The 144,179-nt window shown below is 42.6% G+C and overlaps 4 protein-coding genes and 1 non-coding gene across 5 annotated transcripts; 3 read left to right on the top strand and 2 right to left on the bottom strand.

The window, feature by feature from the left end:
• Positions 1 to 35,343: 35,343 nt before the first annotated feature.
• Positions 35,344 to 52,519, top strand: sh3pxd2b (SH3 and PX domains 2B). The gene is made up of 15 exons (XM_068745050.1): positions 35,344 to 35,415; positions 37,023 to 37,103; positions 39,978 to 40,053; positions 41,433 to 41,509; positions 45,240 to 45,331; positions 45,903 to 45,928; positions 46,323 to 46,358; positions 47,364 to 47,495; positions 47,804 to 47,905; positions 49,000 to 49,083; positions 49,710 to 49,824; positions 49,943 to 50,151; positions 50,294 to 50,340; positions 50,451 to 50,576; positions 51,066 to 52,519. Exons 1-15 carry the CDS (start codon positions 35,344 to 35,346, stop codon positions 52,506 to 52,508), a joined length of 2,718 nt encoding a protein of 905 aa, XP_068601151.1. The 3' UTR covers positions 52,509 to 52,519.
• A 3,319-nt stretch (positions 52,520 to 55,838) lies between these two features.
• On the bottom strand, positions 55,839 to 82,713 carry stk10 (serine/threonine kinase 10). Its single transcript, XM_068745049.1, has 20 exons — positions 82,555 to 82,713; positions 72,945 to 73,109; positions 69,973 to 70,021; positions 68,683 to 68,832; positions 68,185 to 68,257; positions 67,131 to 67,325; positions 66,832 to 66,913; positions 64,722 to 64,856; positions 63,012 to 63,344; positions 62,540 to 62,917; positions 60,504 to 60,628; positions 59,286 to 59,409; positions 59,012 to 59,191; positions 58,761 to 58,853; positions 58,536 to 58,665; positions 58,311 to 58,435; positions 57,981 to 58,169; positions 57,768 to 57,893; positions 57,566 to 57,679; positions 55,839 to 57,459 (listed from the first exon to the last, which is right to left on the bottom strand). Exons 1-20 carry the CDS (start codon positions 82,711 to 82,713, stop codon positions 57,319 to 57,321), a joined length of 3,066 nt encoding a protein of 1,021 aa, XP_068601150.1. The 3' UTR covers positions 55,839 to 57,318.
• Positions 82,714 to 89,190: 6,477 nt separating this feature from the next.
• stk32a (serine/threonine kinase 32A) lies at positions 89,191 to 113,594 on the top strand. Its single transcript, XM_068744527.1, has 12 exons — positions 89,191 to 89,242; positions 94,103 to 94,158; positions 95,270 to 95,421; positions 99,828 to 100,001; positions 107,754 to 107,791; positions 108,705 to 108,794; positions 109,100 to 109,203; positions 110,448 to 110,564; positions 111,089 to 111,214; positions 111,629 to 111,757; positions 112,854 to 112,918; positions 113,477 to 113,594. Exons 1-12 carry the CDS (start codon positions 89,191 to 89,193, stop codon positions 113,592 to 113,594), a joined length of 1,221 nt encoding a protein of 406 aa, XP_068600628.1.
• Positions 95,536 to 95,607, top strand: trnae-uuc (transfer RNA glutamic acid (anticodon UUC)). Its single transcript has one exon. It is a non-coding gene; the product is annotated as a tRNA-Glu (tRNA).
• Positions 113,595 to 117,926: 4,332 nt separating the features above from the next.
• dpysl3 (dihydropyrimidinase like 3) lies at positions 117,927 to 138,257 on the bottom strand. The gene is made up of 14 exons (XM_068745069.1): positions 138,219 to 138,257; positions 130,475 to 130,563; positions 129,757 to 129,941; positions 129,294 to 129,458; positions 128,705 to 128,766; positions 127,589 to 127,669; positions 126,774 to 126,842; positions 126,123 to 126,243; positions 125,708 to 125,864; positions 124,751 to 124,892; positions 123,398 to 123,568; positions 120,411 to 120,590; positions 119,464 to 119,635; positions 117,927 to 118,021 (listed from the first exon to the last, which is right to left on the bottom strand). Exons 1-14 carry the CDS (start codon positions 138,255 to 138,257, stop codon positions 117,927 to 117,929), a joined length of 1,728 nt encoding a protein of 575 aa, XP_068601170.1.
• Positions 138,258 to 144,179: the final 5,922 nt, after the last annotated feature.

The raw sequence follows: 144,179 nt of genomic DNA, 5'->3' as shown, positions 1-144,179 counted from the left end.
GATGGAAAATTACAAATGCTTCTCCAAATATACTTTCTAAAACCAGCATCAATAAAGCTATCATTAATTGTGTCATAGAAATAAAAAAAAGAAGAAAAACTGAGCGGAATCAGGTCATCATTTCTTTTAACTCGCACGTGTAGAGGAAGAGAGGCACTGCAAAACCCAAAACGGAGGGTTGCGTTTGTCAAGTGGATCCCACAGGGTGCCCCAGCAGTGCAAACGCGTTGTGTAATACGTGTTAATCTGCCTTTGCCGATCAGACAGAAGTGGAGGAAGAGACTGAGCCCAACAGACAGGACTGTTACAGCCAAGAAAACGGCACATTAGTCACATTAGCACTAAATGATCTGGCTTGAGATGTCCAAAGTAGATAGTGCTGTTTGTGGAACATTAAGCGCACACAAAAGGGACAGCAGCTACTTACAGCTCATTCTTTTGCTTTTACTGTGGTTTAATGAGGAACTAGCTTCATTCCCTTGTTCAGATGCAGTAAATACGTCGATCTATACAGTAGCGTGCGAGTTTGTTATTCTCTAGCACCTCTGAATAAAACGCTTCAATTTCTTACAGTTATTGCATTTAATTTTAGTGAATAAACTGGCTTCAATGGGATCATCAACAAATATAGACATCAAACGCTCGTGCATCCTTGTTTGTCACAAATCTTCCAAGGCAGCTGATGCCAAGTAAAATCCGTTTTCTGTGCAAGAGATGAAATTTCAATAAGGTGGGCATTCCGCACATCCGATTAATTTCGTTTTGGAGGGATCCAGGAGAACAAATAGTACAAAGAGGAATGGTTGTGTGGGGGAGAACAGATCTCATTGCTTTCGTAGGCGTTTTAGAATGTGAAGGAATAATGCAAAAGATATGGTACATGCAGACAAATATGATTACTTTCATTCTAGTCTAATTTTGTGGTAATATAAATAGAAAACACATTCAACATTTCATAGCCTGCTTAGAACTAATTGCTATGGAAGCACATTTTTCACTTTATGTTAAAAATAATAATTATTCCCACGACTTCTACAAATGGACAGATGATTCTCTTATTGGGCATATTGTGTTCCGAAATGTAGAAGTCAGTTGCTTTGCACTGCATCATTTATAGTTAATTCTGTACTTGGTTTATGGGAAGTTTACCTTCTTGCACATCCTGTTGTCAAGCAGGTAGTAACCCAAATGCACGACAGACAGCGGAAAATCCAGAAACTGATCTTTATTATCGAAAACCAGGTAGTCAGTCTGAAACAGCAGACAAAACCGTATAAGGGGAGGCAATGAGGCAGTTCCAGAAATCAGGCACAGGTCAGAGCAGACTGGCAGATAGATCCAAAAGGGGGTAGGCAAATAGACTGAAACGAACAGGGTCAAGACACGGGAGGTCAATCTGGAATGCTAGAAAGAAGGACCAGATTCTTAATTTCGATCTCCGAAAGCAAGTTTTTGAGTTTTCCAACAATGTCTACAGCTGTTGCGTGACCCAGAAACTCTGAGCTGATATATATGTTGTGTTCGCTTCGGGTCCGTCCCAGACCCTGACAAGCATGTCTACCTGTTTAGAATGAAAGAAGTGATTCAGGCGTTCGTCAAATAACATATCTTTGCTTCGACACTCGGCGTAAAGTGAGTCCTTTAGAGTAGAGCGCCATTCCAAATGTACACAGAAATGCACATTTGCGTTCGCCACAAGTTGTGCTGCTATTTGGCTATCTGGAAACATAAGCCTGGAAAATCTGGCTTTTGTATTGACGTGACTTGTATGGAAAGTGAGCATTATAGATCCATTTTACAATTTCAAGATGACATTTCAACAAATCATCCAATTTGTGCTTGTATTGTACAGACTATGGATGATGCACATCTATGAGAAAACTGGAGTGAATATTAATGTTACACTCTTTTGTCTCTACAGCTTCATGTTTTTGTGTTCTCTGATTAAACCGTGTGGCAGTGCAGACGAGTCATTCACTGGGTCAGTGAAGCAGCTGCTCTCGGCTTCTCCTAAAGGCCATTTGGTAACTGAATGGCTTCCATTTAGCCGGTCAATGCGGCACCGTGCCGTAGAGGACTCCTGCTGGGTGCCTCCTATTAGCTCATCATTGGCAGCAGGGTCCCATCAGCCATTGCCTTTATCTTGCATGATGCCTGCCTCCAGCAGGCAGCAACCACACTGTATCACATTTCACTTTTTAGTCATTGCTTATTTTTATGGATTTTTGGGCATCAACTAGATTAAGGGCACGCTGCTGTGAATAAGACATTGAAATGTCATCTCTCATGCATATTTACGTGTAATAAATTCAGATTGAGTGACCAAAACCAATCAGCGTTTCTTGTTGAATTAATGGCCGACGTCAACGTAATTTAAATTGCAGAATTCATGATGAATACTTGTCAAAAAGGGAGTTTTGATATAAATCCAAATTGATATTCAATCCCTAATGACGTGGTTGAATCATTACAACAGAGTTGAAACACTTAGAATTTATTATTAATTTTACAAAATAATTCATTATTAGGGGAGGGGAGGGGGGGGGGGGGGCATCCAAAAACCTCATGAGGCAAAAAGGAAAAAAAAATATCTGGACGAGCCTCAGAGAAGATAATTTTCCACTAGGATGGATACATGTGCAGTAGTTGCCATAAGGATAGATCAGTTCAATAAAAACATAAATATAAACGCATAATAATACAAGCAAGTGATGACCCTTCACTTCACCATCATAAAGTGCTTTGAACAGTTCATCACCTCCTCCCTTCCAGAATAACTCATTCATTCATTAGCCATTCCTGGAAGCTTATTCTTATTGCTTGGAATGTCCAGCATCCATCCGTGTGTTATTTCCACTGCCCTCATGTTATTAATGCATAAAGCATTGATTTCAATGTGTTGTTCTTTAAGAAGGCTAAGAAGTGTACAGACAGGGTGAGCAGCCAAACACATAATTACACATCGAGAAAAATCAATTTTAGTATAAATTATATTTAGAATATTTTTACCACCGTCTCCTGACAGTAAGAAGGTACCAGGTGTGATTCCTATCTGTGATGTGTTTTTATGTTCTCCCCAAACCTGCGTGGATTTTCTCTGGGTTCTCCGGTTTCCTCTCACCTTCAAAAACATGCAATTTAGGTGAACTGGGCATACAGAAATTGTCCGTGTGTGTGTGAGTGGTTGTTGTGTGGCCCTGCGATGCGTTGGCGGACCCTTCCGGGATGTACCCATAGAAAAGCTGCAATAGGCTCCGGCAGCATCCGTGACCCGCAAGGCAGATAAAGTGGACAGGAAAATGAATGAATGAGTATTTTCACCAGTGTAACTTAGTATCAGGCTAACTTTTCCACAATTGATTCTTTTCTTGATCTTTGTCACACAACAACACAAAGTAAAAGAATGGAAGAACACTAGATCTACAACTTGCATGTTTGGAGATGTACAATTACTGTTTTTGTTGTTGTTTTTGTTTTTCAAAACAAGTGTGGCTACTTATGAAATAGTATTGTTTGGATGTCCCACTGTCTAACAGGAAGGTATATAGAAAACAGTTAAATAATGTGCAGTCTGTCAAACTCTTTAACTGATATTGATTTCATGATTCACATTTCTACTTTCAAAACATTTGTGAAGACTAGGGGGGTGAAATGGAATCGCTATCAATGGTGAACAGTTTTACATTACAAGACCTTCTACTCGTTTGCTTTCATAATAAAAAAAAAAACGATAATTCATTCAAGTGAAAAACAACGGTAAAAATCACCTCTAATGACACTCCAGTCAGAAAATGTACTCTAGGTCACACAAACAAACAAAAAACAGTCACTAACAGCCACTACGTTAACCAAACAAGTGTAAGTCGACAAACGTCTTGAACCAGGGAAACTTGGGAAAAGCAGATAATGGTTAGGGTTGGGGTTAGTTCTCGATCTGGCCAGCTGGTGCATCTGCTCTAACTCAAATGTCACGAAAGCTCATCCATTTACAGACACATTTATTAGGAAGAAAAACCCAATCCATGCTTGCAAGACAGATGGAATTACCTGTGACCATCAACAAAACTCAACAAAGACAGAAATTTGACAATGAACCATTTTACCCCTAACGTTTCTTCTTTCACAAATGCAGATGTGAGAGGGATGATGTGACAGCTTTAATTACACGGCATGCATGTCTCCACTAATTACAGGTTGTCTGAAATGTGTTCCTGCTTTGGCTCTCGTTCTGTGTGACTTTGATGCTGAAATATTAGTGTTGCAGACAAAACAAATGCCAATCAATGTAAGCACTTCTTGTTCATGTTGCATTTTTAAAAAACTTGTTTATTAAGCTGTTTGTGCTCATCGCAAGAAAGAACTCATTAAAGACTGTGTTTCCTGTGTAGGAGTGCTTGTGTGTGTGCTTGCAATAGCACGCAGTACATTAACAGCGGTTAAATGCCTGCTCTGTATAAATATATTGACACAATCAATCGGGTGACCCGTGTCCTGTGTCAGTGGTTTTCCAGATCCTCCTCCTGCAATCAGCCCCTTCCTGTCACCTGCGCTGCTGTGAACACCTGCAGCCCATCTCCCCATCAGCTCGCCATTTACTAGCGCTCGCTCCGCTGGCCCTCGCCAGATTGTCAACGATTCTCTCCTGCGCTCCAACTTGCTTAAACCTACATTTGCGATCGAGTTAGGTGCAAATGTTATTCCATTTTCAGGCGTTATTCCATTTTCAGGAGATCATGACGTTATAGGCTATACTACACTCTGCTCTGTTTGCTTGTGTTGACTCGGCTTAGCTTTGGTTTTTCAGCTCATGCCTGCTCCCTGCCTTTATTGTCTTTATTAATTAAAATCTGATTCCGACTCACCTTGGCCTCACCTTCGTCTCCTTATTCTGCATCTCGTCCCCATGTCTCTTCCGCACCACTGGGCTCACACTGGATCCGATCCAATCGGCTTTGTAATATTTAGCAGTTTAACATTATTCCTTTAAGATAAAATATCCAGTCCAGTTGCATCATCATTTCTCACACAAGTCTGAAATTGTATTCTTCAGTTAGAAAGTCTCTGATTTTGGTCGAGACTAAATTGAATGGTAGAGTAATTGATATGAATTCCAATCTGTTTTAGCTATAAGTTATACATTTTAATTCAGACTTAATCAGCATCCTTGCTTTATCAAAACAAGTTCCTTCTTTGAGAGCTGGTAATTCAATTGTAAAATACTTAGTGACTGTTTCGATGGCATTTTGGGTGCAAATACAGAGAAGTTGAGGGTCACTCAATGTAAATTCAAGAAAGATGAGATAAAATAACTTTTTCAGGCTGCTGTTGTCGTTCTAAATTTACAGTGCAGTCTGAAATCATTAATGTCCCCATCTAGTGACACAATAGATAGCTGATTCAGAATGTATTGCTATCGGGCATGCAGCATAAAACACGGATATTGTTTTGTTGTGCATCGTATGGGAACGACCGGCTTAGGTAGGTGTCGGATGAATGACAACAACCAGAGAATAAAAACGGACTGGAGCACACTTATTGATTTGCTGCCAGGGTGTAATCTGTTTACTTCCAGGCATTTTCAAGTTTCAATAACTGTAAAAAATTAAACCACTGCATTTCTGATGATGGGTCATTTTTAAAGCCCTTAACAGCTACTGTGTAATGCGATACTTAATATTTGCAGCATGCCTGACTGCTTGCCAATTATTTAGAAGTCTTGTAATAAACAGGTTTCCCTATGATGAGCTGGAGTTGCACCTACAAGCTTTAGATAACGTGAAGTCAGAGAACATATCCCTTCGGTCTCTGATGCTAGTTTTTGTAATGGTAGGCAATTCATAGCATGCAAAAACAAAATGTCCCAGCATGATGTTTTTCTGAATGAGGCATGCATTGCCAGCTGAACTCTGAAATAATAAAGTGACTGTTTGAATCAATGTTCTTCTTATGTGGTGACAACAGTTGGATCGGGGGGAGAGATGAATGAAGCGTAGCCAGTTGTTTATCGCAGCAGATGGTTTCTCAATACTCCGAAAGTGTTTGGCGCAAAGATTCTTCAGGGATGGATGATTGAAGATGATGAGAAGAAGGTGATCGAAGGGCATCAGTGAGGGGGGGATGACTTTATGGAGTTTGAAAAGGTTGGGCAGGGATAGAAAGCAGGAGGGTGCATGATAGAAACATGAATAAATGAGAAGTACATCAAATACATTTTCAGATCAAAAGAAAAGAAAAAATGGCACTGCTTTCAAAGAATAGGATAATATATCTAGGGGTACATTTATCTCAGTTGCTAGACTGTAGTTTTGGAGTAATACCTCCAGGTTTGATTTATTGTTTAAGTTGCTCAGCCAAGAGGTTTTATTCAGACCGTTTTGTGCAAAGGCAACCTTTTAACATGTTGAAGTTTCGTGCAATTTGCTCCGAAGCATGTCTTATCGAGAAAGATGCTCAATGTAATTTTTCATTTTCTAAGATCTTACAAAAGAAATAATCCAGTAGTGCACCTGTACTCCAGATTCAAATCTGTAATTTGAAGTAGTGAATACTGGTATTTTGTATGATTGTAATACTGTGAGCACAATGATCATGACTGAAAGGGTCAAGGAGACTGCCCAAAGAATGAATGGAGCAAATGACACTCGCAGATTAAATGGCTTCGAATGAGAGAATCATGCAAGAAATGGATTTCAGCGAGAAAGGGAAAAGATTGTTGCGTAATAAAATAGGTTGATGTGTCCGGTGGGAAAGGGTTGTCCAATAAGTGTATTATATGAAGGGTACACTTCAAGACTGTATGAGATACATGTCAATGTGAACTCAGATTTAGGGACAGGACTCGAGGAGGAAATGTTTCACTCTTTCTTCTCAGGTGCAGCTTAAAAAAATACTCGTGATAATTTGAAAGCATGTGTTCTGCAACCAATCCTTGCAACCACACAAAGAAAATTGAGATTTGATCAAACCCAAAGGTCAAAAATGTTATTGATAAGATGTATTCTACGGTATTCACCATTCACAACTGAGCGCAGCTCACCATAACAGCTCACATGTGGATGGGGGGGCGGGGGTTAATGACTCCCTTATGAATGTTTACGACTCCTGATGAGTCTAAGGCAATGTACACACGTAGCTGGGGTTTTTTAGAACCAAATAGCTTTCCCTCTCTGCTTAAGATATTTTTTTTTATCCAGTTCGTGTGGACTGAATTCTATAGTTTTGGAATATAAGTTCAACAAGAGAAAAGGGCATTTTGGGATACCCGGCTACGTGTGGACGTCACATGGCCTTATTGTCTCGATGGTTCTGGTCCTTTGTTAGTTGTCCGCTCCAATCTGGACTCTCCAGTCATCTGGAGCTGATGAAACCTCTTGGACGAGAGGTGAAATGCGGTCTTTTCTTTGTGTCTGCTGCCCTCACAGGACTCTTTGTCATCCATCCCATTCATCGCCACTGCTGTGACAATGAAACATATTTGAATGATTCATTAGCTAATTTTTCGAGGACCTTCGAGCTCTGTTGAAAGAAGCCTCTGGGCCGGGTTCCTCCTTCCATCTGTGACTGAGAACATTTAAATCTCCTTCCATTATTATCCTCCTCTTGCCGTGGCCTTTGTTTCCTTGAGGAGATCATCATATTGGCAATTCTCCATTTTATTAACTGTACAAATCCACCTTTTCTCATCACGTCCCTCTTCAGGAGCACTTGCAGTGTGAACACTCACTGACAGATAACGGGGGGGATATTGTTCAAACTTCTAAAGCATGATATTACATTTCCCATTTCAGTGGTTTGCTTCTTCTCCCCCATTTTTGGGGCTGAAAACCTGATACGTGTCAAAGTCAGCGTGACCAGGACAACCATTCTCTGGCTCAAACGTTTTTGTATTGATGTCCACAACATTCATGCTCAAATAGTATGCATATATATTTTTATTTTTTTGACAAGATGTGCTTCAATTTGCAGCATCAGGCACTGGGGGCAGGCAACTTTCGCACATGCAACAGAGTGGAATGAAAAAGGTCAGCAGCAGGTCTGTACAACTAGCCAAGAACGAGCAGCCGGGGCGTTCTCAGCAGGACGAGAGGCAGCTCAGAGCGAGACAAGATAAGCACAAATCACACCCAGTTCCAGTCAGACTCTCTCAGCCTGAGAGCAGCATCTGGTTCTGGACCCATCCATGAGGAGCAAATCCCAGCTGGTTAGGGAAGACAGGAGGATAAGCAAGGAAGGGGAAGGAGCTCAAGTTTTATTAGGAACATACAGCATTTACAGGCGTTTGCGAATGAAACAAGTTTTTACGTTGAGGTATTTATGTTGTTAAGAGATTCAAATGAGCATGTCCTGTATCAGACATTGAAAAACAAAAGTTTGTCTGCTTTATTAAGTTAATAAAAATATGAAGAAATCCTTTGCTCAGGAAAAATACGAGAAAGAATCTGATTGCACTGTTACTATTGAAAACACAGAAGTATCTGCTTATCAAGCTTGACTGATCATGTTGTAAAAATAATGAGAGCAGTGAATTAAGTCAGCAGCAGCAACATGTAGGACTGAGCCACTATTGTGTCTTGATTTTCTATTTGCACGGGAAGATTTGAGTGTGTGCTGGAAGTCCTCGGCTGCTGCTGGACTTCGCAATGGAAACTAAACCAAAGGTAGACAATTTGAAGTTAAGCGATAAAGCGTAGTTCGCCCCAAGTGATTTATACATCAAGATTGTTCTCATGTGATTTGCTTTGTTTTGGAGACATCACCTGTGGACAGCCAAAAAGATTATCTGAATAACTAAATAGCAATATCTTTTTTTTCAGTAATCTTGACCCATTAGGAAAATCAACTTTGTTTATTCTCCTGCTACTGTACCTTAATGCATTAATATAGGATGTTCCTTAATCATTGTTATCATCATTTATCTTGACAGGAATTTTATATATGCCGTATATATATATTTAATGTGTTATCCTTATATTGTCCTGTGTGTATTTTAAAAACAGTATATGATTATTTTTTTTTACAAAGGCATTTTCTTTTTCTTTTCCCCTTGTGTGGATTCTCTTGATTGGTTGTTTTTGTCTTTCATGAAGCCCTGCAATAAACTGGAACTGACGTGCCCGTCAGCTCGGATAGGCTCCAGGATAAGCGATTAAGGAAAATGAATAAAGGAATTCAACACAGTTAACCAAATCCAACCACACCGAAGGGAATGTGTACAGATGTAAGATTTACAGCTGTCACACAAGATTTGTTATTCCTCAATGTAAAAATGTAGTCTAATTTAAGAGAATGACACAGGCTGGTGCCTGACATCATTTTGGTCTTACTTGACCTTTGATGTTAATTGTAAGCCTTATTTATATACCTGTTATTCACAGATCCTTAGAAAATCACTATGGTGAGTTTCATGGCAGCTCCTTCTAAGGCATAATTTTCCATTTGCATACAGCTCCTTAGATCCTCTAATGATATCTCACTGGTTGATCCTAATTCCAGGAGGAGAGCAGAAAAGTACATGCCTTTGAACAGCCTTTTCCTCGGAGCGCTCCTTTTCACGTGCACTTTCCTTACGGCGTGTACTATGTGAGCCTAAATCTGGAGACCAAACATCTCCCCACAGGAGCAAGCACTTGGCAGCAGTGTTGAGGAAATACTGCCTCACATGAAGAAACCTTGGAGCAGATGGTTATCTAACTTGAACTAGGATTGAAAGAGAGATTATGACAGATTATAAATCCACAATTATACATTGTTACCTAGTGATGTTGTGTTTCATCTTGCTAATGAGCATTTGCTCTTTTATGGTCCGGATGTCCCGACTGATCTGAGCTGCAGAGTGAACTGGGAGCACGGCCTCAACACTTTGCTGTGGCTCTCTGACGACAGCTATCAGAAACCGCTCAGTTTATTTAGTACCTCGCGATGCCACGTATATGAATGAGGTCATATACCTTAATGACCAGCAGATGAAATAAAAAAAAAACTTCTTAGTGAGACAACTATTAATAGGTATGACACAACAGATGCGTTTGTAGTGGCATTGATAGGGGCAAACTTCAGAAAGTTTTTATTCACAGCGGGCAAGAAGCATAAATCGAACATGAAATCTCCAGCTCTCCGATTTCCTTTAACTAATTAACTGACTGCAGCCAGAGTTTGTCTCCCTCCATGCCGTGTTTGGCACCGGGCAAGTTTGCCCCTTGAGTTATGAATGCCTGTTCAGGTGCGTAGCAACACGCACTCTCCCATCTGCTCCTCTCTCTCTCTCTCGCTCTCTCATGGTGACTGTAACCGAGTGTGGCAGATCCGTGTTTGCTGCTGCTCCATTCAGGTGATGAATGGAGCAGGTCCATCTTCTCCTCTTTGTATCCTTGCGTAATGAACTTATTGGTGAGACGATTTTCAGTCTTTGCGGTGGGGCTGACTGCTGTTGCCAGGGAGACGGATTGACATCCTGGAAACCTTCTGCATGTCCACTCTGCTAGATCACTGATTGGCTTCCTGACACTCAGCTCACCTCAGCTAATTAACATTGTGCATACTCTTAGGCTGCTGACTCACGTCCACCGGTGTAGAGGTTAGGCTCTGGCCGTACCACGTGGAATGTATTAAGTGACTTTTCTGTCAAATACATCAGTTACTTTAGCTAATGAATTAAATCACATGGTTTGTACTTTGGTTTGGCTCCACCCTTTGCAAACGTGTGGTGTTTGGTCTCTCCTTGATGTTTTTTAAAGCGCCAGAACAGTCCTCATTCCCCTCCCCTGCCTTTATGCTTTAAGTATGTAACCTATTGTGTGACCTATTTTGTCTTTGTGTAATTTTTGTTTAACAAAGATTGGATTTTATAGGTTTATGATACAGGATGGTATCGTGAACCTGTGGCCTGACCAGTTTAATACCGGGTGAAATTCCCCCCGGGTGGAACAAATCTCATTTTATCATTTTAACCCCGTGTGTCTCACCATGCAGACCGGTCGAACTGTGGCTCCAGAATGTTTTTTTTTGGGTTTTTTTTAGTTCGGCTTCTTGTCCTGGGTCATAATCTAAAATCCATTCTCAGAAACAGGTCTGCGTCTGCACGTGTTGGATCGGTTGATGGAGTTCATCCGCTTGTAGAGATCAGCGATCATACAATCTGCCATTCTCCCTGCACCTTCTATTTCAGTATTGAAATCCTGTTCTGTTGTTGTTGTTTTTTCCGAGGTGGTGACTAGAATCTGAGTTCCAATTGCTTTAAATCCTCAGATATCCATTTTGTTGTTTGTGCTTTTTATTTATATATTTTTGTTCTGTTTTTAATTGTGTGAGATGCAGTGGAAAGCGTGTTATTTAATATTAACAACTACATTCTGTGAAATGCTATCTTCACTTTCTGGAGATAAGGTCAGAAGCACAGATCTTATTTCCTACGCCGCCGTTATATAGGTGGAAGCAATTAATCTGTGTCACATAGGAGGCATAAAGCTTCAAGCCACTTGCCGATGACTTCCTGTAATCTGCACCATGGTGAGATTCAAACTAGAATTGACTGCCATGCCCAGGTCTCGTTTTCAGGTGCAGCAAATTTCACTCCATGGCCACGTCACAACCATCACTGTAAGCCTGAGGAAAGTGCCAACGCACCTTTGACACTCTTATAATGGCTGTCGGATACACTGGTGGGGTGATACCATATGAAATAACATCGAAACAACAGAACAAAATGTGTCAAAAACTAAAAATCGCCCCATCAACTCCACTAGAAAGTGTTCCCTGACTTCTTCTTCCTTCTCAAATGAGCCGATTGGTTTTCAGGGATTCTTTCTTCTCAAATGTAACCAGCTTTACTTTTGCAAATGGCCATCAGCCATGTGTGAAAAGTGATATGTATGTATGCTAAACTTAATTTCAGTAACTGAGTTTAAAAAATTTTTAGAGGATAATTGTATTTCTTTCCATTATAGAAAGACATAATATTGTAAATGTTTGACTGTTTCATTTACTTATTTATTTGTCCCTGCGATCAGCCTAGGAAGATAATTACATCTGAATTAATAATGACCAACACTTGTACTGTTTTTAAACCCTGCCTTTCAGATGTCCGGCAGCTCATTTACACTCCTTTCCTCTCAGCACAGAATTTGATAGCTACTGTTTGTTTTTGAGTGTATTCCTAAATGCACGCGATATTTCAGGATTAGCCTGTCTTGGCGGCGTTATTGGTGTTTCCCACCATGTCCGTCTACAGTAATTTCAAGAGGCAGTTTTATAGCCCCTGGATCAGTCGGAGGAAGTAATTCAGTGTTATCAAAGAATACAACTTTTTCTCTCCAATACAGAAAGGGAGGAAATAATGTGATTTTATTCCCGAAAACTGTTTTATTCTTACATGTCCAAAATTACTCTGTTAAGGGCCACAAATGGCGACGGGTATGAGAAATGTTCATCCAAATTTAATGAATCACATCATGACTTTTCTCTTCACACACCCACACACACACACACACCATTATTCTGTTCAGACTTGCTACAGCCAAATGGCATTACAATTGCTAGATTCAGAGGAGTGAAATATTTTATTATATATCTTATGTTCTTTTCTAGTTATAATACTTGCTTCGGCATCGCCATGAAAAATGTTTTATTTCAGACATCTTGGGCTACAGTCACACAAAAGCATCGTCTTTTAATTCATTCCACTCTTTAACTGGCCCATGGGAGCATTTGAGTTTTCTCGCAACGGTAACGTGACCAAAGTCAATGTTTATTTCTGTCATTTACTCCCATCATCAACAAAGAACAAGATCAAACACACTTACTGCTTCGTGTTTGCTGTGGAAGTCACAGAGACCTTGAAAGATTCCTTGTTGGCACGCACGAATTCCCATCAGTGCCCGGAGGCGCACAGACAGATCTGGGTTTCCTGACAGCGTCAATGAGCTCGTCTTCCACTCCAACACGAACGTCCTTCTTGCGTAGAGAATCTCAACAGTTATAGGTTTTCATGTCACAGCATGAAACGTATTCCTCATTTGTCATTGAACATATTCAGTTTGAGGGAATCGTGCTTCATTAGTGTTGTGCCCTTTGCATCAGGCCATTTAAGTTGTTCATTTGATGACAAGTTGGGCAGGAATTTGTCTCCTCATCACTTTTAATTAACCTCACTTTTTTATTTTTTTTATTTTTTTTATTACTGCAAATCAAGCTGCAGGTGTAAATTAGAGAGAAAAAAAAAATGAACAAAGAAGCCAAAACAATGCAGCTTTTGATCACTACCGTGTGTGTGTGTGTGCCTGTGTTTCCCAGTTTCTGCTTCTTTTGTTTCTTTGTTTTTTTCACTGCTCAAGAAAACCCGGTCTTGTTCACATCCCTAGCCTCCGCAGGACACTCCTCATCTCTCGTACCAAATGGTGTATAGTCTGGTGCTTCTGGTTCGGTGAAGTAAGTGAACCTTTTTATGCCAGTGAGTTAACATCAAGAGTAGAAATTTAAGATAATACTAAACATCTGGTTTTATCCAAACAATCGAGACTATGGGAACAGGCTAAGAGTGGCAAAACGAATCTATGACAGTAAGATCTCCTAGTAGTGTCTGTGACACGAGATAGGCATGAGTTTCAAGTATTAATGACTTGCTGTTTTACTTAGCAAAACATCGGTATTTGATGCAATTTGGAAATGTTCTGGAAATACCTGTAGAATCTTAGATGTATCCATGTCAGAATTGATCCATGTCAGCAAATACAGTATGTTGTTAAGCAGAGGCTGACAACTGAACCCACAGTGCAGATGCTTAGGCTGAAAGCAGATTCAAATCTTAACTCGAAAAGCACTCTGAGAGCGCAGACCTCCGCCAAGCAGCTCATTCCCCTCCTAATTGGATTGACACCGTCCACATGGTGATCTGGATCATCACCAAAAAGGTTCTAAATTGTTCTTGGTATCTTTATTCACCAGATTTATTTTTATTTTTTTACAACACTATGGAAAATGTTGCCTTTGATTAAAAAGTTCCTTATACGATGTAATTAGAGCTGAAAGAAAATGGAGCGAGAGACAGCAAACTCCAGAGTTATAGAAAGGAGGAGGAGAGGCAGCTGATTATTATTTCACCCACCACCAAGATGCACTCAGCACTCGTAATCATTCTGCCGAGCTGCTGCTCTGTTGCAGCGATTACCTTAAAAGCCTTGTGAATAGCAAATTCAGGGAACTGTCATTTTACTGCTGCTTTTAGCACAAACAAAGTCACATTTAATGTGAACCGCTTACATATCTGTTTGTCTAGTCTCGTTTTATGAGATTTCATATTAATAATCATGGACCAATAGTATTTGTACACACTGGTGCATTTGATCATGTGCTGCATAGTGCATGCTCCAGACAATTAGTTGCCATTCGACCAGTAGAATGAGTGAGCCAGCAGGGATTCACTGATCAGTACCACCTGCGACGGTGGCGTTGAGGGTGGTCCTATGATCGATAGGTTGGCGGATCGATTCCCGCCTCCGGCACATGTGTACACTGTTGGTGTGTCCTTCACCCACATTGCCTGTGTGAATGTAGTGAGCGAGTGAATGTCGGTTGTGGTCAGGAGGGCCGATGGCACAAATTGGCAGCCTCGCTCCTGTCAGTCTGCCCCAGGGCAGCTGTATCTGCCCCAGGGCAGATGTGGCTACAATAGTAGCTTCACCACCACCAAGTATGGAGTGAATTAATAATGCACAATGTAAAGCATCTTTTAGTGTCCAGAAAAGCGCTATATAAATTCAATGCATTATTATTATTATCATAATTATACTGGTAACATTTAAGTGTCACCCATTATATATATATATATATACACTTTATATATATATACACACCAGTTGTGTTGATAAACTAATTGGCTATGCACCAGTCAAACCGGTTATGATGGCTCATGAACAAATTTGTATTCGATTGAATGAGTGAATGAATGAATTCATCCCCAATGGGGAAATTCTTTTTACACTTTAGTATTCAGTATATTAGTGGCCAGGATGTGAACTGGCACCATAATAATCCATACTCCAAACTGTGGTCCATGTTGGTCTCGAATTGGCCGGCATGTTTACCCCTGTGAGACATTATCCATTATGTCACCTTGCTGTAGCGTTTGGTGTGTGTGTGGGGGGGGCACTGACATAGGGCAGGACCTCCCCTCCTAATTGGGTCTACATGGTGATCTGGATCATCATCATAAGGTTCTAAATTGTTCTTGGTATCTTTATACACCAACCATGAAAAGTAAAAGTGAATCGGAGTTGATGTGTAAAGTACACTGATTTTTACAAGGTCGCTTGCTGAGTTGTCACAATACACATCTTTTGCATGCTTGTTTTGTGAGTCCTCATTTGTGTTTTGGGAGGTTCAGCCAGAGCTTTTATTATAAGTATTATATATTATACGTGATGTTGTCATGTTATCTGTTGCAATGGCTCATTACTGCCTGGCAGTCTGATGTGTGGGCGTAGGTTTGGCAACCTTAACAAAGTTATATTACTACTGTCTACTGACTGTGAAGTGAAAATAAGGAGGCTCGGTGCTCTGGAACTTTTTTTATGGTCCCAAAATCAGTCCCAAATCTGCAACATTAGAGGACAAAAAGTTATTTGAACCCTGAGACCAAATAGCAAGTAAAAAGTAAAGTTTATGGAGAGTTTTAACAGCATGTTTCTAGATCTATCCCATAACGCTGGCCTCTTTTAGCATCTTCAGTCTTTTAGTGCCAGTGCTCAAGCAGCAGAATGAAGAGGCTGTTCCATCAATCCTCCCCACTGAGACAGAGGTCGTGCATCAAGACTGAAACAATGGTGTAACAAGGTACTGTCAAGAAGAGCTGCTGGGGCATGAAGCATGTTTGACCAGGGCAACTAATGCGAGATTTGCCCATGCATTTAGTCACTTTATCTTGTTTCACATCGCTTAGCATTTTACCTAACTGAGTAGGCAAACTCCAAATCCCTTCAATCATCAACATCGGTGCCGTTGCACTTATAAAACTGAAATGAAAGTTTGAAAGGCCGCGTACCCGGTTGTCTTTCCTGCATACGCGCTTGTAGCAATAAATAAATATGACACTAATATTTGGATTTTAGCAAACGAGATTCCTCTCACTGATGCTTTGATTAAAAACAGATAGTGGTTCTGAACGGATGCGTCGTAACTTGGCTGCGTTCACAAAGTAACACGTTGGCGTTAGCCCAAGAACTACAAAAGCATTAAGGTCAACACTCACATGATGTCACAATGTTGTCCGTGGTTGTTCTAAAAATGAGCACCGGAACTAACATATGATATTTGTGTGTGTGTGTGTGTGCATGTGTCATTCTTTTCTACTACATCTACAAGAGATCAGCATCCCCCCCTGGTGGCTGTTTAATAGACTTGTAGTAAATGAAAGGTGCTCTAAATCCGCTTTGTCCCTTATCTCATGAACATTAAAGGAAAGTAGCAGAAAGAATGATTTGTACAAGCGCCATGCATTCTAAATTCACTATTGCGCGAACTTAACATGTAAATGAGTTCATAAATATCATTGTGTATTTTTGAAAGTTCTTGGTTATATATTTAAGTATTTCCTTGCCGGACTTCACCAACTTCTCTGTCTATGTTCAGCATACTGTAATTTAAATAGAGAAAGGAATACTTCATAATCACAGTTTCACATGCACAATGCACATTCTATTGCGATAGCAATTACCATAAAAGAAATGCATTCAGAATGTCATTGGCATACTGTCATCTGCATTCAGACCTATAGGAGGAATGCAACGAAACAGGGGCAGTCATTTAATATTCCACTTGAGACTGTCCATATTGCAATTTCCTGTCAGTCTTATCGAGGGCAGCCTGGAACTGCACTCCAGCAAGGCATCACGTAGCCTCTCCTGCTCACCTGCTGCTATTCCATCTCTGTTTCTATTTATCAGCTGCTCTCTATCGTACACTGGTGCATTCTCACTTTCGCCTTCGCTCGCCACCTGTGCAATGTCATGATTAGTATGCTGAACACCATGAAAGCTGCACGCAGACGTCCGTCACACTGTGTGTCAGTCACCCGTCTCTTTGTCGGTCAGTTGGCAGTTAAAGCCTCACATTGTCACCAAAGGGAAAATTCTGTCTTCATAGGAGAATAAATCTGGCTTTGTCTTTGACATTTATCTAACGTTATAATGTGCTTAGATGCATTTCTTAAACTGTTATAGACAGAGTGAGGAACGGAGAAACGCAGAGTGAGTAGGCTGATCTGCTTTTCGCCCATGATTACATTCTGTTCAGGCCCTGTTGCAGGGAAGGGGAGGAAGATCAAGCTTCGGCCACAGAATATGAATTCTGTATCTGCAATGCAGCCAGGAGGCAGCTTCAAGTGACACCCCGCCTGCCTTGGAGCAGCATATGAACGTGTGTCTTGTCTGTGTGCTTATTGTCAAATATTTGCATGCACTGTACATTACCATAAATGCATTGAAATGAGAATGCCTTTCTTGCATATTTTCTTTTGTTTGTCTGTTTATTTCTGATCCTGTGTTTTTCTTTGTATTGCAGTATGGACGTGGCCACGAGGGCACAACAAAATACACCTGTCATTCATGCCATCGCAATAGTGCCCTGCCACTGAAACCCCTCCCTGCTAATGCTCCAGATGATGCCTTCGTCTCCGGTTGCCATGTCGTCATCCTCTCTTGTTGTTGTGTTCTCCAGAATGTTTGTTGCCTGCTCTCTCATCTTAGTGTCTCTTTTTGTTTAGCAAAGCTTTTTTGGTTAAACTTGTTCCGGTGCCTTCCCGCCAGGTAGTATATTAGCATTTTGTATATTTTAGTTTGACTTTATTTTTTTGTTACTCGTTTGTCTGAACCTCAGCCAGTTCCAACCTTCGTTAGTTTTTTCTGGACAGTGCCTTTTAGCTACCTATTTTTGTCGCCTGTCTGAATTGTTATTCTATTCTTTCCTGAGTATTGTTTGTGCTTCTTCAGGAAGTAAACTCAACTTTTTTTGGAGTCTTTCTCTTTCTGTCATAAAATACTGACAGAAAGAGATTTTATGTGTAGATATACAGTACATTTTAATCATCCTATCTGAGCGTTTGAGTTTGAATGTTCCAAGTGTGTGTCCGAGAATGGTGTACCCCGCATCTCGCCCATAGCAAGCTGGGATAGGCTCCCGCGACTCCAGTGACCCGCAAGGCGGAATAAAATGGATTGATGGATGTCTAGAAACATTGATATAACGTCCCTTCACATGGTCCAACACACAAAGTGACAAATTGTGTTTTGTGTCAGATGCATGTTGCCAAAGCAAAAGGTCTTTAAAATAATTCAACGATATAAATAGAGTGAAAGAACACAGATGCTCCCAGTACTGGAGAAACTGAAAGAAATCTGATGGATGGAGAATTAAGTTTGTTCCTTTGATTAAAAATATTTCATTAGGATTTATGATCCGGACAGTGTCTGGATTTGATCCACAGCCCACAGATTAGTGATCTCCGAGGCGAGGCCGAGGTTCGGGTTTGGGTCTGTGCACCATTCTGTATTAAATGAGTCATGTCTGCAGAAGCTCTAAATGCAGCATCATCCTGCTGAGCCACAGGCACAGTACTGACAGGCTGCGGTATAAATAGCATTCTTTCCATCACCTAGTGAAACGGCAGCTATTTTCCATATATAAATACATGAGATCTCGTCTTATATATACAGTCAGTCCCATGAATAATGTTTTTAATCCTTTACATCTCACTGGCGCTCGAATCAAATTTTGTATTTCAAAACCCTTGCTTCAAGCATTCATCCTATTTTTTTTCTGGTGGTTTGAGCTGATGTCTTTCGACTCTGCACGCCTGTATAATTTATTCTGAGATCTGTTAAAGCCCATTTAATGGCGGTCAACACTTTCCATTATGTTGACTCCCTCTTTGCGGGGGGATTAAAGTGTCGGATTTTGTCAGGGTTTCCTTGATTCTTTTACAGTTGTTCTTTTGTGTTTCCCTCAGATTTGTCCGTTTTGATTTGGATCAGATGAAAATCTGTTGTATTATTTTTATGACGGTTAAGGGAGAACATTTATCTTGATTATACTCGCAGTGGTATTGTGTATATCACAGTGTCTCTGAAATGTAATAATCCACATGAGGAATGAATCAACGAGAAGAAAATGGATGACAAATGTCCGACTGTAGTTGTGAGGTTTTCATTTACCTTGCACCAAGAGGAACTACCAATCCGAATAGCAGCGCAATCTGAGACGAAGTTTGAGGAACAAAATACGTAGGGTACATTTAGTGTGTCATCTTCTGCCCAGGGATTTAAAAAAACATTTCATGGTCTTTAAAAAGATTCTATAGTCTTTAATGGGGAGGACAAATGGCAATTCTATCTTTGCAGCTATTACAAAAGGTAATACAAATTTGTTTTTTCGACATTTAGTATCAGTATTTTGCAAATGACACATTGTTTCTGTTGCACTTATGGCCACAAACAGACTTATTTTCCTTTCCCACGAGCATTTAGTCTGGTTTCTCTCCCATTGTTGTCTCTTTTTGCTGTTGTCGTTGTTGTTGTTGTTCCATTGATTGAGCTTTTCTTATTACATAACAGTTCCACCTTCAGACAACTGGACTCTTTGTATAAACCACACTTTAAATGGTTGATGAAAAGCAATTTCAGCATCATTACTGTATTATATTAGAAAAAATATTTATTCTGAGTATGTTTGACTCTTGTGAAATTGGTATGAACATGCGTGTGTGGATGTGTGTGTGGGAGCATGCATGATTTGCAATTACTTTATTCAATTTTAATGTTACCTTAAGTTAATTGAAAACTAATTCTCATTTCCAAGAACAACCTGGACCTAAGTTGCATGTTTTTGGTGGTGGCAGAAAGCCAGAGAACCCAGAGAGAACCCACGCAGACGCGGGGAGAACATGCAAACTCCTCACAGAAAGGCCCCAAGCTGGATTTGAACCTATGACCCCCTTGCTGTGAGACAACAGCACAACCCACTGTGCCACCATAACACGTGTTCTTTTGTCACTTAATTTGACAAGTGACAAAACAACAGATGAAAATTAGCCTTGGGCTAACTCTGGAACAATGAAGCACATGTTGCTTATGTTAAATACAGCACAAGGTCCCGTACAATTAATGCAATACATTTGACTTGGATTAGCTAGTTTTTTGATACTGCCAGCCTTTTTATTCTGCAGTTTCCTTTTTTCTTCAGTTGTGCTTTTGAGCCTGATTTCTTGTGTGGTTCCAGTCAAACTATCAAGGCTAGGGAGATAAATCTGCATGACGCTGTTCAACAGCCTGTTAGTCTTCAGATTGTGTCCGGGGAAATCAATAAGCAGAGAAAATGTAGGATAACCTTACCTTTGTGTCACATTTATTTTTAAATGCGTGGGCATGTGAAGAAGGGTAACCCATATAGAGCTGTTTCTCTTTCCTACCAACACTTGGGAACAGAAGGCAGTCTTCTACAGGTTTGCAGTTAAGGTTTTCAGGATCATGTGGCTGATGGCTCTCTGCCCAGATAATCTGCCCCACCTCAGTGTCAGGCCCGTTTGTACTGGTGTCATCAGCATGGGCACATGGACAACACGCACGTATAATGTTTGGCGGTGCGTTCAGGTTCTGCCTACGGCACTTGGATCATAGTGTCATAGTGTGGACGAAATGCCAAGCACACTTTATTGATTGTTGCACTGGCATCTTTTGGTGGAGGCATGAATAGAATATGCAGATTATTGAAAAAAGGATGTGTACAAACGGAACAACCAAAGCAAACTTTTGTTTTTTACACGGAATGGGATGATGGGAAGACAAATAAACCAACATTCTGTATACTAAAAGCAACTTGTGTTTGGCAGGTCGGTATTTATCTTGTTGCCTTCTTAGGAGTTTGGCTCCCATTGACTGTGGCCCTGCAAGGCCAATTATAACTACGAGTTCATCTTTTACTGGAGGTTTCACTCAAAAGGTCAGCATCATCAACGTATATCCAAGCAGCTCTTCCGGCCATCCAACAGCTCAACATCACTAAAGCCTTTGAGACTATAGGATATCCTGTGTCAATAAACCAATGTGTGTTTTAAAAGAGCATGAGAACTTCTGCAGTCCTCTTGAATGAACGAGATACGTATCCAAATCAGTTCCATTGCATATATGTTCTCTGCAGTCTAGACAAATTCAAGCGGCGTTATGTTAAAAAAAAAAAAGCTGCTGTTTTGTTTTTCATTGCAATGAGGAGTGGTCCCACAACTCTGCCCTGTTCTACCAACTAATGAGAATACATGAGAAGAGAGGCACGACCTTTCTTCTCTCGTACAAAAGGAAAAACAAAACAATTTAAAATGAATTTAGATTAAAAAAAGATGCGTGTGAGGAGTGATCTGCTGTTTTAATTTGTTCCTTTATTAAATTCTGCGTGCGGAGCTCGGCTCATTGCTTTGTCTGGCTTTGTCCTCCTTTTTCAATGCAGTGCACCTTTAATCAATTTATTTTGAATGAATCGCTTGGCGCGCATATTTCTTAACAAGAGTTTAATGAAAGAGAAGAAACCTGTGAAGCCTTATTTATTATTCTGTATTTAGTTAGCTCAACACAAAATAAATATATTTAATGCAGCGCGTATCATTGCATGCTTTGTCTTTGCTATTCGGAAGCACTCAGGCTTGGTGGGTCGTGAGATTTTATGGATTTTCCATGAGACAATTTTATATGACACAAATCGGCGAGCTGAATCGTCTCGTCTACAGTCCCTTTGCGGGTCACGGGTGTTGCTGGAGCCTATCCCAGCTGACTATGGGCAAGAAGCGGAGTACACCCCGGACATGTCGCCCCGGACACTGCATCCATTAACAATAATAAATATTTATCTTTCTCTTCACTACCGTGCTGCACATCAACTCTTAACAAAATAGTCACTGAACATCAATGGGTTAATTTGCATTCAAAGGGTGCCGAAATAGCATCCTTAGACTCTCTCCTTCCGACACTTTCCATTTAATCCCACAGCTTCCTGTATTTGTGTCCATCCATGCAGCTGACAGGCTCCTCTCTCCTCTTACATTAGTAATACCTGGTTTCCTGTGTGACTGTGACTGTCTGGGGATTACATCGCAGTTTGACTGAGTGCCCATAAGATTAAACTTGCCTTGGCATGCTGCAATTTGTGGGAGCATACGCAAGGATGCTGAAAATCATCTTTATATGTGTGTGGGTGTGGGTGTGTGGATGGGTGTGTAGACTAGCTCCACCCCCACTCAGCAGGTGGGCTCTGGTGTCTGGTGGCAGCTGTCTCTCTGCATTGTCCATGCATGTTTCTAGCGACCAGGTAGCTTCTTACGTCATATCATCATTCAGTCTCAGCACTCACCTGCCTGGGAAGAGATGGAGGAGCTCACCCACAGCAGAAAGTACTCTAAAAAACAAAAAGAATGCTCATTGACACGCAGCGATGTTGAAGCATGCATCTGTTCATGCATGGGAGTGCACGTGCAAATTGTCATGCCCGAGAGGGCATACTCTCCTGTGCCTGGCAGCAGTATTTTGGGATAGACGTCTCCAGGGCTCCGCATTGCACAGTTGGCCAAGCAAAAACAGAGATGCTGCCTTTTCACTCATATTGCTGTCCTTTCATGGATAAAAAAAAATGAGAGCAGAGTTGGGTGTTGGTTCGGTCGTCTACGGTGAAACCATATGTGAGGTCCCTCTGAATGCAAACACCAATGATATTTATGCTACATACCAATTTTTCTCCAAGAACAAATATTTTTAAGATATATTCTTCTTTTCTGAAGAATGAAGAATGTCTATATGCCATATTAAACAAAGTTTGATGAAGCTATTTCAAAGCAAAACTACTGGCTTTGCTCCAAGAAACTGACTGTCTGAGGGAAAAGAACAGCACCAGGCAATTAATCCGTGATCGAGAACACTGTGAACCTCAGCAGCCAACAACATGCTGGTGTTTTTTCATTTTTATTATTATTATTTGTCACTCTTTGCGCTGATGCATGAAGGTGCCAGTTCAGCATCACACAACATATGTTTAGAAGAAGGCGATCAATTTAATTTAATAATCGTGAAGTCTGATATGTATCTGTTGCATTGTGTAGGCCTCAAACGGCTAAAGTGCTTCCAGTATTCCGAGTTTGATATGACTGCAGACATTATCCCTAAGAAATTTAAAGTGACATTGCATGGAATTATATTAATAATCATGAACCATATAGGTGTCACATCTGTGTATGAGATAAGGCATCAGAGGGTGGCAAATGGTCTCCTTCAATAACTAATTAATGAAAGAAAAAGAAAACTAGATAGGCGCTCGGGCCTAATTAGCAGTCAATGAAGTGTGGAGTGTGTGCTGGTGGCTGGAGATGGGCAAGTCTACCTCCAGAGCACTGCCGAGGTGCCCTTGAGCAAGGCTGTTGGGATAGGCTCCAGTAGATCCTGCGACCTAAATTTTGGATTAAGCGGTTAAGAAAATGAATGAAAAAATGTGGTTACCTTGTTTGTTTGGTTTAGTGTGTGCGTGTGTTTGATATTTCAATATTTATTTGAACATACTTTATTTTGATTTGACCTGCTCGGTCTCATTTATTTTTTGGAAACTGCTGCAAGGCAAGTGTCCTTTGAAGTTAGAAAAGTGAGGTGGTGTGATGTGACGTGAAATAGTTTGTTCAAAGACACATTTTAGCACTCAAGCAGGGGTTATTCTAGGGTTAGCTCTTTGGGAGACTCAGCCCCCCAACAGGTAGGACAGAAGTTTTTTGTGTAGTTTTTTTTTGTTGCCATGTTTGTATCAAAACTGAATTAGCAGTTTTTTCTTCCGCACGTAATGTAAGCAAAGCAGTTTGGTATATTATAATCAGAATATATATATAATGGCAGATCTCATTTTGTGTCATCTTAAATTAATTTTAGAAACATATACACAAAACAATGAAACAGTAGTAGGGACAAAGACAACTTGGCAACAGTGGGGGCTTCTTTGGATTCCACGCACATGCATCAAGATAATGTTCTCTCTATCCCTGCCTCCACTGTTTGGCATTCCACTATCATATTTCTGTGGAAAAGGAGGATGTTGTTGGAACAGTATTTTAAACACTCTAAGAAGTCGACCAGAATGTGTCCTGAGCGAAAGCCGCAATGGACCCAGTTGTATTCCTGTCTGAAAGGACTTGTCACACTGTTGACACCCTGAAGTGAAGTGAACAAGCTCCAGTGAGATTTTCTTGTCTATTTCATTTGTTTATTTATTTACTTACATACTTACTGACTATCTTTCTGCTTTGCCATCGCCTCGGTCACCAGAAAGTTTGCCCCCCACTCCCTGGTGAAAGTGGTGACAGCAGCTGTCGCTCTAATTGCACTATCCTTCAGAAGACCTTTACAAACAGCTCCATGGTCCTAAAAATACAAAGGACATCACATAAGAATGGACGTTTTGTGCCTGCAGAGGTGGTGCTCATGCATGCAGCAATGTACGGAGACACTGACGGGGTATGAGAGAGGCTGTGGTCAGCAAAAAAAAAGAGAGGCCGCCGACTCACAGATCACCGACCTGAAAGCATTATACAGCCAGAGCAAGAATGAATTGGCAGTGGCATTATCACATTCAGTGCTTTGCAAACAATGTGAAACTCTCACCACGCCGACATCTTTTATGTGCACTTTGACTTTGACGCCAATTTGCTAAGCTATGTGGAAGAGAATTGCACTGAGCGTGTCTTTAGTGCATTCCTCCCAACGTAACCCCTTTTTATTTGGTGCCAAGGATTTCACGGTCAACTAATTTCCATCCAGCATCTCTGCATAGCAAGGTCACAGGAAAAGCAGCTTCATGAAGTGCTTATTTGCTATTTGGAGCTGAGAGCTCATTTGCATATAGCTAACCTTTGATGTGGAAATTCCCTGGAGAGGCTGTAGTCAGTAAATGGCTATTACAACAAGTTAACCATGAATCACAAGCAAATCTCTACACTCGTTCAATGTCCTCTAATTTTCACCTTTTTCATCGTGTATCTGTTGTTTCCAGAAAAACACTGGAGGGGCTGCCTGTGGTTTCCTGGAGATACTGAGCTGCTTCTAATATGATATAAAAAGTTATAATAGAATTTGTAAAAAAAAAAAAAAGTAAATGTCGTAATTCCTTCATAAAAATGCAAAGCATCAGAGGAACATGTTTCTTAGTTCTTTGTTATACAGTATACAGAACCCACAGCTACATATGTCTGTGTGTATAGTGTCTGCTGTCCAGTGCAGTAAACAACAAAGCGACCTGTACGTTGGCGAGACCAAACAACCGCTCAACACAGGAGACCCACTCCTCAGGACAAGACTCAGCAGTCCACCCGCACCTGAAAGACACAGGACACTCCTTTGAGGACAGTAAGGACAGAGAGATGATTTAAGAGGAGTTAAAGAATGCATTTTTGTCAAACTGGAGGAAACCAGGAGGAGGATTAAGACACCATCTCTCAGCAACATACAATGCCGTACTGACCTCTGTCCCCCAAATCCACACACCCCCCCAACCAGACATGGGGGGCAGCTCAAAAAACGTCTCACCTGAGGGTCAACATGAATGATGAATGTTAACGACTCCTAACGAGTCTTATTGTCCTGGTGGTTTGTATAATATGTATCTGGACTTTCGACCAGTCATTTAGAACTGAAGAAACCTCTTGGATGGAGGTGAAACGTTGTCAATCAGACTTTAACAAGTCCAAAACACGCAGACAGACAATCATTTACACACACACTCACACCTGTGGGTAATTTAGCGTAACCAATTTGCCTAATTTGCATGTCTTTGGTGGTGGGAGGAAGCCGGAGAACCCGGAGAGAACCCACACGGAGAACATGCAAACTCCTCACAGAAAGGTCGCAAGTCAGATTCAAACCTGTTACCTTTTTGCTGTGAGGCAACAGCACTTACCACTGCGCCACTACTCAACCAAGGTAGATATTTTTATATATATATTTTATTGCCATAAGATTTTGGCACAAAAGCTGCATAATTCCTGCCTTTGTATTGACGAGTCAGACTCATTATCAGTGCAAAGGACCAGTAAATGCACGGCAGGAGATGAGTACAACAACCTGAGAGGAGAAGACGGGAGTAGTACAAGCAGGTCCTCCCTTAAGTGGGTAAAAGAGGAGAAAGGAGAAGGTGTCTTGAAGTGGGTCACACAGTGCTGCATTTGTTGTAAGTGGCAGCCCTATTCATCATAAAAGGCACAATGTCAATGCTCAATGGGTTTGCTCTGCAGGTGGGTTGTCCCTGTTGATGCCAGGGCTCAACCCCAGAGTTCCACCCCTGTTCCCCACTTTCCTTCTCCTCTTTCGCTCCAACTTTCCCCTTTGTTTCACCAGTTTCAACTCGCCTTCTCCAGGCCCTTGAGAATTTCGCTGCAGCACCGACTCTCAACAACTGTGACAATCACCAGTCTGTCTTCTTATCAGCTCGTCTTTCTCCCTCCATCCTTTCCAACCCCTCCTTCTGTTCTTCCACCTAATTCATCCTCACCTTTTCTCCAGACAATACCTCTGCTTTTTGAGATACTCAGCAGGACCTGCATCAGCAATCAGCCGCTCTGCTCTCCTCGCGCTGGCACGTTTGGATTCCCAGGGGGGTTCGACCCAACTTGAGCCGCTCAGGCTCTTCATTCCAGCTACTCTTATCTCTACAGTGACTTGTTAGTGCTAGTCTTCAGGGAGAAACCGATGTAAGGGAGATGCCTGTGTTACTTTCTGATACCTCTATAGAGTAACAGTATGTCTGCAGAAACATGCATTTTTTGGTGCCATTTTACTCAACAGGCAGCCAAAAAGACCAGTTTGTTCTCCTATTTTGCAAACGATAATCGATAAGAGAAATTAATAAAGAATAAAAATGAAATTGGAATCGTGTAAATCTTATCACTTCTCATCCCTGTGCAGGCTGCTGTCGAGGGTGGACGAGGCATCGTGTGCCTATTCAGAGAGCTTGATGGGGTTATGGATCTGAAAGTATTCTGGATGGAGGGCAAATAATTTCTAACCGGGGGTCAATTAAAAGGAAGTCGCTGTCAAAAATGTGTAAGTGTGCTTACAATGGTGAGGGAGATCTTTACTGCCAGCAGACGCTCGGGAAAAATAATAGTTCATGCAAAGTGAGGTTAAGCTCCGATCAGTCCCCAGTCATAAACGAAATGGGTGTTTTGCTTGACCTTCTTCCTGGTGCAGCACAAAGTACCTTTGGGATGATAAATAAGTGTTCTGGTTTATATGATGTGATAATTGTCACACTACTCTATTGAGACTTTGTAATTTCCAGCTTTTAAAAAAACTTTTGGAATGGGATCAAAGTGTGTGTGTGTGTGTGTGTGTGTGTGTGTGTGTGTGTGTGTGTGTGTGTGTGTGTGTGTAAGGGTGTGTGTGTCAGTTTGTGTCCTCTTATGTGTCCTGGTACACGAGTGTAAAAAGTACAACACTGCATATGAGTGAAGAATATCTACTTTTATTAATTCAAAATCTTTACACATGTGCATTATCAGACAGTCGTACAAAATGAAAACGTTAAATCCATTTCTTTGGACAACTGAGCATTAAATGTCAAAATATATTATCAATAGCTGTAAATTAAGGGTATTATGCATGCAGACAAGTTAAAGGAGACACGATCAGAACAGGAGATTTCAAAGAACGTAACAATCTTTGCTTCAAGCAAGAGATGGAATTTTGTTACCAGGAAAATGACAGGGGTTATGACTGTGATTAAAATAATAATTCACACACAATGTACTATCAGGAGACTTTGCTTCAAATAAGTGTCGTGAAAGACGTCCCGACATTGTCTTCAAAAAGGCAGTCAATGGCCGTAAAAGGACGCCGTACAGCTTATGTTGCATAATTCAAATCTTCTGGCATTACGGACTCGCTCTGTGAGTGGAAAGTGAAATAAAAATTCCATTTGAATATTCAGGAAACTCAACTTGATTTCAATTGAATTTGCATCTGAAACGCAGAAAGATCAAGGTCTCCCTCTTTCATTCGTAAACCACACTCGGCCACGGTCACCTCACAATAGTCAACAACGACAAAACAACAAAACCTGTAATTAGACACAAAAAGGACAGAAAGCATAAAGCAGGAAGCCACAAGCCTGGCATGTGTGTGTGAGTGTGTGTGTTCAGATTACACATTATTGTCAAATTCCCCTTATGACAGGATATTCCTGCAGCTGCAATGTGCCTCCTGCCACGTTGGTGGATCCTTACTGCCATCATCTGGCCAAACGATGAGCGGAACGGAGAGAAGGTTGGCTTGCAAGTATTTAGGAAATAAAATCCACCAGCCTGATTAAATTGTAATGCAATAATAACATGTAGTAATTTCTTCCACTCCTTTCTTTGGTCATTATATTCCCACTGATGTGACACCTTTAGTGTGTGTGTATGTGTGTGTGTGTGTGTGTGCGTTTGTGTGTGTGTCTATTAGCTGTTTCAGTTAAACAGCAATCATCTCTTTGAAAAGGTTCATTTTCTGTATTTGTGAATGTCACTTTTGTCGATAGGTGCATTAGATCCATTTCTATCCAATTATATCTCTAGTCGGTGCACACAAAGGATAATTATGCACTGAAGCTCCATTGAAGGAGTTTTATCACTTAAGCGTGATGTTAAAAACACTGTAATTATAGATAATGTGGGTGTAATTAGGTGCCTCTTCATGAACAGATGTTAAATGAGATATCGCGTAGTCAAGAGCAGGAGCTAGATAGGGCAAAGATATTCTGATGCATTGCCCTCGTTTAATTATAGAGATGATCCTATCAGTGATAATCTTTCTTTGCTGTTCACTCATTGTAATCTCTCGGTGCAAGCTGATCCATCCAGTGGCCACTGCGTGTTTAACACCTGGATCAGATTTCATGATGAATCTTGGTCTGCCCCCCTGACATCACTAAGTTTCAAACATCATTCTGCACTCTTGAGCTATTTATTCTTCCCAGCTGTTCTGTTGTTCTTTTGCAGCTAGCAGGGATCAGACGCTATAGTGAGGTCAACACAACTGATGTTTGGCATCACTGATTTAGCCTTCCTTCTTTCTCATTAAAAAATGATCACCCTCCTCAATGTAATTAAATACCCTCTCTTTCCTCCCTTCTGATCCGAAAACCATACTTTGATCCATGCATGACTGGCCATGATGTATGACATCCTCCGCTGCTCTTGTAGAAGACATTTAGATTCCGGTGCTGCCTGTCTACATCCACAAGATGCCGTGCGATGTATCCCTTCTGCACTTGTTTTTTTTTTTTTCTGTCAGTCTGGCTAAAAGCTCGCTTCCCAAAGACTATGAATATACTCCTAAATCAACACATCCAAATGGATGTAACTGAGTAAAGGAAGCTGATGTAGGCCCACTGTAATGATCCGATGTGTCAATCCAAGCATGAGAAATGTTCCCTAGAACTTAGCGGCCGAAGGAACAGTCGTCAAGAGCCTGAATATCATTTGTTGCAGGTTTGGACCATCGCTGACAAGGGGGGGGATAGGAAAAAAGAGTCAAGAGAATTAGAATGTATTTCAGGTCTGAGGCAAGTGGTGCAATGCTGCGCCTCGCGGCTCAGGGAAGGAGGGAGTCTGGGGGGCGTGGAGGTGGGAGGAAGAGGCCTTTGCAGTGCATTGTTGCTAGGAAACACTTGTGGCATCTCTACTCCCTCTCAGTGAAATGCCAGAACTAAATGACAGAGAAATGTTAGTCTATTTTCCCAGGAGCTTTGAAGAAAGAGACGCGTTGCTGTAGCCATTTTCCTACTGGAGCAGAGGGTTTTGAATCCAGGTGGGATCAAAATTCCACTGTCTTTTTTTCCATCTTTCCATTTTTGCTCTTGCCATCTAAGCCTTTAATTAAATTAATCTTTGACAGCCTGCGAACGATTGATTATCAGGGGAACGAATGTTGTGACTGGGTAAATGGATAATGAGGTACTTAGACCTCATAAAGTTCTTGTGATACAAAGAACACGCAGCAATGTAGTCTTCCTGTCTGAGCATATACTAAGCTTAATTTCTCAAAGAGATGAGTTTGTAATCCAAAAACATGAGCTATTCTTTAAGCCAAACAGTAATTTTTCATCAAAAATACATGGTTGAGACTTCATGTAAGTAAAACAAAAACTGATAATGGGACATATGAGGATTTGATAGCATACGCTTACTTGTTTCGTGATTCATAGGACATTGTAGAGAATAGAATTTTCAAATGGAAGTTCTTTAGTTGGAAATAGAAGGATGTTTATCTCAGCTTTACTTCAAGTGGCTTTGTCTCAGAGATCAAATTAACCCTGTATAAAAGTGTGATTGAAATATATTCTTTGCCTGTGAGGTTAGCTGAGTTAATGGCTATCAATGAGGCATATGTGGGCAGAATAACTATTTAGTTAGAAGGAATACACACACACAGGAACAACTACGTCTACGTCTACGTCTACGTCTACGTCAGTCTCCCATGTCATCATTTCTTCCGACCACTTTCAAAGGAAGTTAAAGCTTTGAACTGGTCCTTGGGATTAAAGACATACCTAAACACCACACACTTTGTTTTTTGTTTATGGAGATTTTAAATGCCCAATTCTATTTTTCATCCAACAACTTCCTCCAGGAATTTCTGCATTTTGCTGTGGCTGTAAAATGTCTTCCTCATTTCCACGCTGCTCTGTCATCTGCACATAATGAGAGGACTAATCACACTCCCCCTGGGGAGAGCCATTCTCCCCCTCCGGTTATACAAATAGCATACTGCCAACTATTCATCTTATTGCAGCTTCATCCAGACTGATTAACAGGCCTTCCCTCCATACATTTTCATTGCTATTTCCATGTCAGTGAATACTGCCACAACTGCTCCTTTATTTGCAGTATCTGTCCTAACATCAAGAGGACAGAGAGCTAGCATGTTCCATCTCATCTTTCCATATATTTAAAAAGGCCCTCGCTTCTTATTCTGTAATTAATTGGACCTGTTTCTATCATTACTCTCACCTGTTTTTCTATTACCTGACCATATGTCCATGCTCTGTTGACAGTGCCAACTTCTGTTCCCGAATGCCTGAGCGCTACTGTCTAAAATCACAGGTTCCCCCCCCCCCCCATATTTTAACCCATAGGCCTAAAACTTGCCATCTTGACTGTTCATGCTTTGCCAAAGAGATGCGTGGGTATGAATTGTCATTAAACAGCTGTTGTTGTTGTACTGCAGCCAGAACTGCTAAAACTGCAGACAAGTGTTGAAATCAGTGTTGAGATGCTCAAACTTGGCCTCACTGAGTTTCAAATGAAGCATCATCCACACAAGAACCTGCAATACTACAGCAGCCGTCGTGGGTTGGAACTGGCCCTGTTATTAGTTTATTCTTCTCTTTCTTCATCACAGGTTGTATGATGACCATTGTTATCCACCAGAGGTCGCCAGAGCTGCAGGTGGCGCGTTTGTGACGATGTAGCTGTCGATGGGCTTCCCCCCCTATAATGTAGTGTGATTAGTGGGTGGCATTTATTAAGTTGATGGCTGCATCATGGGAGAAGCTGCCAAAGGAAGGCACTCGATGGGTCGGGCTATCGAGGTCAAGGAACTGTTTGTTCTTCCAGTAAGGCTTCTTTAGACGCTCACACTTAGACTTCCACCTAGGGGGAAAGTCAAAACAGATCTGTTTTTGTCTCATGATGTCAACACATTGTCCCTCCAGAGTACGGGACACCTTGCTCCCCCTTTTTAAGCATTTTCGCACTTCATAATGCGTTTCGGGATCTCTGCGAAGAACATAGCCCCCCCCCCCAGGACTGGGTGTTTCCATTAAACGCACAGTTAAAGCAATGAGGCAGTAGTCTGTTCCTCTGCCTTAAGAGACAATCAATGGTGGTGGTTCTCTCTCCCTGAAATGCCATAACAGGGAGGGAGGAGGCTGCAGTTTTATGTTCTTCAACAGGGCCACTCATCAGCCATCCATCGGCCCATCCCAGATGACCATTCCTGGGATTCCATTCTCATCTCCAAGCTGTGGTGGAAATCTTAAATAAAAACAAGAAACATAAATACAAAAAGCGCTAACCAAGAAGTGCTATCAGTCTGTAAAGTATGCCTCGTCCTCCCTCTACCCCCCATTCCCAGTAGTACATGACTGATTTTGTAGCCAAACATCTGGTCTCTCCCAATAGAACTAAAAAAAAAGCAATTTGGAGGTTTATGCAATCTGTGTTTTCATGTTTACACAGTTGAAGTTGTATTATTAATTGCAAGTGTCTGGAGGCGCGTTTTGTTTGTGTGTTTGAGTGTGTGATTTGCCTAAAAAAATAAAAATACTGGGACCGTTTTTGTGTTTATTTCATTTAGGCAGCTGGAAAATAATTTCCTTTTTGTTTGTCAGGGTTTGATACTGCCCTTTGACGTTAATTGACATGTCATGCCATTTTATATTGTCCTGAAGTAACATGATAAACGTAAGCGGGATCCACGTGGAACTTTTGTCACGGGAGCAGCAGCGCCTCAGGTTGCGTCAGGTGGAAGATTCAGCCAACGCCTCAGGCGCAATCTGGATGAAGAGCTTTCCAACGAGATTTAATTTGTAGACTACTGTACTACTGATGTTTGGGATGAAGAGGGGCAGGCGGAGAACACAGACTGTGACAACATTGTTCTGGCAACAACTTTATTGCCTTCACGGTTCCAGAACAGCATCCGGTTCCAAATTGGTATCACTGGTTCTGATTCTGCTGCCAAAAAGATGGCTGCCAGAGGGGCATGGCCAGGGCAATGGAGATATTACGTTACCATGGCGTCTGCATTGCATGGGAGCCACCTCTGTTTAAAGGTGGCTCCCATGACCCCCCCACAAGCCCACAACAAGCCCTCGCAAAGATGCGAGTGTCTGTATATGTGTGCGAGTCTTGATAAGTGTGTCTCGATAGCATCCTGTGTTGAAAAGTCACCGGAGTGATGAGTAAACATCATTAGTCCTGACCCCGCCTCCTTCCCCTCATTATTAAACTCTGTTATCATGAGTGCACATTTACTGTCAGCGTTTTCTTTCATTTCAGGGCGAAGCACAGACGTGATTAGACAACAGAGAGACGCGTTCCCTTGCTCTGAGACCCGCATTAGCTGCTTTATGGGACTTAACGATGGCGTTGTGTGGAGAGCAGCCTACTTTCAGGGTCTTTGATTCTGAGTTAGTATTCTGGTTGCTGTTCCCAAAATGAAATGTCAAGGCAGTTGTTAGCCGAGGTCTCGACTCCGCTGATACAAATGAAGGAACTCTTCTCTGGCAGTCTATCACACCTGGAGCACGGTGGCGTACTGGGTAGCGCTGTCACCTCACAGAAAGAAGGTTCCGAATTCAGAATTTGTATGTTCTCTCCATGTCTGCATGTGTTTTCTCCAGTTTCCTTCCACTTCCATTACAAAAACCAAAGTTCATATTATGACAATAATGTAAGTAACTTTGAATGCATTTCTTTTTTTGTCTTATCATTTTCCCCCGTAAAGGCACGGACTGTAACAAAACTAAATGATAAGGAACCTTGCATATTTTTGTTGTTGTTCTCTTTCCTTATAATAAATCTTTTATGCCCCCAGAAGACTTATATAACCCATTTTGCTCAAACGGATAATAGATCATGTATCAATAGTTACTTTCAAGTCTATATGTGTTTGAAGTAGTTTCTATTTTTCATTAACTCTGAGAGTAAAATACATAATGTGACAAAATGTAAATTTAATGTGGATTTGTCCTTATTTGTCCTAAATACATCATTTCATATCTAAGTATTTGCTCCTAGCCTGGTTGCATTGTATCTGTGGTACTTCCAGAAGGGGAAACTCAAACTGCCACATGGACTGTTTTACTGTAATGATAGCAAGGCTCCAAAAGGTGGGGCTGACTTGCAACAATATGAGTCAACGCTGAACCCTGGCTATTTGTCATGGTCTAAATTTTTATATTACTAAATATGTATTTGAGATTGTTTAACTAAATCAGTGAATATAAATGTTTTTTAATCCAGAAAGGTGTAGCCAGACACAGATTATTACATTTTTTTATGACTGACACCATACACACATTCCAGTAATTCAAACAAAAACATGCCATAATCTCGATTGGCAGGAGGATATATTCAGGTAATACATATCTATGCTCCAAAAGCAATACAATACTTTATTAATCTGTCCCTTGGAGGGCAATTTGGCTTACAGCAGAACTGCTGCTGGTCGCAGCGTGCGCATGCGTAGCATATCCATAAAGAGGTTGAGCCAGTCTAACATATGAGACGTTAGACTGTCAGTCTTATAATAAGACAATTATTCTGAGGTTAATGTGAAATCTGTGTGTGTGTGTGTGTGTGTGTGTAGGTGTGTGTGTGTGTGTGTGTGTGCCTATTGCAAAATTGATTTATGATTAGAAATCTGCAACATGCTTTACAAAATGTATAATTAGACTGAAGGAGGGTAATGTCAGCCATTGTGCTTGCCTGGATATAAGTGTAAATAGTATTAGTAATAGTATGCATCAATGAATTGGAAGCATGATCTTATTAATAATGCATAACCTAATTGACTAAATAAAGTCATGCACCTTGGTGGTTAGTATTTATCAGTTCAAAGTAATGGATGAAATAACTATGACTTTATTACCTAATCTATTAAAGATGATATAAAACTATGTCTAAATTGGGTGAAATATATACTGCCTAAAACTAATTCATCCATTAGTGCAGCTGAGCTCTGTGGAAAACAAAAAGGTGCATCTTTAACATCTTATTGTTCACTAATGCAGCTGATCCTTTGAGGTTTAGTTTCCATAAATGCATTTTCTCTAGGGAGGGAAACACTGAACTCTTGATTCCACCTTTCTAATCTGTGGAGTTTGTGGATTATTACTGGAGGGGGGGGTCCCCCCACCAGGAAGGTGAGTACAGCTTTAAGCCTGGACGCCCGTGGATCGGCGATCATTCCGTCTGTGGTTTACGCAGAGGCTGGCTGGCGTGGGGGGGGGTTGGATCGTGGAACGGAGTGGGCCGGCTCTTCGGCTGGAGTTGGAGACCCCAGCAGGGCGCGGAGAGAAACCAACAACAAGCGGCTTTTGTTTGCTCACTTCGAGCGCTCGGCGTTACAGAGTCGAGTATTTGTTGCATTTGGGGGCGGCCGGGGGGGGGGCGAATGCGGATCTAAGAGGTGCGGATGATAAATTGAAACTTTTTTTTCTTCTTCAATCGCTCCTCAAAGCCGACGAGGAATTCCGACTCTCTGCGTAACGGCGCAGAGGCGGCGTGAAGACGAGGACAAGATGCCGCGGCGCACCGTGCAAGAAGTAACCGTGCAAGACGTCCAGAAGCGGAGAAACCCCAACAAGCACTACGTAAGCCTCGTCCCACGGTCACGGTCACGATCACGAGCACGCCTTAACGCGTGAAGTGTCGGTGACATGTCGGAGTTCTCCTTCCTTCCTCCCTTTCTTCTCTGCTAAAGACAAAACAAAGAGAGTGTCGAATTACATTTTTCCTTTTATACCCAGCGTATAAAAATTAAATGTTGTTGTTTTAACGCTCCGGTTGCAACACTTAGTTTCGGTAAAAGGAAAAACGCGTAACTTTTGGCACTAATAAGGCGTTAAAATACGGCGCGCGTAAAGTTGGTTTCTGATTTTCCTCGGACAACTTTTGTATTACGTGAGATCTGTGTTTGCTTACATCGGCTATTTAATTTTTATTTTTAAGGATCAAGTTTGATTCGAAAGGTTCTGACCAGGATCGATTCAAATTGTAAAGCCTCCAAAATCGATCCGGATCGCGTATCACTGCCAGTCTGCGTTCTCCCAGACTCCCCCTGAACGCATCTCCTGCTGCCACGTGTTGTCCATGAAAGACGGTCCCAGAGCACAGAGCGCGATCTGCACCAGGCTCGGGGATCGAACCCAGTCCCAAAAGTGGCTGTTCTCCATGAACACACTTGCTGCTCCAAACCTTTTATGTTAGATGAGAATGTCGGGAGGACAAAACCCCATTTCTTGCTTTACTTCACTTCATAAACGAGGATCTGCTCATGATCTTCACCTCCAAGTGAGGACGAGAGACAACAGTGAGGCCTGTTGTCGTTAATCAGTCGTATCCATGCCGGTGACCTTGCATGCTTCTGCTGGTTCTGGTCCATGTGTGACAGACCGTCTCTCTGTGGGGGGGGGCGTGATGGAGGTCAAGGACACAGCGTTCCCGAGGTCCTGTGTCTTCCCCATCTGGTTGTTTTGCTTGGCGATGCAGGTTTTTTTTGCCTCCGTCACGCTGCTTTGCATTAGGAAGCGTGGCTAAAGATGACCAAAAGCAGCCCCCCCCGCCTATCACGTAGAGAGGAAGAACAAACCTTTCTGAGACACTGCACAGATTTTATTCCCTCACATCGAGCATTGCAGCTTTTAGAGCTAAAGAGAAAGCTGCTCTTTTCTTCCTCAGAGCCACCGGATGAAAGTCATTAGAAGATGCTGGACTGAGACTCTCCCTGAAGCTTGCTGCATGTAAAGGATCTCTGGATTTAAATGAAACACTTGAATAATATTCGTGTTAGTTTGGAATGAATAGCCGCTGTGTCTCCTGTCGTTGGTCCATCCATGTCCATGTCTGTCCCCAGGAGGCCTGAGCACATCTGGATCTGGGACAACAGATTCAGCCAGACAGTTATTCACCTCCCTGTCTCTGTCTCTTCTTTTTCTTTAATGACCAACATAAAAAAAAGGATATGATAATTAGGTTTGATGCTTTGATTCAATCCTGATTCCGTGTTCATGATGGGATGCTTCCTTTTGCACAGTGTTTCTCAAAGAGCTGCAATTTTTTTAGGACTGCAGATATTGATACCTGACGAGCAGTAGTGGACTAAGAGTCTCCCTGTTCATGTGAGGGGGGGCGTGGCACCGCCTTTGTTTGACTTTGTCCCGTGATCCTGAACAGGAAGTGTTGTGTTTTGCTTTGCCAGGTTTACATCATCAAAGTGTCCTGGAGCGATGGCAGCACAGAAATCATTTACAGACGGTACAGCAAATTCTTCGACCTGCAGGTGAGTAAGTGTTTTGTGTGTGTGTGTGTGTGTGTGTGTGTGTTTGTGTGTCTTTCCAACAGGAAACCGAAGAAGTCTCATCCTCTCTGTGTGCTGTCCAGCCAAGCTCTCTCGCTCTCTTTCTGTTTAAAAGCACCAATAAATATTTTGCAAGGAGAGTCGGAAAAAGTCCCAGTTAATGGAGGGCAGGGATGAATGTGACTCCCATACTGATGACCACAGAAATGTCTGAATCATCCTCGAGTGCCGCGTCAGGCTGTTGCACAAGAAGGGGGACGCCGTCAGCGTCCTGGTTTCTCTTCCTCTTTCACCGCCGCATCGAGATCGGACTCCAGGAACCGGTGTGACAGGCAGCCGTGTTTAATGAGCGCGTCATTGATTTATGCTAGGCGTAATACCAAATCTAAGTGGGTTACCTTCCTTTTATTCAAATTGGATGGTCAAAGCAGAAAAAATATGATAGGGAAATCCATGATAATTTCATTGATTTTTACGTAAACCTACAAAAGCTGCTAACAGCTGGACTTGTAAAACAGCTCATCGATTGAGGGAGGTGTTAAAAAGCCATCCATGTGAAACTGGAATGGCCCTCCCTCAACAGAGGAGGAGGAGGAGGAGGAGGCCTTTTCCATCAGCTGTCCTCCATATCCAATGAAGTTTCGAGTTCCCTGCCCGGAAAGTTCAAATCTCCTTTGGCACGACTGTGAGGAGAAAAGGACTCAACGCTCATACGTCCGACTCCTCCTCCGGCCCCCTGCTATAGCGAAAGCCGTTGGGTGGGCTTTCCTTTGTGAGGGAGATGAAGATAACGCCAAGTTTTGAGAGATTAGAAATCAGCCCCTGATCTCCTGTTAGATTTTCCACTGATTTCAATGCTTTGAGAAAAAAGAGGCAAAATTCGGAATCCGCGAAATCTCATCGGCTCGCCTGCGATAAGGAGCCTAGACGTGTTTTGGGCTCCAGCATTTCTGTATTTTATTTTTCCTAGGAGGCATAACATCATCAGGCATCGTCCTCGATGATGTCATTCAACTCCTCTTTTCATTTCATGTCTGCCAGCTTTGAAAACAAAACTTTGATTTGGTTTCATTCGTACGCCTCAGAGCCAGACAAGAAGTGTTAGTCGCCACTTCCTGTTGAAACCACTGGACCAAGTCAACAGGTTATATGTTTTTGTGTATGTGTGGCTCATCCTGTCTTCCACTTACAGAAGGAATACTTGGTCCAGACTTAGTGGCGTAGCATTGTTAAAAAGGGATGACCGTGTGACTATAAATGTATTTCAACCTTTTTTTTTGCCTTATAAGGAAAATGTCAGCAGCCTGCCTCATTTTGCGTAGGACACGTATTTTCAGTAGGAACATAGATTATGCTGGGATTATGCTGCCCCCGAGGGCAGAATAAGGGGGTAACTCATGTAACGTGAGATTAAAATTTAGAAGGCTAACTGTAAGTGACCGTTGTATAAATACTACAACCAAATGATCTGCAGTTTATTGTGAAATAAACATGGATTTTTTAAACTGGCCTGAGATTGAGATATTGTTTTAGACTCTCCCAATCCAGCAGCGGATTAAGCCGAACCGAACTACAGCTAATAATTATTTCACGGAACGTTTCATTGCAAATTTACTACAGTCAATTAAAAGCGTTGCCGTCATGCGTGGTAAACTGTTCAAGCTTTTTTCCATTCCTGATATTTTATTCTGGACTAACTGCACAGCCGCCATCAAATATTGTACGTTTCATCGTCCGCAAAGGGTTAAACTGATTCCCAGGCTGTGTGAAAGAATCAGAGAATTACTGAGAGGAACATGTTACAAAGAGAGCGGCCATTGTTCGATGTCTTTCAAAGAGTCTGTCCTCTCTGAGCTTTTATGGGCCTCGGTTTGACGGGCGATGATGCTGGTAAAGCGGACACGGACCAGAGGAGTTCGAGTCTCCTGTCAGACTCGATGGTCACTGAATCACCAAGAATGTGGCAAAACATTGTGTTGTTTGCTCCAGCTGTGAAGCCTGAGCGCGGCCCCTCCTGAACTTGCACACCGCCTGTGGAACACGAACTGTTTTTCTGTGAGGCGGGTGCAACTTGTGTTTTGAAGGGACATCTTCATTCTCCCGCCAGACGCCTGTTTGTGTTCAAGCGGCTCTGATTACAGAGTAGATACAAGAGGCAGGAAAACTGGGTGTGCCTGCACTCCCATCCAGACACACTGGAACAATTACAGTGCATGGGGGGGGGGGGGGGGATCGGCTCCCTCTGTCTGTGTCTGCCTGTCTCTTTGTGTCTGCCTGTCGCCCTTGAGCATGGCACCATATCAGCGAAGGAGCGTCTGACTCTGAAGACAAGCAGGTCATTGCTAATTCTCTTGGCTGGGGGGGGTTTATGGGGGCTTTGCCTAAACCAAAGGATCCACAGTGGAAGAGCGAGGTGCAGCTCCACCTTCAGAAAAGTGCCCGAGTAAGGAAGTGCTGCTGCACTTCATTGGAAGCAGAGGGGACAAATGACCGTAGTTATTTTATTTTATTATAAGAACTGATCAAAAGAAAAGGGGAAAGTCGGTTCTCTGTTAGGAAGTTGTGGAAACGTTCCCCCTGCCTATGCTAACAGCTCCTCTCTGGCAGCAGCATATGAAGTAGGGAACAATCATGCCATCTGCTCAGTGCATTCCCTTCCCAGTCACTGGCTGGCCTTATTCTATTATAATAATTATCCTTATTCTATTGGCCAGACTCCTGGAAGGAATTGCTGATTTGTGAAGATGTGACTTTCCTCTTTTGTGTCATCTGTAATGTATTTTATGTGTGTGAGTGGATTTGCTTTGTTTCTTGATTCATATTTTTTATTTTTTTTTATTCATTACCATATTTCAGATGGAATTATTGGATAAATTCCCGGTGGAAGGGGGCCAGAAAGACCCAAAGCGCAGGATCATTCCGTTCCTACCAGGTGAGAGTTCCAAGACCCGTTTGCACACATCGAACTGCCACACACACAATAACTGTGGCTTGTTTGGATTGAACAAAAGAATATTTTAGATTTTTTTACATTATCAATAACCTTTTGTTAGGGGGGGGGCCTAAATGCAACGCCACTCCTCCACTGACTTCACTTTTTTTTTTGTCTGTGTACCAAAACCGTTTCCTAGAAGTAAGTGACTAATAGGTGACTCCTGAGAATAGGTGACTCCTGAGAACAGCGTTGTTTGACCATCCTGTTCGCATCAGATCCGTGGCTTCTCTCAACCCCCCCCCCCCCCTTTCACTTTACCCACTTTAACACAAAGGCCGTTTGAAATCCTTAGTCAGTTCTGGCTTTCAGATTTGCCATAAAGTCTACGCGGCCTCAGCCAAGGCTCCGAGGTGACAGTCTTTCTTTCTTCTGCTCTGCTTCCCCTAACAAGGTCCGGTCTTGCGTGGCACACATGAGCTGCCGTGCATACAGAGTGGCCAGTGTTGATGCATCGCGTCACTCATGACCCGAGAGCGAGAGCTTTGGAAAGCTGTCAAGAAAGCTTTCTGTTTGAGTAGTGGGGAGGGAGAGGACGATAGAGAGGGAGGAGGAGGAGAAGTACCGTCGGACCAGTATACCCGTCTCTCGCCCGTACACACAACACATATGGGTTTTTGCTCGCATCAGTCACAGAAGGACCGGAAAATGTAACACACACAAACATTCAGATTTCATCAACCAATCAAGACGCATCGTATTCCTGCTCAGGGTCTCGTTTCGGCCTCTTGCATAGTTACTCTCTTTCCGAAGTAACTTCGGCTGCTGTAATGAGTCGAACACAAATGGACTCGGATTTCTTCAGGTCCTAAAGCCAGCGGTTTTCCAGTCCTCTCGTCGCCGTGGAGACCAAGCATGTCTGTGGGCGTGGCTGTGCGTTCCTGGAGATGAGAGCAGTGCAGCGGCAACATTTAGCAATCACAGCATCATTTACTTCCCCAAAAATCATTTATCCACGACTTGGGATAGGGGCCACTATAAACCCGACTCCTTGCAACGTCAGTTTTTATTGAGGACGCGACTACATTGTGTCTGCATGTTGATTCACAAACAACAACAGACTGTGCGCCCTGATTGTCCTCCATTGGATCCCTACCTTTTAAAGTAGAGAGCATCAATCAAAGGGAAAAAGCAATGCACTCTCATCTGGGTTTATCTTAACGTTGAGAAATACACGCCATAAAATATAGAACTGTACATGCAAAAGCCGGTGCCAAAACAGTCGGCCCTCCCTTCCTTGCATAAAAATGCTAATCAAGAATGCAGGAATGTTCATAAATGTGATAAATGAATGCAGATTGTCTTTTTTTTTTAAACAGGGAAGATCCTGTTTAGAAGGAGCCATATCAGAGATGTGGCAATGAAAAGACTCCGGCCCATTAATGAGTACTGCAGGGTGAGTATAGAGAGCTGCTTCATCTTTGTAATTCATGAATGTCATACTGACTTGGAGAGAGCGCAGACCTCCGCCAAGCAGCTCGCCCCCCTCCTAATCGGATTTACACCGTCCACCTGGTGATCTGGATTATCATCAAAGGGTTAAAGGGCTAAATTGTTTTTTACACACCAACCATGAAAAGTAAAAGTGAATTGGAGTTTGAGTATTTTTAACTGATTTTTGAATCCATAAATGGAATTTTCCATGTTAAAATAAAATATTTTTTCCTGACCTCATTCTGGATCAGATCCAGTAGACATTTTGCATGATGGTGCATATCGGACCCCTTTATGACCGTGATTGTTGGTGAGTGAATTGTGGAAAAAGTACAGTATAAGTACATTTGTAAATCTGGATTTGTATTTTATATTTTTGTATCCAGATTGCTCTCAAAATCTAAAGTTAGACCAAAACACATCTTCAGATTTTGTTTTTTCTTTTCCTTAAGATCCATTTAACTGGTTTTCCGTAATCCTGCTAATAAACAGACAAACAAATGGCGTCAAAAGCATGACCTGCTTGGTGAAGGTAATTCAATTTGATAACTGATGTCAACATCCCACATTTCCGATCCTGGAGGATGTGTCAGCGGTTCCGCGGGAGGAATTATTACGCATTACGATCGATGAGCCTTCCTCCTGTTAATTAGACATGTTGTGTCCTTGAGGCAAATTCAAAGCAGCGGCTTTCTATTTGTCTCGTTCTAATGTGCAGATGTTTGTCTGCAGCTGAAAGCGGGTAGTTACCTCGTACCGGGCGGGGGCGACGTGTTTCTGCATCTCATGCCATGATGCTCAGCTGTCAGCAAAGAGAGCTGGTTGCTGAGGTCAGCACATTCGCCGCCCACAGGGTGTGCTTTTCTCTCAGAGAGAGGAAGTTTCTACATGTTTCTACATGTTTTTACAAGTTTTTCTTTTTTAAACTTGGCTCTTTCTCATGGCGACTTGCATTCCCAACTATTATTGCCTCCTCTAAGGAGGTTAGGTTTTTTGCCGGCGTTTGTCTGTCTGTCCGTTAGCAACATAACTCAAAAAGTTACAGGTGGAGCTTGAGGAGATTTTCAGGAAATGTTGTCAGGAACTGATGCTTAAATTCTGGTGGTGATCCAGAAGAGATTCCTGTATTCTGGATCACTTTGACATTTTTATTGTTAACATTGCAGTCCATGAAGCTTCAGAACTTGTTCCTCAATATCTCGGTTGATTATTGACATATTTTCTAAAAATGGGGGTGCGCTTGCATTTCGGCCTGCTGTGCATTTAATATTAGAGATAGAGATTTGTAACAAGCGTCGTCTTCTAGATGAGTCAATTCCACATCGGAGCAGGTCAACGGATTTGTTCTATCTTTGATACCTGAGGAAACAGATCCAGTTCAAATCGGGGTACATTTTCACAACGAAATGACTTTGTTTTTGGACACTTTCACAAATATCTCTATAACCACCACAGTTCTTTTTATTTACCGGTAACTAGGTAAGTCAATTGAGAATTAATTCTCTTTTTCAATAACGACCTGGACCTAAGTTGCATGTCCTTGGGAAGAAGCCGGAGAACCCAGAGGGAACCCACGCAGACACGGGGAGAACATGCAAACTCCACACAGAAAAGCCCCAAGTTGGATTTGAACCTGTGACCTACTTGCTGTGAGGCACACTGTGCCACCGTGCCGACAAAGAAGATTCTGTTTCTGCTGCCTTTACAAAGACACTGTGGAATCAGTCGTGGACAAACTGACTTGTTGTATCTTCCAAAGCTATGGATTGAGATCCAGAAGAATCCACCGTTACTGAAAGTCTGCTTTTAATGAATAATAATGACATCAATGTGAATGTGAATTGCTAAAGGTTTGTTTTCATGGTTAAGGAATCTAAAAATATAGATAAAATAAATGTAAGGCTGTTATTTCTGGTGTAAATCACAATATAGTTGAGAGTGAGCTGCTTCAGAAGTTGCTGCAGCACAGCTTTCCTTAGTTGCCTTTTGTCCTCTCTGAAGAAAAGCAATGGTTTGAGAGAGCAGTGTGTGTATAATAAACGCCGTTGGGCGCTTCTCCACGGTGCCGGCTGGAGTTAAAGGAATGTACAGCTGCTCTCGGCAACATCTTTAAGCACTTATGTAAAAGCTATGAGTTGGGGGGGGGGGGGGGGCATGTAATCTTTGGTTCCTGTCCGTGGGCGTACATGTTTCTGGGAATAACTGAGCCACACCAGTCAGAGCTGCTATTGTGGAAATGTCTGACAACATTTAAAGGTTTGTTCTCACCTTATAGCATCGCGTAGCGGTGAAGTTGCCGGGGCTTTGCTTTAGGGTCGAGGGATGCTGAATATGAATCGCCTTTCACGATGAAAGTGACCTCTGATTCCCTGATTCATTTTTTGAGATGTTGTGACATGCAGGAACCTTTTTTTTTTTAAAGAAGTGTTCAAAGTACAAATTGCCTTCGCAAAATATTGAGACTAAATCTTACTTTAGCAGCGCCTTCTTGGTTTTACATCGGATGCTGAAACAAATCTGAATCTGTCTGTAAGCGAAACGGAGCAGCATTTTCAGCCACCCCCGCAGACAGTCGGGTTTGACACGGAGAAATGTGGTGGGGTTTTTTTTTGCTGATTGAAACACTGTGTCAGCAGCTCTTCTATTGCACGGCTGAGGCTTTAACCTGACTCCTTGTGGAATATCCCTGCTTGTAAAGTAAATAGATAATAGTAGACTGCTGAGCTCAGGTGAGCAGGAAGGCCACACATCATCCTGCCTGAAACTCTGTGTGTGTGTGTGTGTCCTTTCCTTTTTATGACCTCCGCTGAGGAGGTTATGTTTTGCCTGGTTTGGTTTATTTGTCTGTTACCAAAAGGTTCTGGACGGATCTTGATGAAATTTCCAGGACATGTTGATAATCTCACCGGGAACTGTTGATTAAATTCTGGAGATGATCCTGGATTCTGGATGACTGAAATCTTTGGTAACATTGCAGTCAATGGAGCTTCAAAATTTGTTATTGAATATCTCGGTTGATTATTGACCAATGCTTATGGAATTTGACACATAAAAATTGTTTGCATGAGCTTGCGTTAAGGCGTGACGAGACACGCACGGAAACACGGACACCATGATGTGACATCACTGCGTCCAGAGTGTGAGAGTTTGACAAAAGTCTCCCTGAAAAAGCTGAACGGAGACACTTAGCAATATTACAATTGGAGGAAGAGGCCGGCAGAGCAGGCTTGATGGATCGCGCTCAGCTTTGCCTGCCAGAAACAAGGCGAGGGGCTGCCTCGGCTCCGTTAGCGCAGGAGAGACGAGTCGGCACAGGGTCATTGGTGGCTGACGGTTATTTGGGTTTCCAGATTAAGCGAGTTGAGGTTATTGTCTTTCTTCATTGGTTTTACAGACTAAGAAAAGCAGATCAAACAGGCTGATGAATAAACGACGGGCCGTTGCTGAGACGGCATCAAAGACTTCCACGCTGTCTGTATTGTCAGAATTCATCTCGATGATGAGTCGGATCTGATCCTGCACAGAGCCGGGGGGGGGGTTCTGGTTAATAGAAGTTAATAGAATCAGCACGTTACGCTATAATGGGAGCGGCTGGTGTTGGGGAGGATGAAGCGGAGAAGGTTGTGTTGCCGTGGCGACCTCTCCCAGGACAAGCTGATGACTCGAGTGTGATGTCATCCTTCTGCCTGCAGGCCCTCATCCAGCTGCCGGTCTACATCTCCCAGTGTGAGGAGGTCCGGGTGTTTTTCGAGACCAGACCTGAAGACATCAACCCCCCCAATGAGTAAGTAGCACAAATTCACACGCATTCCATCCGTTTAACATCTTCGCACTTTAATTTGCAAAGATGCATTCTATTTATTCAGTTCTCTGGTGTCTCTACTGGTCTCACCCAAGAGGCTGAAAATGAACTCGGCACGCATTAAAGTGAGAGGCTGCAGCCGTTTATTAACAGAGATCAGGGAAACGCCCTGTTTATTTACTCCCATATCATCCAACGGCGTTCCGGCCTGCGTTTTCAAATAGCCAGCCAACATTCCGCAGTGAAAACCAACGTCACAGCCTCGTTTGCATTCTGGCGTTCGCACACGGTGCCTGATCCAACGCTCCGCTTCCCCGATGGGAGGAGCTCCCAGATCCTCACAGTGTAAAAATGAAACATGAGATTCAGAACAATGAGCAAACAGTTTGGAACGCAATAATAATCCCATCTGGTCATTTCTGTCAAGAGGGGATTAAAATATTTGATTGTCTTGTGATTGATTATGTGAATTAGAATGAATATTGAGGTCAGGGATGTTTTCATTGCTTCTGTGTTTGCTTCACTCGGTGTGATCGTTTCCTCTCTTTGACAGGGAGCCCGTTGGGAAGAAGAAGTCGGGTAAGAGATTTGCGTTCGACCTTTCGATAGTTAGCAGGATATGTGTGATTTGTTTTTCTCTCTAGTCTAGATGAAAATAAATGGTTTATTAAAACACTTGGTACTTTTCATTACAAATGCAATCTTGAGCATATAATGTGGCATCATCGCCATCTGGTGGCCACTGTATACAAAATGTTCAACAACGTTCACGTTTCATCAATCGAAATCTGTTCCGACTGATTTAGATTTTGACTCTAATATCATTACCCCCCCCCCAAAAAAAGGCATCAATGTTTCACTGTTTCTTCTTATCTTCCTCTATTCTCTCCATCCTCTCATTTGATCTGATATTCTTTAGCTGCATTTATGTCATTGTTTTCACTTTTCTTCACCACAAACTTTCCTTCATCAGGGATTGTGGAGAGAGCGGCTACTTTCCTAAAGCGAGGTAGTAACCCCTGCTGGGTGTGGGACCCAGTGGGCCACCACTGGGCTACCAGTGGCCTTCTCTGGTCGGGGCGGGGCCGGTGGGGTGTGAAGGCGTGGGGCTTGCATTGGCTGTCTAACAATGGTTTACATTATAGATGATCTTCAACCTGGTGTGGCTCATTTTGCTGAATGTATTTCTGTCTTTTTATCTTACTTGGGCAAAGCGTCACAGTCCAGCTCATCTCTAAAGGGAAAACGTATCTTTGTTTTTACGACATCTTAAAAAAAAAAGGTTTAAATGTATTCGATTTAGTAGAGAGAGAAATGAGAATCGGTTGCAGATATTTCATTCAACCAATTTGTTTCCGCTCACTGGTTTGGGATCTTTCTCAGGCCGGCTCGGTGCTAAACTTTGGTGATGGGTCTTAAGGCGTGGTCACACTCACACACACACACATGCACACTGGCGCTGATTTGTTTCTGTGTGGAATTCCAGCCATGTTGATGGTTAACTAAACCCTCGACACATTTTAAATCCCCGCCTTTTACCCCCTTTCTCTAAATCTTCAATAATCGATCCGCCGCCTCGTTGTTCCCTCGCTCCGTTTCTTTAATCGCGTCCTCTGCCCCCTAATTTTTTGTTTTTTTAAATTTCCGGATGAATCTTTGTACCCCACATAAACCTCCTCTTTCTTATTTGAAAGCTTTTTGCGCAAATTCATGCTTTGTAATTCCAAATGGAATTTCAATGAATAATAATATGCTTCACGTTAAGCCACTTTTGATTTATGTCTCTGCAGGCGAGTTTTTGCTTCTGCAAAGACACAGATTAAATTAAGCGCTTTTCAATCTGATGTTTTGAAAGGTCATATTGATCAGTCAGTGAGATGCAAAGCATTTCAAAGGTCAATGGGGGAGGCTTATTTACAATATTGAGATTTCATCCCTCACCTGCCTAGCACCCCCCCCCAAAAAAAACAATAGAGCGAAATGGGTCTCTGTTCTGATCTGTTTCCCTCGACAGGTGACGCCACCTCCGCGGACCCCCTCCTCCTTGACCAGTACGTGGCGGTCACAGACTACGCGAGTCAGGAGAGCTCTGAGATCAGCCTTCATGTGGGTCAGGTGGTGGAAGTCATTGAGAAAAACGAGTCGGGTAAGGTTTCTCACAGCAGCCGGTGCGACACTTCCTGTCTTTGCCCTTTCCTAGAACTCCCTTTGACGTCATTCGACAGAGATCCATCGTGTAAACCTCATGCTCTTCTACCGTTGGGCCGCAACTGGAGCTAAAGTTGCCTTTTTGCCCTTCCCTTCTTCTGGAATGGTTTAAGCGACCTCAGACCTGCCGCCACCGCCTTTTTTTTTCCACTTGGCGTTAGTGAAACATGTATTAATTCGCCCTTTCCGAGCAGCGTGACTTCCTTTCATGTTTCATTGGCTCATCATTAGATTGTGTTCATACAGGGTGGTGGTTTGTTAGCTCAGAAGATGCCCAGGGCTGGGTTCCTGCCACCTGCCTCGAGGCTCAAGACGACCCGGATGACTTCACTTTTCCAGGGGAAGAAGGTACGTGCAACGTTACCCATCTGGGCGCCGTTGTTCCGATTCAAGGGAAAACTGGAGAATGTCAAAGGGGTCATTTAGCGCTCACTCTCAAACCAGCTGTAGATTCACAGCAGTTTCTTATCCAGGGAAAAGGGGCCAAGCAGATGTCCAACAATATATGTGTTGGGGGACACACACCCAAGCCACGCCCTTAGTGACGCATCACCTAACACTTTATACGACTAAGACAAAGTCGCAAACATTTGCCGTCAATCATGAAGATTTGATGTATTTGCACAAAGTCAAAGTGGGCGTGTTGGTTTCGTTTCGTTTCCCTTCACAGTAGTTAGTTACCCAAGTGTGTCGGCATGCTTGAGTTGCAGAAGATACGATATGTGAGACATGTTTGGTGAATCCTGAACACGCACGCAAACAAACAAAGGTTTTCTGAGTCATAAAGGGGAGGAGAGTTGTAGGCGGAATTCTGACAGATACTGTAAAATAGTGCCAGGATACTATATATGGGTGCAATCCCGTTAAGCGCAGAGGAGCAACTGGCCATTATGCAAATGACAAATCATCTTGATGGTCTTGGCAGGCCTTTAGGATTGTGTGGACGTCCTTGAGCAGCACAGAAGACACACACAAATTCTCCGACTCTGTTGCAGAGGTAAAGAACTACAATAAAAAAAAAAACAGATCACATCAAGTGCATGATTAAGTAATGTGAAGTTGTCCCTTTGCTATTAATCATCGTGTCCTTGTGGAACGACAGGGATGTCATGAAATCGCCTCGGGGCAAACATCGCCCCCCACAGGCCTTAAATAACCGTGCGCTGCATGACGATACAAAAATCTAGATGGATCGTATTTTATTATTGTGTTAGGGGAACACTTGGAGCAGTTGGGTTTAAACGGAATTACACATATGGGCTGTCACGGCGGTGTTGTCGGAACGCGGGTTAAATGGCAACCTGCCCATTAGGAGGAGAACTTTGACTTCTACTGAAGCTACCTATAGCGACATTTATTTTGCACAGGATGAAAATATCGTCCTCGTGCGTGTTATAATGCTCACTTCCTATTTTGCCCCATTTATTGTGCCGGGATGTCAGTGCCTCGCAGATTCTGGTCACTGCCGAGGCAAATGGGCCGTCGCAGAACTTTAGGGGATCTATTCAGCGCAGGCTTTGGGCAAGGTGGAGCGCACGCCTTTCTGAACCCCCCCCCCCCCTTTTATCCTAAATGTTGTGTGTATTTGCACAGTTGCATGCAAAGCTTGTTTGCATGTTTGTCTTCGTGTGTATGCATGAAATCTTTATTGCATCAGAGTTCCAGGCATGCGAATAAAACCCTTGGATATAAAAGTGGATTATATAAATAAACACTATATTTAGTATTAGATCAAGGAGTTGTAATTACTACACAGTTAAAGTAGAACTAGCTACTACAGTTCTCGTAGAGTTTGTGCTGTTTGCATCAGTGTCTGTGTTTTCTGTGCATCTTTTACACCTTCTCACTCCACACCATGCTGCTCAAGCCTTGCTTCAAGTATTCAGCGCTGCACCAGTTTAAAGTGTCTCACAGCAGCAGTGACAGCGTTATAAGAATCATTTAGAACAGCACACAAACAAACAGGAAGCATAAACAGTGCCACAAATGCATCACAGCAAATTGAGTTACAGATTCCATTGTGATTTACTCGTGTTTCCATGTGCTTTACCTCCCAAGCCCCCCCCCCCAATCAGCATCTGGTCGTGCTCTCTTATTTGTGAACCTGTGCACATTAATCTACAATATCACATTGTTTTTCTGGCTCCAAAAGAGAAATACTCAGTCGTGTACCCGTACTTGGCCAGGGATGAGGATGAAATTGACCTTGAGCGGGGAATGGTCGTGGAGGTGATCCAGAAGAACTTGGAGGGCTGGTGGAAGATCAGGTAATGAAATCACTGAGGATTCTGGGAAGCCAAATGCACACACAAAAAACAATCTGTGCTCGTATTTAATACAGTAGTTGGTACCATACGTGTGCAGCTAATGGCTATATGGCTTCAGGTACCACGGACGTGAGGGCTGGGCCCCAGCGTCCTACCTGAAGAAAGCCGACATCCAGAGCCAGAAGCTGTTGGCGGGGGCAACTGTTCATTCTAGCGCCAACGACCTCGATGCGGTTTCCAAACAGAACCAGCAAAACAACGCGGCCAGAGAGAACCGAGACGACGTCCACAAAGAGAACCGACTCTCCTTTCTCTCTGACAACAAAAGTAAGGAGTGAATGTCAAATCTAGAAAACGTGCCCCTTCGTAATGCATTTCATGATGTATTATTACTGTCAGCTGGTTTATGTGCTTCTGGATTGGGAGCGTTCAGCTCATCGAAACTAGTAAATGCTTTGTCCCTCCACAGAAGTGGGATCGAGACACAGACCTCCTCCCCGCAGAGATCTCACCATCGTAAGTAATCCCGACAAATCGTAATTTGACAGTAATAATGTACTGAAAGATCTCGATTCTCAGAAAAAAATCATAATAATAAAATAAAATGCTTTTCTTAAATCCCACAGCCTCGTGGTACAAACCTCCCCAAGCCGCCTGTTCCTCCCCAAGTAGAGGAAGAGTTCTACACCATTGCAGACTTTCAGACCACCATTCCTGATGGCATTAGCTTCCAAGCTGGAGTCAAAGTTGAGGTGTGTGTTGGTCACTTCCTAAATGGTTATAAAAAAAACACACAATTGATTTCATTGTTTGAGTAAAGATATGTTATTTCACCACCATCCAGCTTCCGCTGTCCTTCTGTGTGTAACAGATTTGATGGGGGTGTGGTCTCTACAAATTTGAAAAGGTGTGCTTTAAAGGGCCCTTAAAAGTCTGCATCTTACGTCTTTTTTTATGTGTGTTGCTGAAATAACTTGAGTCTAAATCCAGGAAGCAGCAGCGTTTGAACCTGCCGTAAAGCAGACGTGGAGTTCAGCCAATCATATTCAGGGTTCAGGGTTCAGATGTCTTTGAAAGAGACTCCAGACTGATGACGGCGCTGATTTAGTCTATTTACTGTTATGATTCCAGGTCATATCGAGTTGTTCCAGTAGAGGGCGCGTCCTCGGCCTTCCATACTTAATGAATTACTCTAAATTCATTTGAGTTACATTGAGTACGGTATTCTTTTTGCCCACCAGGTGATTGAGAAGAATGCAAGTGGATGGTGGTACATCCAGATCGATGACAAAGAGGGCTGGGCCCCTGCCAACTTTATTGACAAGTACAAAAAGACCAGTAATGCCCTGCGTCCTAATTTCCTCGCGCCTCTGCCCAATGAGATGGAGAAGCTGAGACTGGATGATGGCGGTTCTTCAAATGCTGCAGGCACAGACGACAGTTGGTCCAAGCCCTTACCAGACGAGCCGGCCACAGTCCCCGAGGCGTGCGCCTGGCCTAAGCTGAGAGATTGGAAGTCCAGTGCCAGCAAAGTGGGATCTGGACCTTTACCTCCAGCTGCCCCTGCAGCCGAGGAGAAACCAGCTCTGCCGCCTCGCCGGGAGTCCATTAATAAGAGCTTTGAATTGGAGGCAGCAGACAAACAGAGACCTGATCATTCCAAACCTTTGCCCCCAAAACCTCCAGCGCCTGGGCTCCTTGTGGCACTGGCAGCACCCAAAGCCGAGCCCTTCAGACAGGACAAACCGCCAGAGACCAAGAAAGAGGACAAAAGCAAACCTCTTCACCTCCGGAACGAAATGGGTCTCGAATGCGGCCACAAGGTGTCTGCCAAAGAGGTGAAGAAATTTAACCTGAAACCTGTACCGAAACAGCCTCCGAAACCAAAATCTGAAGCCCTGGAGGAGAGGCCGGACACCTCCCCCCCGGCCATGCTGAAGCCGAAGCCAATGATCCGACCTAAACCCATTCCGCTTGCCAAGCCGGATCCTGCAGCAGAGAACAAACTGGATATCACCCACCTGAGAAGCAAGCTGAGGCCATCGAAACCCACCGATCCCAATGTTGCACCTGAATCTCCAACAGCAGTAAATGGTTTGCATCCCGGTTCAAGTGGCAAGTCCTGTAATGAGCCAAAGGCTACTCCCAAACACATTAACGGCCTTAGCCAAGAGAGCTCAGCCATCCCTGCAAAGCCAGCAGTGCTTCCCCACAAGGAACCCCCTCAAAGACCCCCTGCCATGGCTCCACGGAGACCCCCTCCTCCAAAAAAGGAGGACCCTCCCAGTCCAACCGAGCTCAGGCCCACTTTAAAAGAAGTCCAGGATACGGCTAAGGCTGTGCCCCCCCAACTCGGCAGACCCCCTCCCCCGAAACCCAAAGGTTTTTCTGTGATGCCTTCAAACAAAGAGAAAGAGCCCAAGGTTCCTCCGAAGCCTCCGTTGAAGAGCGAGAAGCCCGGCCCCCCCAAGGACAAGCTTCCCCCTTTGCTCAAGGAGCCCAGTAAGGATGCGCTGTATTTAGCTGTGGCCGACTTCGACGGGGACGATAACACGTCCAGCTTCAAGGTGGGGACAGTGTTCGAGGTCCTGGAAAAAAATGGCAGTGGGTGGTGGTTCTGCAAAAATGTGCAAGAGGAGGTGGAGGGCTGGATCCCCTCCAATTACCTCAGCAAGAAGCCTTAGAATTAAAGGTCTCTTACAATATTTGCCAAAGAAACAAAAAAAAATACAAATATCATAATTGTGTAGCTTATTAGTCTCTTATTTATAGTTATTTTTATTTTTAACCAAAACTAAACCAGCAGTAACACCTGACCTCGTTGAGTCTTGTGACGTTTACTTCATTTTGTTTTCATCTAAATATTACATGAGCTCTTTAAGTAAAAATGTATTTCTGTCCATTCCTTCAGTGCCTCAAAAGAAGAAGTGATTTAGTGCTTAATGTAAAAACAAAACAAAAACAACAATCAAAAGTCTCTCAGACAAAGACTGCACCTGAACTCACTGGGGGAGTTCAGAGAATACATCCAGCTTTCAAGCAATATTAGCAATTATAATATATGAACAAGTAGAAGTGCTGTTTTGTTATACTAGAAACACGCCTAATAGTTTTGATGCTGCCGTCAGGCTTTCTTCATCGACTGCAGTTTAGCAGATGCACTTTTATCAGTTCGGTGCTCAAATATAACAGCAGAATACGACCATTGTATAAATGTTTCACATTAATGCTCGACTGGTCTCAAGCATTTCATTTTTATTATTATTTTTATTGTAGGGAAATAACGTGCCATATATTGGCTGTCACTTTGCCTTGATGGCTCCATCAATTGTTTTTACTCTGCGCTGATTTAAAAAGAAAAGAAATACAAGTGGTCCAGAAATAATTATGTACTTGCGTAGTTAAGAGTTTACTACATAAATACAAATACACGCTCTTGGTCACAGTGAGACAAGGCCAGCTGAAACGCCACGGTGTTCAAGCTTCCCACCATGTTTTACACCGATCAGTGTCCACCCAGGAAACCAGCGCTACCGTTACAATGTCTCCGTAGAACTGTTGACAAAGGCAGGAAGGTACAACGCAAGGCGAATATGTCGATGACGTCATCATTCAAGTATTGTAAGCTTTTACTTCTTTTACTTTCTGCTATGTATTTTTCATCACATCAATAAATGTCCGGTTCCCCCCACCCCTTTCAGCTGGTTTACTGTGTCTGATTTGATTGACGCATGTTGTTTATTGAAAAGGTTTGTGTAAAAAAGAGAAAGTTGAAGCCCGACTGTCCCTCGATCCATCGTTTTGTTTTGCGGATGGGAACTGGAATGTGGTGCGTCTCGCACGGCGCCAGGAAGGATGAAGACTATCAGGACTTTCCAGTGGTCCCCAACCTTTCCTTCATTCTGCCCAATTTTTCCGTGGACCGGGATGGGAGGTCATTAAAACAAATTAAGGAAGGAAGGAATATGTATATAGCCTATTCCTATATACATATTCCTTCCTTCCTTAATTTCACAAGACTGTTTTTTAGGTAATCCGGGAGGGTGTGAAAACAAGGTGATAATGGTTTGGACCAGGAGGAGCAAACGTCAATGATCATTTTACCATTTGACTGTAACAAAGTTTGATCTTGAGAAGCCGACGCTCCCATTAACAGCAGCGTGAGTCAAAAACATCGAAAACAACGACTCATCTCGCAGAGTCGGCCGTTCCATTCGCATCTCCAGCCAGCAACAGCACATCACGGAGCGGCATCAGGTCTTTTATCTCCGAGACATGACTCCAACAGGAGGCCGCATCTCCGAAAAACTGTTATTTTGCATCAATTGAGTAATTTAATATTGGTTTTATTTTTATTTGTATTGTTAAATGTCGATGATTTATGTACTAAGGACTTTCAACGGAAACAAGACCGCAAGGGCTTTTTTGAAATGCTCCTCTTAGACAAGATGTTTTTACTGTATTTGTACTGTAATACATGCTACTGTGTGACTGTACTTGTACCCCAACATTCTATCTAATAAATATATTCATCATCATCATCAGCTCTGCACAGAGAGGCACACGGTGGATTTTAAATCAATGGAAAACAAAACACATAGTTGCTTATTAAGCAGGAATAATAAGCAACTGTGCTTGGCACAAAATGAAAGAAAGTATTTTAAATATTGTACTTGAGCCCAAAAACGCAAGCTCTTGAATGGAGCGTTTATAGGAATCGCCCCACTTTTAGTATTGCATTACCTCAGTAATACAGTAGACAGAGTATCGCTGTCCTGTATTTATAGGCTCTGGCCGTATTGGACTCCTCGGTCATGGTTGGACCATTCAAGAGCCAGGAGAAGGTTTAAAGGTCACCCAAGGAGAACAAAACACTGTAAAACATGATCTTTGGAGTGTGCTGTAAGTATATCATGAATCACAATGTCGCTGTGTGGCACAGCTCGGTTAAATCTGAGCTGAAGTCACATTTATTCTTTCACCAGATGCACCCTGGGAAAATATGCAAATTCAGTTTTCTACGTCACACAGACGCGAGATGCTGAGTGAGTCACAAGGACAAAGGCTGAATCAACGCCCCCTCCCTCCCTCTGGCAGCGTCCTGAATGCACCAAACCCCCCCAATCCACGGAGCAAGAACATGTCAAGCTGTTAAAAGCTGTACATTCAGAGAATGCCTGACTTCCTGTCTCACATTTCAGGCTCTCAGTCGGGGCGGCCCGGTGGCGCGGCGGTTATCGCCGTTGCCTCGCAACACGGGGGTCGCGGGTTCGAAACCGACTTGTGGCCTTTCTGTGAGGAGTTTCCTTCTCATCTGCGTTGCATTAAATCTTCTTTCAGAATCTGTGGAGCGAAAATAAATCCAAGAATCTCCTTTTTGGCTGGGGAGGTGATCCATGCTTGTCCTACTGGGGGGGAGGCCTCGGGGAAGACCCAGGACACACCGGAGAGACTATGTCTGCAGTTATCAGTTGATAAACTGGTCATTGATGCAGTCTATGTTTTAAAACATCATCCCTGTCATACTTCCCATGATGTCATTATTGAAACATTCATTGTCAGATGGAGTTTGACTCTTTTTTTCTTTTCCATATTCACAGGATCAGTCAGTTGAAATGAGGAGCTGTTGCCATCCGTATAGCTTGATTGTGTCAAAGACCTCTAACGATCTCTTATAGAGTGATTCTATGATTTTGCATGTATTTACACCTGCCAGCGACCAATATTTCAATGTGTGACAAAATCATTGAATGCAGAAACATTCTAGCAGCCCCAAGTATTATGAAAGGTCGTATTTGCTTAAAATTGTTCAGGTTGAATCTCACTGTATTAGATATTAGGAATATAATTGGAACCACTAAACCTTATTACGTACTTGGTAATTATTAAATAAATAATAATATTGTTCCCCAATATCACGGTTGATTGTTGACCGATGTTTATGGAATTTGACAGTCATGTAGGGTGGGGGTCTTTACAGCTACAGAGGCTCACCACAGCACAGTCCCGTCTGTAGAAAATCTGCTTTTATTTAGAGTCATTTACAGTGGCTCCTTCTGATACACGTTCATTCACACGCACAATCCCTCCACACAAACATGTAAACTGAAGCAGAGGAGGTTAGAAATGGTGCCGCGAAAGAATTACAGGAAAGAAAATTTCAACAATTTAAATCGTTTTGAGAGCGTGAGAGATTCTGCAGTACCCGATTCAATATAAACGTATAGGTCAAACTCCCACTCATTAAGACAACGTCCTCGGCTGTAAACTTAAGGCATCTTACTGAATTTATACTTAAGTAAAGGTTTAGCCATGTTAAAATTAAAATAAAAATCATTCAAAAACTTGAACCACAACTTATTGCCTCTCAAATATTAAAATTATGAAAAAGGAAATACTTTTATCAAAATAATATAAGAAAAAAAAGTGGACATCCATTTTAACTCTATATAGTATTTATCCTCAGTGTAAAAGAAGCTTTAAGAAAAATAAATCTCTGCAAATTTAAAGACAAACATGGTGTATTGCACTTTGGTTAACAGACAGCGTGTCACTGCTCACGATACAATAGCTTTGTACATTTCTTTATTCTAACTTCCTTCAAACGGCAACAGTATTTTTGGTTTGGCATCATCTCTTCTCATCCAGTGTGACTGATTTAACAGAAAAAATATATATGTTAACACTTAAAAAGAAAGTCTTCCCTCTTTTGTTAAAATCCCTTTTCTAAATAATTACATAAAAAAAACTTACATTCTGATCTCGATTCAGCCTCAACCACGTTTTCAAACATATTACAAATAAGCATATCCTTCATACCCATAGGCGTATTAAAAGAGACTAAAATATTCAAATAAGTCTTTCTAGCAATCTTGAAAAGGTTCTTCTCAGCAGAGACCTTCAAGATCGAGAACACTTAAAGCTCTATGGAAAATAAATAAAGGCAAGGCTTTAAGCCGACATGAGGGCTGAATGCGATTGACAAAACAGATCAATAATCCGTGGTGTACAGAAATGGAAAAACAATTGGCAAATGTGTTTTTGGTCGTATTTGGAAGACGTATAAATGGATAATTTGGGGTGAACAAATGGTGCTAAGCTATCGGCTCACCGATTCATAGAAATACAAAATAGACATTCCCTCGTTGGGTGTTTTCAGAGACCTCAGACCGATCATTTGGAATCTCCACCTCACCCAAACCGACAGTCACACTTTCACACATCACTGGTGAGCAAAAGGAAGACGAAAGCAAAAAAGGAACACTGTATGGGAGCGGATCTTAAGCGCCCGATTTGAGTTCTAAATGTCAAATGCAGCAATGGCATTTCAAAGAAAAGGCTTTGAAGGTGATTTAAAATAATCAGATACACTAAAGCAGTAACTGAACCTAAAAGGAGGGATGTGTTTGCTGCATTTACAGGCAGAGCCAGATAAAGTGAGGCAGCAGGCTACGTATGGACACGCCGTGGAACTGGAACGCCACAGCGCCGTTCTTATGTGTTGGAAGAGTCTTGGTAAGGCACAAACTTAGAGCGCCTGTTGGGAGAACTTGGGTTTGGGCAATCAGTGCTTTCAGTCATCCTGAAGAAGGCCTCCTGATCCTGGGTCTTCAAGTGGAGATCCTCTTCAAGGGACTGGAAAACAAGAACAAAACTATGTATTAGAGTACATGATCACGTTTATTCATGTCATACATTGCATATTTCATGCATGATTGGCATTGGAGCAGGAAACATTTACCTTCTTCCTGGGTTTCAGTTGATCCCTCCAGTCTTTCATCAGCTGGACGTGTTGTTCATCCAAGCGCTTCAGCTTCAGGGTCTCATTCTCAATCAGCAGGTGGCATTTTTCATTCTGACGCACAAGACAAGTTTTCAGCAACTGCGCTAACCGATGGGCCTGCACCGACATGGCGGCTGGAGCAGTGAATCCCCTCGTATACCTGGAGCTGCAGCAGCTCTCTCATGTTGCTTTCACTCTGGCCGACCATCTCCCTCATCTGGTTCTCATGTTTCTGCTGCTGGTGCATCCTCTCTGCCTTCTGCCGCCTCTCTTCCTGGTAGGAAAACTAAAAAAGAAAAAGAAATAAAGGCGCCCAAGGAGTGAGATACAAAATCGTTCACGGAACAGAACAGAGGTGGAAAAATGCCGTTACACGTTTGATCTTCTCCCTGTCCTCGGAGGAGCTGCCCGTGGTGTTGATTCGAAGGCTCGTCTTGTACATGGCCATGCGAGCCTTGGCCTCGCTGCGCTGGATCTTAGGCTGCCGGCTCCTCTCTTGCTGCTGCCGAGCTTTCAGATTCTCTATCATTCGCTGGTTGTAACACTGCATCTGTTCTTGCTCCTGCAGGGAAGACATGTGGAATCAAAATTTAGTTATCTACTGATTTCAATTCCATCATGTGACTTAAACCGCAGTGAAGAGGGTGCAGGAGAGAGGGAGCAAACATTGTGGGTCGAAAGGAGGTGCAATGCACTCAATGACCTTATCGTGCTTCTTGACAAGCTGGTGCCTCTGGAGGAAAGATCGCTCTTTAAGCTGCTGCTTCATAAGCTGGTGTCTCTCATACAGGTTCTTCTCCTCCATGTCCCATATTGTAGCTTCGCGCTCTAATCGGATGGAAGATGAAGTGAATCACGTTCAGGAACACGTGACAGATAAAGCGTCCAGGGCGGCAAAGAGTACTAAGACTGAGTTGAGATACTGCACCCCTGATAAGCTGGTGTTTCTTGTATAGGCACTCCCTTTCCATCGCTACAGTCTCTCTCTTGTTGTTGCAGATGATTTTCTGCAGCGTGTCATCCAGTTGAGTCTTCTGAGCTGCCAAGAATTCGTTCTCCTAATACACACATAAAAAAAGGCACTCATTTAAAAAAGGACCAAATTAAGCGCACACACACATATACAATGAGCCCAAATGAACACGTATCTCACCGTTGCCATCTTCATTTCTTGGAATTTGTTCATCATGTGCTTCAGGGATTCTTTACGCTGACTTCTGGGCAGCTTATCAACAGAATGTTTTGCCTAAGTGCATTAAAAGGAGGCAGATTTCAGCTACATTCAACGACCGGCACACGACAAACCAATCTCTATTCCTTTCCCGGCACCTTGCGTTGATTTTCATTAAAAAAACCAAAAAGCGGGGTGATTGTTCTCCACACGCACATTTATATTTAGCATACCTCCTTTTTTTTGTGCTTCAACTGATCCTGGAACTTGTGGAGGTCTCGTTCTTGTTCGCCTTTGACGCGTTTGCTCTCGTCCTTGAGTTTAGCGGTGTGGTCCGTCTCCATCTTCTCAATAGTCTGCTTCTGGTGCTTCTCCATATTCTCCAGCTCCATGTCAAAGTGCTTCTTCTTGCTCTAGCGACACAGAAACACACAGAAAAACAGAATACTTATTCGGTATACGACTCAAAATAACTGCTGTACACGTTGTAAAAACGAAGTCACTCACATTCAGATCCTGGTCAAAACGTCTTTGCATTTGTTCACGCTGCGTTTCCAGTTTGGCGTTCAGGACCGCTTGAGCCCGATGCGCTTCCTTCTGCATCAAACGTAGCTCACGCAGCTCCTGACGCCTAAACAAACACACCAATCATTGCCAACGTCTCTTTAGCCTTCCGACCCCTCGAACACAAGTCAATTGTCAATCAGAACATTGTTTATGAGAAATACTCGAAGGAATGAATATCACAAATGTCTTTGTACTTTCTGCCTCCAATAAGCTACACTGACAGTTAGCCATCAGAGGTCAAATTTGCAATGAATGCAAAGCTTGATAGATCCATCAACAGGTTTCCAGTCTCAAGCTCTGGTCTGGAAAAAACTGTTTTTCCATAAATTAGTGTGATTGTATTTAAAGTTAATCTTTCTAAACAAACGACTGGATGTTTCAACTTGTAAATCATGCATGCAATTACACATTTTCACCACTAGGCGATATCCGTAGTACACTACTGACTACTGCATTCAGCAGCAGTGCAGCGTTTATAACATTCATTCATTATCCAACCGCTCATTCCGTCATCGGGTCGCGGGCCAAGCTGGAGCCAATCCCAGCAGTCAATGGGTGAGAGGCGGGGTACACCCTGGACAAGCCGCCAGTTCATCGCGGGGCAACACAGAGACAGACAATCAGCCACACACACACACACTCACACCTAAGGGGAATTTAGCGTCACCAATCAGACTGTTGGTAAATGGGCAATGTGGAACGCCGTTACCAAAATACTGTACTAATGTCATTGATTACTATTAAAAGTCATAGTACTAATGATTATTACTAATACTAATATTATACACCAATTCTTATTTGAAAATCGAGACTCCCTAAATGCCACAGCTGCCCGAATCCTCACCCTCATTTAAAGTTCAGAGACATTTCCCCCCGAAGCTACATAAATGGTGACATTATGGCATCTAAATGAGTCCGTTTTCATAGATTTTTTTTGTATTTTTAAATTCAAAACTCAAGGGAAGGAAACCTAAAAGAACATTAGTTGCAATGATTTGACTCTGGGCGAAGAAATGAGCAGCCAACGACCCTCGCATGCAGACTGAACCCCTTTTCTCTCCACGAAATCCAAGGCGAACAGCGCGCGTCTAACTGCGCCCACCCAAAAGGAAAGTAGATCTGCATTTCGTCTAGTTTTTATTGTCGTCGTCCACACACCTCAGGAATCTCATCTCCTCGTCTTTCTTCTCATCGTCACCGATGATCTTGGAGGTGGTCACGCTCACCTCCACGCCGTCGACAACAAACTTCCTGGTTCGCTTCAGTGTCATATTGGAGAAGTGCTGACAGGCAGACAAGGAAGAACAAACGTCACAGAAACATCGAGTGCCTTAACTTGAGTATTCTAAAAGACGAGGGATGAGACGACGGAACGGAACACGTGATTTAGCTCATTGAGACGCGCGTTGCTGAAATCGACCCGTCACTCTGGTTCTACTGAAGCAAGATGGTATTTGGTGATGGCTGGCATGCTGGGGGGGGGGTCACTCTGTAACCGCATTTGGGTACCCGTCCATCAAATTGTGATTCATTACGACGCGTTACAGACGAGTTAAACATTTGTCTTCGGAGCTCGGACACCTTTTGGGGATTTATGAGTCCAATCAGGCACACAAAAACTATTCCTGATCTCGGGCCTAAGAAGAACAGGCCCATGGGCTTTTGTTTTTTTACTTGTGGATCTGATTCAAATGAACTCTGGTTAATTTTGGAGAACTCAGCACAGGCCTATCTAGGATCATCTTCTGTGCATTACATCACGGATGTGAGTCAAAGTGTACCTAAACCTTTTAAATGAACAAAAAATAAACATTTTATGGGTACAAAGCACATATTTGGTTCCAGTTCCAGCGTCTCCCATCTAAATCAGCCGCCGTGGCCAATATTTATAAGACCGATAGCGCAGTGTTTACTCAGCAAACACTCGCTACCCATGCCGTCATTTCCTGGTTTAAAAATAGCTTGTGTTTTAAGGAGTGGATATAATGTGGCTTACATGGCGTTGTCACTTGGACAAAGGCTCCCAGCGGACCCTCAGCAGCTGACTAAATACAAAGACTGACCACATTCAAGTGTGTTTGACGCTCCTGCAACAGATGAAAGCTGCTTTCCGCTCCATCTCTTTCTAAACGGCGGAGACATTTGCGACTGCGATAACTCTTTGTGTTTGTGCGTTTCAGCGAGTTCTGTCAGTCGCACTACAATCAAAAGACACCGTCATCATGCGGCTCGGCTGCCTAATAGACTGTGTGCCGACATCCCGCCATTCGTCATTCAAAAAAAAACAACCCCACGCTTATAAAGTGCTCTCCCTTTAACTCAAATACAACTGTGTGGAAACGCAGACACACGCAAGGTGCGTCCTCCCGTCCATAAACAATCGAAGCTCATTCAGCGTCACCAAGACAACACTCCCGCAGTCAACAGGGTCTCAATAAGTGTCAGTCCAGAAGCAGCAGAGGGACAATGAGCAGCACAGAAACTCCCATTTACACTGGTCAATGCTAAACTGTGTCCACACAAAGAGCACTGTTGGTCCTGATGAATGGAAAATGCTGCATATTTTGCTCCATGAAAAGGATTGGCCTTTTATGACGAAATGGCCTCTCTCTCTCTCTCTCTCTCTTCCCTCCTTTCAGCGTCCTCCTCCCTCACCAAGTCGTCGATGGGATACGAAAGTTATTTTTAAGTCATTAGCTTTTAAAAAGCTCATTTAGTTTTTCCACCTTCAGAGGGATGTTAATATAAGCGTTTCTCATTATCCCACCTGGAGTCATCAAATGAATCCATTAGCTACGTGTCCTTGGCTCATTTGAATGGACACCTTGAAGAGTATTAACTTGCACCAATCTCAGTACCTTCCCCAAAAAGTGATGTGGAAGACAAGGACGTCTTCTGTTTCAGCTGGCCAACGCCCACACGGCGAAACACAACACAATGCAGTTTCAGTTCCTCTGCGTGTGCCGAGAAATAGTTTTTCCCCAAAGAGAGATTTTCCTGCAGAGGCAGGGCGCACGGCATAAACGAATGCTTTATTCATGCTTTTAGTCATTCAGCAGACACGAATCCTATAATCCTGGTTCTTCGCTAATATCTGCAGTTAAAATAAAACAACATTTGAGTGCTCTACATGTCAGGACAGAGTGAATCCGATCCAGTTGCTTGGCAGGTACTCGCGCTCCGCGTTGACTCACCCTTGAAGGCAATGAGATGCTCTCCGTGTTGAGTGGCATGTCCATGCTCTCCGACACCATGCTGCCTGTGTAAGAGCCCCGTTTTGCCATAATCCCTCCATTGATATGAGGTAAAATGGCTTCCGCATGCCTTCCTGTCGATCTTTGCTCCGGGGTGCCATTTAGGCGAGAGCCGGTTGTCGGTACTGGAGTAAAGAAAGACGCGGGAGCAGGACTGGCTGCAGGACTTGGTGAGCCTTCATTAGCCACAGGCTGGTTCTCCTTCTCCCCTCCAGTCGCCTCCGGTTCTGCTGAGTCTACAACGCCAGCATGTTCCGCAGATGCCTCTGGCTGGAGGACAGATGGTGGCCGTTCTGTCTCAGGTGTCTCCACAACAACCTTAAAATGACATTTATTATAATTATTGAAAATCTATGCATGAAGAAGAGTTGATGCTTCCTGCAGATGCTTCATTTTAACTTTCAAACAACACCTTTTCCTCCTCTGATGTTGGAGTACTTTTCCCATCATCGATACCCGAGTCGGAGTTAGAAGTCTTTGTTGAGGCCTTGCTTTTGGAATTCTCAGAGTCCAGAGCAGGTTCATCGGCCAGATGGTTGTCTAACAGCTCTTTATCTTTTGGAGGGAGATTCTGCCGTGGTCGGGGAACGGGGGGGTCCACAACAACAGAGCCTCGCCGTTCTCCTGTTGATGTATTTGGCAAGTTCACTTTCCGGGGTACAGATATTGGAGGGGTCGGGGAGTCCGGAGACTGGTCTACTTCCAAACTCGTCTGACTGGTCTGGCATGGCTCCTTGTCTGGAGACTTATTTAAAGAAAAAGCAGGAAGAAAAATAAGTTACGCTTTAAAATGCTTTTTGGTTTGTGATTTGGTTAGTCAAATTTACAGATATAAAAATCCTGAGGACTTCCTCGCACTCGCAACGTAATGATTTAAACTATGTATTAAACAAGTATTTATTTAACATTAAGTGTGCTCCGTTTCTTGTGAGGTGTTAAATATAATAAAATACAATATTTATTTGCTCCTTAATATGCTCCGCGTGCCAACATAAATGCCCCCGTGTGCAGGCTGCCGACCCCCGCAGGAGATGATCTGCACCGCTGATGTTTGTGCTAACCGCTGCAGCAATGGCCGCACGTTTCAAAATAGTCTCATTGCACAGTTAAAAGAACAGTCCCTACAACACGACAGCCAAATTCTGCACCAAAGTGAATAACCACACAAACAAACACACGGACACATTAGGCGATGAGAGGGCAAATATTGATCTTTGCAAAGAGGAAAAATGTGTTGTTCACCACATCCTGTTTGAGTAATCCTAAGGTCATCTATGATGGCGTGCAGCGAAAAGCGTGCCTTTGGCTCAGAGTCTAGAACACAGAACAATGTTTGGCCTTACATTTTTTTTGCCTCCATCAGGGAGTTTGAGGTAACGCTTCCTAGACATGAGCAAAGCTGAAGGCAGCACCTATATTTAACTACGAGTGGGTGTGGGCGAATGCCAGGATTCTGGGTTCCGTTCCATTGTTTGTGCCGGGGGTAGACGGTGAACAGCGCGATTACAGTCACTGGACTTATGAATGGCTGCAGAGGAGACCTTCAGGAAGCCTGTGTTTGCTTAAAAAAAAAACTCTTCAAAGAGCTCTACTCTGCAACAAATGGAAAAAGAAGGGGGTGTGGTCAAACAGAGCGTAATGCATGTGCTTCTCAGGGAGGGTGCACGGTATAAGTGATTTCCCTTTTTGCGAGGATCTGCACGAGTATTAATTTTATCACATTATCTAAAATGCTTCTGAAACAAGAGGTACTTTTTTTTGAGGGGGGGGGGGAATCATAATTGAACTCATATCTATTTTGTCCCGTTATTGACCTTCTAAATCAGAGTTTCAAGTACTCTTCAGGCAGAGAAAGCGGTCCTTGTGAGAGACCCAGCTGTGCATGTCCTCAACAAAATCAGTGGAAAGAGCAAATGTCAGTCCTCGAGAGAACAGTCAGAGGGTTTCTATTACCACAGGAGTAAACATTCTATCTGTGAGAGAATGTGTACTGCTGTATGGAGAACACAGAAGGAAGTAAGGAACAATTCAAAATGCATGAATGCATAACAGATATTCTACGGAAATTGAAAATCAATTCCTTGTCCGCACTCCCAGAAAAAAAAAAGGCAAAGTTTAGTACCCCATTCAGCTCCATTACATCGTCCTCCTCGCCTTCCTCTCGATTGTCCTCTATTTCCTCCATGACCTCAGCCTTGGCCTCGGCCACCAGCTCCCGCAGTGGACGGCTAGACGTCACTGACCTCACAAAACTGTGCTGCGAACACAGGGTGCGGAGGAGAAACGGTTAATTACACGTCACTGTGGGGCATAAATAGATGTTTTTTTTCTTGTTTTTCTCCAACTTCTATTTGTACATATTTGAACATTTCCATAACATTTCCCGCGTGAAGAGAGAAAGAGACCAAATGGCTTTTTTGTGACTACAAAATTAACACCCTTGCAACCATAACACATTGGCTGAAAGTAAACAGAAAAACAGAAAGCTACCAATGAATCTGGGAATCTTCAAAGAATACTTTCGCTTGGGGGGGGGGGGGGGCGAAATAAGTAAGGGACTAATGACGTAATAGGAATAACATCTGATATACGTTTGTACCTGTTTGAATTCTTGGATTCTTGTAAATTATTTACTAATTTGCAGTCCTGCGTTACGGTACATAATACATCCTAAATAAAACGACTGTACATAAAACTTAAGGACAAAACCGTGACATTATGGTGAGGTACAGAATTAAATAAAGTTTGTTGCAGTGATTACCACAGACTACAGTGTATCGACCACCTGCTGGTTCCTGAGCAAGAACAATAGTAGCTCTATAACACTTAACAGCACAACCATGTAGCAGTAAAGCTATGAAAAAGGCACATTATAGAAAAATTGTAAGAAACATTAGTTGAATATTGAATAATATACATATACACACACTATATATTACACTGTTGTGTTATTTAATGGGAACAGCCAATGAAGGGGAAAGGCTACGACGTGTGTATGTGTGTATATAAAATGGGTGCTTGTATGTGCGCAGGGGCTTGTTGTAACTTCTCCAGTGACTAACAACAGCCAGCTTTTGTCAAATGAGTCAGGTAGTATGAAAGCCAAGCGCTGCTTAACCCTTAACGCCACTACAGCGCATCACACGCAGGATGAAAAACATTGGATATTTTCTTTTATATCTGTTGCAGTATTCAGACAAACCTGACGGCACTTTAAGAGACAATGTTTCTTGGTGTTATCAAATGTATAGTGTACACATTAAAACTAATGCTACCATTGTTGTTCACCTCCCCCACTAAAACAATGGAAAATTGTCTTGACTTATGAGCAGAGTGTTTGGTTGAACTCCCCCCCCAAATATTCTGGCATAAATCCAGATGAAAAGCTCGCTCTGTGATTATATTCACTTCTATTAAGACCTGGCAGGAACCATTTCAATGGTGCACATGCCTAGTTTGAATTTGGTTTAGGATTGAATTGAACGAATACGGTGAAATTCAGGGCTAATATACCGTTTTCATCGTGCTAAGGGTCAAAGCTGAGGACTGCATAATGCCAACAAGGGTTCTCCCAACTATGAATGTAAAAATGTGTGCATGTCCTACGACATGTATATAATGCATAGAAATGGCAACTACTAATCCTGACAATGAGAACCTGCATGGCAGGAGAAGCCAGTGTGGCTGGTCGTCATGCCGTTTGGTCTAAATTCTTTACGGGACTGAGACTAAGTAAGAGGCTCGAACAATCTTAGAAAAACTTAATGACCAAGACTTCATAAGATTTTGTACTTTGCCTTCCTCTCTCTATTTGAAACACTCTGTAAAAGTGTAGCAACCATATTCAAGATGCGTATCTACTCATTATCCCTGAACATATAACTGCTGCTATAGCAGACATCAGGAGTAAGTGTTATCGGACATCCGTTAGGAGCAGCAGGAATGATAAAGATCTAAAACCTCCAGTATGGCATGAAAAAATGCAGCCGCACCCATCTAACCTCTAATTCCCCCCCTTTCCGGGCTTTTTTTTTCCTCCCCAAAAGTTCATCCTGCTTACTTCTTACCCACTTTTGTTCTACCACTGCCTTTTGCAGTGCATCACTCATTTTCCACCCGGAGTAGATCACAGCATTAAGGTCATTGTGTGCAAGACAAGGACAGAATAAGAGCAGAGCCCCATCAAATGCCAAAGAGCAATGAAAAATGGTGTGCCTTTATTTAGAGCTTACTGCAAGGAGTTGCGCAGCAGTTGGACGAGTCTCTGGGTTTTTATCTAAAGCTTTCTTCAGGAAATCGTTAAACTCCCGTGACCTGGTGTGAAAACAGAAAAAGAGGAATGAGAAAGTGGAGGGGGGGGGGGGGGGTTGCAAGACAAAAGGAGAAATGAGAAGACTTGGTAAAGTCCTTAGATAAAGATGCAGTCTCTCCACGTCGTGCTGACGTGCAATGCAGCAACACGTTCTTATAATACATTTTCTGACAAATGTACAGCAGCTGTACTCGAGACTCATTCTGAAAGCATCCTCACCATTTGTGAGGCAGATCCAGGGTGGGAGGTTCTGACTTGGCAATCTTCAACAGCACCCTCATGGGGTTGAGCTCATGGTGCGGGGGCTCAATCTGGGCGAGCTCGATCAGAGTGATTCCTAGAGACCAGATATCTGCCTTGTAGTCATATGGAGCATCCTTCATGGTCTCACACATTACCACCTCTGGGGCCATCCTGAGAAAGCAATAGCTGAATATTTAACCATTGCATCACATCCCGTCTGCGTTACGTTCCCGTCGCCAATTAGGATTTTAATGGCGAGATCATGAAATTTGTTTTTTTTTTGTAAGCATTTACAGTAGTTACTTCTGAGTTGTGGCCGGATGTGACCGTCTCATGAGTAAGCAAGAGAAGAAAGTCTCTCTTCTTTTGCTTACTCATAATTTTGCCTGTCAACATGAAACACACTTCTCCAATCAGAGTCTATTTGGTGACAATCGCCAAAATCTGGATGTCACGAATATTCGCTCCCAGTTAATAGTTCATTATGTATGCACCCAAGAGTCAAAGATATGCATCGGAACTGTTAATCAGAATACTTTATCAGTGTTACCATGCTCCTCTGTAGTTAATCGGTCATTTGCAAATTGAGGGCAAGGTGTTGAACCGAAAGGGCATTCCTAAAGTATGATAACATGTTCTAGTAAATTGTTAACCGAGTACAACCACATTTGCACGGGGGATAATGTATGGAACAAGGTTCGTCGTGGCCGAGCCTCGTAAGGGAATCATTATCGTTTGTTCAGGACAGAAACCAAGTGCGTCGTTTTTTTGTGCAGCGCCGATTCGCAGCAGAACTTTGCTCGAACCTCGTTCCAACAGAGCGAGTCGTCATGCTCTTTATTGTAGAGTGAACCAACGGTCAAAGCTGCAATGTAAAGGGTGAAAACCTCAAGCAGATCCAACAATGTGCCGTTACGTGTTTTAATCATTCAGGTTGTTAAGTAGACAGAATTAACAATTCATTTGAGCAGAACTTGAAAGACTTTCCATAAAAGCACTGAAACAAAACGCTGAACTATGTTTTACTCACCAGTATGGCGTTCCGATGAAAGAATCTCGTCTTTGTAAGGTTTTTGTGTTTTTTGCAGATACTCCAAAATCAGCTACAAAACAACAACGACAATAAAAAATAAAGACATTAGATAATTGAAACAATATCCTCCCATGCTTTTGTCTAAAGCCAGACTCCAGCATCCCGTTTTCCTTCTTGTAGCAGCTCGTGAAGCAGTCATGACATTATTGGCAGCACAGTTTCTCCCCCCCCCCCCCAAAAAAAACAAGACCTAATTTCCCAGATACAACCCTTAGATTCCATGGATGCTATTGATGTTAGAGCCTAAACATTTATTCATAATACCAACATGTTGCTTCACCTGTATAAATAGAAAAATAAATATTTTATATTCTCCTAAATGGGAGAATTTATTAACTTGTCTGTCAAAACAACATTGATTGCAGCGCAATTAATAAAGATCAATGCATAAAAGTGAAACTCAAGTGATACTCGGATAAACATCTGGATCCTCACCTAGTTTGATGTTCCCATCTAGCATTAGGAGGATGTTGCCAGCTTTCAGGTCTCTGTGAATGATCTTCATGCCGTGGAGGTAAACCAGAGCTTCCAGCACCTGGCGACACACCACCTTAATCTGCGGCTCCGTCAGCCCACGATCCAGCTCTGGTAAGAGGTATAGAAAGAGGCAGAATGTGGATCAAGTCAGTTGAGAAAAATCTGACAAGGTTCAAGCGAGGGATGTCCCGAACCAATCACATGATCGGAAATCGGGGCCGATCGCGTGCTCAAAAACTCGATCGGAATCAAACGTCACTTGCTTGAATGCTGTCAACTGGGGCAAAACAGGGAAGCAGCTTGAAGCTTGTCGCATGAGTATGTCTGCGGTGTGGAAGTATTTTGAAGTGGATGGGAAAAACCTTAAACCTGGCGATTGAGGTGCTGTTCGCTTGATTTTGAATATTCGTGTTTGATATTTCCTGTTGCACTGGTTCGAGTCAAGTGAAAAAAAGCATTTTATTTTTTACTTGAATGTTGAAGCTACGCCACAGAAGTGCTCTATTTAAGATTTAAATGTTGAAATAAGATGAATAAAATAGAAAATAAGGGACATCCTGGATCCATTTCTTCACGCTTCTATAAATGTTTTTATTATTTTTTATGTATTGTAGAAGTATCGGATCGGTATCGGTTCAAAATCGGGGGGGGGGGGGGGACCTGATCGGGACATCCCGAGTTCAAACTAATCATGCACACCACACATATTTGGTGTACCGGTACATAAAATCAAATCTAAAAAGAGAAAGAACAGAAAAAGCTAAACCTGTGGCGATAGAGGAAGTTTCTCTCATACAAAATAGGTCATGCTAGATCAGAGAGGCTCTAACACATCAAAACTAGTCCTGCCTTGCAGAGCTGATTCCATTGTGTGCGTGTTTGGTTAGCTGTAGGTGAGCTGCAGGCCATTAGAAGGATGTGGATTACCAAGTAAAATCACACCGGGGGGGGTTCCCACACCAGTAAACACACCCACTATGTCTGGAGCATTCAAGTGTATGTTCATGCTGAAGCAAATCAGCAGGACGATGGTACATGTTGGTCTTTTCCCATACAAAACAATCATTTCATCGTGAGTGACTCTACAACGCCCAGAAATCTGCAGGAACACGAGGGATAGCCAGCGTAGTCACAAAACTGCTGCAGGTGTGAAACTTGATCCATGATAGAAGGATGAGGCGTGAGAGAGGAAAAGAAAGAGAAAAGACTGAAAGAAAGAGAAATAAAGACAGAAAGAAGGAGACCTACCTAGCATTGTGGCATCCACAGCACCACCCGGGCAGAACTCGATCATGATCTGAAGCACAAAGAGAGGGGAGAAGTGGATGAACTGGACACAGCATCATAGCAAAAAACAGCGTTTGTGTAGCAGCGGGTAAAACAGACACACATTTCTGCATCATCGTATCGACATCTGGCCACTTTTTTACCCATGCATTCATTTTATAAATAACATACCATTGTACTTACAAAACCTTAACACACACACAGACCAAATGTATAAAGACAACTTTATGCATTTTTTTCAGATGGGGAAATGATTTCACTCTTTTAAAAACACTAAATATAGATCTATCCATCTATTCCTAATTCTTTTGTGATTCCTGTTGGACAAAGGACAACCCGGAGTGGCGTGCAGCAGACCTGCTGTGTGATGTCATTCTTATTTAAATATTGAGTCATGCTTGCTATGACAGCGTTGTCAAAGCATGAGTCCGGTTCTGGATGGGGCGTGGGGTTTCAGTTCAGACAAAACCATTCTGAGAGTTACACGTTCCAGTGGTGCAACCATGGATGAATGACGACGCATAGGTCCAGTGATAGTCACTCTCTCTCCCTCTCTCTCTCTCTCACACACACCCTCATGGTCAAACAAAGTAATTTAATTTAGCAATGAAATGCCGCTGTTTTATATGAGCCATCGCATGCAGAAACCTAAACGGCACTAAACTCCTGCGTCAAGCAACTGAAACCAGGATACTGGATGATGTGCTGCAGAGAGAATGCGTACCAACTGGTTGAACTACATACAGAACAGAAGAGGACATAGGTGCGGTGGGTTGAACATGTAAATACACAACCTTTCTCTATCTGACTCACACACACATGTGTCTTTTTAATTCATTGTTATTTTGCATCAATGGAGTAATTTATTTTTAGTTTTATTGGCATTGTTAAATGTCGATGACCGCAAGGGTGTTTGACTGTACTTGTACTGCTCTAACATTCTATCTCATAAATATATTCATCATCATCATCATCATCACACACACTCACTACCATTCATGACATATTTCCTCAACAGCCCTTTATTATGGTGTTTATGAAATCGTGCATCAGACTTTAAAACGGCCATCACGTTTTAAAGGGGTGACTGCTGACACTTCTGAATGACGTGCACAAGTTCAGTTATTTGTCTTCTCCCTGTTCATTCTTTGCTGTACCGACGCCTACATTCCCAGCGTCATGTTAAAAGCCTCCTATCTGGGGCAGGCTGCCCTGCTACAGCCTCAAGATCCACTTATTCCTGGAAGGAATAAACACTCTCCCTTCACTGTCACCGTCTTGTAGGGTAGGAAGCAGAAAGGTGGTCGGTCTAGGATTGCATCGAAGCACCCCTGCCCATCGGACTGAAGGTTACTGAGGCCTGCCAGCTGAACACTGCTCTGACTGTTCAGAACCGGAATCGAGCACACAAACTCGTAGCAATGACTTATAATGCTTGTTCGCTGTTGCGTTGGAACATTCCACTGCTGGCTGGATTCTCACACACTCACTTTGGCTGGCAGTTCCTGTACTTGCCCAGAAAATTATACATTCTATTAAAATACAGGACAAATAATAACAGAGTAAGAAGGGAATGAGAGATGTGTGACACAATAGAATGTCTTTATCGCCATTATACGATGCGCCGCACTGTTTGGTGTTTTGTCTCGGAGTCGATTTGTTCATGTTCTATGTGACCCGTGTTTGCTCTTTGTGCCGTCAGAGTTCTATTAAGTTTCTGTAGATACCAACTGAACATAAAATCAGAAAAGAGCTAGAATTAAGAAAAAAGCCGTAGTTATTCACCAACAGTTTGCTGCAGTGTTAAACTGGCAACGCCGTTACCGCTTTAACAATAAGAGTTCAAATCCAACACGGCTGAAATTTATAAAACTTTTGTTTTGTTTTTCTTGCAATTAAAATGTACATTAATTTTCTTGTAGAGAGGTACAATAAATATAACAACCTTTAGTCTTCATGGCCGTAATTCCACGGCTGTTCATGGCCGAACCGGCTCAGATTTCAGAGGGTAGCTGAATGGGTTTAACTCGTATTGTGAGCACAGAACCAACGATGAAGGATGGTGTTGGTTGTTTTTTTTAATCCATCATGCCGCCTTGGGGGGTCTTGCATTGTCATAATTTGAGACATCCACTTTTCTAATCTTTATTTTCCAACAGAACTTTTACAGGAGAAACATTTTGCAGATTAGATACCCTTCCATCACAATAACATCCAGACAGCCTGTCAGCAGACATGTTCCGCTTTTTCCACTTCCCTGCTGATGGATCAGATTTTTGTATGGAAACATGATGACGGACAGACACAGAGTCCCATAAACAATAGGAAACAAATGTCATCGTGTTGGAAAGCTAACAGCATCCCCTTCCACACAGTCAAGGCTGACAGATTGTTACACGGATGAGGGTGAGCTATTTCAATGACTGGATAAGTGCGAAACACACGATTGGAGGATTTAAAAAGCAGCTAGTAGCAATTAGAACATCCAATATTATAAAATAAGACAATAAACTGGGAATGTAAGTTGGGAGACATGTGCCCCTCTCCCCAGAAGCTTCATGTAGGGGGGGGGGTAATGATGGTTGCACGATGGCCTTGCTCTGGTGCATGTCATGCCTCTTTTGCGTGCACAGCGTCAGCATGGCGTGTAGAACAATGACAATCTGGAGCCACATCGCGCTGCGGTTGATCAGCGTAAATAACAAAACACGATGAGCCATGCGGTCTAACGGCAGCTGTTGCCATGGCCACCATGTTCCCGTGCAACAGCATAAAATAAGATGGATTCGCTCTGACAGAAATACTACAGAATACTTTAGAAGTATTTATTGGTTACGGTACATTAAAACTAAAGCAGATCCACTCCCGAACTCACTCTATACATCTGTCTTTAGCTCGGTTGCTGGTGTGAACCAGATGTTTGCGTTACCTACCCACAGTGTCTGGTCATGGTAAAAGGCGTCCAGCAGCCTGACGATGTAGTGATGGTCACATTTAGCCAGGATGTCAATCTCCACTATGTAGTCCTCCAGCTCTTCCTCACATTTAGTCTCTATTTGTTTGGCTGCAGCCAGCGCTCCAGTCTCTTTGTTCCTGGCCTGAAAGACGGAGGAAGAGGGCGAATTAATTCAACATGGACAAGTAACAGGCAGGACTCGGATATCTTTCTTTGGCCAAAACCGATTCTTAGAATAAAGGAAACTTCTTTATGAAAGAAAATCCTATGAATTCAAGAGCTTCTCTCCAGAAGTCTACCAAATGTACAAAAATAATATTGAGAAGGGGACATACGATGTTGTGGGATACCAATAGGAATTTTAGAAAAGAAAGCATTTCTGCCAAAAATCAAAAGACAGTGAAATTGGAAACCAAATATAGCCGTTGTCGTTTAATCCATTTTGTTGCGTTTCCTCTGCCTGACTCTTCTAACCAAGATGTAGCAGAAGCGAATCTGTAACTTTGTGAATCACAGGGCAGCAATTACACAGATTGTCAACCTAACATTTAGAGGGGGGGGGGGGGGGGGGGGGCGGGGGTCAGGAAAGGACAATCCACACCCACACCCACCCAGAAATGAGGAAACCACAAAGCCCAAAACCAAATTGAAAAGCACTCAGAGCGCAGCCCTCCGCCAAGCACCTCAGTCTCCCTACATTAGGATTCACACCAAATATTATTGTGCTACATTTATTTTATCTATATGTTTTAGATTCCTTAACCATGAAAACAAACATCTAGCAATTGGATTCACATTTATATCATTACTAGTTTAGAGGTTATTCACTAAAAGCACACTTTCAGTAACGGCGGGTTCTTCTGGATCTAGGTCCAGAGCTTTTAAGGATACAACAAATCTGTTTGTCCACTACTAATTCCACAGTGTCTCGGTAAAGGTCAGCAAAAACAGAATCTCCTTTATGGAGGTAAAAAAGAGAGATATTATTGAAAGTGTCCAAAAACAAAATAATTAACCCCGATTTCAACTGGATCCGTTCCTCAGGTATTAAAGATGGAACAAATCCGTTGACCTGCTCCGTTGAGGAATTGACTCCACTAGAAGAGAACGCTCGTTACAAATCTCTATCTTTAATAACGAATGCACAGCAGGCCAAAACACAAGTGTAACCCCATCTTTCGGTCCTACGTGACTGTATCAAATTCCATAAACGTCGGTCAATAATCAACAGAGATATTGAGGAACAAATTTTGAAGCTCCATTTACTGCAATGTTAACAAAAAATGTTAAAGTGATCCAATATCAAAGATCTCTTCTGGATCATCACCAAAATGTTCCTAGTAACATTCCCAACATTTCCTGTTCCTGGTAACATTTCATCAGGATCTGTCTAACGTTTCACGTCACGTAGCTAACAGAGACAGGCAGACAACAGCCAGCAAAAGCATAAACTCCTCGCCGGAGGTAAAAATGTGCCACTCCAACAATCTACAGTCACATGCACATAGACCTCATTGTTTCTGAGTATTAGAAGGGACATGATTGTCCGCTGTCTGTCTGCAGTGCAGCAATAAAGCGTAAAGTGATTTAGCGTGAGGGCCAAAGCAGCACTCGCACAATGTCATCAGAGACTGAAGGTTGAGAATGCTGACTGACGGGATTCTGAGGGCAAACATGACACAATTGTGTGCTAATAGACCGAAATGCCCACTGAATCAACGACCGCAGGAGCCAAGACCTCAAAGTGAGCTGAAAGGAAGTACCGGTAATGATGAACGATCCGCGTTTGCATCCTTGTTCGGAGGCGCCACAACTGCCGAGATGACATGAAATGCATTGTGGCGATTCCCATTTTTCAGAGAATTACATAAATGCACCTCTTTAGGGGAGACCAATGTCCACTCAATGACCTGTGGACTCAATAGGTCAGCCGGGGGCAGATCCTTTCATGCGATCCAGGACATCTGAATAAATATAACCAGCCAACTCATACTGCGTCAGTCCACACGGAGCTGCCGGGGAGCCAGGCGGCCTCTGCCAGAGAAACCCCACGGAGTGAGTCAACAGGAAGGCTCATCTCGCCGTCAAACCATCAATCAGTTACTCAACGACCCTGACAGTAAACACAGAGGCACCACACTCTGTCACTTCTCAGCTCGATGTTATTCACCCCCCTCCACCACAAGCACCGTCAGCCCCAACAAACGCCCCATCAAGGGTCTGACTTTCAGAAGAAGTCCTTCTGGTATGCATGTTGTATGTGAGTCTCTTTCAAAGTAGGTCAATACGCGACCGTCTCTCTCTCTCTCTGTCTCTTTTTGCCTACCAGTGGAAACATTTACTACACATCAGTTGTTGCTTGGGAGGCAGGAACTGCGAGCAACTTCAGGCATTCAGTCCATGTCCAACAACCTGCAGCGTAAATATCCCTCCCCTTTTTGTGTCTTTATAATATTTGTATGGCCAACTTATATGTGAACAAGTTGAAGTATTGTAATCTATCTGCACATTTACACCTTCATATTTTCTAGCTGAATAAATTTTGTCGTGCTCAAATCAACTGCAGGCCACACTGTGATTCTTCTCTCACACACCCCTCTTTTCATCTGTGAAAGGAGGCTCAGGAATGTGCCTCCGGCCCTCAGATGTTTGGGGGGGGGGGGAGTGGATAAAGGAATAAAATAAATGCCCAGACCATGGCTTTGTACATTTAGGTGGAGCTTCATCCATGTGGATACACTCTCAGCAAGCTTCAGGAGATGAGCCGAGGTCACGGGCTTCAATTTCAATTGTTAGATCTAACAAAACAGTCCGATACATGGCTTTAAATTTAATGTACCGTATTTTTCGGAGCAAAAGGCGCACTTAAAATGCTTACATTTTCTCAAAAATCGCCCGTGTGCCTTATAACCATGGGTGCGCCTAATGTATTCTGGTTTTGCTTACTGACCGCAAACTGATTTTATGTGGTACACGGCGCTCAGAAATGGCTACATTTTTTTAGTAGAAGGCGAACACACATTCACCAAGACAGGGAGGCAACGCCGGGCGAGTTTGTGCTCGTGAATAAGTTGAATAAAGTTTGACTTATCCCACCGTTTTGTTTCGCTTAATGCTCCTTAAATATGAAAATAGACCCGTTCATTGATGCTGCGCCTTATAATCAGATGTGCTTTATGCGCCGAAAAATACGGTATACCTGATGAATGCCTTCCTCGCGTAGCATGACCACCATTCACCAGTTACTTGTTACTGTTCCTGCCTGATTTATAGATAAGAAATCTTTCAGTGATTATAGGAGTAAGTAAAAGGTGGAAAGTAAAGATCTGCGACATACACTGCCATACCTTTGAAATGTTAACACCTTGTGCAAACCTGACCGTCGAGTGAGTCGACTCGACTCCAGATTGATGATGATGACAGCAGAGGTATGCACGCAGACGCCGCACAAAAGTCAGGCGTCGGACTCTTTTGAATAAATCAAGGAAGTTGAAGTGCAGCATCAACTCGGCCAAGTTAGTAATGACAAGTCAAAGCACCCGCACAAGACGTTCCATTCACTGTCAAACAGTCAATTTAGCTAAGTGTAAGAAATTGTTTCAAAAGGATAGAATGTTAGCAAAGCAGACGTCAAGGAGTTCGACAAGTCTTTGACAAGAAAAGAGGGACGCTGACCGGCAGCATCTGTTTGCTATTTTGACCAAAGACTGTAACAGATGTGTCATACAAGTGTTTGAGAACTGCATTAACTTGTGGAAAAAGAGTATAATATGTGACCTTTAACCAAGACAGACAGCAGGTCAAACAAGCTGTGCAACATCCACCAGTATTATATTACAACAGTACATTTCCTCCTAGACAAGCACAGTGCTTGGAAGGGTGCGCTTGATTTCATGTTCAGGTACCAATATTTCATGACCACTTGATGTCACTTGAAGCGAGCAGGGCTGAGTGATAAATGATTCCACCAAAGATTCCCACTCAAGTGGCATGGCCTGGCAAAAAAAGGAACATTCAGAAAAGCATTTTGCTTTGAGAGAAAACAAAAGCTTTGGAGTTCCGTTCCACTTTAATGTTCACATTTTAAGAGACATTTTTTGCCTCTTTACATATTCGTTTTTCCTTCTACTTTAATAATGCATGTTTGAGCCTCTCTTTCTGCCACGTACATTTATCCATCCATTTCCTCAGGTCCGGTTTAAATCCGAGCTGACCAGCTACTGCTTCAGAGGCTTTGGAAAAGAAAGCAGTGAAAGCAGACTGACCCTCGTGCTGGCGTCCAAACACACGACAGGTGCTGCTTACACACTGAGTAAACACACAACACAAAAGCACACATTGTCTATTGTTTAGTGTTGAGTACATAATTTCTAAATGATTCAAGCTGGTCATAATAGAGTTTAATACTCTAAGAGCGTCGGCATAACATGAACGCTTCCTGCTGGATCAGTCAATGCGGGAAAGAAACGCTTGACGTGTATTAATATATTAGTATCAGTTATTGCATTTACAATAAACACAGGCCATACGACAAAATTAATGAAAGTATGATTTGAATGCATCCATTTGGAAAATGAATGAAATGGTACAGCTGATGAACTGATGTGAACGTGGGTGTCGCTGCAGGAGACGAACGCATTTTGTGATCGACATTTAGATAAAAACTCTGAAAGACACAACTCTGGGGATAGTTTCAATTCCTTTGCCATAGAAAGTGGTTTAGGGACGAGATGAAAAACATTTCAGAGAATTAGATAAGCTTTCTAAAATAAATGTTTCCATATAATCCTATGGGAGAGTACTGCACATAAATACAGACTACCTGTAACTACCGAGTGATCCAAGGTTTAAGTCCCTCCTGTTCTACGAATCTTCTTTAAATGTTTCTTATTATGGATGCAAGTCATGTGTTTGATCTGACAAAGAGATGATGGGTGCACTAACTAGACACATACACACCATCAAGGGACCTTGCCCCCCCATCATAAACCTGTAAGCGGAACCCTCCTCTGAAGGCTCATGGAACATTATGACAGCAGCAGATCAAATCTCACTTCTGAGAGTCGACAGCTGTGGAAGTTATCTTTCAATCACATCAATAAGTATCGAGTAAGTCATGAATAATTCAGCCCCGTGTATATTTAATTATTAGTCCACCTGGCAAAACCCACACGAGGAGGATTTGTCTTAAGATGTTGACATGTTAATCAGAGTCTTCAGTTATAACTCACTCAGAGCAACCTTTCATTGTATTTTTGGCCTCTCCTGCTTTGGTGGACGCTGTTGGACGCTGTATGCAGTTTTGTCAGGCCTCTGGATGTTATATAAAAACATTAAAAGTTTTTTTTTTTTTCTCGGTATCAGTGGAGCAACTGATAACATTTTGTTATTCATTAATTAGAACGCTGCAAATTGTATGACTCTCCTTTTGTGTACCAACAATATGAGGAAAAGGATTTAGAGCATAAACAAAGTTGATGTGACATTAATCTGAAACGGAATGTACGCCTATTAAGGGTTAAATAACGCCTCGTAATCGATAGCCATTTTTGTGTGGCTTCTGGCTGTTAAACGCTTTAAATAAATACAAATACAAATGTCACAGTGTAAAATTAAGAAGTACAGTACTACACAGAAGTGGTACATCATGCATTCAAGCGTGTGCTGGGACAGAGAAAGGAGTGATGTAAATGAGTTTAGTTGATTTAATAGAGAGTTATTTTAGTTCATTTAAAAATGAGAACATCTGTAAATCTGGCACTGCCCAAAAGGTGAAGGCAAAGTAATGCTTGTATCGCAATCTGTGGCGTTCCCCCAGACGCCATGCTACGACAATGCTAACTGCTGCAGAAAGGTGTTCCTGTTTTGAAAGTGGAATGCCAGTGTTATCATATTTTCTTATGATCTGTGGTGAGACTGATCCTCTTGCACAACCCAGTGACTGTAGGAAAGCAATGATTTATGAATTCAAGCAATGTAATCGAGCAAGAAGTCTTCAGGATATGAAACGTATTCATTCATTCAAAAACCATGACGTGAATAAATTCAGAAATACTTGAGGCAGGAAATCAGTTTGCCTCAGTCCTGAAAGAAAAAATACAAATACAGCACTCTTCACTTGAAGTCATGAAATTCCCTTGAATAATATTTCAAAAGCATGAATCTCATTACAGATGAGTCACACTCCCTGACTCCCGCTTACAATAAACATGAAATTCAAAGCAGATTACGTGCTCTACGTAGTCCGAGTTCCAACGCGCTGCTACAACCAGGCTCAGAGAGTCACTGCAAGTCACCAGTTTGTTTAGTGGGCCGCTGGCTCGTTTCACAAGAATGGTCACAAAGTGCTTTCATGTTAAATATAAAACAGGAAAGTCTAGAACGGGAAGCGACACAAACACGTCAAGACAAGCTGATACCAACTGAAATTTCTCCATTTAAGGGGAATAGGCAACGCAACGGAAGGATCGTTCTTGTAGCCCTGCTGTCCTTCCACGTCTGGCTTGGCATCTGTAGTATCACCTGTACCGGGTTCATTACATAAAGCTGATGTGCATTAACTAGTTTTAAAGAATGGTCCAACAGACTACATGTCCAGAATGGCTGCGGTACAGACATGTACCAGCCTTGGTTGAGGGTCAATCGGGCCCATTAGGCCCAACAGTCTTCAATGACCAGACAGAATGCAGCTCAAACAGACTGTGTTCCAAGCAAGAGTTTAACACATTTGTCATCCCAACTAGAACTCTTTAAAGTAGATTTTCAATTGTAAACTTCTTTTTTTTTTTTTTGCTATATTAAAATCCCAGTTCTACTTCACGTGGTTTGAGTCAAATAACCTTTAAACCAGAGAAACTCTTCCAAATTGGTTCTAAAAACATAAATCTTTAAATAATTAAAGATATTTTCTTTTTGATTCTGTGTATCAATTTCTGAAGAAATTTCACTCAAGCTCAAGTTGGGTTTCGGTCTCTGCTGTGGCGTGGCGGCTGCCGTAGTTTTTTAGATCAGAGCTGCACCATGAATGCCAGCAAACAGTCCTCAAAATTGTGGCTTCACTTTCCCCTGACAACTGGCTGGCAGGTTTAGTTTGCGCAACAGAGGCGCGACTTGCCTGACCCAACACCTTCCCCGCCTCCACACGGAATACAAGTCAGCAAGTGTACCGCGTCTGAATGTCGGCTACCTGCTAAAACTACAGTAGCGGCCAGTTTTCGGCTGCCAGCGGCGGCGACTCCATGACATTAAAGTCCATTCACCTCAGCAGCGAAGGGGAAAACGCCAGCAGAGGAAGCTGAAGTCCAACTTATGTAGCGAAACGGTGGCATCAGATGTCAAAGCACCAACGGAATAGAGCAATGCAAAGACAACTCACCACCCTGACCGAAAGTAACGGCACAATACCACGAGTAACAGCATTTAAAGCGAGTTTAAAGGAGTCCAGGTCACAGACAGGCCGAAACACCGGGAGGGATTAAGAACACTACGTAGTGTTTGTTGTCTTCGCAGGGACATGAACACGAATAATTAATGTATGTCACATTATTTATACAGAAAGGTGTTTACAGGTTTTAAATATTTCTCTATGACAAATTTGTGTCAATCTCATTACATTTATTGGGTATAGAATTTTTTTTTTTTATTGCTTTACATATCTGATTTTGATACAACATGACATTTATAATAGTAAAAAAAATCAATATAAAATATTTTGCCTCATTATTATTATTATAGAAATTTACCTTTTGTGTACCAACGCCCCCCCCCCTCCCCCACCACGTATAACCAGAATCCTAATCGTCCTGATGACACCAACCAACCCAAGTTTGACATTTTTAAACTGCGGTTTTCATCCCAACAGGAGAAGCTAACAGAGTAGAACGGCGCAGTGGCAGCAGGTCAATGTGCTCAGCGCCACATGGTCCATTAATTAGTGAGAGGAACAACACAACTCCTACGTTTCATGCTTCGGCTGCAGCCACACACACACACACACATACAGAAAACTGATCTGGGATCTGCAGTCCAGTATAATAGAAACGTACACTGATGGAACGCTGGGATGAGTTAAAATTCACTTCCAAAGTGATAAAATCATAAAAAAAGATTTAAATGAAACATGGAATTGCAATAATTTGGCCAATTTTCTCCTCATAGAAATAAAACTCAGTGTCGGTCCCCGTTTCATCTTCGGTTTCTGGTATGCAGTAGTTGGACAGTAACCATTATGTTTGACATCTGTCCTTGAACTTCTTCAGACCGTTCCAGAGTCAGATACACACACACACACACACACACACACACACACACACATGCTATTTTACTGTGACGTGACAGAAAGTCTCCGGCTCGCTCCGGCCTGCGTTCCAGGCCGATTCACGAGTCACATTTTAGAACTGCATGCGCAAGGTTCGAGTGAAGACTTCAAAAAATGTCCCACTGCATCTATACATTCAGCAGAGTAAATAAAAACTACATCCCCCAAACTGAAAAGCTGCTCTGTTCATTATAAGACCTCTGGTCAGGCGTTCCTTCTTTCACTGGGGCCTCTGCTCCCTCAGAGTCTTTTCACTGCGCTCCACTGGGCCGGGCGGACACAGAACGCTTGTGCCACACTCCATCAGAGGGAGCCGAGCAGCTACCAGATCCACATTAAATAACTCCTCCCAGCCAAACAGCGCCGGCCACGGAGGTCTGCAAGGGGAGGATAGGATCCGGGAGCGCTTCCACCGTTACAGAAGCGGCTTCACACCGGATTCACGTTGAGGAGGGAGTCGGCCGTACCGCAAGGGTGTAGCCATGTAATGTAACAGAGTACATTTAGATTGTAAAATTATAATTTGTAATACGTTTATGTATAGTTCTAATGAGTAGCTCATTATAACGTTTTCATTTATTTATACTCAAGCATCATTTCAAAAAGAAATTCACGGATCCAATTTCTAGATTTGTAGTTTCTCACTTTTTTTCTTTTTCTTTTCATCTCTCCATCCATTTTCTGCCACTTTGACATGGGCGAGCGGTATAGGCTACACCCCAGACGCGTCGCCAGGGCATCGTGGGGCCACAGGGAGACACAACCACTCCTCATGCACAACGGACAATTTGGAGTCATCAACTTACCTAAATGCATGTTTTTGGGAGGTGGGAGGAACCCGGAGAGAACCCACAATTGACTTAAAGCTTATACTGGCAGGGTAGAAGTGGGCTGCAGCCTGCCCCAGCTGACATGGGGGGGGCAGGAGTCGGTGCACTCTGCCCCCCAGTCATCACAGAGCCAACAGACAACTCACTTCCGGCATTTAAAGACACAAAATGACCCACACGGCAGCTTTTAGACAGAGAGAGGACAACTTCTAGCCTACTTGAGACGCTGAGGCTAACCACTGCGCCACCTGCCACTGGATATATATGAGATCGCATATGGATCACAGTTGAATGAGTCCCATTGGATTGATTCTAATAGACTAATTTGGTAGAATCACAGTGATCTCACTGGCAGCAGGTGATTGGACTTCGGCTGCCCGTCTTAGAGACGCTCCATAAAGTGCTGCGAACTGAACTGGGAACAGCCGGAACGCACTCACCTTGTAGACCTTTCCGAACGCGCCGTCGCCCAGCACGCCAATAATGTCCCATATGTCGTTCGGGTTAATGTCCCGATGGACGTGCTCGTACTGCTTGAGCTTCTTCTTCAGCTCAATCGTGGGCAGACGGAGTATTCTGCTAAATCGAGCAAGTGCCATTGTGTAAAATTACACTACAAAAAATAATTAAAAATAAATAAAATAAATCACAAACGTCTACATAAAGTCTTAGACGCGCTGACTCAACCAGTCGTCACTTTCGCCTCAGTAAGAAAAAAAAAACGTTTGTTCAATAATGTGGTCTACATCGTCCGTGAGAGCCGCGGAGGCTCCGCCGTCATCGCACCGGCCACGGGCTGCGTCTGACCACCTGCCGCTAGGAACACGGTGAAGTGGCCGCGTCTTCGCAACTTGTTGCTGCCCAATGGTGAAAGACGCCCCACCTCGTTACTCAACAAGCCTCCCACGGCCGTCAGGGAATTGTAGTTTATTTCAAAGAAACGAACCGTCGTCCCCGAGGCGAAGAAGGCAGCGAGGAGGACTTCATGTCCGGGTTAGGGAGCTGGGCGGGGTCTGTGACGGCTCCGCAGCTGGGCCGCCAGCAAAGTGAACTTTATTATTAATGATTTTGTTGGTGTTCTTTTGTGTTGAATAACACAATCAGTTCGTTGACGTCAGTATTTTATATATATATATAATTCTTTCTAATACTTTTTTCTTCTCTTCCAATCAGTAACTTGCTTGCTCTTTGCCGGAACGTTAAGAGTCGCGGCGCCCTCTCGTGGATGATTTTGATATTTCACCCTAAACCTCTAACACGGAAAGCAACATTTCAACGACAAAATTAGAAACGCACAGACCTCCACCAAGCACCTCAGTCCCCATGTGATTTCCACACAAAAACATTATTGTCCTACATTTATTTTATCTATATCCTCCTGAGACCCAGCCCGTTGACATGTCCTCTGTAGACTACAGAGGACATGTCAACGGGCTGGGTCTCAGGAGGATATGTTTAGATTCCTTAGCCAGGCTCTGGATCATTCTGGAGCCATAGTTTTGAAGATACAACAAATCCGATTACCCACCACTAATTCCACAGTGTGTTGGTAAAGGACAGCAAAAACAGAGATTCAGATTCCCTTTAATTGTCTTTTAGAAATTACATCAGAACGAGATTGCAATGCATTTGGCCACAACAAGAAAACAGCTAAATAAGCACTATATAGGATATAAACAATGGAAAGAATATACATTTGAAAAAACAGGTCAGAGAAAAAGGAGACTGTATAAATATATTATAAATGCATCCATGTATAAGATGCATGTGCAAAGATTGTGTGTGCATAGCAGTCATTGAACTTTGCACAGCAGTCGTGAGTCATCAGGGTGTAACATACACACCCCTGAGGAGAGCCTGTGCTCAGCGAGATGGTGTCCGACCTGTTATTCCCCGCCCCCAATACGAATTGAGGCCTGTTTGTCAAAAAGTTCAGTATCCAGTTTTGGGCCCCTGCAGTTCTGCAGCCCGTGACCACTTGGACTGAACCTCCTTTGTGGAGAGATATTATTGAAAGTGTCCAAAAACAAAATTGTTTGGTTGCGAAAATTTACAACAAATTCATCTGGATCAAGCAGTTCGGACAGGATTCACTGGCAGCGCTTCATAATTAAACCGCACATTGACTGTAGTAAATGTGTGTTTGAATCATGTTTGTTGATCCAGTGTTTATACTTCACGTAATATTTGCTGTTCAACCGCAGGCTCAAGCAGCAAGTCTGTGAGGCAAAAGGACATTGTGGAAAGGGACATTATGAAATAAAAAAATGACTTTGTAAAAACGTTTTTTTATCTTTTAAATCTTGAAAAATGAATAAAAAGTCACTATTTCAAAAAAGTATGACATTTTTATAATAATCATTATGAAATATTGAATTATAATAAAATAATAATTAGATATTAAGGAAAATAAAAATATATTTCATAATAATATTACCTTATTTTACAATTTAATGGCCATATTATATATTTGTCTGTCATTTATCAAAATGCCATTTATTTCATTTTTAATCTTTTGGGCTTCCATATATGACCACCAAATAAATGAGGTATCAACATCCACCGCAGGGAGACAGAGGAACATTTTTCAATAGATCATCTCATACACGTACTCCTGTCATAATATGACAGTGTCATACAAACAGCTTTTGTACATTTAGTCAAACCTACGGATTGCATCTTAAAGAGTTGCACATTATATATTATGCATTAGAACAACCGTAAATCAACAACTAATGTCTGCCTGAGCAGAATGAAGTCTCCCTCTGTGTTGGGATCAGAGTCTCTGTTTCCACAGGTTCAAGTAAAAGTCTGCAGATATAATGGATGATGAAGTGGAACAATCTGATTGTATATTATTCATTTATTTATTTTCTTAACCGCTTAATCCGAAATCCGGGTAGCGGGATCTGCTGGAGCCTATCCCAGCAGATGGGCGAGAGGCGGGGCACACCCTGGACAAGCTTCCAGGTCATCGCAGGGCCACACACACACACACATTCACACCTACAGAAAATTTAGTGGAACCAATTCGCCTAATTTGCATGTTTTCGGTGGTGGGAAGAAGCCGGAGAACCCGGAAAGAACCCCGGCAGACACGGGGCGAACACGCAAACTCCTCACAGAAAGGCCCCAAGTTAGATAGGTCTCTATGGTTAAAGCATGTTCAGTTTAATTAAATCTGTATTTACCCACCTTGATGCACACGTATATGACGTCTACTCACGGTGGAGCCATAAAAAAATACTCCACATGTGTGAAAGATTAGCGATAAAACCCATCTCAGAATATCACATGGCGTCTGGATCACACTCCATTCACTGTGTCATTTACAGTAGAACTGAAATGACCATTATGAAAGTAAAGTAACTCCGCCCCCTGGTTGATGAGTCAGTGTCTGGTCTGTGCCAGTCGACAGATCCAGATACACGATATCTGTCTGTGCAGTCCAAGTGAGCGCATCAAATATTCCACAGAGCACTTGTCTAATCTGCATCCCTGTTTAATCCTAGGAAATGTCCCACTGAGTGACCCATTAACCAGTCTGGATGCATCTCATTAGTGTTAGTCTGCTTATCCTTGACTCTGGCTCAGTGAATATATGAGTCATTATATAAACATTATATAAACAGCCAGAGTCGGTCGGAAGTGACTTTGAAATAGGAGGGCACAGTTTAATTTAGCTATCAATCCATCTCTATGATGAATTATTAAATAAATGGCGTCATCAAAACCAGTGTTGGATTCCTGCTGCGTTTCTCATATGAATGAGATAAAAAAAGATGTTTTACACAAAACACTTACTCTCGTATTAAGCTCCATTTAATTGGCTGTGATAGAATCAGAAAGATGGTGCTGATTGAGATTTTACATTATGATCTAAGACGGGACCCTCGATGCGCTGGCGACATGTCCAGAGTGTACCCCGGACAGACAGACGACTGCGTATCAGACCCAAAGACATTCATCTTAATGAGGGAATCAGAGCAGGATTAAAAGGACAACTTTCTTAATACTGAGAAAACTGTTTTTTGTTTTCTCAGTAAAGCAGGAAATATCCACCGTGGCATTTCCTAAATAGATTTGGAACAGCAAGCATATTTTACCTGTTTATTAAAAGTATGAAAGCAGTTCACAATATGTAAAATATTAATGGGCTGCACTAAATCGAGACACCCCCATCATCAGATAAGCGCTCTCTTGATTCTTGATTCTCTCTCTCTCTTAACAACTCTTCTCCTCCATCCTCCCCTCCCTTCATCTCTCTATTACCTTCATCTCTTTGATCCACTTGCCACACAAAATGAAATCCCCTGCAGGGCATTCCAGTGATCTTGTAAACAGGCGAATGTAACAACAAGCCGGTTACAATGACGTTTGACTCATATATTTTACTCTAATCGGCCGCCATGACGTATGAGACGAGATTACCGCGGGCAGCTGCAGGAATATTGAATTCAAACACACGCCACATACTCCTGCGGGGCTAACTGCTGCGGTATAGAGGCATCATAAATGTTCATTAGTGCATTTGCATTGTGTGTACACATTTCCGCGTATATTATAAATACAATGTTTGACGTAAGAAACACAAATCTGTGTATTAATATTCAAATAGCTCCGGCAGCCGATAACCTGAGAACGTGCCATAATAAAGCGTGTTTATATGGGAATGATGGCCGCTGATTCAATGCTGTCTGCCTCATTTCACCCTCTATAGGTGGGGATAACCTCACAGATTTATCATCCTTGCATTTTCCTGAACCTGCATCTACAAGAGGTCTATTGATCGCTGTGCAGTTTTGCTTTCTTATGTCCTCATCTACAGCTACAGGAGCACAACGCTGATGTCTCAGGTGATAGGGCACACCCTGGACAGGTGGAGCATGTCACAAGGTCAACACACAATTGCGTGTTCTTGCCTGTGGCATGAAGCTGCAGCACCTGGAAGGAACCGTTACAGGAACAAGAAGAGCATGCAAACCGTCGATCTTCCTGCTGCGAGGCGACGGCGCCAATGATCCACACGTCAGTGTGTCTCAGCTGCCGCAGCGTTGGACTGCAGGGGGACATAAAGAAGACATGTTCGCAAGAGGGACACGTTCACGTCCAATTCCCGTATAACCAAACAGGCCATGATGAGTGTGCATCTCAGCTGCTTTATAAACCCAACAACCTTCACAAGGAGCCAGAAGCATGCTCGGTGTTCTGTCTGGCGGAACATGCGAGACAGGCCTCTAGGGGGCGCTGTTCCAAAACAGACCCGACTCGGGTGGTGACAAGACAAAATAATATACACAGCAGAAAAAAAAGTATTAGCAATGTAAGATTACGGCGCATTCTTTTTATTAAAGTAGACATGAAAACACCACAAGGCGCGCGCACAGGTGGGAATAATAATAAATAAAGGCTCTGCGTGGCGCGCAATGACTCAACAGCTGTTTCTAGGAGAGATGTCCACGACATCCCAGCAAAGACTTCCATGCCGTGGACAATTATGTGGGGAAAAGCTCCAAACTTTTATTCCATTCATTGTGAAGTGATGAGTGATGATGATGAGGGGGGGGGGGGGGGGGGGCTCAGCAGATGCGCCTGACCTGCCCCAGAAGCGCGCCTCTCCAGCTGAGCTCCGCCGCAGGTCAGTCGCACCTCCACGCGACACGCCGAGCAGGAGCAGCGATCGTTCCCACGCCACGTCCCCCCATCCGTCGCCTTTGTCTTCTGTCCTCTCGTCCTCTGGAGAGACTGGACATCGCGCTGCACCCGGTCGGCGCCTCCAGCAAGTCACGTCTATTTTTTATTTATTTTTTTTATTATCCGGGTTGCGGGTGCCCCCCACTGTCCCTGCGCGTCGTAGTGCGCACACCGGACAAATGGTGCTTTGGTAAACGGGCTGCAGATGAAGTACCCTCCGGCGCCCAGAGGTAAATGCCCAAAGCTGTTGCGGGAGACGGGAGACGGGGGGGGGCGGGGGCGTGCGTTCCACTCTGCGCGTTTCTCCCGCGGTGGATCAGATAAGGGCTCCACGTCCTCTGCGGGGGGGGGGGGGGGGGGGGGGGGGGGGGCTCGGCACTGCAGCTGGTTGCTGAGTATTCCATTGAACCCAAAGGAACGGAGGGTAAACTTATTTCTGAAGCCCAACTTGTTCTGTAATAACCATTTTATTTTATTAACATGCCTGCATATAGCACTTATTTGTTTGTTTGGTTCTTTGTTATTTCTAATGCCTAAATGTGATCCTGTTTCCTGTGTCTGCTCCCATTCTGAAGAAAGCCCCACTGAGGAATTCTATTAACAGGACACAACTCCAACAAACTATAAATCAGAAGCCTGCACGTTTGTTCTGTTAACAGCTGAAAGCACAACATCAATCACACGTGGACTTGTTTACGACGCCGCGCATAGATGTTCCATTTGCAATACAGAAAATGAGTAACTGCCAGATGACAGGCGGCGGAACGGATGAAGGGAGAAAAGGACGCACGAATAAACGTCACCTGTCACTGCTGGCCTGATGCTAGACGGAAGCTTTCATGCTTTTATTATCTTTGGGTTTTCACAAGTTGTTTCGGACATGTTGGTTTCTCGTTGGTTTCTCGTTGGTTTCACCTCTTCACTTTGTCTTCTGTCCCTCCCTCAACCTGCAGGTGGTGTCATATTTGCCTGCATCCACCTCTAGGTGAGACTCTCCATTACAAACACACACACATGCACACACACTCACATCAACCATCCTCTTCCTGGCTGGAAAGAGCTGTCCATCTGTCTACAGCTACATCCTACACTGCATTGCTGCTGCCTGTGTGTGTGTGTGTGTGTGTGAGAGAGAGATTAAGTGTGATTGTGTCAAGGTAGGGAACGAGGAGGACGACTGGACTAGTTCAAGTGAGAAAAACTGAGCCAGCTGCTTTGTGCGCGTGCGCATGTGTGTGTGTGGGTGTGTGCGTGCGTGGGTGTGTGCGTGTGAGGGGGATCACATTGACCAGACTATGAATGCTTCTCTGAAGGAGCAGCCATTCGATGCTGAGTTAAGCTAAGAGGAGAGACGAAGAGGAGAAACTATAAGAGGAGCAGCCATGGGGCTCGGACAGTCGGCCAAGGCGTCGATCGCTGCTGACACAGACGAAGGTGAGTGATGATGAACCCCCCAAAATTCTGGCTCGAGTTTCCCCGTATCTATTGAAAGCGAAGACACATGGGACAGACGGGGGGGAACAAAGTTTCAGTCCTCAAAGTCGATGCATTGCGGTCGATGTTTTGACTCCTTCTTGATATTTCTAAACCTCACATGTTGGCCTTTGTAGAAAATCTTGCCAGGCTGCTTTTTTAAAAAATTATTATTATTATTATTATTTTCGATTGATCAGCATCAAGGTCAGCGAGAGAAGCAGTTATGACTTTGACAGGCAGAAAGCTCTTGCGCTGAATTTATTTCCATTTCCTTTGTGATGTGAGTAGATTGTTTAATTTTCAACGCGTTGATCCGATAAGCCTCAGAAATTAATTCCATAATGGCTGCATCCCAAAACTTTAAATTCAACAGGGCTTCACGAGTCAGTGGCTGAATCTCTGGTGCGAGAGGCAAATGATCTGATGCATTTGTTTTTGAGCGCAGCTGATTCATTATTCAGATTGATGTATCTGGTCAGAGATAGATATTTCATTGTCATGTGTCAAAACGGAATGATTACGTTTGTGATCGCCGCAGCAATGGCTTTCTCTCTCTCACTCGAGGTGACCTCTGTGGAGAAGAGGTTCATTATTCATGCTTTACCTTGTTGCTTAGTCATTCTAGTGTGCTGTTCTGGAAACGTCACTCATAACCGAGCCTCTGTGTCCCCCCCCCCCCCCCCGTTGATGCAGAGGTAATTTCACCCACGACAGGGAATTAATACATGCAGCAAAAAAAACATTTTTAGACCAGACACCACTGGACACAGAAAAGGAAACCCCTTCCTTCATGACGCTATTTATGTTTTAGCATTTGCTTTTAAGAGGGTAGACGACCGGTACATCTTCTGAGCAGCAACACGGATGCATATTATTGTCATGTACTGAAAATGTACACACACAAAAAAAAACCCAGCAATATGACACTTTTAAATTTAGTCTGTAAGAGAAGATATTTATACTAAAGAAACACTTTGAGCCTTTTGAGTTATTTCCAGTTTACGCTGCAGAACATCATCTGTCCGATGATGCACGGATTTGTCTCTCGTCAGTGTTTCACACGCACAGCATCTAGCAGCTGGTGGTTCGAATATTTTGACTGATCAGAAAGCATAATTAGCATATTTTAGCATTAGCATCACTAGTTTTATTATATAATTATTAGTATGGAGGTGGTCTTACTTTTGAGTCATGTGAATTTTATCTCCAGCTCATACACACACACGTTTACTACTTGAGTTAATTTGGTGTTGACGTGGTGATGAAGTCAAATATCTGTGATCCCTAATTTTGAAGTATGCAACCATTATTAGTGTTATTATTTTTTAAGAAATCACATTGTTAGCAAAGCAAACATGTTGATACCACCAACTAATATTTGTGTTGGTTGGTCTCTAAATGCTTTAACTGCCCTGCCTTCCATTGTATTGAGTAACACATCGTTCCTCCCCATATGTAAATGCTATATGTAATGTCAAACAGAGCCCTTTTATAAAAACCCTGACCCTCAATCAAGCGAATTGCATATAAGAATTTGCTTTCAAAGCATAATAAATATAATTAAATCATGAGTCAGTCAGTATAAAACAGCAGTTTATAGTTTATCGTCTGTGACTGCAGACAGGAGGGCATTAAACGGGTTGAATTATCCAGAGGCTGTCGGTCACACCAGGTGGAAAATCTGTGTGACACTGAAGGAGCATGTGAAACACACATCCCTCTCAGAGGAGGCAAACATGTCCCGACAGAGTTCACCTTCATGCGCACACCTTTCTGTAAATCAGCTATTACTGGTGGTGCATGAACCACAATATACGTATCTGTGTCTGCACTCTGATCAGCATGGAGCTCAATCTGCTTATTTAAACATTGGGATTATTTACGTGGAGAACGTTGTTTACAGTTGTATTTGCTGAATATACATTTCATTTTAGGGGCAACCTGCATTTCTGCCACTTTTGATATGAAGCATTTTCATCACAAAGTTAAAGTTATTTTCATATAAATTTACATTCATGGAATCAAAAAGTGAACACTGATGTACGTAAAAAAGAGAAAAGTCTCACATTAATTTGTGTCTCACTGATGTTCAGCTAAATCTGCTCATAAAAAGCTACGGCACGCCGACAGTTTAGACAGCGAGAAGATTCCAGGCAGCAATCTTGCTCATATGGGCGGCAAGGCAGCACGGCGACGCAGTAGGTGGCGCTGTTGCTTCACAGCAAGAAGGTCGCAAGTTCAGATCCATCTTGGGGCCATTCTGTGTGGAGTTTGCATGTTCTCCCCGTGTCTGCGTGGGTTCTCTCCGGGTTCTCCGGGTTCTCCGGCTTCCTCCCATCACCAGACACGCAGCTTAGGTGAATTGTCAAGTCTAAAACTCTCCATTAACCATTGGTGTGTGTCTCCGTCCTTACTATGAGTTAAAAGCATGGTGGTCAGTTGCAGTTGTTGGATGTTGGGCCGAATAAAATAGACTACATTAGTTGAGTCTGGACGAAATAACGGATTGCCTTTTTTTTTTTAAGTCAGCAAGAGAAGGGGGTGACCTGGTTTGGTCATTTGTGTTAAGTTGGGCAAAACAGGGCTGCATTACTTCAGTCACACGAGCATGAAAAGACAGATCTGAATCAAAGACGAGTCGGTTGTGGGCTTCTTGTGAGTTCAGAGAGACCGGGTTTGTGGTACATGTAAGAGTTCGGTGCAGATGAAGAGTTGTTGCTGAGCTTTGAAAAAGTAAGGCGTGCAAAGATGTGGCACTGCTGAGAAGCTCTGTGAGAATGAAGTGACAGGATCATTACCATCCAAACTGATCAGCAGGTGTCCGTCAAATTCCAGCTGGCAAGCAAATGATTTCCTCAGTTAGTTACGGCCACGGAGGAGCTGTCAATTCTACTTGTGTGCATTACATGCTCTCTTACTCAGGTGTCCATCATTTAGAGCAGCACTTTGGATGAGGCAGAGCGTCATCGTCGAAACACGACATTCTCCAGCTCACTCCCATCGCTGTGGAAACTGACTACTAATTCAGAGTACAGGGGCGTCTCTCATTAGTTTGGTGTCGGCATTACAACTGTGCCCAATTGTGTGCATGAGTTTTTTGTTGTGCAGTCATGCGGGCTCTTTTAGCCAAAGTTGTGCGCTTTCCCAGCAGTGACAAAATAAAGGACACGGCGAGACATTGTGAAAAGAGATGGGGGGGGGGGGGGGGGGGCTGCAACAGAGTGTAGGTCGGGGGTGCTCTATACATCTGTCCAATGATGCAAGGATTTGTCTCTCGTCAGTGTTTCACACGCACGAACAGCATTTAAACTGTCATTTAAAGTGTTTTACATTACATATTACATTTACATATGTTACCTGCAGTGTTACCTGCAGTGTTACCTGCAGTGTTACCTGCAGCGTTACCTGCAGCGTTACCGACAGTGTTACCTGCAGTGCTACCTGCAGTGTTACCTGCAGTGCTACCTGCAGTGTTACCGACAGTGTTACCTGCAGTGTTACCTGCAGTGCTACCTGCAGTGTTACCGACAGTGTTACCGACAGTGTTACCTGCAGTGTTACCTGCAGTGCTACCTGCAGTGTTACCTGCAGTGTTACCTGCAGTGTTACCTGCAGTGCTACCTGCAGTGTTACCTGCAGTGTTACCTGCAGTGTTACCTGCAGTGTTACCGACAGTGTTACCTGCAGTGTTACCTGCAGTGTTACCTACAGTGTTAACGACAGTGTTACCTACAGTGTTACCTGCAGTGTTACCTGCAGTGCTACCTGCAGTGTTACCTGCAGTGTTACCTGCAGTGTTACCTACAGTGTTACCTGCAGTGTTACCTGCAGTGTTACCTCGTGTGTGTGTCTGCTTATGCTCATTACTGCCATTTGTAAGTCTATGCGTGTGTGTGCGTGTGTGTGTGTATGAAGGCTTCTTATGGGTCCTGTCAGCACAGGATGTGTAAACACTCCATCACATATAGTGTGAGAGAAGGAAGTGCCAATGATACGTGACTAACAGAGCGTAACATGAACTGTCACATCCAATATATCGTGTGTGTGTGTGTGTGTGTGTGTGTGTGTGCGTGTGTGTGCGTTTGCAGCAATAAACAACCAGCCCAATACGTTTCAAATAATAAACTGTGAAACGTGGACGCTTTGGTTCATGATGATGTCTCGTATATATTGTGGTGCACGCTTTACTTTTTTACATATCTGTTTCTTGATTTTCTTTCTTTTGGGGAGGGCCTTTGTTATTTTTAACCTTATGTTGCCCTGGAGATCTCCATCTGCTTCAGCTTGACTGCCTGCATTTTTTTAAATTACCTCAAATTGAACCTGACAATAAATCCATTGTAGCTGCACTGACTCCTGACATTTATCTATTTCCATTTAGAATGATTATATAATCTATTTATTCTTAAGTTAGTGATAAACTGTAATATATTTCTAAATAGTGGGCGTATTTACTTTCTTCTCTTTGTTTACCTTATTTTTTGGCTGATAAATCCACAACTTTTCAAATTATGGAAAGCAATATTGCTTTAATGATAAAACATGTGTGAACAAATAAAATATAGTTTTTATTTATGTGGTTATTTTATATCTGTATTTTTATTAATTTTATTTCATATGTGTATATATTTGGGGTGCCTTGGAATCTCTGTCCAGGGACAACAGATGTAAAATAGCCTTTTGGCTAAGTCTGGCACATTTACAGAAATGTTTATTAATGTGCGTTGTCCCTGTTAAATAAACGAATAAAAAAAATAAACAAATTTTGTTTTTAACTTAAATTAACAGGGATTTTTCTGCTCTTTTCTTCCTCGCCAGTAAATTTCGATCACTTCCAGATCCTGAGGGCCATCGGAAAAGGAAGCTTCGGAAAAGTGAGTCCATGTTTGCATACTTGTTTTCTTTTCAAGGTGGAGAGTATGAAAGAGAGTTTGGTAAGGGAGCAGTCAAATTCCCCAAATTAAAAACTAGCAAACAAGTAAACAATACCAGCTCTAAAGCAGAGCCTCACATTCTGCCAAAGACTGTGCTGCACAGAAGCCTGTGTGTTATCATAGATTAATTGAATTATATTCTTTGGTAATAAGTCAAATTTAGAATGTAAGGATGTGTATTAGCATTATTATAATAGAACTGGTGTTGGGAAAAATGAGGAATTGCACTTCATTGTAATGATCAATATTCTTCTTCCTACCAGGAGATCTGTTCACTCATGCCTGACAATAATTAATTTTTTTGCACATACATCCAGCTCCATAACAAACTGGCAGCCGGCGTTACAACCGAGAGGCCTGATGGTGGTACAAGCGACCCTTTAAACACTAAATTTACCATAATCTTCCAGACTGTCCATGATTTTTTTCCAACCTTAAAAATTGTGTAAAACTACTTTACGGTAAACTGCACTATACACATGTACCACAAACTGTTAAAGCAAATGTTTCTGTGAAAAATTAATTAGGTACATTTAAGAATTTAGTCTGGAAAAAAAATAATTTTTGATAATATTTTAAAATACATTTTCATTTACAAACAACTCAGATGGAGTAGGTAATCCATATTTTCTCTGTGCACCTCAACAAAGTAACGGACAATACTTTCATTCAATAACTTTAAGATGAACTATTGAACTTTCTCTCAAGCATTTTGCCTTATTGCTATTGACGAGTATCTATTATTGCTATTGACGAGGATCTATTGCCAGCACAGATTGCAATTGTTGTTTCATTGAGGCCTCGGAGCAACAAGCAACTCATTACAAACAATTCATCACCTATGTTAACAGTAAACGTATACTACTACTACTATTACTACTACCACTACCAGTCCTTTCGGCTTGTCCTGTTAGGAGCAAGCCAACATTCTCCACTTCACCCTGTCCTTTGCATCCCCAACTATGAGACAGAGATGCCCAAGCAGAAGACGAACCAAGCCTTCACTTTGATTGCAGCAGTGATGCTGTTCACCCTTTTATGATCCTGCCAGGTCTGCATTGTGCAGAAGAAGGACACTAAGAAAATGTATGCCATGAAGTACATGAACAAGTTAAAGTGCGTGGAGCGGAACGAAGTGAGGAACGTGTTGAAAGAACTGCAGATCATGCAGAACCTCGAGCATCCTTTCCTGGTCAACTTCTGGTAAGGCGCCAATGCATCAGCCAAACTCTCCCATTTTGCTGGCGTGAGATTCCTTTGGGATTTAGTCAAATAGAGAGTTCACCTCCCTTTGAATCTCAAGTTACCGCAACCACATCCCATATGGTCCAGCGGTTAGAATTCCTGGTTTTCACCCAGGCGGCCTGGGTTCGACTCCCGGTATGGGAACAGCTGGTTGTTGATGGATTGCTTATGAAGGACTTTCATTGTCTCTCTGATTCTCTCAACTACAGAAGCCAGTTTAATGATTACTGTGAACCGCTATGTGCTAATCATATAGCAACAATTGTTTACATCTCAGGGAAACAAAACTAAGGTAAGAAATGAAAAGAGAGCAAAGCGCAGTCAAAAGAGGATAGAATAGGAAAAACACCAACAAGGTCATCCAAATGGGGAATAGCCCGAGAGCTGAGAGAGGAAGTATAGAGAAGGAAAAACAACTGAGGTGAGCAGTGGAATAGAGAAAGGGGCAGTGGGTTGGGGTGAGTTCCTCCGGAAATGTGCTTGAGTCAGCATCCACTCTCTTTCTTGTTTCTCTCTCTCTCTCTCTCTTGCAACTATGTTGATTTGGCAAAAGTTGTAATTGCCCTGAGGCATCAGTCAAGGTCATACACGGAAAGACACCAGCAGGCATGTGCCGACCTCCCATCTCTCCGTTCTTTTCTCTCTATGTCCCATTTTCCTCTTCAAACACCTGCTTCACTTCCTTTTCTCTCCTCTTGATGTCTAATTTGTATTTGAGCAGGCGAGTAACATGAACTTAAAAGACAGGACAAATTAAATTATATATATATATATCTTGTTCTCAGAGTGCTAATTTTTTAATGCATGTTTAACATTTTAGTCTGGGGGGCTTCCATTAAATCTCCCACATCTCAACTCCAAAGTACAGTATTGCATAATGTAAAGTACAATTGGAGAAGAAGAAAAAATGTCATTGAGTATCCATCAAAGGAAAAAAAAAGACAAAATATAAAGCTCTGAACCAATGTGGTGTAAAAGCTTTACTTGCTTCAGGCAGGGCCTCTATTTCTCTCTCTCTCCTTATGTAATCACATGAATAGAAAGACATCTTCCTTCGTTTTTCGGAACGTCAAGCATAAATAACTGACTCAAAGGTAATGGCTGTCTCAGCAAAAAAGCCCAGCAAAACCCCTCCAGGCATCTCCAAAATAAAAGTGTAGTCGTGCAAGTATTTGGAATCATACAGGAACTGCTGGGCTGCTCATTGTCCGTGTTGGACGAAGACTCTGCTAATAGTATTAAGCCGTGCTAGAGCTGATACCCAACCTGCACCCGCTGTCATTCTACAAAGTGTGCACTTCACAGTGTTATCGTCTTCTCTATACTGCAAGGATGGTTGAACACTAGATAGCAGCCTGTCAGCATGCCAAGGATTTGGCCTAGCGTCAAGGTGACCTGCTGAAATGAAAAATCAACAGAACTGGGCCAGGCAGCTATAAGAGCACGTTCTGATCAAGTGCTGCTAACATTTATGGTACTTTGACAGAGGTAAAAATAAATGGGATGACCTCTGAGTTATTTCATATTGCTCATATTTATCAACTTCAGTTTGATGCATTTTCCAGACTATAAGCCACCGCTCTGTTCTTTGAACCCTGCGGCTTTTACAGCGATGCAGATAATTGCTGGATTTTTATGGGCAAAATTCTTTTTGCCAAAACATTTAGCCTGTTGACATCAGACCAAATGAAATTAGGAAGGAGGAATTCCCGTCACATATTTTCCATGCATTGTGGATGTGGTTACTTTTAATTTTAAGTTGTTGGACCAAAAAGAAAAGACAAATATGATATGAACAGGGTGGCACAGTGGTTCCCGGTTTCTTCCCACTTCCAAAAACATGCAATCTTGGAATTGGTGACTCCAAATTGTCCGTAGTGAACGAGTGTGTGCATGAATTGTCTTTCTCTGTGTGGCCCCGCGATGGGCTGGCGACGCGTCCGAGGTGTACCCCGCCTCTCGCCCATAGCATGCTGGGATAGGCGCCAGCAAATCCTTGTCTCAACTACAAGACAATGGATGGATGGATGGATGGATGAATGATTCTGGTCTTGCATTATAAAAGGCTTTCTACATGATACGGTTATTTTTGTTGTTGTGTTTGTTTTGTAAGCCTTGCTAAAGTGTGAGATGGACTCTGTGTCTGCAGCATGCCTGCAAGTCTGCTCAGATCCATCCAGCTGTTCTGTTCCCCCATTTCTCTAAACCTGATATCCACAGGTAGAGAATCGTTTGTGCTTTCTTGGTCTTATTAGACATTTATTGTTTTAGGGTGGAAGAGCTCAATCAAAGTCAAGGTGTTTTTGCTTTGGGTGTCAGGTGTTTTCTAATTCACACACACGCACACACACACACACACACACAGGAGGACTGTTCAGTGTCCCTCCTCAGGGTGCACATTAACAGTATTTCTACACTTGGAGGCCATCAGCAAACGTCTGTTACGTGGACTCAGCATTATCCGAGACTTTGCAGACTGTTTTGAGTCAGATCGATCAATCTTCATCCATCCAGCCAAAGATCCTCACGTCAGGCTGCTGGCGAAGGGCGTTGAGGAAGGGAGGCCGTTAGATTGAGGCGTCAGTAATGAGACACCAACTATAAAATGTCTTGCAGAAGAAATGTATGGCCTCGATGAAGAAGTTGAGTGGCAGTGTAGCAAATATTATGGCCGGTCTGAACCGTGGTGTAGAACATCCTGTTGCACACAGAGCACGGCTTAAGTCCGGAGTCTCTCCAAATGTTTTTCCACATGCAGGAAAAATATACAATCAAATTTTGCCTGATAATTCAATATTCTTAATTTAAGAAGAAAAATTGCTACATCACAATTTTCTATTCATTGATTTTAATTTAATTTGTTAGAAAATAAGCGGCCTCTGATTGGTTCTTAGACATCCTCCTTCACATGCTGTATAAAGAGGGAGCGTAAGAGGACAAAGGGATGCATTTAAGTTGTGCAACTATTGGTATTATTAACACATCAACCAATATTTGTTAGAAAATCAATGCCGATAAATGAATTAGTAATATATTTTTGGCTCGTATATAACGGGAACAGCGATGCACTTGGTAATGCTCGTGTGCGACAGGGCTCGGTGGATTAATTAATAGATTACCACGTCTACCATTACCCAGAGAATATTTGACAAACGAACAGAGGACTGAGGCATGCAAAAAAAAAATAATAATACGAGTTTGATTTGTAATCTTCAGCTACTTTTACTCACTTACAAATAAGTGCTGTAACTTCAACGTGGAGACAATCTGGAAAGCTACAGAACAGAAATGGATGGAGGGAGTATTGATGTTTATTTAGTCATGCTCTCTGGTCATCTTTATAAGATTGGTAAAGAACATAAGGTATATTAGGCTGTTACTTACTGAATAAGTAAATAGGTCACAGAAGAGTCGAGAAGCATGGCGTTAACCTGTGTAACCAGTTTCTGAGCTACCATAGGCAGTTGTTTACAAGTGAGAAGGACTTTCTTCATGTAATATTGATTGATTGATTCCCTGTGGTAGCTGTCAATCTCTACAGATCATCAAGCACCATCTATACTCAAAGACACGGGATGGATTCAGAAGTTATTTTTAGACGTGATGAAGTGGAAATTCTGATGGGTGAATTTTATGACTTTATGTCATTCCCTTGAAAAAGATTTTCAGATGAGATTGAATTACGGCCCGCGGACGCTCATTTTGTGGCCCCCCTGACATGCCTGGTTAGGCATGCAGTAAAAAAAAATGTTTTAATAAATATATACCCAATAAATACATACTTATTATATTGTATTCATTTCTCCTTCACATTTTCTTCAAAATCATGTGAAAACTCAGTTTGTGTAAAGTCTTTTCCCCCATTCAAACGGTGCACTCTCGCCCACTCGCTCTCCGTAACGAGGTCCTATTCAAATAGTTCTCTCTCGCCCTCGCTCTCTTAGGAAGGTCTTAACGAAGCTGTCTGGGCTCTGTACCAACTCGCTCTCCTTAACGAGCTCCTATTCAAATGGTGCTGTCTCGCCCTTAATATTTGTGAAACGCAGACTCAGAGCTCTCACTAGGAATAAGTAGCAATTGCAAATTTTATGAATGTCGTCAATGCAAAGCTCTTCACTCCAGTGTTAATAAAACGTCAGCTTGACCAGCGCATCCTTCGAAACGCAGTCGCAAAACTACATTTGTTGCTCAAATTGAGAATATTTGTTCCATTTTCCATTATTGTTTCCCTCAATTCAATCGTCGCTCTCTGCGGACTGTCTTTCCTTATTCGTCCTTCTTTCTGCCACCACTGTTATTTTCATGTATTCACAACACTCTTCCCGCCCCCGCCCCCATCTACTCCTGACCTTTTTATCCCACAGGTATTCCTTCCAGGATGAGGAGGACATGTTTATGGTGGTGGATTTGCTTTTGGGAGGAGACCTACGCTATCACCTCCAGCAGAATGTTCACTTCACTGAAAGCACCGTCAAGCTCTACGTCTGTGAACTGGCTTTGGCCCTTGGATATCTCTGCAGCAAGCGCATCATACACAGGTGAGACATTTGTGTCTGAGTCTCCTTCTCCAGGGCCCTCTTTTTTTTTTTTTTTACTTTTGTGACAGTTACATTTTAGTTTGTTTAGAAATGTTAGTAATGCAAGGAATGGCTTGCAGCTCCTCTCCAGCTACACAAATAAAGTCAACAAAATAGTCTTTGACAAACTGATATTACTACATTATTACATTATACAAGCTGTCTTGGCAAGAGGGTCACATCTGACACATCAGGTTATCCCGAGCTGCAGACCATGGTCATCATTAATTGGAATATTCCTGTCCACTCCGCTGTTGGTGCCTCATTTGATTTGTAAAATGCAGTTTAACTGCTTTATCAGCAGAAATAGATTCAGCTATAGCAGTGCCACATGCTCAGTTGGCCGGAAAGGACATGGCTGTAGCCCAATTATTTCAAGTTGTTGAAGTGGCCGAAGCATCTCCTGTCACATCTAATGATTCTACCAAGATGTTATCAATGCATTGAGTGAAAGAAGTAAAAAAAAAAAAAAAGACTTTTGTCTGAAACACAAATGTATTGATATTTGGTGCAAATCTTTATTGTGGCCCCACCTATCATTTCTGCGCAATATTCCATCCAATGCTAAGTATTTCTCCTTCACTGATGACTGAGGAATCAGAAAGAGGGGCTTTGAACCTGAAGCAGACCGTCTATACTCTGCTCAAAACTCCAAAGGAACAAACCTGATAAATATAAATGGGATGGATGATTTGTTTTCTGATTCATTCAATGCATTGAGGAATATTAATATTTGTATTTTCTGTTTCATTACTGGGAAGGACACTTGACGCGCGGCGGTTTGGGCGTTTGTTTAGATTCGGCAGCATCTTTTCCATCTAAATTCATTAGCTTCAAATAGGAAGCGGAGCAGAAAGCAATTCTCGGCTCATCTGTATGGAAATCAAATTCATAATTTCCTCCCTCAGAGGGTGAGGTGAAGATTTTGCAAGAGCGGGAGTCTGAATTTGAAACTTTTTCAGATTGCATTATATATGCTTGTATGTGTATGTAATGCAGGAGGATGCACAAGCTCTCGTTCTGTAGGTCTTTGATGACCATAAGTCATAAAGACTGTGACTTTATTTACCTGCAGCATAATTAGACTAATTAATAATAATGAACAGTGATTTAATAAGTACCATCAAGTAGAGTCTGATAAGTACTATGAATATCCAGCGCATTGCGGGGCCACACAGAGACAGGAAATCATTCACGCACACACTCATACGATACGGACAATTTGGAGTAATCAATTCACCGAAATGCATGTTTTTGGAGGTAGGAAGAAACCTACTTGCTATGAGGCGACAGCGCTAACCCCTGCACCACTGTGCCGCCCTACTATGAATATGCATGCCAGTAATTTGACTCAGGATGATGTGTCTGGATGAGTCATCACCACTTCACTATTCAGGTCCCAGACGTCTTTGTGTATCTGGATGGGACACTATGGACAGAGCAAAAAATGTTGCATTTGCAAACGCTCTTTCAGGATCTATGTGTAAAAAACAAACAAATCAGGAACGCAATGTAAAGGGGGCCAAATCTGTCCCACAAACCTGCCATCACACACGTGTAATGTGAAGGAAACCTGTTCTTGCCCTGAAGCTAGATATAGGCTGCATGAAAATCGAGTACTTGACTGGTTCCTGTAGCATCCGTCCACCGAGTCTGCTCCTGCGGTACATTGTGTATCCCTAGAGTACACATACTAGAGTTTATAAAAATGATACCGATCCATTTTCTCTTTATTGCCCCCAGCCCCCTTTTAAAATCTCTGCAAAAAACCTTTTTTCTTAAACCTCATTTAATGACTTTCACAAAGACCCGTTCTTCTTTCTCATTATTTATTTTTTATTCGTCTTACACCCTAGAGTAGACAATTGTATTTGTGCCACCGCACTGACAAACAAACAAACAAACAAACAACAAACTGAACAGGTGAAAGCTTAGGGCGTTGCCAGTTCAACTTATCAGGGCAAACAGCGCTGTTACAAAAAATCCTGATCATTCAGAATAATAATTTCTTAGATTACAATGTGAAGCGTCGCATTATCATTTTAATATCTAAAGATAATTAGAGAGATGATGAGCACAACGATTTTAGTTAGTTCATCAGTAACGCTACTCATAGCCATAGCAACACAACAACAGCAGTGCATAATAACAACAGACAACACAGTTTCAATAATGAGCTCTTTGGCACTACATGGCAAACATGAATGTATGATCTCGGGGGAGGGGTGACGACAGCAGTTTAACAATTTACGCTTCTGCTCATCCCTGAATGGAAAATAAGTGAGAGGGCAGCATGATGCAAGGTGGTGGCGCATATAAATCTACCCGGATACAGTATAACAGAAATAACGTTGTTGAGTACGATAGCATTAATATCCTTATTGGGTATGATTAATCTGTGATGCAAAATGATCTTTATATATGACATATAAAACAATAATTTGACGAATGTCATAAAATGTGTTCATTATACCAGGTAATTTATCATGACATAATTATTACCTCCACCAAGGTGGGGGTTATGTAATCCCCGGCGTTGGTTTGTCTGTCTGTCTGGCTGGCTGTTAGCAACATAACTCAAAAAGTTAGACGGATCTTTTCAGGACATTTTCAGGAAATGTTGGGAATGTTACCAGGAACAGATGATTACATTTTGGTGATGTTCCAGAAGAGATCGTGGATTATGGATCAGTTTGAAATTTTCAGTAACATTGCTATCATTGGAGCTTCGAAATCTGTTCCTCAATATCAGTTGATTATTGACTGATGTTTATGTAACACAGTCGTGTGGGGTGAGGACCTCTACCTCACCGCCGGATTTCATCTGGATCGGATCAGGATTGTTGGATTTTCCCATTTACTTATAATGGAGGCTTTTTTTTTAAATCCTGTAAAATATGCATACAATTCACTCACCGAACATAACATAAAGGGGTCCGATACGCACTATCATGTGAAATGTCTTCTAGATCTGATCCAGAATGAGGTCAGGAATAAATATTACATTTTAACATTGAAAACCAAATTTATGGATTGGAAAAAATCTGTAAAAAAATATGCATCAAATCCGATTCACTTTTACTTTTCATGGTACCAAGAACAATTTAGAACCTTTTGATGACGATCCAGATCGCCATTTGAATCTAATTATGAGGGGAATGAACTGCTCTGCCGAGGTCTGCGCTCTCCAAGTGCCTGTTTTTTTCTATTTTTGTGTGTGTCTCCCACACATTCTTCACTTAATGTATATATTTATTTGTTGTGTAGTGAAAATTCTAAAGAATTAGGTCCCAAATCTTTTTTTCAGGATCATTCATATGATAAAAGACATCTCATTGGATTTCACTCATAATACGACTTCCACCATATTTCAGCCATTTTCTTGTCTTTTCTAAATTTGTTCAAACATTTATTTTTGTGAATGGCTTCTGTATTTTTGGTATGCCCCGCTCACTCAACCTCATGGGGCGCCTGATATCCTGTCCAACTTTGTTTTCAACTCTAAGGCCTCTGAGGAATTTCAATTATTAATAATAGAATGATTCTCAATCTTCAGAGAGCTGGTTATAATTGCATGACTGCATGGGCAGGCTGTTGTACATGAATTCACCTCTTTGTAAGCAACAACAATAATCTCTGACTGAATCCTCAGGAGCAGGTTTGCCTTCTGGAATCCCCATAATGGAAAGACTTGCATGATGTCAGCAGCGGACGCTGTTAGACAGTCAAAACCCATCAGTGTTTCAGTTTACACTTAAATAGACAATGCACAAGTCACACACTGATTGTGCAATTTGTCTGAAGCATCAATGTTTGGCATATTGACACTTCTTAAACACGGTTGATGCATTCTTTGTTGCTGCTTTGTGTAAATCGCTGCAGCGTTAGTAGCTTTTATCTGAATGACAGTGTTAAATATTTACAGTGATATAAAGTTTGTAATAAATGACAGACCACATTTAATTTTTGTGGTTCTTTTTTTTTTTTTTAAGAAATCTCATAGCACATCAAATCAGTTCATTTCAAGTCTATTCATTCAGATTCTCATTTATTAGCAACTGGGAGCAGCTGCTGCGGCAGTGAAGTTCAAATGATGCCCTCATCTCATGATCCCACTGGATCTTGCGCCACCTTTTCCCTCTTTGCTCTTTTCTCTGCTCTTTTCTTTCTCCCTCAGCAGCAGATTCGTCAATGGGAGAAGGTTTTAGCCCCGAGCGTGACAGAATGTCTCCTCGCTTGTCTGTTACGAGAAGATACCGAATTACCTGTGTGTGGATCAAACAGAGGGAAGTAGCTTTAAGAGTAGACGGCTAATTGTGACACTCCAGGAATGATTCGTCACTTATAATTGGGATGTGAGTTTTGGTTTTTGTAGTGCTGACTGGTTGCTCCTGGACATTTGACTGGACATGTCAAATCTTACTTTAGTCAACATCCTCGTTACTACTGTCATAAACACTCACACGAAAAACAACAAGATGCAGGAAGGAGACCGTAGGAGGTTTGACACCCACCAACCACTCAAGTGCCACCCTGACAGACAAAACAAACTCACCCCCACAGACAGTTTACTGGTTTCTAAAGTAGGATCCTAAAATAGAATACAGACAATATAAAAGCATTAAATAGGACTGAGCGTGGGCATCTGTGAGTTATTTTTGGAGAGAATGCCAAACAAATGATTGTTTTCAAACATAAATAGTGTGTGTGTGTGTGTGTGTGCCTGCATTCTGAGGTGTGTCGACCCACTCCAGTATCAATGCAGTGTCGTATGACCGGCTACAGGGTTCCGTTACCACTCTGCCTCTCATAGCGGGCTGTAATGAGGCCATTAGATCCTAGTAATTGCTTGTAGGGTCAGTGAACCAAGAGAAAAGCCACTGGAATCATCTTCCACAGAGCCGTCTCACAGATTCCATCACCCATTCACCCTTTCATCTGTCATACTTCATTCCTTTACCCTGTAGCATCCTGTTTATTTTGCTCCTCTCTTCATTTACTCAAAACTCTTCATACCATCGATCTTCTTGTATCTATAGCTGCTTTTTCACTTTGCGGGTCACGGGTCACCTGGAGCCTATCCCAACCTGCTAGGAGCGAGAGGCGGGGTACACCCCGGATGCATCGCCAGCACATCGCGGGGCACACTCAAACACTACGGACAATTTGAAATAACCAATTCACCTAAATCTTTACGTTTTTAGAGGTGGGAGAAACCCGGAGAAAACCCACGCAGATACAGGGAGAACATACAAACTACGCACAGATAGGATTCGAACCCGGGACCCTTCTTGCTGTGAGGCGACAGCGCTAACCACTATAAACCACACTGTTTATATCATATTTGTCTTTTTCTCTCTTTTTGGTCCAACAACTTAAAATTAAATGTGACCACATCCGCAACGCACGGAAAATATTTGGCGTGAATTCCTCCGTGCAGGATGACTTAATGAACAAATGTGTTGACCAGGTTTGTAATGCGTTCACGGGTATAATTACTGATAAACTCAAAGACCTCCTTTCGTTGTAATCAACTTTATTGTCTCAAGCTGAATGAGGGAAAGTTAAATGTGCTGTGAATACTCGTGCAGATCGTTCCCCAGACGTCAGCATTCGCGAGCCGTCTGACCTACTTTTCATACTTTTCATTATGACTTAATTTTGCTGCTGCTGATCATTATTCGATTACTTCATGTCAGCTTCTGCCAATGGGAAATCACATTTAATCAATGGATTGCTGAAGGACTAAGCGTCGTAGGGCTCCGGTTTGGAGTTTGGGTTAGATGCTCATTTGTTCTGTGTTAACTGAAGCAAAACATTTTGTCCTGTGTTTATTTGTGCACAGATACCGCTGCAATGTTGTGGCTTTCCCATATGGAGATATGCTGATTCATTCAACTCAGTGTTCAGTGAACGTAAACCTCGCAAACAAATGGTCAGATTAATGTCAGATTAATGAGTGATTATACCAACAGGAACGTTGCCCTTCATGTAGATTGCTATGCATTTATCATTAAATGCTAGTTGAGATAGCATATTTCTCTGTTTGTACTTAATCAGCAAATAAATGCATATAAAAATTATATTTATTCAGGTTGTTAATTCCTTTGTAATTCTGCAAGCAGGCGACAATTGCAAAGCTAAACAAACACTAAGCGATACAGGTCACTGAGGTCATCGATACAACACCTATGGACCACCTGCTCATGAGCCTTGCTTCTTTGCTTTAAAAAAATAAAGCCCCTCCTTGCCCCATCAGCTTGCAATGGCAACATGGCCCTTTGCTATAAAAGATGCCCTCTTGCTCTCGCTTACCGCTAAATGCCCCTCCTTCCTCTCAGAGTGCCAGCCTTTGAGGAAAATGTCAGCTAATTAAGGGCAACAGGACTGACCTTTCCTACCCCGACCTATGTGGCGAGCATTTGATTCGCCCAAGCACTCCTTGCTAGAGATTGTGACTGTGTTTCCCAAACACACACACATGCAGACACACACAAACACAACACCTTGTGTTTGCTGAACACTGCTCAGATGTGACAGAGTGAAGGACTCAGAGGAGATGCCACTGGCTTTCCAATAAGTGGACGGCCCTGTTACCACCTAAGCCACCTGGGAGAGCACACATTAAATCTGCCAAGCCTCGAAATTGATTGCCGTTTCTTTTTTAAATATTGATTTTTAAATCATTTTATTAGAAGACAAAGCAAAACATTGCCTGGCACCTGGTTCCATCTCATGAATTCCCGTTGTTAATCAATCAGAAAAGTTTCCCTGAGATCCTCCGGTTCTTAATAACCAAAAAAAGAGAAAATATCTGCCTGAAAGTGGATTAAATAAATATAAAGCAGAAAGGATTAGAAAGAATGAACAGAAGCTGAGGTGCCCAGAGACCCATAGCCTCAGTCTGCACCTGTTTGTCATCTCAGGTGTCACAGCTGCTCCCACAGCTTCACCTGCTGCCCCCCCCCCCCCCCCCCCATCTCCCTCAAAAGCAATAGATATTCACTTGTTTCCTTCAACTGATGAGTCTCATTTTAAAAGTCTCAATCTCATTTTTCCATGTCCATTATTCAATGAAGATACTGATTTAACGATATAATGGTTCTGCCTCGACTGAATTCACATCCTGGTCGTTTTTACATTTTAATCTGTGTATTCAGGTTGTGTGTTTCAAATTATGTTGGGGGGGGGAAGCTGGGTAAGGGGGAAGCTGGGTGACGAATATGAGTCATATAAACCTTCCTGCAGAACAAAGGGGAGTGCGCCATCTACAGAACAGAAATTGTAATATCATCAGCAGGACCAGTCCGGTAACTAGTTTGGTGGTGAGGACATTCATTTTAGTGGCGTTCCTGTCTGACACCGGCTTGTGGTTGATAATGTTCGGTGCTGCAGTGTGTTAAATAAGAGAAATTATGACATGATACTATGACAGTGGATCAGTGCATCCAAGTGTTCCAAAAAAAATGCCCATTCTCCCCCGTGGTTGATGAACCTCCCCAAAGGTGAAGTCAGCCTTTCTTACCTCTCGCTTTGACTGCAGGCCTTAAAAGCCAATTTCATTATGTAAGCTGCTTTAATTTTTTGCATGTAAATTAAAAACTAGGGTGGGAATTAGAAATGTAAATATTTACGAAGTAACCGCACACAAATAAAATCTAATCCTGCTGTGACTACACAAAAATGCCGAGTAACTTGTGTTTTTGCCTCCAGAGACATCAAACCTGACAATATACTGCTGGATGAACATGGTAAGAGATCACTTGTCTAATTAGTAACTACCGTAACTAACTAACTAGTAGCGAGTACTTCATTGTAGAACCTTCTGGCCATAATTCCGCAGGTCAACAAGGACCTGTGTAACAAGCAATGTGTTTTTATGTCACTTTGTCTATTTTGGTTAAGAATAATAATTTGCATTACATTTTGGTCGTAAGATTTTGAGGTGTTGTACTGGCGGCCTCTTACTTAGTCAGGATTCAGCACCACACCACAGAAGACAGCGTTTCCCCTCCACAAGCAACAGGCAACCGCCCCCAAAATGCCCCCAGTACTCCTTAAATAAGAGGTCGTAAATGATACAGTCCAAATTGAAGGGGCGGATTAATTCACATTTAACAGAGATTTACATTTTCAATAAGGTTCATTTACCCAATGCATTTTAACAATAACAATCAACCTTAAAAAGGAGACAATATATGGAGTTACCCGCCTAAACTGTAACTTTTAAACCACTACCCCATACACTCCACAGTTTAACCTCCCCTCCCCATGAGGACACTTGGAACAGTCCAAATAGGGTGATGATATACACCTGGCCTGCACTCCATGTCAGTGGCCCCGCCCATCACCTCAAAGAAAGGAAAAACTGATGAGAAGCAAAGACCAAATCAGAAAAAAAAGTTTTAATTTGGAAAAGTGATGCAAAAGCAAGTTACACAAAAAAGCATATTTTCAGTGGATTGTATTAAAATAGTTTTGCTCCCCATTTCTGCATATTCAATACGGCTATTCGTAGGAGGTCATAAAAAATGAAGGGGAAGCCCGGCCGATCCTGTAAACAGAGCTTTATGGTTCTGCAGCTCGAAGCCATCTTGCTGTTTATGCAGCTGCCACAAGTGAATTTGTATTAAACACATCGTCTGCATCACTTTTCCTGAACAGGGCACGTCCATCTCACAGATTTCAACATCGCAGCAATTGTAAAAGATGACCTAAAAGCAACTTCCATTGCTGGAACTAAGCCATATATGGGTAAGAGAATTTACTTTTGACCAATGCATGATTAAACCATTGTTTTAATTTTGTTTGTTTGTGGACCCCTATTTGTTCTTAAAGATAGCAAAGCAAGCTGTCATGGCTGACATGAGGATGGTGGGTTTTATTGCGGTGGTACTTTATTCTCCCTGCCTCAAAAATGTGTTATAAACAATATACCAATGAATGGGTCCCTGAATAAAATTCTGCTAACACAGGATAACAGAATCATAATAAACAAAGACACACTACAAATTTGTGTGATGATTAATTTCCTTGTCCATTTTTCTGCTGTCCAACAGCTCCCGAGCTTTTCGACACCTTTGAGGGGTCCCACCCCGGCTACTCCTTCTCTGTCGATTGGTGGTCACTGGGCATCACAGCATACGAACTGCTAAGAGGACAGGTAACGCAAGCACACGTCTCTACGTCTCCGTCCTCTTCAGCGTTGGCTTGCAAATAAGCATCGTCTACACTAACAATAAAGTGATAATTGAATTCCTCTGAATTGTCATTGAGAATCATGAAGCGGTGTCGGCGGTGAGACACGATGTGTTTCTGCAGCATCCCGACAGGACTTTTATAACTTTACCATGCAGAGACAGCTCTTTAATCAGGAATCCATCACTGATGAAAGGGACCACATTTCACAAAGTGATCTTTTGACACCGGCTGCATCCGAGGCAGGACTTGTTCAAATAAGCCATCTGCAGATGTTCCTCTTTTCTACCTGGAACTTCACCTGCTGCACCTCCTCAACAAGCTAAACGACCACCCCTGTTCATCTGGTCGGCGGCCGTGAAGGCACTGTGCCCGACGATCTCCCCTGCCTCCACTTTGATGCCATTGCCTTTCTGACAGTCAGGTGAGGCCACCAGAAGCCATGACGGCATCTGTGGCTCGCCAAACCAGCCAAAGCTTTGCCAGCAAAGCAACACAATACAAAATAAAATGGGAGAAGCCCTTGGAGAGTGAAAACCTCCAACATGGCACACACACAGAATTTATATGTATTTTTGTTTGTACCGATTTTTGAATCCATAAACGGAGTTTTCAATATTAAAATGTAATATTGTTTTCCTGACCTCATTCTGGATCAGATCCAGAATACATTTTGCTTGATGTTTCATATCGGACCCCTTTAGGACTGTGATTTTTGATGAGTGAATTGAATGCAATATTTTACAAGATGTGAATTTTTGAAAAAGCCTCCATTATAAGTAAATAAATCCAGTTTTTTTTGTATCCAGACAGGTATCTGGATTGCTCTGAAAAGTTGATGGGATCTAAGTTAGACCAAGACCCATCTTCAGATTTTATTTCATCAAGATCCATCCAGCAGTTTTTCTGTAATGCTGCTAAAAAAAAACAAAAAAACAAACAGAGACAAACTCCATCAAAATCATAACCTGCTTGGTGGAGGTAACTAAAATTAATGGGAAACAACACAAAGCAATAATCACAAATAGAACAAACAATATATCAAACTATAGCAACATAAAAAGGAACGTAAAGAACGAAAAACATGCCACTACACTCTCACTCCTCTCACAAGAGGAAGAAGAAGAATACTCAATGCTCATCAAAATACCCCTGCAGGTATCTACGACCAGAATCAAAGTGACATATTTTTTCCCCTCCTCTCTTTAGAGACCGTATGTGATGAGATCCAGCACCACAGCTAATGAGATCCTTCAGACATTCCACAAGGTTCATCCCAGCTACCCAGCAGCCTGGTGTTTGGAGATGAAGTCTCTTCTCAGAAAGGTCACTGATTTGCACGTGCATCATGCGCAGTACGTTGCAGGATGGATCTGACAATAACACTCTCTCGGGAAAACGTAATGCATAAGGAGTCATATAAATACCTTGAAACAGAAAGAGCAGCTCGAAGAAGAGCCAGCCAGTCAGACAATGAGTGTTCAGAAATGTAGACATATAAATGTCGATGTTGGGGCGAAAAGGGAACGAGAGAGAGAGACACACAGAGAGAGAGAGCGAGAGAGAGAGAGATGCAGAGAAGGGAGAATATAAGGACATTTCCAAACCTGATATATCTGTCCATCGTTCCATCGTTCACACTTCAAAAAGTCTGTGTTTCTAATTTTTGCTTCCTCTGTCACTCATTAGTTCCCCCCCCCCCACTAACATCAGCCCTCATCCCTTTTCTCCTTGTATCCTTAGTCTCACACATACCCATTCAGCAGCTGTCTCTAGGCAAATGCAAATGCTACAAATGCCTCCCTTTGGACAAGTGTTTTATCTTTTTTTTAAACTTGTTCTCTCATCAGCTGATCTGCATAGATGTCCAGAAGCGCATTTCCTGCTTGGCAGAACTGCAGGATCTGGACTTTATGTCAGATGTCAACTGGGATGCTGTGCTGAGCAAACAGGTTCCTCCAGGCTTTGTTCCAAATGTGAGTAACAGAGATCACCTGATCTAAAAATATGGATACAGACAAAAATGTTAATGCCTGAATCAAAATAATTTTACGTCTTTGTCAGAATTTACAAGTTTTTGATTTTTACAGCAGATGTGTCAACTCGGTCACACGGGGGGGGTTGAAATTCAAGATACAGACTATTGCATTCATTGAATTGTCAAGTACCTGCAGTATTTTGACCCGAAAAGTTCAATTTCAAAAGATCACAACTACGTTCTCCTCAATGAAATAAATTGCTGGTTCAGCTAGTCTGTGAGTTTGAAAAGGCAGTCAAAAACATAACCTCCTTGGCGGAGGTAAAAATGGATTAAACCTCCACAATCCATTCCAGATGATATGAGCACTGTGTGTGTGTGTGTGTGTGTGTGTGTGTGTGTGTGTCTGCAGAAGCGCAGACTGAACTGTGACCCAACGTTTGAACTGGAGGAAATGATCCTCGAGTCCAAACCACTTCACAAGAAGAAGAAAAGGCTCGCTAGAAAAACCAAGGGCCAGAGATCTGATGGCTCGCCACAGGTAAGCTTCACCAACTGCAAACATTCACCACCAGAGTTTCTCACAATAGCATTTTGAAATGTAGGTTGGTGAATCCTGTCCTGAAAATGTTAGGTCTCTTTCACGCTGCATTCAATGGCCAGTGGCATCATTTGGTCCAGTTTACACGCCATAATCTCTTTTTTTTGTTGTTGTCTGGAGAACTGCTAAAAATGTGAAGGACACATTTTCGAGGTCTGTCCTCCTTCATTTTCCTAAAAATAGGCCGGCTGCCTGCTGCAAGGAGACGAAGGAGGCAGCTAAGGTTTTCATATTCCATTCCGTTGTCCACATAAATCAGCTGATGTCCTCTGGGTGCTTGTGGAAAATGGAGAACAGGCCAGTTAGAGGTTAATTCCATCCCCAGAGGAGTGATGGCCCACACATACAATATATATATACCGGTACACACACACACACACACACACACACACACACGTATTCACACACACTCTATTAATGAAAGCTGCTAGGCAGAATACATTATTTTTGGTCTTGTGATAAATGCAGTCAATTTCCTAGTAAAACAAAAAAGCTGAGAGGACGGTTAGCTTAACGTGATATTTTGAGTTTTGATCATATTTAATAATAATAATAGCATTACCTTTACTGTCATAAGGAATAATGCAGGCATAGAGTGTTGTGTCACGCTCAAACATGAATCTTGTATCACAGATCAATACACATAAAAACTATGCAACCTAAGCTTTTGAGCATACACACACACACACACACACACACACACACACACACTGCACAAGGAAGAATAACATGAAGTTTAAATGGTTTATGCTCTGGTGGCTAGTCATAACTACGGCATTCATATTTATTTATTTGCGTGTGCTTATTTTAACAGAGCGGTGTCTCTTTTGCACACACACACACACACACACAAACTCTAACTCACACAAACACACAACAGAGCAACCTGGCATGGCTGAGCCAGATCCTTTGCTATAGGCCACATTGTACGAGGACAGAGAAGAAAGTAAGACAAGGAAAGCAGTGTGAACTGTTGCAACGTGGAAAACAGGAGAACTACCAGTGGTGAGTTTCTGCCACTATTTTTCTCCTGCAGGACGGTCAGTTACAGCAGAGACTGGACAATGTCCAGAGAGACTTTATCGTCTTCAACCGGGAAAAGTAAGAACCTTCTTTTTTTTTTTAAACCCTTCATTGTTTACAATCAGGCCTTACATCGTATTGCGTAATGTTATATTTATTAAAAAATAAAAATAAAAAGTCAGAAGTTTTAAAATGTAAATGTTGTTCAAGGTATTATTTGGGCTGGAAAAAAGGATTGGAAACAAAAGTCAAACAGCCAAACCACGAAGATGAAAAGTTTTAAATAATAAGCTAAATAATACAAAGCAATAATAATAATATGAACTCTAGTTTATTTGTATATAGCACAAATTCACAAACAGCAAATTTGCCTCTGAAGGCTTTGCAATCTGTTCTATAGACCTTGCTTTGTCCGAGGTGAGGAAAAGCTCCATAAAGGAACAAAAATGCAGGGAATAAAAAGAAACCTCTGGAGGAACCAGATGTTGAGGTCAACCTTTAGCATGTTAGCATGCTGATTCTCATCCAACAGGCTTCTTCAGCTCTGAATTGAAGAACAACACAGATCAACGTGTGTCCTGATGCGCCCTGTCGTTAATGTTCGGCAGTTATAAACAGGTGCTCTTTGCTCTGCAGGTCAAGGAAAGCGATGGTGGAGTCAGAGTCTTCTGAGCTGTCCGTGACTGAGAGGAACAAGGCAATCGAAGATGGACAGAATAACAATGTTCAAACAGCGGCCTACTTAACAGGATAGGCGTCACGACCCGAGCGGCCTCCTTCATTTTGTGTCCTTTGCATCGTCCCACACAGCTTGTAGATCAGCTGCGGTTTACACCTACTGTTCTAACAGCACAGAAACCCAGAGCTTGTCTGAAGCGTTCCTGTCCTGTCATCTATGACAAAAAAAAAAAAAGAAAAATACACACAGACACACATTTGTGCCCCTGTCGCTGACAAATAACAGGAAGGATTAGCGTTAGGAACTCCAAAACTGCAGGACTGGCTGGATTTTGGAGCAGCAGACACACCACAGCCAGACTTTTGGATTTTTCCAAACACCAGGGATGAATCTTTGTCACTCACATCATGCTCCCTTGCATCACTCTGGTGCTCTGAAGTCTGCTCGTCTTCTCTTAGCCTCAAGTTTATGCGAAGCGAAGATCCGCCTGCCAAAATGACAGAGGCAGGGCTTGGATACGACACTCAGATTTGTTTTTATCTAAGCAAAGTGCTGGTTGATTTAAAATGAAAGTAAAATGAATGGATTGCCAGCGCTACAAGAAAATATAATTAGAAATGACATTAAGGACTTGGTTTAACAGCATATAAATAATATGGGTGATTGGTGAAAAAAATGACATTTTGAACTGAACTCTAGTTTACTCTGCAAAAACAAACTGTGTCTTGAGATAACAGCAATGAAAATATAGAAGCTGTAGCTGCCAGATGCTTCTCCATCAACTGTAGCATTCATGCACCGAGGCAAAAAAAAAAAAATGCATCTAAAACTGTCAAGAGTTATTCCCTCCACAACTTTTTTTATGGACAACAATTAAGATGTGCACAAGAATTTGAATTTACATTTTTAGAAACTGTCTACACTGTAGTTTATTTGTTTTTTTGTCAATCATGTTTAATGTCTTTGCTATTTTGTGTTGCGTAGAACCAATTACATACATTATGTGCCACCTGATAAATCTGTGTATTTGCATTTGCAATTAGTTGCACCCAGAGACAAAGTTTAAAACCTTATTTTGCAGGCGCTATTCAAATGTAACTGCAGCAGTTGGATAAAACAGTGGGAAACCATGGTGCACATTATATAAAAAAATAAAATAATAATAATCAATGTGGAAACCAATTTTAGTATCAGATATTTTAATGCCCCTCATTTTAGACTTGGACGCATCCATTTCTGAAGTAGACTGATATTCAGCAGAGTATACTATTCTGCCAAGGACCAATTGTACCCTTGAATTCAATCAAGCTGAGATCAAGCTCAGTCATGTGACCATAACGTCAGGTAAATGGATTTGCAACAGTCAACCATTAAGGCAGGTGTTGCTGCACTTACATTTAGATCTAAAAAAAAAAAAAAAAAGATGTATACTCATGGATACTAAACGAAATTTCTTTTTTTTTCATCAAATCTTGTGCATTATTCCTTGAGAAATCAAAGAAATATTAGAAAGACAAAAACAACATCAATCTAGGGGCGGGCACGGAGGTGCAGTGGGTAGCGCTGTTGCCTCACAGCAAGACGGTCACAGATTCAAATTCAACTCGTGGCCTTTCTGTGAGGAGTTTGTATGTTCTCCTCCTGTCTGCGTGGGTTCTCTCCGGGTTCTCCGGCTTCCTGCAACCTCCATAATCATTGCCCATAAACTGCTGGGATACGCAACACCTGCGGCCCAGATTGTAGATAAAGCGGTCAGGAACACGAGTTTGGACCCGTCCTTCCAGAGGTGTAGTTAGTATCTTCATAATATTATTGGTTTGCAATTCAACAAGCCGAGGTGATGCAGGTGAGACTATTACCTCCTCAGCAGAGCCAATAGTTACTCTGGTCCGTGAAATCCTGTCAATGATGTGTATACAGCGGACAGTAAAAAAAAAAAGCAGTCTTTTTTTCACAACCACGGATTAAGTCTGAGTTCTCGAAAATATTTGATCAGGAATTGTATCTTATTTATCTGTAATATGACTTAATCTTTGCAAGATTACACCTGTATTATATTTGAAATTAATTTCTCTATTAAATTCATGACTGTTGGCACTTTTCATTTGAAGAAGATACATTGCTTTGATTTTTATTTTGTTTTATCTTTGTGTTGTTTTGTCGTCACTGATGTCATTTTGCATATCTAAAGGTGGTTTGCTGTATAAGCTGTGAGATGTAGTGGAATAGTTTAGGAGTAGGACTCGTCCCAGCATTCCCAGAGTAAATATTATTTATGAATGAATACTCTATTCATTTACAATATGGGTACTAGAGGTTTCACTCCATCACAATAGCGATTGGTAATAATTTGAGACAGATTGGCCCTTGAACATGAAAATGATCGCTGAGAAGATTTTTAAATTCCCTATCAAGATGTTGCTGTTCTTCAATTGTCCGTTTCTGTTTATTGTATTCAAACAGAATGCAGAATTTTAAGGTGTGCCTTCAAGAATGACTCTCTTTCTGAAACAATCTGACTGTGCTTTTTTATTATTATTTAATTGGTCACACTTTATTGAATGAAGATTATTGATAATGTTGATAAAATAATAGTAATAAATTAAAAAAAGAGGTAACACAATAGTGCCCTCTAGTGTTCGCACTGTATATATGGTCATTGATCATTAACAGTGTGATGGGGATACTTGGTGTGAGACCTGTGTTAACGTACAAACACATCCACACAAGGAAACCCATTGAAAACATTTTAAATTCAAAATGACAAAGAAGCAGAGATAAAACACACATCATCTTCTCAAACTTTCCCTGACTGATGTTAAACTTCACACGATTCTGGTCTACAACCCCATTACAAAAAAATTAAATAAATTGGGACGCTTCATCATCGGTACCTTTAACTGATTCATAGTTAGTTGAGCCGAGGCAGCACGTCCTGCATTGATGGGGGATTTCCAGTCCGGCAGTCTGCTTGGAATCAACACGACACACGACAGGATGCCTAAACACAGCACCAGCGACCCTCGCTCTGTGTTTCACTGTTTACTCTCTTCTTCTAGAAAGAGCAGGACTGAACCACACAGCCAACGTACATTATCAGGAACAGAATTATGTTCTCATTGAAGTCAGATGAACTTTGTCATTGCGTAAACTATAACCCTATTTATCAGTCATCCTTACATGATTGCTGTGATGGCATGAGACATTTTCTCACAATGTACATGGGACCTTGCAGAATCTTTAGTACTACAGTATTATGCATTATTATTATTATATATATATATATATTTAAATAACCTTCTTTATCTCTAACAGCCAGACACCATTTTAATTTGTAATTTAGGTCCTCCTTGAAATGATGATGAATGATGATGAATGATGATACATAAGAGATCCAAGACAATCAGTTGCAACTCATGTTTATTCAGGATAGAAATCACACCTCCACAACACACCTTATTTTTTTGACCTGTCCTCTCTGGTATACAACAGTTAAAAAAAGAAATGTAAAAAAATTTAAAGAAAGAATAAAGAAGGTTGTTAAACCAACATAAATACAACAAACCATCGCTAATGTTTGCCTCAGTCTGCCACGCCCTGCACGTTTACAGGCAATAAGCCGGAAGCAAATGCAAAGGACAGTTTCTTATTCTGGTGTTTTTTTCAAAGAGCCACAATGCTGAAACGTTTCGAGGATGAACATTTATCGGTAATGCACCAGAAGGATTGCATTAACCGAGCAGGGGTGCAAAAAATGATGACGCTGAACTGAATTCCTGCTCTAATATTTGAGCAACACCTTTTACTTGGTTGAGTAAACCAGCTGGAACATCATTCACAAAGCTACATTACGTTTACCAAAAACAATTACAACTTACAATGCCACCTGGAGCTAACCGATGGTACCGAATGATGGTGTAAGGCTAATGTGGGATTGAGCAATGAAGAAAGCAGGCTGCAGAAAAAAGATGAAAGAACTCTAACATGTTTCTCAGGATTGTAGCATCCATTTCCCTTCATTTGTGTTTGTCTTTTGATTGCATGTGGTGATTTGTAGTTTTACTGTTGTATTTTCTCTTTGCCAAAGTACCAAGAAGTATATTTCTTTGATCTATTCATGAGTACTGAGCTTTGGCGGCAAATATATTCTTTATTAGCACCCCGAAATATTCCAATACTCCCAATTTTCAAGGAAAAGGGACACTTTTCTCATTTGCGTAAGGTAGCATTGTGACAGGTAAGGCATGAGGAGTCAGTGTTTTTGCTCTATCAACTTTTAAGTAATCTTGGTCCTAAGCATCCCTCCCTCCCTCCCTCCCGTCTCTCCCCTTTCCCTCCCTCCCACCCATAATCCTGCACTCTCCCTGCGTTCCATTTCTTGATGCGTCCCATTGATCCTCCTGCTGTTTAACTGAGTGATGTGATGTTAGAGCGACCACCAGGGGGCACTACAACACGCCGGCCAGCAGGCCTGATGGGGATGTCATCTGGGATGGAGGGGCCTGGACGGAAAAAAAGAAGCGAAAGATGAAGATGAGGAAGATAAAAAAACACACACACAGAAGAACACTGAATATTATTGAAATGTAAAGCACGTGGATTGAATTAATCAGTCCTTACATACTTAGTCTTACGCCTTTATGCCATGATAGGACATACATTATTTTCTAGGTATTTTAAAATGTGAAATATAACGTTTGATATATAGTAAGTGTCAGCAATCCCATAACAACCATTATAAACACAGGAGAACCAGGAGGAACTTCCGTCTCCTAAACTTGTGGAGTCAGATGTGAAAATTCATTCCAGCGGTGGCTCATTCCCCCCCCCCCCCCCCCCCCCCACTGATGACGTGTCATCCATCAGCCCCATTTGATCAACAACATTCTGCGGACTTTATTTATCCACTGTTTATCCACAAAAACAGGCAACAGCTGTTTCTCTTCAGGTTAAAAGGGGTAGCTAATCCATTTCTTTATTTCAGCACATGCACAACGTTTCACTGTTAGGTAGCCTGACAAAAACTATTTGGCACACGGGTTTGATATATCTCGGACAAGCAGACGCGTTCTCTACGTATGGGCCCAGTCGGATGGCCAGTCGGATGGCCAGTCAGCCGCTCTGCATAATGGAACAGATGCACTCTTACATTAGATACTACTCTAACAACGGCCGTGTGCAATGCTGTAAAAACAAAAACACGAGAAGGTCTCTGCAGTTACAGGCCACCACAGACAAAGACTTATGTGTCCTTGAAAAGTCTCAGAATCTCAAAGAGGGATCCCGCAGACTTGGAGCTACAAGTCATATAATAACGGAGAACAACTGATCTGAAGGAGAAGATTAAAGTAAGATGTTGAATAGAACAATACATGCTTGAAATTAAATTAAACTAGAAAAGCACTCAGAGAGCGCAGACCTCCGCCGAGCAGCTCATTCCCCTCCTGATTAGATTAACGCCATCCACATGGGTATCTGGATCATCACCAAAAGGTTCTAAATTTTTCTTGGTATCTTCATACACCAACCATGAACAGTAAACGTGAATCTGAGTTGATGTGTATTTTGGCCCATCTTCAGATATATTTTTTTTTCATCAAGATCCATGCAACAGTTTTTCCGTTATCCCGCTAATAAACAGACAAGCGGCGTCAAAAACATAAGCTCCTTGGCGAAGGCAAATATCTGAATGCAGCAAATAAAAGCATGAAGGCAGTGTGCGAAGCTCTTACCTCGAATGCTACTTAAAAAAGTAATGTTGTTTTGAGATTTGCCTTAGTGTGAAAAGCCGCACTAAAGCTAAAAAGAGAAGACCGGGCAACACAAACTGATCAAGAGATCATGAACTCTAATTTAATGCCGTCTGTGATTTGACACATGCATTCGGTACGAAACAGGTGGGTGGGGGGGGGGGGGGGGGGTTGTACTGAGAGGTTTGGCTCACCGGCCATTGCAGGGTTCCCCGCTAGACTAAATCCAGAATGGTGCAGGTTCCGGGCTGGCTGCTTGGTCGGGGAGGTACGTGCCGAGGCAGATGGGGTACCACCACGAGACATACAGAATTCAGACACTGGGCCGTCGTACATTCCCCTCGGCACTGCCCTCAGGATAGCCAGCTACGGGATGGAGAGGGAAATGAAGAAGAGAAGATGGAAAAGAACCATTATTGTCATTCATTCATTGATGTCCTTGATGTCAGCGGACCTTCTGACAAATACGACTTGACCACGGAAGAAATAGATCTAAATTCGGCCTATATAATCCTGCTCTTTAATTTGCCTTGACAGCTCACCAGTAGCCAAGAATCAGACTCAGGCGTTTGAGTCTGTTTGTATTTAGTAGCCCATTTAAAACCCAGCAACAACTCTTGCAGTATTTCCTTCAGATGGATAATGAGGCATAGCGTGCGTGCATATTAATTATTAATACATATTAATACATACAGGCTATTAGTGCTGCTTGTTACTTAATACCGTTTTAATCGGGCAGTGAATACTATGGTGGGTATTTGTATTTATTACTTCGGTCAGACTCGTTCATTCATTCATTCATTCATCTTCTTGACCGCTTTGACCGGGTCGCTGGTCGTAATCCCAGTAGTCAACGGGGGAGAGGCGGGGCACACCCTGGACAAGCCGCCAGTTCATCACAGGGCCCACACACAGAGAGACAGTCGTTCACACACACACACACACACACACACACCTACGGACAATTTAGTGTAACCAAGTCACCTGACTTGCATGTCTTTGGTGGTGGGAGTGCAATATAAAAGTATGGCTTTTCTAAAAGTAGCTTTTATTTATTTAAAAGTCTTTTACGAGGGAGTGATGGATGTAACATAACGTACAATGTGAAAATCAGGATGGACAGAGGCTAAATTTGTATCACCTGCTTCCTGGCTTTAACACGCTTGTAGGCAAAGTCCGGGAAGGCCGAGCAGGGAATGAAGCGACCCACGCCAGAAGTGACGTGCAGGTTTCCATCCTCCAGAGTAATCTTCCCTTGGCAAATCACCACCAGCGGGGCGCCGCGCAGCTCCATGCCCTCAAAGACGTTATACTCAGCAGCCTGAAACGCAAACGTAGATGTGTTAAGGACTTAAGATCAGATTGCTTCCCAGCAAAAGGTAACTGGGGGGGTCAATAAATATACGAATCAAATCGGTGAAGCTGGCGCAATAGACCTAAAAGGATCACAGTGACACACGTTGCATAAGCGTGGAGCATATTCCATATCATGGAAGCTTTTAACAAAGTCATGCCAGCTGGGCTATGAAATGTCTGACTCGCATCTTCATCCCTTTCTCCTTCAACACTTTGTTTCTCACACTTGTCTGTTTGGCATTTACAAACAGCTGCCATCATCCAGCTGCCGCCGGACGCCTCCGTGGTACTCCCTGCCTTCCTTCTGCGAGTCTCTACTTCATTCTCATTCCTCTCTCAGCTCGTCTCTATTCCTCATTTATTTATCGCTCTTTTGGTGTCATTCTCTTTTCTTCAACCCTTTTTGGGTGGATTTACAAAACCCTTTTAGTCCAACCTCGCGTACCATTCATCCGCTTCCGAACTTTTTTTCTTTTTGCCCTCTCTGCATGCCTGTGATCTGTGATTGTCCCCTCCCCCTCCTGATTATTTCCTCTGCACACGGCCCCGATTTCTGCTGCTGTCCAAATTCAGGCCAGGACAGGACATAACTAAGAGTCACTGCATGCCAAATGTGATGTCACGGCTAAGCCTTGTGCGTCCCAGAGTGCATGTTGCTGCTTCTTGTCTAATGTGTTAAGATGTCCTTATGTTCATCGATGTCATTTTGTGCCCACATCAACAAGTAATCCAAACCAGATGTGGGTTTTCCAAAAAAACTAACTAAGACCCATCATAGTCGGCATTCCCCATGAAAATGTCCTGTAAACAGGGCAGCTCCTGTTTGGCTTGGTGTCAGACACCCCATTAAGGCTGATGTCTTCTGAGTGGGAGCTGAACTCCTGGACTCCTGCTCTCCCCCCTCTTGCATTTTGTTTGGAAGAATGACGGAAAGGAAATGAAAGGGTGACATCATGATGCAAGAACCTACAAACCCTCAACACTTGGAGAAAACAGATTATTCATCCAGTGCTTTCTTTCCATCCCTCCATTTCAACTAAGTGCCGTATTGTTCCAAAGAAACCTGCATATATCGATGATCAAAGCATCCTTCTCTCACCTCAGTACGGTTGTTTCTGAATCTCCCTGATCTGTGCTCGATAAAATGCTCTGCTGCCTATTTTGAAATCCTCTAATGTGTGTGTAATTAGAGAATCAAACCTCATTCCTCATGTCTCAGGCTCGCTGCACAGACAGCTTATGTCCGTATGAATGTGTGTGTGTGTGACTTGGGTGGTCCAAGAGGGAGGACGCAATGCTGTGATTGGATAAAAGTTTTCAATATTTAACCCTTTAACACATGAAAATGCTCAGTTCCCGAATGTCACAAGCCCAGTTGCAAGTCCAGGGTAATCTAGTCTCAACTTCAAATGGAGAGGAAATCAGTGCAAATCGTTGAATCGTTACGCAACACAAATAGACAAATCCCAGAAATAACGAATGCTGCATGAGGATGAAAAGCTTTAACACAAAGCTTTGGAGCAAAGAGCTGGTCTGATAATTATTTTGGAATGACTGTATTTTAGATGCAATGAATGTAATCAAATGGGAAAAAAGTGCATGCCTAAAAAAAACAACAAAAGAGTGACTTTTGAAAAAGCACAGACCGGAATGGAATTTTATTCTAAGTCTCAGAGGATGTAGAAGTTATTCTTGGAAGCTGGCCTGTTGTTCTGATCAAAGCCGTCAGACATTATCTGTACATCAGAGCACACACACACACACACACACACACACACACACGCACACACAACCTCAGCCTCGTTTGATTGTGTGCATTTGGTGTTTTAAAGTTGTAGATTGGATACGTGCCCAAAATCTCAGGGCTGGAAATCCCCTTTAAACTTCAGCCAGGTCAAGACATTTTTCTCCATCTAATAATATAAGAAAACTGATTCAGACAGTGATTCACAGCGAGTGAGATGTTTCCTGTTTGAGTTGTTCTTTGTACATGATGTTATTTATCGAAACATCGGTAGGCACCGTGACATAATCTGGTACAATGCATGACATTCTGTGTAGCCTACCGTGTTTGCCCACTGATGAAACTGTCAAACGAAAGTTGTATAAAACATATAAATATCGCTTGACAATACAGCACAAGTCTGCTGATTACGTTGGGAAATAAAGAAATAAAACTATTAGTGTATCTGAACAATCCATTTTGTGACCCATTCAACCCTCCCATCAGTCGCTGCTGACTGTTCCTGGAGCGCCATTGAGTGTGTGTTATATTAGTAACCTCCACTGAGACTGCAGAATTTCCGTTCAGAGGAACTGAGTGCTCTCTGAATGCTACTCAAAAATGTGACCTTTCCACCTCTAACATCCTCTCTCTCTCTCCTACTTTCTATTTATCTCTCTTTATCTGTTGTTCTGTTTTTACTCTCCCCTCAAAATTCACGCCACTTTTCATAGCTTTGTCATCCATGTCTCTCTCTCTCTCTCTCTCTCTCTCTCTCTCTCTCTCTCTCTCTCTCTCTCCCACTTACATTTTGCATATCTCATTTCTTCTCGACAGATCTCGTGGTTTGTTGCCAGCAGGCAATGACACTAACATTATTCAAAAAGGTTCCCTCGCTCTTAGTGCATTCCCCACGGCATGCGTCCACTGTCTGGAGTGAAACGAAACATTGTCCAAAAAACTTAAGAAATAAAGAGCGCATTCTTGTGTTATTAACTAATTCTACATGTTCAAACACAATTAACTTGACTAATGTGCACATTAAGTACCGAGTTGTGTGTCTTGGCAGTGATGGTGCAAATGGAGTCTGTGTCCCAGATGACCAGGTCGGCGTCAGAGCCCACGGCAATCCGACCCTTACGAGGGTACAGGTTCAGGATCTTAGCTGCGTTGGTGCTGGTGACGGCCACAAACATGTTCTCGTCCATCTTTCCTGTAGTCTGAGAGGCAAACAAAAACAGGGAATAAGAATCTCGCAAAAAAAGACGGTGGTCTTTCTTATCTTTAACATGGAGTGCCAAGGAACTGCATGTAGATATACAGTAGCAGGAATATCTACATGTGTTTTTGTACTATAGTATACTATATTATGTTATCTTAGATTGCATTGTCTTTTAACTCAGCACCGACTGATGCATTTTTTCTATAATGTATGATTTACATGTGTTTTATATTTGCATTCCCATTGATGAAATCACCAATTACAAATGATACGACTTCAGATATGATGCACATATGTACATTAAAGGAATATTTTATTTATCCTTGCTTTTGTGCTATAAATTAAATGAGATCAAAGATTTGTGTACGTGTGCGTTATGTGCAAAGCTGACAGGAGGCGATTTATTTAGCTTAGCATTATGACTGGAAACAGAAACGACTGGCTCTGTCCAAAAAATAAATAAATAAATAAAAAAGAGAGAACTATATGCTTACCAGCATTTCAAAAGGCTGCAGCCAGTACAAATTTGGTGTTAGCTAAGTTTTTAAGTAACGTCTCAAAGAAATCTTTTCAGATTCATGTTACTGCCAATCCACATTTAATAAGGTGTACGGCATTCCACAGCTGTGCGAACCTCCACTCTGGTAGCAGTTTTATAATGCAGTGTGAGTGAGAGAGGAAAGGTTCAAAAAGGGAAATTGTAAGGACAGGCACATCATTTCAAATAACAGAAGAGAGAGGTATATGTACAGAGATATATACAGTAATACCTCAACATACGTTCCGAGACACAAGCCAGCCTGCGAGCAAAATTTTGCTTTGAGATGCGAGTCTAAATTTGAGATACGAACACACGTCCAGATGCTGACGCTAGATGGCCGAGCGCTCCGAAGCGCGTTTCACTCGTTCAGGGATTTTTGCTGTATCTGTGAATATATTCTTTATAATAAGTGATGGATCCAAAGAGAGCGAGTGGTGAGGATGGCAGTGAGGAGAAAAGACGATGGAGATGAAGAATAAGATCATCGATGAATGCACGAATGAATTATACTCGTATGTCAAGGTATTACTGTTTATGATATGAAAAGTTTAGAGTGAATCAGAAGAAAATTTATGATTTTTTTATTTTTATTTATCTTGGAGAAAAAAGCAAAACAAAAAAACAAAAAAAACAACTCACCACAGCTTTATCCCAAACGAGGGACATCCTCTCCTCCACCCCGTTGACACCTTCTGGGATCTGAGTGAAGTCATCCTTCCCGATGGCCTTCTGGGAGACACTGAAGGTGCAGTGAGCACTGCCAGTGACACTCAGGTCTCCACTAGAGTACAAAGAACCATGAAAACGCACAGTTAGGCTGAAATCGGATTGTATTTACTTTAACAAAAACGACTGAGTGATATAAATATACTTTGAGTTTAATTTTCTAGTCCAAAACCCTCACAAATATTGATCTGCCTACAAGATAATATGTGGCAAAATGCATTCCCTTAAACAGTCTCAGATTCTGTATAATTAAATTAAAAAAAACACAAATAAAATGTTGTATACAGACAAGGCATACAAACAAGGACATAAACATTGCTATAAAAAGTGTAATGCCTGAGAGATGGCATTTTTGAATTTCCTATTTACCTCCTAGATTCCAAATTCACAATGATTTCAGGGGACCGACTTCGAACAAGAGAATGGTTGTAAAGTAAAAGCTAAATATTGAGCAATCAGTCACGCTTCAAGGGCGGCAAGGTGGCGTAATGGGGAGCACTCTCACCTCCCAGCAAGAAGGTACCGGGTTCCAATCCTATCTGTGCGGAATTCGTATGTTCCTCCCGTGTCCACGTGGATTTTCTACGGTTTCCACCCACTTGCAAAAACATGCAACTTAGAGGTGATGGAATCACTATAAATAAATAATGTCTAAATAAAAGTGTTTGCATTTGTCTCTGTGTAGCCCTGCGATGCACTGGCGACGCATTCGGGGTGTACCCCCGCCTCTCGCCCATAGCAAGCTGGGATAGGATCCAGCAACTCTGCTTAAATGTATTATCTAGCTGTATTTTGTCTGCTTTGTGTCGTGAGTCCAACTCTCTGATGAGTCCATGGTGGCAGACACGAGGGCGTTGCTGCGACATGTACCTGGCCAGGAGCGTGTTCAGGTAGTCTGGAGTGGTGGGATCGGGGCTGAGAGGAGGTGACGTTACAAAAGAAGCTGCTTTTGCCCAATTCTTGCTCCAGTAATGAGTCCCATCAGTCCCCAGACTGGCAGCGATTGGCTCCCCAAATACAACGTTTCCTGGTAAAGAAATGACAGGAACAGTCCGTTGAAGTGTAAAATGCACAGTCTATCAAAATTTATTTATTGCTTCCCGGCATTGGCATCAGAGGGCCTGAACATCAGAGCTGGCAATTCCTCTATTAACGACGTCCTCTTTGCTTTATGTCAATGTAAAGATGCTGTCATCATTTCATATAGGAATTAATGTGCCTAATGTGTCTGACATTTAACAGAATCATGGCAAATGTTGAGTAGAGTCAGGGTTAAGGTCTCGACCTTTTTTCCGGGCCTGTGAGATGATGTCTGCAGCGCTTTTGCTCATGACTCGTGTCACATAGAGAGGGCAGTTGGTTTGGCTGGCGATGGTGGTGGCACGAAACACCGCCTCGGCTTCCAGCTGCAGACCGGGGGGGCGGGACACACGGAAATGTCTTTCTCATCAGGATAACAAGATAATTATTCTGTAAGACTCATGAACACTTAATTATTCTGTCCCGGACTCATGAACATTTTACTAACGGTAACTTGCACTGTTCTATTTGCACTGCGTGATTATACTAGTTTTAGTTCTGCTAATACACATCTGTGTATCCACTACTGATGCTCCTGTTTTTGTGATGTGTTCTGTACTTATATGTTTTTTGTAACTTAGTCATTACTGTTACATGTTGCACGACTTCACCGTCTGTGAACCCTCATTGACAATAAACAACTTCTGATTCTGATTCTGATTATTTGTTGAAGAAATAATTGGAGCATCTGTCTGGGAAGTTTCAACCAATGCCTCTAGTCTCGTGTGTCTGAAACCACCATGCATGCAACAAGAGCAGCGTCAGTGTGTCTGTGGCTTTTTCAGTGTTCAAAAGGTTTATGGCTAAATAATATTATTTAATGTATTGACACATGTATGGAGTGCATGTGCGGTACCTCCTCCGGCCTGCTCAGCACATGCCCCTCTGGTCCAGTGATGCCCATTTGCAGCATGCGGGCCTGCTCCTGTTCAGCAAACACACCAAAAGTAGGCCGTTAGCTGGTAACGCCGTGCTACGTTTTGGGTCACACTCCAGAACAATATTCTCTTTCTGTTTCTTTGAGGCTAGCGTGAAGAAATGAGCCGCCGTCTTGTCATCTGGGTCGGGCCGCACACAGCGGATGAATCAGTAGGGCTGTTTTTAGATAACGTTTTTATGCTGTTATTATATAAAAATACATTGCAGAAATTGTAAATATATATATATATATCCCCCCCCCCGTGATGCCGTGGTGTGCCCCCGCCTCTCGCCCATAGCAAGCTGGGATAGGCGCCAGAAATTCCTGTGACCCACAAAGCGGAAAAGCGACTGTAGACGGGACGATCGTCTCATCTACAAGAAATTGGACGGATGGTCTTCATGCTGATGAAAGTGGGACGAGCTCAAAGGCCTTGTTTAAGCACAGGATGGAAATCCGATCCAATACACACACACACACACAAAGAAACAGAATCCAGGCATGATCTGGCGCTCTGATTACAGCACAGTGCAGCCCTATATAAACTAATGTCACACATCAGTGTCCTCTTGGAAGGACATTCCTTCAGCCTGGACCGTGTGTTCCGTCTCCAGCTGGTTGACCTGCGCCGTGATAAGGCTTCACTGTAAGATCACTAAACTAAAAGGTGCACGCCGGATGCACGGGATAGAAACGCCGCAGAAACATGGCGATGATGACATTACCATGCTGTTATAATAACATATTCTCACCTCAGCAATGATCTCACCATTCTCCGCATGGACCTGAGCGACGCCTCCCCTCTCTGCCAAGAAGGTAAAAACCTCGTAGAGCTAGCAGTAATGAAGACAAAAGAAATGGCAAATTAGAGAGAGGGGGGGGGGGGGGGTGTTGCTTTTCAGATGGAAAACCCGGCTCAGCTGCATCAACAAGACTGGAACGCCCTCACGCCACAGTTGAACAGAAGCCTGCTCAACACGCTGCAATTACCGCGTGAGCTCATGAAATGGTTAAACCGGTTTGGGGTTGAGATGCTGTTGCTGTTTGGTTGCCATGGCAAACAGCTCTATGAGATCAGCGCTACAAGCTGGACTATTTCAGCAACCTCGTGAGCTTCGAGCAAACGGAATTAGCCACGGCGGTCACGAGAAGCGCGAAGACTTCTGCCTCACATGAACTTTTGTTTCTCTGCATTCATGAACCGGGCTGACAGCGAAAACTGAGAACTTCACAGGCTACGTGTTTCTGACATTTAAGACCCAGACTTTGCTGTTTCACACTCTTCTAGCTAGAATAGGAATTATTTCATTTGATTGCTTACATAACCTCAAACAAACATTATACAGCCATTATTTTAGCTCTTTAGCGCCAAACTGCATGTAAATATATCTACCATTTGTTACCCTCGCCGAAGGGGAGGCGAGGGTATTGCAATTGGGTCTGTTTGTCTGTTTGTCTGTCCACGCGCATAACTCAAAAACTAGTAACCCAATCAACTCGAAATTTATACACAAGCAAGGTTCTGTCCGTGGCTCGGTCCTCCCTGAGAATGGCGTTGATCCGGATCTGAATCCAGATTCTAGAATTTTTTAAAGCATTCTTTAACATTGCGAGATAGGACACTTGGAGGCGAGGGTCTGCAATCTCTGATTGTTCAGCTTGTTTTTAATGCCTTGAGGTGACAGAGGGAAGTCGCCAACTTGTGCATTTATTTCCAAAAGGGGAACTATGGGCCCAAACCTTTCCCACTGCCAGCACAGCGAGAAAGAAATGAGAAAGTGTTCAAATGTATGTGGCATGCAAGCTTTTTTTATTTTATTTAGGCGACAGACCGAGCCAAAGGGTGCAAGAAGTAAAAGTGATTGTACCTCACTGTTGCTCATCTGATAGTAGTCCTTGTAAGCCATGTAGACCTGGAACGAGTTCACGCCTAGAAGAGAGGAGTGAACCGTAAAGAGGCATGGATTTACACCGTCCACGCGGTGATCTGGATCACCATCGAAAAAGTTGTTCTTGGTATCTTGATACGCCAACCATGAAATGTAAAAGTGAATCGGAGTTAACGTGTAATTTTTTACCAATTTTTGAATCCATAAATGGGGTTTCAATGTTAAAATGTAATATATTTTCCTGATCTCATTCTGGATCAGATCCAGAAATTGTTTTTCATGATAGTGCGTATCAGACCCCTTTATGACTATGATTTGTGGTGAGTGAATTGAATGTATATTTTACAAAACTGTACACAATACTGTATATATTTTGTTTAAAGCCTCCATTAAAATGAAATGGGAAAACACAGATTTGATTGTATCCGGATTGCTCTCAATACTTAATGGGATCCAAGTGACACCAAGAACCATCCTCAGATTTATTATCATCAAGATCCATCCGGTGGCTTTTCCATAATCCTGCTAAAAAAAACCGTTGTCAAAAACACAACCTCCTCCAGCCTACCTTTTTCCTTGATGAGGTTATCCACCTCCTGCTTTACGCTATCGTTCCAGTGGGTGACGTCCACATGGAGGGCGTAGTCACAGCAGGCCTTCTCATCGGCCCACTGCCTCCACTGGTCATAAGCCTCCATCAGGCTGCAACCGGGCTCCGGGATCACATGGTCCACTGGAGGACATGAACAATAACAATAAATAAAGATAATAAAGCAACTTCTAAACACCACGTTAGCACAACCGCTAGTGAATGTTATCTTTTCAAATTCAGAGCTGCACTGGCATACAAGCCATGAAGTGACAGCCAGACGAACAGAAGATAAACGGTGTTAATGGCCATGGAACCCAAGAGGTGACAGCATCTGTTAGTTACACGACGAGGCACACATGGACCTGTGCCTCCGCCCTCCATCTCGTCATCCCTTACAGCTTTTGCTCGTCTTTGCTTCAACCTATCGATCGGCCCTTACCGATCATGGTGGTCCCCCCAGCAAGAGCAGCCTTTGTTCCCTGGGCAAAGTCATCCATGGTTGTGGTTCCACGGTAGGGCATCTGAAAGTGGGTGTGGATGTCGATGCCACCAGGAATCACCATCTTCCCATTGGTCTCAATCGTCTTCACTCCACCAGGTACAATCAGGTTGTCACCGATCTGCCTGTGGAGGGCAGATGAGGACGTCATCATTGTGTAATACTATGATGGTATATACTGTACAGAATATTATTGTGTGTCGTGCCCATGGCCTTATTTACAATGAAAGTGAATGATATTATGTCACCACATTCATCCTGACACAAAATGATTTACATAACCAGAGATTCCCATAATTCCTGGTGGATTAAAGTTGTTATAATAACATAAAAAGAAATTTAAAGGATTTGAAAACTGTGAATTCTTAATTTTTATTTTCCAAAAATGTATGCAGTTCTTTTAAACCAAATTTACAGTCACTCTCAGCGATGTTTTTTTTCAAGATATCTTTGTAAAGCGTATAAAGTAAAAGCAAACTAAAGAAATATATAAAAAACAGGTTCGCTGTAAATAAAAAAAAAGTTAGTAATACTTGAAGTTTCAATATTATTCATTCTGGATTGAGACAGAATTAAATGAAACGGATGACTACCGAGCATTGGAGAGCTAATGGGAAGGTCAGAAGCGGGGGCAGAAAGTAGGGCAGTTGAGACTTACTTAATGACGCCATCCTCCATGTAGATGTCAGCATGGAAGGACTGGTCATCGTTCACAATCCGCCCGCCTTTGATCAGAAGCCTGTCGCTCTGCGAGAAGAGATGGGAAGAAGGGAGGAACACGAAAGTAGGGGAGACAGAAAATATTCATCAGTGAAATTTACTTTGAACAAGATCCCACATTGGCTAAAAGCTTTAATGAATTGCTTCCTGCCTACATCCAGAGGTGGATAATGTTTCTCTGTAGACGATGTCTTTACCCAGAGGAGATGAACAATGAGTCATGCATTCATTTACTCTGAGGTAGGGACAAAGACTGCTCATCAGTCTTTGCTCATGTAAATACACAGTGGACAGTTTGGACAAAGTATTTGGATTCTCTTTATGAGTCATCCGCACCTTTTAATATCGTTGTCGAATAACTAACGCGGACTGCGTGGCGTTATCTGCACAGACCATTCATTCATTTTCTTAAAGCGGCTTGAAGACGAGATGATTTAGGTCACTCATCTTCAGCCGCTCATCTGAATCCGGGTCACGCTGGACCGATTAGCTGACTTACAGGCGGGAGGCAGAGTACTTTCTGGACAAGTCGCCAGTTCATCGCAATCTGAAGGGAGCAATTTAGTTAATTATTGTGACATCTTCAACATAATTCATAATTAACCTATTTTGAAATAGAAATGGTAACAGCCACAAGTAACTGACTGCTTTTCCCTGCTGTTTTTTTTGTATTGTTGCAGATATGCATAACATAATGCTCCATTCATGTCCCTGTCATCGTGCTCCCAATGATATCACTCATTGGCTAAATATAGGAGTAGCATTCCATAGCATGTTTCTTCATTTATTTTGTCAGTATTACCCCCCTCCCCCCAAAAGAAGATGAATAAAGTCTAATGCTTGTTTGGTATGTGACTCAGATTTCAGACTGAGAGCTCTCATATTCATGCATGTGTGCGTTATGTGACGGTGCTGAAGCGCTGTGAAAACTGTGAGCCTTCCCAAATAGCCACACCCTGCAGTAGCACATTGCTGCACACAGTAATACGTGTCTGGAGGAGCGCAGCAGCAGTGTACATCATGCTGCAAAGCGCACTGACCTGAAAATGTCACTCAATAACAGAGAATGTTTCAGCCTCGTCTATTCCAGACAGAAATCGTACAGCAATGTTAGGTCTTACTTGGACAATCCGCAAACTACTGGCACTGAAAACACAAGCAGCATTCACATCTAGTGTAAAATCATACACCAGCAACCATCATTTGCATAATCAATTCATCCGGTATTATTTTCCTAATCGATTAAAAGAAGCCAGGGATTTAATCATCAACTGGATAAGAGGAGATATGCATTTTGACCTGATTGATTTCTACTAATATAATATTTACAGTATGTATATGTGATTTATAATGCTTTAAAATGATTTTTACTAATCAATAATGAATTGCAGTGATTATAATGTACAGTTTATGTGTGGTTCTACTGATTTCAATCAAGAGAAATTTAAATAATAGTGAGGCATTAAATAGAAAGAAGAAACATGATTTATTGTGAAACAGAATCAAGTCTTCGGTGCTCAGACCCTGGAAGAAACGGAAACTGTCTGATGAAACAGGGCAATGGCGTACATGACTATGAAATGAAACAGAACCTAACGCTATTAAGGAGGAGGCAGCAGAGGCCGCAGGAAGGCAGCCAATTGGCATTTCCGTGACATGCCCCCTTCCTCGTGCAGACAGAGCGGACTCAGACAAACATTGATCAACATGGAGGAAAACTCCATTCAAAATAGCAGACGGATCACATTTTTTTAAGGATACTGATATTTTGCTGAGGAACAAACAGAAGGGATTCAAATATTTCAGGACCAAAAAAGTAAGCAAAAGTGCCGAACTCAGTCAACTTGATGTCAAAAGGAAAATTACATGGACACTGTTCTCGTCTTGTAGTAACTTTAGTCCTTCCCAAATGGATCATCTTGTAGGCGGTGATGAGAAATTGACTCCATTGTTCCCTTAAGAACAAAACAAATTATAATAAAACCAAAGAAAGGCTCGCTCCATGGTTTAAACCTGAAACGAGATCGCTAAAGCAAACAGCCAGGAGGCTGAAGAGAATATGGAACTCGACTAAATTGGATAAGTCTTGTTTAATCTGGCAAGACCGCATCAAAACATCTCATAAGTCCCTCTGAGCAACATCTTAATCATCGCTAATAGAGGAGAACGACAGCGATCCGAGGTCTCGCTTTGACGCTGTAGCTCCAGCTCGACTGATCATTCTATTCCCACGGGTCTCAGTAGGGATGATTTCATGAACTTCTTCATCAGCTTCTACCAATCAGGTAACACAAACCTATCCCCGAGCAAAGGAACGGGAGATGCAACTGTTATTCCATCCATGCAGCCCTCGTCTTGTAGACGAGACAACCTCAATCAATCTGCAGCAACCAAGTTCAATTATTACCTCATCCGAACCATGCACTTGTCTCTTAGAGCCGGTCCCAACTAAACATTTATTATTATTTATACTTATTAGTGATGCCTTCATGTCACACTGCAATTCTGACGCACACAAACATTTACACACGTACTTGCATACACTGTCCCTACTGGCCCAGAACATTGTGCTGGAAACCACAATCATTTGGAAATCATTAGCTTTCCATTTCCAGCACATCCCAGACAGCACCAGTATGCTAGACTCTCTATCCTCACGTTGCTCATCCACCAGTACAGAACACAATGGATGTCAACGGATGGCATGATCTGAACTCAGTGGAGACGATTATAATTTTAATGTCAACAACTAAAATCACCAATGAAACGATCAAGGCAAAGAATCTCAACAACACATGACTTAAATCTTATTGGTGGCCAAACTGTCGAGATCTGTCAGTGCCACATAATCAGATTACGCAGCAAAACGGGGGGGGGGGGGGATTTATGAGCGTCCATTAATCTCACTCCATAAATCTAAATGCAGGCCTGCTATTTATTATTATGGCTTCTCCTGGAAACTATGACACATTTGCTGGTGCTCATTTCATTGGACCGCAAACAGCATATATTACAAAGCTAACACTGCTTGCAAATATAGCATGTGACAAAATGTTGCCTCCCATGAGGTCACAGTTATGCAGTGGTGGCTGTGATGAGCAAAAAGCTGTTTGTTTATTCATGAATTGAATTGAAGTTCAAAAATCCTTGCTATTGTTTGTTTAAGGTATTATGGGCTATCCATTTGTTACAACATTAAGAAGACGACCACCTACCACACAATAAATAGACGCCTCAGTCATGCTGTTTGACCAGAAATTTAGTTTGATGGTATTAACTACCATTTCAAAATTGTGGTTCAGATCATCTGAAACTTTTGTCTGACATCTTTAGAAGCAGAATTTATACAGAAGACTTGCAGCTGGTTTATTTGCTCTTGGCCACAATACTAACTAGAAAAGCACTCGGAGAGCACAAACCTCCACCGAGCAGCTCGTCCCCCCTCCTAATGAGATTCCCACCGTCCACATGGTGATCTGGATCATCACCGAAAGGTTCTAAATTGTTCTTGGTATCTTTCTTTATACACCAAGCATGAAAAGTAAAAGCGAATCAGAGTTGGTGTGTATTTGTCACTGATTTTTGAATCCGTAAATGGAGTTTTCAATGTTAAAACTTTATATTTTTTACTGACTCCATTCTGGACTTTCGGAGTTAGGGTCTGACCTTTGGAGGGAGGGGCTTAGTCCCCAGAGATAGGTCTGATGTTTGTGTGTGCTCAATTGACAAAGATGTGTTTGATGAACATGGGAATAAATGTAATGCATATACTGAAAGTTATCCTTTCTTATAATGTAACAAGAAACATCAAATACTTATTTCATAGTCATTTATATTATGAGTGGAAATATTTACCAGTTATTTTATTTATATTTTCTTGGCCTTAAAACAAAGGCTGGTCAAAATGGTGGAGAGGCTGCCATAGAGCCTGATCGCAACATCACACACACACACACTGTCTCTACATACCCCACCCAGCCAGTGGTTCCCCTCCACCAGTCATTTCCTTGACTCCTTAACAATAATGCATGTAATGAGGAAACGCGTGACTGAGGGTGTGCCGATGCACACGCTCACACATCCACACACACACACACAAACACACCCAAACAAGCAATTAAAAGTGTCATTATTCTATGCTAAATATGTCATGTTTTTCTGTAGACATCAGGAAACTAGAGGGAAAAAAACATTCACTCTATCCAGATGCAAATGTTTCAGAAATGTGTCAAATCAACATTTTTCAATACTTTTTTATGTTTTGAATGCAGAATTGTACATAAACCAGATACCAGTGAATACTGCATATCCTCTGACAGGAAGCGTTATAATGAAGGTACAAAGATTTGTGACGTTGAAGAGGTGACATTTATTGCTTGCATATCATTGGTACATCTGTACATATATAATCTATCTATATATCTATCTATCTATCTATCTATCTATCATTCCCAGCCTACTAACAGGTGCACTAATAAAGATAATACATATATTTATATACCGGTATATACTGTATATGCACTAACACTAGCACAGGCAGGATGTTCTCTGAAATGCTCATATTGCATTTCTGGTGGCAAAGTAAAGTTCATTTGGGAAAATTCTTGTCATCTCACCTCCAAAAATAAAACACTTTTCTCTACGCAGGAAACTGTCCTTTTCTGTTACATAATCCTGCAGGAAAATCAGAAATAGAGGACATGATGTGTGTTGTTGTTTTTTTTACTTCCTGATATGTACTGACAACTTTTTTCCACTTCTCCTAGAGGTGAAGGAGTGCTCCTAAACATGGATACAAATGACTAATAGCCCCCTCTGCAGAGCCAGAGAACGTCCCGGCTGCAGAGCAGGGCTGAGCGGACATTGGAGAAGATCTTTGTGTGGCTGTGGAGAGCAGCAGCGAGGGCAGGCAGCCAGAGAACCAATGCAAGCGGGGACTCATCCTGAATGCACTGCAGCCTCTGCTGCAGCCCTGTTGCCTAGCAAGCCCAAATATTTACCCTTTACCAAAAACTACACAGGTACTTTTTTTTTTCACATTCTTGAATTGTAAAAAGAATGAGACTTGTATTTCGTAACTAATTTTGGCTGCTTCTCGAATGCAAGGAAAAGAAAAGAAAAGAAAAGAGGTGATTGGATCAGATATGTTAAAAAAGAAACTGCCAAGACATCTGAGAGACGTTTGTTTGTATACAAGCATTAGAGTGACCACAGAGTTTACTCAATCCCACTGGTGCCCAGTGTTTTGTGGTCCATCACTAGGGGGGGAATGGGTTTCATTTCCTGTTAGCCATCTGTTAGAACAGCGTCATTCCAACAGATGCCCATTCCAGCTGGAGGGGATTTACTGATGAGATGTTCCATCTTAGAACAACAGATTGAATATGAAGAGCAAGGAAGGGCCACACCTAGAACTATGACAGAGCAAATGCAGTGAGCAGACACCAGGAAGCTGCAGGAATCAAACTGGTGGGCAAGGAAACACAGGGAAGCCTTGGGGTAGGCCGGTAGGGGGTTAAACTCCGATCAGGCGCAGCGCTGTGACTGCCCGAAACAGTCCTGGCCCATTGAGGTATGGATTCCACTAGACTTCTGAAGGTGTGGGGTTTGAGGCCCAGTCCACCTAGTCTAGGGGGGGGGCAGAAAACGCTGTGGAGTTAGGCCTCCATGGATCAGATATGTTTGTCCAGCTCATCCCACAGATGTTGCATTAGATTTAGATCTGGGTAATTTTGAGAGAAGGTGAACGCCTCACACGCCATGTTGTGTTCTTCAAACCATTGCTGAACCATTTCTGGCTTTTGCGGGTGCGTTATCCTGCTGGGAATACCATTTCCACTCAAAGGTCTGCAGCAATGCCTGGGCCAGCCTTCACGCCACACTTGCATCAGTGAGCCTTGGCTTCCCATGAGCCTCCAGCTGGATAACCACTGTAGACCGGCAACACCCCAGAAGAACTGCAGTTTGGTCAAACTCACTCAAATCCTTACGATTGTTTCCTGCACTGGTACCATGTCTATGGTGTTGGTCGGCGAGTCTGATGCTTTGTTTACCGACCCAGTATTTCATGCCCTTTGTGTGGACAAGATTACTGAGGATTATTTCACGTCGACACAAGTAGATTTTTTGTGGGGGGGGGGGGGGGGGAGATACAAAATCAACAAGGAAATAAAATAGCAACTATTACTGATTAGTTATGGATGGCAGTGGGGAGCGTGATGTGCTTCTCACATCGCGTGTGGAGCCTTAGTTTTAAAATAATGTGGCATTTCAAGCCATGACTCATTTTCAAATGAAATTGCAGTAAACAAATCTTATATTTGTGAGACTATTTGTTGTAGTCAACCTTTTTGATCTTATCTGTGGATATATATATATATATATTCTTTTTTTTTTACATAAAAGTCTTCTCCATTTCAGGAGAAATATTCAATAATATAAAAATAAACTCCATCCCTTGAGTGGTGCTATATATATCTATATATGTAAATTAAGAAATGTTATGTTTGGCTCATTTTAGCAAATCCTAGAAACAAGACCCCTTTAAGAGCAGTGAAAAGCTGCCATTCTACCCAATTCACCCATTTGAGGTCATGCCAGGGGGGGGGGGGACGGGGACACACACAAAGGCTGTGTCTCCCACTTTATTGAAACACACCCCTGACTGCAGCTGATGAACTGGAACAAACACACACAGAGAGAAGAGGGGGGGCTAGAGGGGGGGCAGTAGAAGAGCTCTGCAGTTGTAATGCACACCAACAACCAGCTGACTGACTGCGTAACATGAATTAGACCCAAAATCCACCCCTGATGGTCCGACCAGACTCGGAATCCTTCTCGCTCCTGGGATGCAGGAACACAAACGCTTCATTATGGGGCCAGATAATCACAGCAAAGCACAATCGGGCGTTTCTCATCCGTGCCGGCCTGCAATGTGAACACATCTGCAGCCTGCAGGGGACAGATTGCATGCTGGACACAAATATTAATAAGATCTCCCAATAGTAAAAATAGAAATTAAGATGATTTGCAGTAAAGAATTTATACTGCTCATTTATGACCCCAAATGGGAGCTCAGGGGAACATAATAAGGCTAAAGATTCATTAAAATGGGCCTAAATTAAAGCATGACGCTTAAAAAAAAAGTATATTTGAGAGAAATGGCGAAATCGTTTTAATCGTTTATTGTGCGGGGAAAAGACAAATACGCATATGTGGGTAATTAATGCATTGATGTCATTTTGTACATACATCTTAATAAACGACATTAAAAATATCACGGAGGGACCGATACTTTTGTACACATAAGTGCGCTTTGGAAATGCACGCGCAGCAGGAACACGACAGTGATTTTTTTGTTTTTTTTTTTATGGGCGAGCCGGCCCCGCACGCATGGATCCCCTCAACAAAGAAGATGCGGGACACCTTTAAGAAAACGCCTCGTCTCCCAGCCCGGCCGTCACCGGGACAGTTAGTCGTGTCATTTCGCGGGGCGTATTTTTTATTTTATGTTTTCCATTTTTGAGAATAAATAATTAAAATAAAAAGCAGGAATCCCAGCGCTGCGTCGCGCTGATGGAATAAATCTGATCATCATCCGCCTCTGCGACGCCGCCGGCGAAACGCGGTAATTCACAGAGTCCCACCAGTAATTTGAAGCGTAATTAACTCCTCATACTCACTGTGATCTTTGGGATGTTCTTTTTTCCTTGATAAGACATGATCCGTCCTGATTCCACCTGACAAATGGACCTTTAATTATTCGTGTCTCCTCCTTACGGATGCTGCGGCGATCCTCGTCTGGACGGAAGCTTCGGGGAATGGTCGGTCGCCCCTGTCGGTGCGATGTAAAGTGCCTCTAGGAGCGCGTCTGCGGTTCTGCGCCCGGCCCCTCCCTAAACGGCGGAGAGAAACGCAGCCGGCCACTAGAGGGCGCAGTGGAACAGCGCCTTCGGCCTCCACCCACCCAGTTGTCTACAGATATTTACATTAGCCACATTGCCAACAGCAGATAATACAACGCGTATATAGAGATCAGGATTAACCCAAAATGTTTATCGCCTTAAAACCAGATTAATCTCAACCAGCTGGTTACTTATTCACTGCTGTTATCTAAACCTGTCACCGCCCATATGGTAATCATTCCTCAAAATAAGACTACTAACTGGGCAGCACAGCGGCCTCATCAAGGTCACAGGTTCTAATCCGACTTGGGGCCTTTCTGTGAGGAGTTTGCATGTTCTCTCCGTGTCTGTGTGGGTTCTCTCCGGGTTCCCACCCACAAGGCGTGCAGCGTAGGCGAGTTGATTACGCTAAAGTTGTCCGTCTGAGTGAGTGGGTCTGTCTATGTGTGGCCCTGTGACGGACTGGCGACTTGTCCAGGGTGTACCCTGCCCGTGATCCCATGACCCAGATTTCAGATGAAGACGGCTAACTGATTGTTTGGAAGATGATGTACAAGCCTCAAATACAAACAGCACAAAGAAGGAACATTGTGAATTTCTGCTGAATACAAATCACCATCATCATCATCATCATCATCGTTCTCATCCTCATTTTCAACATTCGATGTTAAAATGTGGTGATTTCAAAGTCCCATCACACCATTAAGATATTACAAAGATGTAATGCATACAAGTTATTTTACAATTTAACAAGAAAAATTGCATAATTATTTTCATATTCACACACACACATACAAACAACCAATTAAAAGTGTTGTTATTCTATGCTAAATATGTCATCTTTTTGAAACAAATTGCTCTGGAAACTAGAGGGGGGCGAATTCACCTCTAAGTTTGTCACATCAACATTCTTCAATACTTTTAAAGTTTTGAATGCAGAATTGTACATAAACCAGATACCAGTGAATACTGTATATCCTCTGACAGATAGCGTTATAATGAAGGTACAAAGACTTGTGATGTTGAAGAGGTGACATTTATTGCTTGCATAGCATTGGTACATCTGCACATATATCTTTTATCTATCTGTTTTTATAACACTACACAAATACAGCAAATGTCACCTAAATAAACAGAAAAGTGCATAATAATTTGTTAGATAGATAAATATATACATACAGGCCTGTATCTATCTATCCATCCATCCAGCGCCTGCACGCCTACATGTCTTTGGTGGAAGTGAGTCAGCGAGGCTTTAGCTCAGCATTCCCAGGCTTTGGAGAATGCATCAACACATATCAAGTGTGCAGGTTTGCTTACTCTGCAGACCACATAATGCACTCAAGCAGATCAAGTATGCAGAAAACACCGTCAAGTCATCAAAGCACTGGGATGGACTCCAATAGCCAGCAAATATATCAAATGGCAGCATTAACATGAAAGCATGCATGGCACAGTGTTTGTTTACTATGGAATCAGGCTAAAATAAAATAAATATATAATTTATTCTTGCCACATTTGGTCTTAAAATAACCATGCAGAAACCTGAACAATACCGAGAACTATGGCATCATAAAGTCAATTACATTATGAACTTGAAATTAAAAAAAACAGAAACACAATTTACATTATCAAACATAATGAACAGAGCTTTTTGCTTCCGATTTGGTGCATGGAGTTGTTGCTCATTAAGCCTAACTATCGTTCAGCCTGCTCTCGATAATTTCAGGAGAGTAATCAAGTCCTGATTTTGTTGGCTCTATTTCCTGACGTCCACAAATCGTTAGGAAGCAAATCAAATTGCAAAGAGTCTGTTCTTTTCAGTTGAATCATCTGGTCCCACGGGAGGTGGAATATAGCAGATCGGTATCAGGCCGGATGTTAGGATAAAACAAAAGGTCTGCTGCCTCTCTGTGGCTTTACTTGCTCTTTGCGTGATTATTGGATCATGCATGATGTAAAAAAAAAAAAAAAACATTAGTAGGACAGGTCAGAAACTGTAGATACAAAAATGCTTAGACAGTCAAAAATTCATTTGAATCTACAGTAAATGTAAAGCATTGAGACTTTTCTAATTATTGCACACTTTTTCATGTCCTCATTTAGATATTGTAGACTCGTCTAAAATCATAAAACCTCCCATTAACAGTGCTGAAGTAAGATTAAAAGAACCAGATATGACAACCCCAACACGGAAATATGAAACTCTGTCATGAAATAGTTCGCTGCCGTTGTTGCCGTTGTTTTACCGTGTTTTTCCAACTGGACGGATTTTGTGATGGTTCTGACTTCCTGGCGGATGGACGCTGGAAAGAGAGGGAGAGTTCGTCGCCTGTATTTATTTCAATAGGTTTAGCACACCGTTAGCTTTGAGAGAAAGCGCTTCGCGGGGGGGCAAAGGGGCCTCTTGGGGGCCTGCTGTTGTCTCTTCTCCTGTGGTCATGGAAAAGCAAACTATTTATTCTATAAAGCAAACGCACACCCAAACGTCATTCGTTATTTCTGCACGGCGAGAGACCGCCTCTTCTCGTACATCGCCGTTGAGCTGTGTGCTGCAACGCTGAAAGAGTATGTGGACGATCCAGCTCAGTTTGGTGATCTCAATCTGAATCCTGTCACTTTGCTGGAGCAGACCATGTGTGGTCTCTCACACCTGCACACCCTCAATACAGTCCATCGAGACCTGAAGCCCAGTCACATCCTCCTCTCCGGCCCCGGTGCTCTGGGGCGAGTTCGGGCTCTCATCTCAGACTTTGGACTCTGTCAGAAAATCCCAGATGGTCGTAGCAGCTTCTCTTTACGGTCGGGAATACCAGGAACCGAAGGGTGGATAGCTCCCGAAGTTCTGCGTGATACTCCAGGCAACAATCCGACGACGGCGGTGGATGTGTTCTCTGCAGGCTGCGTGCTTTACTTTGTGGTCAGCGGGGGAAATCACCCCTTTGGAGACGTTTTGATGCAACAGATCAACATCCGGTCAGGAAAATACTGCCTGTCGCATTTGAAGGAGGATATACGCGATGATGTCACAGCAAAGGATCTCATTGAGCAGATGATCAGCACTGAGCCCAAGTCCCGCCCCTCAACCGTCTGCGTGCTGAAGCATCCGTTCTTCTGGAGTTCTGAGAAGCAGCTGCTCTTTTTCCAGGACGTGAGCGACCGCATAGAGAGCGAATCGACCAGCAGTCGGATTGTGGACCGACTTTGTGGTCAGCGGGGGAAATCACCCCTTTGGAGACGTTTTGATGCGACAGATCAACATCCAGTCAGGAAAATACTGCCTGTCGCATTTGAAGGAGGATATACGCGATGATGTCACAGCAAAGGATCTCATTGAGCAGATGATCAGCGTAACGGGTGTGGGTCTGTTCAGCTCCTGATCCAGAGTCTGTTTCCTGTAGTCCAGCTCCTCTTCTAAATGGCACCGAAAGAAACGGCGATGAGGTTTACGTGGGTAAAATCTCCTTCACCCGATCTGAGGTTCTTGGACACGGCACAGCAGGAACCTTCGTCTTCAGGGGTAAATTTGACGTAGCGGTGAAGCGAATTCTTCCCGAGAGCTTTGAGGTAGCAGAACGGGAAGTGCAGCTCCTCCGGGCGTCCGACGCACACCCAAACGTCATTCGTTATTTCTGCACGGCGAGAGACCGCCTCTTCTCGTACATCGCCGTTGAGCTGTGTGCTGCAACGCTGAAAGAGTATGTGGATGATCCAGCTCAGTTTGGTGATCTCAATCTGAATCCTGTCACTTTGCTGGAGCAGACCATGTGTGGTCTCTCACACCTGCACACCCTCAATACAGTCCATCGAGACCTGAAGCCCAGTCACATCCTCCTCTCCGGCCCCGGTGCTCTGGGGCGAGTTCGGGCTCTCATCTCAGACTTTGGACTCTGTCAGAAAATCCCAGATGGTCGTAGCAGCTTTATTTTACGGTCGGGAATACCAGGAACCGAAGGGTGGATAGCTCCCGAAGTTCTGCGTGATACTCCAGGCAACAATCCGATGGCGGCGGTGGATGTGTTCTCAGCAGGCTGCGTGCTTTACTTTGTGGTCAGCGGGGGAAATCACCCCTTTGGAGACGTTTTGATGCGACAGATCAACATCCGGTCAGGAAAATACTGCCTGTCGCATTTGAAGGAGGATATACGCGATGATGTCACAGCAAAGGATCTCGTTGAGCAGATGATCAGCACTGAGCCCAAGTCCCGCCCCTCAACCGTCTGCGTGCTGAAGCATCCGTTCTTCTGGAGTTCTGAGAAGCAGCTGCTCTTTTTCCAGGACGTGAGCGACCGCATAGAGAGCGAATCAACCAGCAGTCGGATTGTGGACCGACTTTGTGGTCAGCGGAGGAAATCACCCCTTTGGAGACGTTTTGATGCGACAGATCAACATCCTGTCAGGAAAATACTGCCTGTCGCATTTGAAGGAGGATATACGCGATGATGTCACAGCAAAGGATCTCATTGAGCAGATGATCAGCGTAACGGGTGTGGGTCTGTTCAGCTCCTGATCCAGAGTCTGTTTCCTGTAGTCCAGCTCCTCTTCTAAATGGCACCGAAAGAAACGGCGATGAGGTTTACGTGGGTAAAATCTCCTTCACCCGATCTGAGGTTCTTGGACACGGCACAGCAGGAATCTTCGTCTTCAGGGGTAAATTTGACGTAGCGGTGAAGCGAATTCTTCCCGAGAGCTTTGAGGTAGCAGAACGGGAAGTGCAGCTCCTCCGGGCGTCCGACGCACACCCAAACGTCATTCGTTATTTCTGCACGGCGAGAGACCGCCTCTTCTCGTACATCGCCGTTGAGCTGTGTGCTGCAACGCTGAAAGAGTATGTGGATGATCCAGCTCAGTTTGGTGATCTCAATCTGAATCCTGTCACTTTGCTGGAGCAGACCATGTGTGGTCTCTCACACCTGCACACCCTCAATACAGTCCATCGAGACCTGAAGCCCAGTCACATCCTCCTCCCCGGCCCCGGTGCTCTGGGGCGAGTTCGGGCTCTCATCTCAGACTTTGGACTCTGTCAGAAAATCCCAGATGGTCGTAGCAGCTTTATTTTACGGTCGGGAATACCAGGAACCGAAGGGTGGATAGCTCCCGAAGTTCTGCGTGATACTCCAGGCAACAATCCGACGGCGGCGGTGGATGTGTTCTCTGCAGGCTGCGTGCTTTACTTTGTGGTCAGTGGGGGAAATCACCCCTTTGGAGACGTTTTGATGCGACAGATCAACATCCAGTCAGGAAAATACTGCCTGTCGCATTTGAAGGAGGATATATGCGATGATGTCACAGCAAAGGATCTCATTGAGCAGATGATCAGCACTGAGCCCAAGTCCCGCCCCTCAACCGTCTGCGTGCTGAAGCATCCGTTCTTCTGGAGTTCTGAGAAGCAGCTGCTCTTTTTCCAGGACGTGAGCGACCGCATAGAGAGCGAATCGACCAGCAGTCGGATTGTGGACCGACTTTGTGGTCAGCGGAGGAAATCACCCCTTTGGAGACGTTTTGAGGCGACAGATCAACATCCTGTCAGGAAAATACTGCCTGTCGCATTTGAAGGAGGATATACGCGATGATGTCACAGCAAAGGATCTCATTGAGCAGATGATCAGCGTAACGGGTGTGGGTCTGTTCATCGTTAGAAGTGCAATGTTGACTTGGGGCACATCCGTTATCCTTGGTGATATCTGCCTTGTGTTCTTTGAGTACTTGCACTGAATGAAGGAAGGACCAGGAAATGGC

This window comes from Brachionichthys hirsutus, chromosome 10 (genome assembly GCF_040956055.1).
Source record: "Brachionichthys hirsutus isolate HB-005 chromosome 10, CSIRO-AGI_Bhir_v1, whole genome shotgun sequence".
Lineage (NCBI taxonomy): Eukaryota > Metazoa > Chordata > Actinopteri > Lophiiformes > Brachionichthyidae > Brachionichthys > Brachionichthys hirsutus.
This window is presented reverse-complemented; position numbering and strand designations above follow the sequence as displayed.

Bases quoted from the DNA above. Each gene is read 5' to 3' on its own strand.
- stk32a (XM_068744527.1), top strand. From the start codon at position 89,191: ATGGGGCTCGGACAGTCGGCCAAGGCGTCGATCGCTGCTGACACAGAC. The intron at 94,159-95,269 runs GTGAGTCCATGT...TGATCCTGCCAG, and splicing joins GAAAAGGAAGCTTCGGAAAA to GTCTGCATTGTGCAGAAGAA. The intron at 107,792-108,704 runs GTAAGAGATCAC...TTTCCTGAACAG, and splicing joins TATACTGCTGGATGAACATG to GGCACGTCCATCTCACAGAT.
- sh3pxd2b (XM_068745050.1), top strand. From the start codon at position 35,344: ATGCCGCGGCGCACCGTGCAAGAAGTAACCGTGCAAGACGTCCAGAAG. The intron at 35,416-37,022 runs GTAAGCCTCGTC...TTGCTTTGCCAG, and splicing joins GAAACCCCAACAAGCACTAC to GTTTACATCATCAAAGTGTC. The intron at 40,054-41,432 runs GTGAGAGTTCCA...TTTTTTAAACAG, and splicing joins GATCATTCCGTTCCTACCAG to GGAAGATCCTGTTTAGAAGG.
- dpysl3 (XM_068745069.1), bottom strand. From the start codon at position 138,257: ATGTCTTATCAAGGAAAAAAGAACATCCCAAAGATCACA. The intron at 129,942-130,474 runs GTAAGTCTCAAC...TGCCCTCCACAG, and splicing joins ATGGAGGATGGCGTCATTAA to GCAGATCGGTGACAACCTGA. The intron at 126,244-126,773 runs GTACCGCACATG...CCCGGTCTGCAG, and splicing joins TGCTGAGCAGGCCGGAGGAG to CTGGAAGCCGAGGCGGTGTT.
- stk10 (XM_068745049.1), bottom strand. From the start codon at position 82,713: ATGGCACTTGCTCGATTTAGCAGAATACTCCGTCTGCCCACGATTGAG. The intron at 67,326-68,184 runs GTGAGTAAAACA...TTGCTTTCTCAG, and splicing joins TTCATCGGAACGCCATACTG to GATGGCCCCAGAGGTGGTAA. The intron at 58,854-59,011 runs GTATGCTAAATA...TAATGCACTTAG, and splicing joins TGAAGCACAAAAAAAAGGAG to GCAAAACATTCTGTTGATAA.